The following is a 143,204-nucleotide window of genomic DNA, read 5'->3' as shown; positions in this document are numbered from 1 at the left end:
AGAATACATTTTTAATCCTAACTCATGAGTCCTATGAAGTTATCTAAATTGCTCTTTATTTTATGAAAAATATTTACATATTACAATTCAGTTCATTAGTGTATGAGTACACTCAGTGAATTACCTTACGATACATTACAGCACACATACTGTGTAAATTATATGCATAGGTATTGATTAAATAAAATTGATTTTTTCACAGGGACAGGTTGTATGAGTGCCTGTATTTAAAATATGGAGCAATGTTGTTTGTAAAGATGTTTTGGCAATGAACTACACATGAGATGATATTTAAGAAATAAATATATCTAAGAAATACTATTGACATCTGCTTGGCCCTGTTTGCGTCAGGCAGGCTAAATGACAAGTTACCTCTAATACCTCATGATCTATGCCAAAGGTCATATACTGTATCACATTTTTACAACAGTCAGGTCAAGGCATTCAATATTAGGTGCACAAGAACAAACTATGTATTCATGAGAATAAAAAGATACAGTTTGTGCAAAAAAAATGTGGATAAGTGACATAATAGAAAGTACAAGCACACATCCACACAGATGTTCTCAAACACCTGTACTGTGTTAGTCTTATGACTCAGGTTTCTCAGGTCCAGAATCCTTCCAGCCACTGTTATCAGGCAGGTTTGGGCTCGGACCCATAAAGGATTTGGAACCATTGAGGTCCAGAATGTCTCACTTCAGCTCCAGGTACTGGGGTAAGACATTATTCCAGAACTGTTGGGATTCTTGGGGACTTTTGGCCTGTTTTCCCCCTGTGGTCCTCTGTTTGGTACGGACTGCTGGTTTGGGTTTCTCCCTCGGGGGATCTTCAATCCCTTTCCTGCTGGGGGGAGCTGCTTTAAGTGGTACGCCTTGTGAGCCTTTCTTTTTCCCTTTTGCAGATTTTATCTCTTCCTCCTCTTCTTCCTGTTCTTCCTCTTCTTCCTCTCCCTCCTCATCTTCTTCCTCCTCCTCTTCTCCTTCTTTACTATCTTTCTCTTCCTCCTCATCTTCTTCCTCCACCTCTTCTCCTTCTTTACTATCTTTCTCTTCCTCTCCCTCCTCATCTTCTTCCTCCACCTCTTCTCCTTCTTTACTATCTTTCTCTTCCTCTCCCTCCTCATCTTCTTCCTCCTCCTCTTCTCCTTCTTTACTATCTTTCTCTTCCTCTCCCTCATCTTCTTCCTCCTCTTCTTCTCCTTCCTCTTCATCTTCTTCCTCTCCCGTTTCCTCCACCTCCATCTCCCCTTTCTGTTCCCCTGCAGCTTCTTCTTCTAATTCACCATCAATTTCTTTATTTTCTTTCCATTCTTTTTCACCTCCCTTCTCCTCCCCCCTTTTTCCACCCTCCTCTCCCTCTGTGTCTTTTCCACCTACTTCCTGTCTATCTTTTTCTTCTTCCTTCTCTTCCTCCTCTTGCTTCTCCCTTTCCTCTTCTTGTTTGTTCGCTTCCTCCTCTCTCACTTCTATTTCCTCTTTCTCATCTTCCTGTTTTTCACCATCTTCCTCCTCTTCCCCTTCTCCCTCCTCCCCTTCTCCTTTATCATCTTCTTCTTCCCCCTCATCTTCTTCTTCTCCCTCCTCTTCCTCACATTTTTCATCTTCAAGTTCCTCCTCTCCACTAGCATATTCCTCCTCTTCCTCTCCTCCCTCCTCTTCCTCCTCGCCCTCTTCGACTTCACCGTTCTCCTCTTCACCTTCATTTTCATCCTCTTCTTCCTCACCCTCAACTGCTTCCTCTTCTTCTTCTCCTACATTGCCCTCACCTTCTCCACTTTCTGCTCCATTTTCCTCATCGTCATCCTCTTCTCCCTCCTCCTCACTTACACTTGCCTCCTCCTCCTCTTCTTCACTTTCACAACCTTCCTTATCCTCTCCCTCTCCTTCCTCATCTGTTCCACTCCCTCCCTCTCCTTCCTCCTCTCCTGACTCAGTAGCTTTACTTTCTTCACTCTCTGCTTCTTCTGCTTGTTCATCTTCCTCCTCTTCTGCTGATCCCTCACTCTTGCTCTCAGCCTCACTTCCTGATTCATCACCACCCTCCTCCTTGTCCTCTTTGTTTTCATCCCCAATCTCTTCATCACTGGACTCTTCTTCACTCTTATCCTCCTCTTCCCCCTCTCCACTTGTCCCAGAACCACTCTCTGCCTCCTCTCCTTCCCCATCACTCTCTTCACTTTTCTCCTCTCCCTCCTCCTCTAGGCTTGCCTCAGAATCACTCTCTTTACTCTCCTCCCCCTCTCCTGTCCCCTCAGAATCACTCTCTTTGCTCTCCTCCCCCTCTCCTGTCCCCTCAGAATCACTCTCTTTGCTCTCCTCCCCCTCTCCTGTCCCCTCAGAATCACTCTCTTTGCTCTCCTCCCCCTCTCCTGTCCCCTCAGAATCACTCTCTTTGCTCTCCTCCCCCTCTCCTGTCCCCTCAGAATCACTCTCTTTGCTCTCCTCCCCCTCTCCTGTCCCCTCAGAATCACTCTCTTTGCTCTCCTCCCCCTCTCCTGTCCCCTGAGAATCACTCTCTTTGCTCTCCTCACCCTCTCCTGTCCCCTGAGAATCACTCTCTTTGCTCTCCTCCCCCTCTCCTGTCCCCTGAGAATCACTCTCTTTGCTCTCCTCCCCCTCTCCTGTCCCCTCAGAATCACTCTCTTTGCTCTCCTCCCCCTCTCCTGTCCCCTCAGAATCACTCTCTTTGCTCTCCTCCTCCTCTCCTCTCCCCTCAGAATCACTCTCTTTGCTCTCCTCCCCCTCCGCACCCTGGCTCTCTTCACTCTTCTCTTCTCTATCCTCCTCTCCTTCTCTGCTAGCCACAGAATCACTGTCTTCTGCTTCTCCCCCTTCGTTCTGTTCACTGCTCTCTTCCAGTCCCTTACTACTCCTGTCATCCTCTTCCTCCTCTTCTTCTTCCAGACCCTCACTACTCCTGTCATCCTCCTCTCCCTGTCTCTTTGTGAAATCTTCATGTTCATCATCCTCATCCTCTGACCTTTGACCTCTACTAGTGTTCTCATTGTCGTCAACCTCGGCCTGACCTCCCGACCTGTCACTAGCATCCTCTGTGGTGTCTGGGTTCTTCTCAGAACTCCTGCTCCCTGCTTCCTGATCAGAATTCCTGAGAACACTGATGCAGATGGAGGTCCTGTTTGTTTGCGCTACTGCACTGGGATCTGATGTTGAAGAGGAGGAGGCGGAAGGCTGGGTGATGGCGCTCTGTTTGGTGAACCTCTCTACCCGGCTGGACCGCCGAGGAGGGATAGAAGTGGCTGTGTCACTCTCTGACTGAAACCCCCTCACACTTGTCACCGCCTCACTCAAGACCCCCATGGCTACGCCTGCCACCCCCACGGCTGGAAGGAGAGAGGCTGCATCGCTGAGAAATCCTCCCCAGCCAGGCTCCCCCTCCTGGGATTCACCAATGGTATCTTCCCCTGGGACCTCCACTCTATCTTTGACCTGTGAGACAGCCAGTGGCTCTCTAAGCTCAGACTTCGCTGACTTCTTATCCCAAGCATTTTGAGGCATTGCATCTGATAATGACAGTGATGCGGATGGTGATTTGGCCTTTGAGGTAGGTTCTACTAAGATTGGTTGGCTGGAAACCTCTGTTGGCTTGCTTTTCAGTTTCACCGGGGTTCCATTCAACTCAGTTAATTTAGCTTTAACCTCTTCAGGTTCAGGCACATGTTTTGTTTTGATGGATGCACTTTTTGTTTCTGTGACTTTGCCTTTATCTTTAACTGCCATTTTCTTCCCCTCTGTTTTCCCTGACTCTTTGAGAGTAATAGACTCTCCAGTCTTTTGTTCATTCACCTCTTTTGTCTTCCTTTGTCCCTTTATTGGAGTGATTTTACCTTCAGATGTTTTATCTAATACCTCCTGAGGAATCCTCTTTACATTCAAAGGAGTGCTTTCAGCCACAGTTTTACTTGGAATTGGCTCCTTTTCCACAGGTTGACCTTTAACTTTGACTGTAGAGGATTTGGCCTCTTGAATGTTACTTTTCACAGGGGTGGATTTGACCTCTAATTGTTTACCTTTAACTTTGACTGGAGCGGACTTGACCCCTTGAAGTGGTTTATTTTGAACTTCAATAGTTTTAGTATCTTCCTCTGCAATTTTTGATTTCTTGTCTTTGGACTCCAAACTTTTCGTTTTGATGGGAGTGCTGGTCGCCTCGGTCTCCTTACTTCTGATCTTTACAGGGCCTTTACCTTTCATCTCTGTACCTTTATTCACCTCAGACAGCTTGCTTTGACCATGCTTTGGAGTGCTGGGTTTAGACACAGATATCTGGATCTGACTGTGTTTAGGAGTGCTAGGTTTCGATACAGATAACTTGCTTTGTTTCCTTGCAGGTGTATTTAGCTTAGCCTCTGCTTTACCTGTACTTTGAAGATTGCTCTCTAGTTTACTGGTTTTCACTTTAAGGCCAGCCTTTTCTGATGTCAAAGTGATGTTCTCCTTGCCCCTGGCTGGGGTTTGGGGGGTCTGAGGGGTCTTTAGTGGTTTGGGACTCTTTGTGGGCTTGGCCTCTGCCTTCAACAAATTCAAACTGGAACCTCTCTGGAGCTCGGTGGGAAGGGCTTCATGGGAAGGTAGCTCCTCCTTCCTGTTGGTCAGGGTTTGTTCAACCTTCCTCTCTGCCTCCTTCACAGCTCTCCAAAGAACCCTACCCTTTTTATGTCCCTGGAGAGATGAGAAAGAGACAAGGAGACAGAGAGAAAAAGAGAGGAGGTGGCAGAGAGAGAGAGAGAGAGAGAGAGAGAGAGAGAGAGAGAAATAAAAGAAAGAGAGAGGAGGGTAACGTTTTGCAAAGAGAGAGAATATTCAGAGAGTAGAGGAAGAAAGAGAGAGAGGAGAGTAACATTTTGCAAAGAGAGAGAATATTCAGAGGGTAAGGAAGAAAGAGAGAAGGTTTTGAAACAGGAAGAGAATACAGTAAAGAGAATATTCAGAGGGTAAGGATTTGAAACAGGAAGAGAATACAGTAAAGAGAACACAGTAAAGAGAATACAGTAAAGAGAACACAGTAAAGAGAATACAGTAAAGTGTAAAGCAGAATAAAGGAGCCAAATGTACAGTGAAATAAAGGAGAAAGGAAGACAGACATGTAGATGCCAGTCCTTCTTTCCTGTCCCTTATAGTAAATACACTAACATACCTTATCCTTGTGCTCTGCAGATGTAGTCCCAGTCTCATTGCCAGAATCTCCTCTCGATAGTGATACCTGCCTCAAAAAGAACGGGACACAAGTCTCACAACCAAACTCAACATCTCATTTAACTATGTTGAGATACGTTAATAACCTACATACAAGCTCTTACATGAAACAACTATTAGGGTTACAACACAAAAGCCAGAACCTTCCTTCCATCAGGAATATAAACAAGTGTGGGTAGTCAGCTTTCCTGCAGGCAAACATGAGCCTGTATAAGAACTGCATAACAGAATAAAAATCAGAGGCTGGTAGGAAGAACTACGACACGTGACGATGAAATTAATCTATTTGTTCCCCCCATCCCTGCTGGAAATAAATGATAATCCAAGTTAATGAGAGGGTATTGAGGTGTTATGCAAAAGCAGACCGATTCGCTCATTGCCACGGCAACCTTAATTAGAAGCCGTTCCATTCAGTCCATTAACACATCCACCTTCATCATCGGGTGCCAAACTCCTCACGTATTACACCTCAGAGAGTCTCTATGGAATGGATGAAACACGTATGCACGTACAGTATACACACAGGCTCATAGCACACAAGACACCCTAGCGGTTCTGTGTATAGAATGAACTAAAGTGCATGGGAGAGGCAGCACAACAAAAATAAATGCCTGGTCTTCCCAGCATTGGTCTTCCCAGCATCATGTGTTTTTCTATCTGCTTTCTCTCCTCCATGTCGGGTTGTTCACACTGCTGGGTTTCACTGTGTGCTGCAACAAGAGTAGGCCGATGAAGACCACGATGAAGATGTTGAAAACGTTGTGCATGTATCAGTAAAAACAGTGTTAGGATGTGTGTAGCTAAATACTCTTCTCCTCCGAACACAGGAAACTCCCTCACAGTCTCCCTCAGCAGGAGTCATGGAAAGATGGGCGTGAAGTGTGTCGACATCCCAGTCACGTCAACACTACGGATTAGCTATGAGCCAGGAGGAGGTGTGTGTGTGTGTGTTTGTGTGTGTGTGTGTGTGTGTGTGTAATTACGTGTGTGTATGTTCATGAGAAGAATGGCGGCAGGGACAGCGATTAAACTCAAACCCATTTGCACTGAAGCTGCAACAGGAGATTTAAGACATGTGTTCTTGGAAAAGCAAATGAGCAGGAGACAGACGGAGAGACAGACGCAGAGACAGACGCAGAGACAGACGGAGAGACAGACGGAGAGACAGACGGAGAGACAGACGGAGAGACAGACGCAAAGACAGACGCAGAGACAGACGGAGAGACAGACGCAGAGACAGACGCAGAGACAGACGCAGAGACAGACGCAGAGACAGACGGAGAGACAGACGGAGAGACAGACGGAGAGACAGACGCAGAGACAGACGCAGAGACAGACAGAGGGACAGACGGAGAGACAGACAGACAGACGCAGAGACAGACGGAGAGACAGACGGAGAGACAGTTGCAGAGACAGACGCAGAGACAGACGCAGAGACAGACGCAGAGACAGACTGGAGAGACAGACGCAGAGACAAACGCAGAGACAAACGCAGAGACAGACGCAGAGACAGACGCAGAGACAGACGCAGAGACAGACGGAGAGACAGACGCAGAGACAGACGGAGAGACAGACGCAGAGACAGACGCAGAGACAGACGCAGAGACAGACGCAGAGACAGACAGAGAGACAGACGGAGAGACAGACGCAGAGACAGACGGAGAGACAGACGCAGAGACAGACGCAGAGACAGACGCAGAGACAGATGGAGAGAGACAGAGGGAGAGATGGATGGAGAGACAGATGGAGAGACACACTACTGCGTGGTTGAGCACGACTCCAACACCATTAAGTTTGCTGATGACAGAGACCTGGCAGTGTGGTGCCAGGACAACAACCTCTCCCTCAACAAGGCAAGACAAAGGAGATGATCGTGGACTACAGGAAAAGGAGGGCCGAACACACCCCCATTCACAAGAAATAGGCTTTGATTATGTTTTACTGGTAAATGCCAACAAAATACCTTTTGGTCAGTGTGGTGTGTGAGTGTGTGTGTAACCTTTATTTAACTAGGCAAGTCAGTTAAGAACAAATTCTTATTTACGATTACGGAAGTTACAGCTTGGTCGCAAGCATACTTCCAAAGTTGTGGCAAAATGGCTTAAGGACAACAGGGTCAAGGTATTGGAGTGGCCATCAAACCTGACTCAGTTACACCAGCTCTGTCAGGAGGAATGGGACAAAATTCACCCAACTTATTTTGGGAAGCTTGTGGAATGATACCCAAAACGTGTGACCCAAGTTAAACAATTTAAAAGCAATGCTACCAAATACTAATTGAGTGTATGCATATGCAAACGTACGTGTAAGGAAATGTAAGGTCATTTCACGTGAAGGCGCATGTGACAAGTAAAATGTGATTTGATTTGAATAAGCAGGAATCCGGAATCCTCCAACCAAGATTTCTAGAAAACCTGATATTTTTGGGGAAGTTACTGTAACTTTACAACCTAGACCAAAGTAATGAGCCATTCTGATCATAGGCCAAAGTCATGGAGCCCACATACCTGACCATAGCAAGACAGCAAACCTAATACACATACAGATCTATAACCCATACAGATCTATAATCCATACAGATCTATAACAGATACAGATCTATAACCCATACAGATCTATAACCCATACAGATATATAACAGATACAGATCTATGACACATACAGATCTATGACACATACAGATCTATGACACATACAGATCTATGACACATACAGATCTATAACAGATACAGATCTATAACACATACAGATCTATAACACATACAGATCTATAACACATACAGATCTATAACACCTACAGATCTATAACACATACATATCTATAACACCTACAGATCTATAACACATACATATCTATAACACATACAGATCTATAACACCTACAGATCTATAACACATTCAGATCTATAACACATACAGATCTATAACAGATACAGATCTATAACACATACAGATCTATAACAGATACAGATCTATAACACATACAGATCTATAACACATACAGATCTATAACACATACAGATCTATAACACCTACAGATCTATAACACATACATATCTATAACACCTACAGATCTATAACAGATACAGATCTATAACACCTACAGATCTATAACACATTCAGATCTATAACAGATACAGATCTATAACAGATACAGATCTATAACAGATACAGATCTATAACACATACAGATCTATGACACATACAGATCTATGACACATACAGATCTATAACACATACAGATCTATAACAGATACAGATCTATAACAGATACAGATCTATAACAGATACAGATCTATAACAGATACAGATCTATAACACATACAGATCTATGACACATACAGATCTATGACACATACAGATCTATAACACATACAGATCTATAACAGATACACTGTTGTATCACTGGCCTACATTACGCACACCTGCGCCCCATCGTTACGCACACCTGCGCCCCATCGTTACGCACACCTGCGCCCCATCGTTACGCACACCTGCGCCCCATCGTTATGCACACCTGCGCCCCATCGTTACGCACACCTGCGCCTCATCATTATGCACACCTGCGCCCCATCGTTACGCACACCTGCGCCCCATCATTACGCACACCTGAGCCCCATCATTACGTACACGTGCACCTCATCATTACGCACACCTGCGCCCCATCATTACGCACACCTGCGCCCCATCGTTATGCACACCTGCGCACCATCGTTACGCACACCTGCGCCTCATCATTACGCACACCTGCGCCCCATCGTTATGCACACCTGCGCCCCATCGTTACGCACACCTGCGCCTCATCGTTACGCACACCTGCGCCCCATCGTTACGCACACCTGCGCCTCATCGTTACGCACACCTGCGCCTCATCGTTACGCACACCTGCGCCTCATCGTTACGCACACCTGCGCCTCATCGTTACACACACCTGCGCCTCATCGTTACGCACACCTGCGCCTCATCATTAGGCACACCTGGACTTCATTACGTCCCCTTTATTTAGCCCTCTGTGTTCATCAGTCCTTAGGTGTTATTGATTGTCTCTCACGTTCAGTATACTTCCCATGTTTGTGCTTTTGTATCTGTTCCGTATTAAACTCACCTTCTGTACCTGCTCTCTGACTCCCGGGGTATACCTAACATTATCTGTTAGGTCCCTCAGTCGAGGACTGAATTTCAAACACAGCAAAGACCTGGGAGGTTTTTCCAATGCCTCGCTAAGGCGGGATCTGATTGGTAGATGATTTTATATATATATAATTTTTAATTTTTTTAATTTTTTTTAAAGCAGACATTGAATATACACCCAGTCATTACAAAGATACAGGCATCCTTCCTAACTCAGTTGCCGGAGAGGAAGGAAACCACTCATGAATTTCACCATGAGGCCAATGGTGACTTTAAAACAGTTACAGAGTTTAATGGCTGTTTATTTATTTATTTTATTTTACTTTTATTTAACTAGGCAAGTCAGTTAAGAACAAACTCTTATTTTCAATGACGGCCTAGGAACAGTGGGTTAACTGCCTTGTTCAGGGGCAGAATGACAGATTTTTACCTTGTCAGCTCTGGGATTCAATCTTGCAACCTTCCAGTTACTAGTCCAACACTCTAACCACTAGGCTAACTTGTGATAGGACAAAACTGAGGATATATCAAAAACATTGTAGTTACTCTAAAATACTAACCTAAATGACAGAGTCGAAGGAAGCCTGTACAGAATAAAAATAAAAGTGGCAAAGAAATTAACTTTATGTTATGAATAGAAAGTGTTCTGTTTGGGGCAAATGCAACACAACACATCACTGAGTACCACTCTTCATATTTTCAAACATGGTGGTGGCTGCAACATGTTATGGATATGCTTGTCATCGGCAAGGACTATAAAGTTTTTTTTTAGGATAAAAAGAAATGGAATAGAGCTAAGTACAGGCAAAATCCTAGAGGAAAACCTGGTTCAGTCTGCTTTCCAACAGATACTGGGAAACAAATTCACCTTTCAGCAGGACAATAACCTGAGACACAAAGTCAAATCTGCACTGCTTACCAAGACGACATTGAATGTCCCTGAGTTGCCAAATTACAGTTTTGACTTAAATCGGCTTAAATCTATGGCAAGACTTAAAAATGGCTGTCTAGCAATGATCAACAACCAACTTGACAGAGCTTGAAGAATTTAAAAAATAATATTGTGCAAATATTGTACAATCCAGGTGTGTAAAGCTCTTAGAGATTTACCCAGAAAGACTCACAGCTGTGATCGCTGTCAAAGGTGATTCTAACATTATGTAAATTAGATATTTATTTATTTAATTTTCAATACTTTTGCTAAAAGTTTAAAAAAAAAACATGTTTTCACTTTGTCATTATGGGGTATTGTGTGTAGATGGGTGATAAAATATATATTTAATCCATTTTGAATTCTGGCTGAAACAACAAAATGTGGAATAAGTCAAGGGGTATGGATACGTTCTAAAAGCACTGAAGTAAACATTATAATATTTTATAATAAATCCGCTGTACTCACCAGGTTTGACAACGTGTCCTTTTCATCCTCCATATTCTCAATGAGCATCAGGCTGTCAGGGGCTTCTGTCACTGTGTCCTCGTTCCTATCTGTAAAAACACACAGAGAACACTGGGATAGGTCATAGAATATGGGTCGCAGTTATGCCTACAGCTTGTGGCCATATAGTTTTGTGAAAAGGAAAGACAGGATTCAACTACTGTACCTGTCTGTGGTGAGGTGGGACTCCGAGAAGGGCTGGGGTGCCCCTTAGACAGCGTTTTGGGGGATTGGTTGTAATCTGTGGGCTTCTTAAAGGGGGTTTTAGGGGACAGTGTGGGGTCGGGGATGAGTTTAGGCATGGATATGAAGGACTGTGAGGGGCTACTGGATTCTTTAGATGTAGATTTTGGTGATTTTGACTGGGTGGGCTTCTTCTTCTTAGGGCTGGACTTTGAGGAGAGTGAAGGGCTGGGACGGTCTGGGAATGTGAATTGGGGTGACCGTGATGGTGTTAAAGGGGGTTTGCCTCTGGGTTTGAGTGACAGAGAGGGACTGGGGGCATTGTTTGAGGAGGGATTGGAAGACAGTGAGGAGGTGGAGGGGTCTTTCCATGGTGTTCTGGAGATGCGGATGTTCCTGGACACGGGAAGGGAGGTGTTGAAGAAGCCAGACATCAGAGGAGGAAGGTTACGGAACATCTGGCCAAACTGCTCTGGAGAACACTCCTGAAACAGACCACACAGAAAAGTAAACGCAACATGCAACAATTTCAACGATTTTACTGAGTTACAGTTCAAATAAGGAATTCAGTCAATTGAAATAAATTCATTAGGCCCTAATCTATGGATTTCACATGACTGGACAGGAGTGCGGCCATGGGTGGGTCTGGGAGGGCATAGGCCCACCCACTTAGTAATCAGACCCATCCACTGGGGAGCCAGGCCCACCCACTGGGGAGCCAGGACCTGCCAATCAGAATTAGTTTTCCCCGACAAAAGTGCTTATTACAGACCGAAATAATCCTCAGTTTCATCAGCTGTCTGGGTGGCTGGTCTCAGACGATCCAGCAGGTGAAGAAGCTTGATGTGGAGGTCCTGGGCTGGCGTGGTTACACGAGGTCTGTGGTTGTAAGGCCAGTTTGAGGTACTGCCAAATTATCTACATTTGAGGCGGCTTATGGTAGAGTGAATGTTCACTTCTCTGGCAACAGCTCTGGTGGACATTCCTTTCTTCAGCATGCCAATTGCACGCTCCCTCAAAACTTGAGACATCTGTGGCATTGTTTCGTGTGACAAAACTGCACATTTTAGAGTGGCCTTTTATTGCCCCCAGCACAAGGTGCACCTGTGTAATGAGCATGCTGTTTATTAATCAGCTTCTTGATTTGCCACACCTGTCAGGTGGAAGGATCATCTTGGCAAAAGAGAATAGCTCACTAACAGGGATGTAAACACACAGCAGACCAAGTGGGGATCAAAGGCTAAGAGAAAGTTTCAGATTTGGTCAACAAAAAATATGATTGTTAATTTGCTACGTGAGACTTATTTGATCGAATTGAAGTTTAGTAATGTTTAGATTGTTACTAAAATAAGTGGCTGAACGTGGCATCTCGGCAGCTTTGAGAAAATATATTTTATATTGGAGTTGTGCATGTTGTTCACACACATCTGCCCTTTCATTGGCTAGAATGTCCCTCCTGATCTCGCATCCACCCACCTGCCTTTACGCCTTCACGATAACGACTTCCATTGCTGGGCAGAGACCATCTCATCATTTTATACAGTTTCTCTGCAGAAATGTGACGCAACACTGCTCCCTAGTGAAGGCAACCAAACACCACAACTCTGTCACTCCTTGTAATCAACACTCCAGTTCTCCTTTCTGAAACTTTCTGATGTTGTGGCCCAGTGCTCACCCTCTCCCTGCGGCGGGCCCTAGCAGACAGGGTCCAGAGAGGAGGTGCAGTCGGTGGGTTGGACATGAGGAGGGAGGGATCCATCATGAGCAGCTCAGTGTAGGTTTCCAGAGTCTCCAGAATGGTCTCTGTGACGTCATCTTCCTCTATCACCACTTCCTCAACCTCTGGGGGTCTGGGCATAGCCAGCACCAGCATGTGAGAGCTGCCACCTGCCACCTGGACACACATGCACAGTATTAGCACGTGCAAAAACACACTCACACACACAAACCCACACAGCTTGACTCACTGACTGGACACTGTATTTGAGGAAGCGTGGGCACAGTGTTGGTCTGAACTGGTTGGTGAAGTTCTCTTCCCCCAGTCCTAGTTTACCATGGCGACCGTCCCCAAAGGTGTACAGAATCCCACTGTCTGGAGGGTGAGACATGGGCTCTCAATGGAACATGCTCAGGTTTCAAATGTCTGAATGACAACTTCTATTCAACAGTGTATACTTAGTAGAATATATTAGAGTAGAATAGAAGCTTGCCTGTGATCACAGCAGTGTGGTTCTCTCCACAGGTGACGTGACTGACTCTGCCGTTCCGGAAGTGGACCAGTGCTTTGGGCAGATGTGCTTCGAACAGGAAGGTCCCGTGGCCCAGCTGACCATGCTGACCCCGCCCAAACGTGTACACATCCTCCTCTGGAACACGGAGAGGAAGCAAGAGAGAGAGAGAGATAGAGAGGTATAGAGGAAGCAAGAGAGAGAAAGAGAGAGAGAGGTATAGAGGAAGCAAGAGAGAGAGAGGTATAGAGGAAGCAAGAGAGAGAGAGAGAGAGAGAGGTATAGAGGAAGCAAGAGAGAGAGAGAGAGAGAGAGAGAGAGAGAGAGAGAGAGAGAGAGAGAGAGAGGTATAGAGGAAGCAAGAGAGAGAGAGAGAGAGGTATAGAGGAAGCAAGAGAGAGAGGTATAGAGGAAGCAAGAGAGAGAGAGGGAGGTATAGAGGAAGCAAGAGAGAGAGAGAGAGAGAGGTATAGAGGAAGCAAGAGAGAGAGAGAGAGAGAGGTATAGAGGAAGCAAGAGAGAGAGAGAGGGGTACAGAGGAAGCAAGAGAGAGAGAGAGAGAGAGAGAGAGAGAGAGGTATAGAGGAAGCAAGAGAGAGAGAGAGAGAGAGAGAGAGAGAGAGGTATAGAGGAAGCAAGAGAGAGAGAGAGAGGTATAGAGGAAGCAAGAGAGAGAGAGGGAGGTATAGAGGAAGCAAGAGAGAGAGAGAGAGAGAGGTATAGAGGAAGCAAGAGAGAGAGAGAGAGGTACAGAGGAAGCAAGAGAGAGGGAGAGGGGTATAGAGGAAGCAAGAGAGAGAGAGAGAGAGAGAGAGAGGTATAGAGGAAGCAAGAGAGAGAGAGAGAGAGAGAGAGAGAGGTATAGAGGAAGCAAGAGAGAGAGAGAGAGAGAGAGAGAGAGAGAGAGAGGTATAGAGGAAGCAAAAGAGAGAGAGAGAGAGAGAGAGAGAGGTATAGAGAAAGCAAGAGCGAGAGAGAGAGAGAAAGAGAGAGAGGTATAGAGGAAGAGAGAGAGGTATAGAGGAAGATAGAGAGGTATAGAGGAAGAGAGAGAGGTATAGAGGAAGAGAGAGAGGTATAGAGGAAGAGAGAGAGGTTTATAGGAAGAGAGAGATAGAGAGGTATAGATGAAGAGAGAGATAGAGAGTTGCAGAGGAAGAGAGAGAGAGAGAGAGGTGTAGAGGAAGAGAGATAGAGAGGTGTATGGGAAGAGAGAGATAGAGGTGTATGGGAAGAGAGAGATAGAGGTGTAGAGGAAGAGAGAGATAGAGAGGTATAAAGGAAGAGAGAGATAGAGAGGTATAAAGGAAGAGAGAGATAGAGAGGTATAGAGGAAGAGAGAGATAGAGAGGTATAGAGGAAGAGAGGTATAGAGGAAGATAGAGAGAGAGGTATAGAGAAGGAGAGAGATAGAGAGGTGTAGAGGAAGAGAGAGATAGAGAGATAGAGATAGAGAGGTGTAGAGGAAGAGAGAGATAGAGAGATAGAGAGGTATAGAGGAAGAGAGAGATAGAGAGGTGTAGAGGAAGAGAGAGATAGAGAGGTGTCGAGGAAGAGAGAGAGAGAAGTATAGAGGAAGAGAGGAAGAGAGAGAGAGAAGTATAGAGGAAGAGAGAAAGGTATAAAGAAATAGAGAGAAAGAGAGAGAGGGGTATAAAGAAAGAGAGGTATAGAGAAAGAGAGAGAGAGAGCGAGAGGGAGGGAGAAAGAGAGAGAGGTATAGAGGGAGAGAGAGATAGAGAGGTATAGAGGAAGAGAGATAGAGAGGTGTAGAGGAAGAGAGATAGAGAGGTATAGAGGAAGAGATAGAGAGGTATAGAGGAAGAGAGATAGAGAGGTATAGAGGAAGAGAGATAGAGAGGTGTAGAGGAAGAGAGAGGTAGAGGTGTAGAGGAAGAGATAGAGAGGTGTATGGGAAGAGAGAGATAGAGGTGTAGAGGAAGAGAGAGATAGAGGTGTAGAGGAAGAGAGAGATAGAGGTATAGAGGAAGAGAGAGATAGAGAGGTGTAGAGGAAGAGAGCGATAGAGAGGTATAAAGGAAGAGAGAGATAGAGAGGTATAAAGGAAGAGAGAGAGAGATAGAGAGGTATAGAGGAAGAGAGAGAGGTATAGAGGAAGAGAGATAGAGGGGTGTAGAGGAACAGAGAGATAGAGATAGAGAGGTGTAGAGGAAGAGAGAGATAGAGAGATAGAGAGGTATAGAGGAAGAGAGAGATAGAGAGGTGTAGAGGAAGAGAGAGAGAGAAGTATAGAGCAAGAGAGTTAGAGAGAGATAGAGAAGTATAGAGGAAGAGAGAGATAGAGAGGTATAGCGAGAGATAGAGAGGTGTAGAGGAAGGGGAGACAGTCACAAACTGGAAACAGTAGACAGGCTGTTTTATTTTATTTTTTTAACAGTACTGTATTGATGAGTTAGTATTAATAGTATTTCAGAGGTATTTACTTGTGAGTGCCACTGTGTGCTCCCCTCCACAGGCCACTTGGATGACCGGATCCTGGATGCCTTCCACCTGCTGAGGGACTCTGTGATTGGCCAGCTGGTCATGGAATAGACCCAGCCTTCCGTTCCGACACTCCCCAAACGTGTAGAGGTCCCCGTCCACTGGAACAAGCCCAAACCAACCACAATAACCCAGCCAAATTACTACATGACAACAGGTTAATGGTATGCATAAGGTTTAGCTACTCAATTTAAATGTTACCTGTGACGAACGCTGAGTGGTGGTATCCACAGGACACCCAGGCCACTGACTGCCCCACCATCACCTCTCTAGGCTCTGAGGCGTAGCTCTCTGCCCCCAGACCGATCTGGCCAACCGAGTTATCACCCCACATGAACAGCCTGCCTTCCTCTGCCAACACATATACAACACAGCACACATACTGACAGAGAAGACTGGCCAACAGACAGACAGACCGACAGACACACACACACAGTAGACAGAGAGTCTGTTATCATTGTTACCTGTCAGAGCAGCTGAGGTGTTGCAGCCAGCAGCGAGCATTTTGATTGGTGCGTGGTCAGAGAAGGGATGAATCAGGTGGAAGGTGTTTGTGTCATCACAGTGTCCCAAACCAAGCTGCCCCTCCTGGTTACTGCCAGCACCATAAACCTGCCCACTCCCTGAGAAACATGGGTGAAAGCCTCATAAGTCATTGTAATGGCACATATTCATAACATGTTCTATAGTAATGTAGAGTAAAACAACTTGGTTCTTTACATGTGCACACGATTGTGTGGTCTCTTCCACATGCTGCAAACTTCACTTTTTCAGTCTTCAAAACTAAAGAAAAAAAAACACGTGTTTTAACGTTACAAAACTTTTGACAAAATGTGAGTCGAACATAATCCTAGTAGATGATGGACTGACCTTTCACAGCAGTGGGCTTGTTGATGTTGACCTCTGACCCCAGCCCTAACTGACCACAGGTATTACTTCCAAACATGAACAGCCTGCTATGGCCTACAGGTAAGAGAATACATGAATATACTGTTTTTATGTATTTCTTTGTGTCTTTGAACAAGTAAATACTATACATGTCTTGATGTTAAAGGCATTTTGTTCATAACACTGTTTGACTACAAGTCCATTAATAAACTGATAATGAACCACTGATAATGATTTACCAGCATTTTATAAACAACAAACGAGCTATGTTTTATACACAGTGTCCCCAAGTCGGCCAATCATATAGGAGAGTGTAGGATACCTGTTACGACAGCAGAGTGATCACCCCCACACGAGATTTCTTCTGGATGGTCATTCTTCAGCCAGAATTTACTGGGCACATTATCAGCAAACTTGCTCTTCCCAAAGGTGAAGATTGCTCCTGTTTCTGTTAGGGTAAAAAAAAACTTTTGAGACAGAAGAGAAACTATGACATTTCATAAGAGTTTGAGGAAATATCAGGTGCTATATGTTTGTACGACATGATTTCACTACTAGGCTTTACAGCAGTAAAGCAGGTAAATCCTAATGCCAACCGGTTGTCACGTATTTAGGTCGCTGCAAGCCAGAAATAGCAACAGGTTAGCTAATGGTCCCTACCATACATTACTGTCTAGTGCTAGAATAGCAACTATTGAGCTAAATAACAGCCATATGCTTCAAAAAAGCTATTCAGACACAGGTTTCCTAACCAGGTATATCATCTTCCGTCTGCCCGGTCATCTCTCCCCTGGTGTCGGCTCACCTCACAGGTGCCTGTCACATTCCTCCGCAGAAACAATCTGCGGATTCGATTATGCAGAGAACCGGTCTATGGCACGTGACGTGACCAGTGTGAGCAACAATAGCGGAATCGGCGGATTGCCTTCAAAATAAAGGTCTCCCATTGATTCCCATTGAATCACGCCACAATTGTATTAAAGGAAAACTATATTTTGGTATTTGTTTAATTAATCCATTGTTGATATAGTCCCAAGTGTTTTGCATGTCAGTAATCAAGTTAGAAGATATCACTTTCAAAATACATATGATGAAAAATGCACCATACAGGCCAGATTTCTGTATTTTATGAATGTTCTGGCCTTGGCTCCTCCTTTTCTTTTGCAGAGTACCCTCAGGTGGTTCAGGTGCTTCATTCCCTCCTTCTCCAGGCAGTGTATGTGGGCACTCCAGGACATGTTTTCTTAGAATGTGACCCATTGGCTGGAGTGCTTTCCCATACAGTTTAAGGTGCACTTGCTTGGTTATTTTGGGGTGCCTGGAGAAGAGGACATACTGTGTCTTCAGGGGATTGATCTTGACCGTCCACAGATTTAACCCAGTTCTCCATCTCTGTTATACTCTTCTGTAGCTTTTTTTCCAGCATGGACACTGTTTTTGGAGGAGGCCTAAAAACAGAGATCGACTGCGATCTGGGCCACTTGTCCGTCTCTTGGGTGGGGGAAATAAATATCACAGATGAATATTAAAAACAGTAGAGGACAGACGACGGAGCCTTGGGGTTCTCCCGCCTCTGGAGAGAACCTGAATGATGTGGCTTCTCTCACCCTCACCGCTGTCTCCCGCTGATTTAAAAGAAGGACCATTTGAGTGGGGAGTTTCAGGTTCGTATCCTATAGCCTATAGATGAGCCCATTGTGCCACATCTTATCGAACGCCTTTTCAATGTCTAAGAAGACAGCCACCATCACCTCTTTTTTTGTCAGCCTCAGGATGTTGTCAGTAGTTGATCTCTTCTTGACAACGACAATCTTTGGGACTGGTAGGGACATCTCAGAACTTCATGCCCTCTTCTATCCCTCTTCTCCATGTATCGGTCTGGTGAAGGTCAGGTTTGGCAAAGTACAAGGGGAAGGGGGTGGTGGAGTTCTCTTTTATTTATTTATCTCAACTTCATGTCAACAAACTTTAATGGATGTAAAGTGCAGTCAAACCAGATTTGATGTTGCTAAAATGTAAGATTCTATCACAGTGCCTATCCTCTTCCTGTAACCCCTAGGTGTGGTAGGAAATATAGTTGGCATGTAGGTTTCTCACTGATGTACAGTATGGCACAAGTTTCAGTATGGGGGAGGGGAATGGGCAGGGTATATGTAAATGAAAACTGTAGTATTTAGTATAGTTAAAAAAAGTGTTGTGTTTTTGCGGACATTACTGTAGTATTTACTTCAGTGTTTTTGGGGGGGATAATACTATAGGGGGGGATAATACTATGTATTTACTATAGTATTCTACAGTATACTACAACATTCTCTGGTACGTACTACACATGATCAAGTGATACTACAGTTTGCTATAGAATTCTATAGTAAGTACAGTAGAATTCTATAGTAAGTACAGTAGAATTCTATAGTAAGTACAGTAGAATTCTATAGTAAGTACAGTAGAATTCTATAGTAAGTACAGTAGAATTCTATAGTAAGTACAGTAGAATTCTATAGTAAGTACAGTAGAATTCTATAGTAAGTACAGTAGAATTCTATAGTAAGTACAGTAGAATTCTATAGTAAGTACAGTAGAATTCTATAGTAAGTACAGTAGAATTCTATAGTAAGTACAGTAGAATTCTATAGTAAGTACAGTAGAATTCTATAGTAAGTACAGTAGAATTCTATAGTAAACAGTAGTATGTTTTCATGTGAGCAGACACTCACTGAACACAACTGTGACGAGTTTTCACAAATATTAGCATCGTACCACTTATTGTGGGACAGTTGTGTTCTGTAGGTGTCACTGAGGAGGCTGATACCCCATTTCATGGACCCAAGATCTATAAGTAATTCTGTAGATTGCAATATCAAATCAAAGTTTATTTGTCACATGCGCTGAATACAACAGGTGTACAGTGAAATGCTTACTTAAAGGCTCTAATCAATAGTGCAAAAAAAGGTATTAGGTAAACAATAGGTAAGTAAAGAAATAAAACAACAGTAAAAAGACAGGCTATATACAGTAGAGAGGCTATAAAAGTAGCGAGGCGACATACAGACACCATTTAGTCAGGCTGATTGAGGTAGTATGTACATGTAGATATGGTTAAAGTGACTATGCATATATGATGAACAGAGAGTAGCAGAAGTGTAAAAGAGGGATTGGCGGGTGGTGGGTGGGACACAATGCAGATAGCCCTGTTAGCTACTGTACGGGAGCACTGGTTGGTCAGGCTAATTGATGTAGTATGTACATGAATGTATAGTTAAAGTGACTATGTATATGAGATAAACAGAGAGTAGCAGCAGCGTAAAAGGGGTTGGGGGGCCACACAATGCAAATAGTCTGGGGTCTTTGACAATATAAGTATATTGGGGAGAACAAGTATTTGATACACTGCCGATTTTGCAGGTTTTCCTACTTACAAAGCATGTAGAGGTCTGTAATTTGTATCATAGTTACACTTCAACTGTGAGAGAGTCCGTTTGATTGAGTGTATGGACAGGTGTCTTTTATACAGGTAACGAGTTCAAACAGGTGCAGTTAATACAGGTAATGAGTGGAGAGCAGGAGGGCTTCTTATAGAAAAACTAACAGGTCTGTGAGAGCCGGAATTCTTACTGGTTGGTAGGTGATCAAATACTTCTGTCATGCAATAAAATGCTAATTAATTACTTCAAAATCATACAATGTGATTTTCTGGATTTTTGTTTTAGATTCCGTCTCTCACAGTTGAAGTGTACCTATGATAAAATTACAGACCTCTACATGCTTTGTGAGAAGGAAAACCTGCAAAATCGGCAGTGTATCAAATACTTGTTCTCCCCACTTTATGCTCCAAATGCAATTCTGAAGTCTATACATCCACAGTGCGACTTGGTGGGTCAAATTAACTCATTATTGTATTTTGTTTAATTTGTATAACAACATTCCAACCTTGTTTAGCATTACCTAGTCTAGTCCAATTGTGGCATGATTCCACTATTTTCATTCGCTTGCATCAATTTCAAGTCGGACTTTTATTTTGAAAGCGAACCGCCGATTCCATTATTGCTGCTCACGTTGTGGTTCACACCAAACACGTAGTGACGTGAGTGGGCAAAAACGGTGAAGGAGGAGCGCCCCACATCGGACAGTAATCAGCACAATTCCGGAGAAGAAAAAAAGTTAACCTACCCAATCTATGTGCGATATTTGGTGAGACGAAACCCCACCCACTCTAGTGGATGCAGGCAACAACACACACATGCTGTTTTCACTTTTTTCATTACATTTTATTTTCTTTCAGATATCGATTTATAAAATTATAGTAGTTTAATCTGTCATGACAACAAAAATACTTGCCATGAAGAATTCAGTGTTCTACGGACTGAAGACTCTCCAAAGCATCCATGCGAGGAATTTTAGGTAAGAGAAGTAACGTTAGTCAGAAACGTTGGCTAGCTAGCACGCGGATTAATTGGCAAAGTGTCAAAAGTGAGCTCAGCTGTCAAGCAAAGTAGTTTACAGTACAGTCTATTTCCATCGTTTAACATTCAGAGTGTCACAGTGTATTTGTTGTCGTGTTTTTGAGACTTGTAAATGCACATTTTTGAATGGGGAGTCTGTCTATTTTTCATCCTCTTGTCATTTGCAGCATTGGAGCACTAGCTCTGGGTCCGGTCAACCTCAAGGGTCGCAGTTTCCTGACTTTAAAAGATTTCAGCTCAGATGAGATCAAACATCTTCTATGGGTGTCAGGTGACCTAAAACACAGGATCAAACATGAAAAACAGGTACAGTGAGGATCCATGTCACTAACAGAAGTTTTAATTTCAAATGGAAGATTTATAATGCAATGCCGATCTGGTTCAAGTGAAATAACGGTCACTTCTATTTGCAGTACCTTCCTCTTCTTCAAGGGAAGTCAATTGCCATGATATTTGAGAAGAGGAGCACCAGAACTAGAATGTCCACAGAAACAGGTGTGAGTTACATTTGTGTCAGGGTATGGTCTATCTACGCTTTTGGAGTAGAGAAATACCAAAATAGCTCCGCCACTCATGTTGGGTCATGCAATCACTTAGGGAGTGGTTCAATTAAAAGTCATTTCAAAAGCCTCTTACATCATTGTGGATATTTAAGATACAGCAAATACAAGTTCCCACATAGCTTTTGTGCTGTGATTTTAAATGTGTGGGTGCATTGGAAAGTTCAGTTGCACTCTTTCATGGGGTCACAACTCTGAATGGGTCAGGAATCAGGACTAATGCAGAACACAATGAAACTGCTGAAAAGACACTCCCTCCATGTGGCAAAAATCTAACTCAGACTCACTTCTCCCTACTATTTCATCTTGCTATCCTCACATTTTTATCTATCTCAACCACATAGTTTTCCCCTGTTTTGTAAAGAGGAACATTGCATTGCAGATAGAAATGCATGATGCATGGACACAACTGTCTTCCATGTGGAATATGCAATTACTTTCTATCAGCAATAGTAACATTTAGTGCGTTTGAATAAGCCCGTTATCATGTGTACTTCCTGCAGGTTTTTCTCTGCTGGGAGGACACCCCTGTTTCCTCACGTCTCAGGACATCCACCTGGGAGTGAACGAGAGCAGCACAGACACAGCCAGGTCAGTCGGTCAGCCAAGGCCACAGCAATGGCCAACTTTTTGCTCCTTGACTACACCAGGCTATCATCACCATTGGAATCAAACTTTATAGTGTGTGTGTGTGTGCAGGGTTCTCTCTGGGCTGTCAGACATAGTCCTGGCACGGGTGAACAGCCACACTACTCTGGAGGAGCTGGTGAAGGATGCCTCCATCCCCATCATCAACGGCCTGTCTGACCTCTACCACCCCATCCAGATCCTCGCTGACTTCCTCACCCTGCAGGTACTTAAGCCTAACAAACAGGGATGCAAACTACTCACCTTTCGGTGAAATTCACCGTTTTCAATCCAAATTAGGTGACCTACGGGATTCGTGTAGATCCGAGGGGGGGCTTTGGATGACTACTGGCTGGATGCAAAAGAGTGATCCGTGTTTGGAGCAATACTGGCTGGATCCAAGGCTCAGCCAATTGTTCACATAACAGCAGAATGCAGGACGCGGCTGAAGAGAGAAGAGACAACCAATTCACTAGTTACAGCATCAGTGCGCCTCTGGAAAGAGCAGAGAGAGGAAAGGCAGTTTGCCAGTACAGCAGCGCATCCCCTGAACAATACCGACGAGGTAAAGTAGGTGAGACGCCTGACCACGGAGACGGGATGAGAAGGTGAAGCGTACTTCATGAGCTGTAACCGAAAAACAACTGGCATTTGAAAAGTTTGAGGTGAGGGAGAAAGTGTGGTGGAACAAGTATTGTTATCATTGTTAAGCATCTTGCTAGTTGGATCAAATTCTCCGTTAGCTAGCCAGAGAAATGTTGAGCAACATTAGCCAACTTAACTGATCAAATAATTGAGTTTATGGTGTGAAAATTAGCTGGCTCATAAAGTCAGACAGCTAACGTTACATCATCAGATGAGCTAACGTTAGTAACCTAACCAATTCGCTATAGTATTAACAGGTATACGACTCCTTGCCGTTCCTCAAGTTATAACCATTGTATATTATACTTAGTTACTTATTTAAATAAAATATATATTTATTAAATAAGTAACTAAGTATAATATACAATGGTGTGTGTAATCAGTAGTGTAAGTGAGTGTTTTGCATGCATGAATGTGATAATGCAGGGTGTTGAAAGGTCCTAAAGCAAACAACCAAAAAAACACCATGAAACACAACAAAATCTATAAAGGTGTCTGCATGGAGAGAGTCTCCTCCATGAATGGGGAAGTGGTGTATTTATCCTGGGAGACACCGGGCCCAGGTGTTTCCCATGTAGCTGACGACCCTCCCAACTCCGCCCACCAGCATCCTAATAAGGAAACCACAAAGAGAGAATACGGCAGACAGAGTGGGAGGGTCGTCACACAATCTGTGTGAAATGTTAACTAGCTAGCTAACGAACTAACTACAATCTGTGAACTAATGTTTTCTCTACAGTATGTGGTTCATTTTCAGAATGAGAAAATTAGGTGAAAATGAGGTGTTGCATGTTAAACAAGTGGATTCAGGGATCAAGTGTAGCTGGAGCTGAGCCTGGTTTAAACTGGATGCCACTATAGAGGTGAAAGGAACACCACACTTTCCCCCTTTCTCACTTTTTCAATACAGTGCATGAAAAGGGTTATGCCAGGTGTACTCTCTGCCTGAAAGAGATCAATTATGCCAACAAAGGGTATCATGCTCTGCTGGCACATTGTAGAACAGATGTCCACAGGCAGAAAGTGTACAATGTAATAATGTGCAGTGTAGCCCAAAGATATTGTATTTGTTGTGTTGAACTTGACAGTAACGTGTGTGAGTGATGGGGGATTATTTTTATTTTTTACCTCTTTTTTTCACCCCAATTTCATGATATCCAATTGGTAGTTACAGTCTTGTCTCATCGTTGCAACTCCTGTACAGACTTGGGAGAGGCAAAGGTCGAGAGCCGTGCATCCTCCGAAACACAACTCAACCAAGCCCCACTGCTTCTTGACACAATGCCCATCCAACCCGGAAGCCAGCCACACCAATGTGTCAGAGGAAACATTTACACCTGGCCACCTGGTCAGCGTGCACTGCGCCTGGCCCGCACGGGAGTCGCTAGTGCGCGATGAGACAAGGATATCCCTGCCGGCCAAACCCTCCCTTACCCGGACAACGCCACCCCATGGGCCCTCCACCCGGGAGGCCCCTGAGGGGGGATTATTTAATGTTTTACTCTGTGAACATTGTTTTTGCACACGTAGCCTTGTGCACTTGATCAATGTCTATTATAGTGGCCACAATAATAGAGCAAACAGAATGGCTGTTAGTTTCATTCAATTTTTCCCCAAGTGCAATATTTAGATGTGTGTGGTCACAAGCCTTCTATTATAAAGGCTGTCATGGCTAACTGCAATATTAGTGTACTGTTTTTTTCTCAAGACTTGTGTCATTTGCAGTAAAGTAGGCAACAAATAACATTGGATTGCTTTCTTTAAAATGTTTAGCTGTGAGTTAGGTTCACATTAACCACTTTTTATTTTTCACACAGAGACTGATCATGTAGATCTTATTCTTTGTTGTTTAATTAGTTAACCTGCATTTCCCCCTAGCAAGGATTTTTTTGCATGTTTCAGTGCACAGAAAAAGTGTCACCTTTTTGGGCCCTCAGCAGTTTACATCCCTGAACAAGGTATCAAATATAGACGGGCGAAGCTATAAGGACACTCCTGACCTGTAAAACAAAAACTGACCCTAACCTTAACTATGCAAGTCAGTTAAGAACAAATTCTTATTTAGAATGACGGCCTACCAAAAGGCCTCCTGCGGGGACCTGGGAATTTAAATAAATAATAAATATAGAACAAAACACACATCACAACAAGAGAGACAACACTACGTGAAGCGAGAACTAAGACAACAACATAGCAAGGCAGCAACATGACAACACAGCATGGTAGCAACACAACATGACAACAACATGGTAGCAACACAACATGGTAGCAGCACAAAACATTATTGGGCGGAGTCAACAGCACAATTGTCAACAAGGTAGAGACAACAATCGCACACAGCAGCCAAAACTGTCAGTTAGAGTGTCCATGATTGAGTCTTTGAATGAAGAGATTGAGATAAAACTGTCCAGTTTGAGTGTTTATTGCAGCTCGTTCCAGTCGCTAGCTGCAGCGAACTGAAAAGAGGAGCGACCCAGGGATGTGTGTGCTTTGGAGACCTTTAACAGAATGTGACTGGCAGAACGGGTGTTGTATGTGGAGGATGAGGTTTGCAGTAGATATCTCAGATAGGGGGGAGTGAACGGGTGTTGTATGTGGAGGATGAGGGCTGCAGTAGATATCTCAGATAGGGGGAGTGAACGGGTGTTGTATGTGGAGGATGAGGTTTGCAGTAGATATCTCAGATGGGGGGAGTGAACGAGTGTTGTATGTGGAGGATGAGGGCTGCAGTAGATATCTCAGATAGGGGGAAGTGAACGGGTGTTGTATGTGGAGGATGAGGTTTGCAGTAGATATCTCAGATAGGGGGAAGTGAACGGGTGTTGTATGTGGAGGATGAGGGCTGCAGTAGATATCTCAGATAGGGGAAGTGAACGGGTGTTGTATGTGGAGGATGAGGGCTGCAGTAGATATCTCAGATAGGGGGAAGTGAACGGGTGTTGTATGTGGAGGATGAGGTTTGCAGTAGATATCTCAGATAGGGGAAGTGAACGGGTGTTGTATGTGGAGGATGAGGGCTGCAGTAGATATCTCAGATAGGGGAAGTGAACGGGTGTTGTATGTGGAGGATGAGGTTTGCAGTAGATATCTCAGATAGGGGGAAGTGAACGGGTGTTGTATGTGGAGGATGAGGTTTGCAGTAGATATCTCAGATAGGGGGGAGTGAACGGGTGTTGTATGTGGAGGATGAGGTTTGCAGTAGATATCTCAGATAGGGGGAAGTGAACGGGTGTTGTATGTGGAGGATGAGGTTTGCAGTAGATATCTCAGATAGGGGGGAGTGAACGGGTGTTGTATGTGGAGGATGAGGTTTGCAGTAGATATCTCAGATAGGGGGAAGTGAACGGGTGTTGTATGTGGAGGATGAGGTTTGCAGTAGATATCTCAGATAGGGGGGAGTGAACGGGTGTTGTATGTGGAGGATGAGGTTTGCAGTAGATATCTCAGATAGGGGGGAGTGAACGGGTGTTGTATGTGGAGGATGAGGGCTGCAGTAGATATCTCAGATAGGGGAAGTGAACGGGTGTTGTATGTGGAGGATGAGGGCTGCAGTAGATATCTCAGATAGGGGAAGTGAACGGGTGTTGTATGTGGAGGATGAGGTTTGCAGTAGATATCTCAGATAGGGGGAAGTGAACGGGTGTTGTATGTGGAGGATGAGGGCTGCAGTAGATATCTCAGATAGGGGGAAGTGAACGGGTGTTGTATGTGGAGGATGAGGTTTGCAGTAGATATCTCAGATAGGGGGAAGTGAACGGGTGTTGTATGTGGAGGATGAGGGCTGCAGTAGATATCTCAGATAGGGGGGAGTGAACGGGTGTTGTATGTGGAGGATGAGGTTTGCAGTAGATATCTCAAATAGGGGGAAGTGAACGGGTGTTGTATGTGGAGGATGAGGTTTGCAGTAGATATCTCAAATAGGGGGAAGTGAACGGGTGTTGTATGTGGAGGATGAGGGCTGCAGTAGATATCTCAGATAGGGGGGAGTGAGGCCTAAGAGGGTAAATAAGCATCAACCAGTGGGTCTTGCAGCGGGTATACAGAGATGACCAGTTTACAGAGGACTATAGAGTGCAGTGAAGTGTCCTATAAGGAGCATTGGTGGCAAATCTGATGGCCGAATGGTAAAGAATATCATGCTGCTCGAGAGCACCCTCACCTGCCGATCTATAAATTATGTCTCCGTAATCTAGCATGGGTTGGATTGTCATCTGAATCAGGGTTAGTTTGGCAGCTGGGGTTAGGACCAAATGAATGTATTTCAATTGACTGATTTCCTTATATGAATTGTAACTCAGTAAAATTGTTGTATGTTGCGTTTTATATTTCTTTTGTATATATTTCCACTCTGATTTTGGAATAATATTGTGAAAATGATGATAATGTCCTTTTAGTGTAAGAGCTGTTTGAAAAGACCATCTGAAATGTCTGCCTGTTTTGTTGGGATGGAGTTTTGGCCTACCATGGTGACATCACCATGCTGTAAATTAGTTCATAGACAAATAAGAATATTCTGTCAATAACAGCACCTTTTCAGTTTTCCCCTCCCCACTAAGACCACTTCCAGAGAGTCCTAACAAAATTCTTGGTTGAGAAATTGCCATTTACTAAGCTATTGTAGTTTATTTTTTTACCATTTTAATTAATTAAAAAAATCACAGTAAGGTACTTAATTATTACCCAGAAATGATTTGATATTGAGATAAAAACAACTGCATTGGCCCTTTAACCCCAACCCTAACCAATTCTGTAAATACCGTTTTGCAGGTTATGAGTGTCTGTATAGCCTTTTCCGACTGTGCCAGATTCAAAGTGGCGCCGCTCTGTGTTTTACAGGAGCATTATGGTTCGTTGAGTGGGCTGACTATAAGCTGGATCGGAGATGGAAACAACGTGCTGCACTCCTTCATGATGACCGCAGCCAAACTGGGTGTCCATCTTAGAGTCGCCACGCCCAAGGTCCACATTCTCCCCTACCCATCGCTCCCTTTTCCTCCTTTATATAGCAGTTTATTTTTAGTGGCCCGTGACATGTACTGGGGCTCTCTGTAACTTCACTCTCAGGGTTATGACCTGTATAGTACTGGTAGTTGAGCTCTAACTAACCCCATCACTGTATAGTACTGGTAGTTGAGCTCTAACTAACCTCATTACTCTGTATAGTACTGGTAGTTGAGCTCTAACTAACCTCATCACTCTGTATAGTACTGGTAGTTGAGCTCTAACTAACCACATTACTCTGTATAGTACTGGTAGTTGAGCTCTAACTAACCTCATCACTCTGTATAGTACTGGTAGTTGAGCTCTAACTAACCTCATCACTCTGTATAGTACTGGTAGTTGAGCTCTAACTAACCACATTACTCTGTATAGTACTGGTAGTTGAGCTCTAACTAACCCCATCACTCTGTATAGTACTGGTAGTTGAGCTCTAACTAACCTCATCACTCTGTATAGTACTGGTAGTTGAGCTCTAACTAACCTCATCACTCTGTATAGTACTGGTAGTTGAGCTCTAACCTCATCACTCTGTATAGTACTGGTAGTTGAGCTCTAACTAACCTCATCACTCTGTATAGTACTGGTAGTTGAGCTCTAACTAACCTCATCACTCTGTATAGTACTGGTAGTTGAGCTCTAACTAACCTCATCACTGTATAGTACTGGTAGTTGAGCTCTAATTAACCTCATCACTCTGTATAGTACTGGTAGTTGAGCTCTAACTAACCCCATCACTCTGTATAGTACTGGTAGTTGAGCTCTAACTAACCTCATCACTGTATAGTACTGGTAGTTGAGCTCTAACTAACCTCATCACTGTATAGTACTGGTAGTTGAGCTCTAACTAACCTCATCACTCTGTATAGTACTGGTAGTTGAGCTCTAACTAACCTCATCACTGTATAGTACTGGTAGTTGAGCTCTAACTAACCTCATCACTCTGTATAGTACTGGTAGTTGAGCTCTAACTAACCCCATCACTCTGTATAGTACTGGTAGTTGAGCTCTAACTAACCTCATCACTCTGTATAGTACTGGTAGTTGAGCTCTAACTAACCCCATCACTCTGTATAGTACTGGTAGTTGAGCTCTAACTAACCTCATCACTCTGTATAGTACTGGTAGTTGAGCTCTAACTAACCCCATCACTCTGTATAGTACTGGTAGTTGAGCTCTAACTAACCTCATCACTCTGTATAGTACTGGTAGTTGAGCTCTAACTAACCCCATCACTCTGTATAGTACTGGTAGTTGAGCTCTAACTAACCTCATCACTCTGTATAGTACTGGTAGTTGAGCTCTAACTAACCCCATCACTCTGTATAGTACTGGTAGTTGAGCTCTAACTAACCTCATCACTCTGTATAGTACTGGTAGTTGAGCTCTAACTAACCTCATCACTCTGTATAGTACTGGTAGTTGAGCTCTAACTAACCTCATCACTCTGTATAGTACTGGTAGTTGAGCTCTAACTAACCTCATCACTCTGTATAGTACTGGTAGTTGAGCTCTAACTAACCTCATCACTCTGTATAGTACTGGTAGTTGAGCTCTAACTAACCTCATCACTGTATAGTACTGGTAGTTGAGCTCTAATTAACCTCATCACTCTGTATAGTACTGGTAGTTGAGCTCTAACTAACCACATTACTCTGTATAGTACTGGTAGTTGAGCTCTAACTAACCACATTACTCTGTATAGTACTGGTAGTTGAGCTCTAACTAACCCCATCACTCTGTATAGTACTGGTAGTTGAGCTCTAACTAACCTCATCACTATGTATAGTACTGGTAGTTGAGCTCTAACTAACCCCATCATGCTGCCCTGCCTCCCTCTCAGGGTTATGACCCAGACAGCAGCATCATTCAGGAGGCACAGAGACTCTCCAAACAGGTGAGAATTTCTAGACTTATGGCGTCAGACTCTTTATTAGGATTGTATTACCTGGTTATTATTATTCTGATCGATACTAATGGTGTCAATACCAATAGCACAATGTCCTTCATTTTGTCTGCTGTGTGTCAGCATGGGACCCAGTTTCTCCTGACCTCTGACCCAGTGGAGGCAGCTCGAGGCAGTAACGTCCTGGTGACAGACACCTGGGTCAGCATGGGCCAGGAGGAGGAAAAGAAACAGAGGATCAAGGACTTCCTTGGCTACCAGATCACCATGCAGGTACATACAACAGTAGACTCAAAGTGAATGAATTGATGAGTATTCTCTTGCTGAATACTAACCCTCCCCCAGGCAGCCCCCCTACCTCTAACCCCTTCATGTATGTGCCTGATGACTCAATCATCATGTCTCCTGGTTATGTCCACCCCAGACAGGAAGTGTGGCAAAGCCAGACTGGACCTTCCTTCACTGTCTCCCACGGAAACAAGAAGAGGTGGACGACCAGGTGTTCTACTCCCCTCGCTCACTTGTCTTCCCTGAGGCTGAGAACAGGAAGTGGACCATCATGGTAAACAAAGCTGTGTACAGTAACAATATATAGTTAAATGTGGACTACTAGTAGTATTTGAATGAAGTTAAAATTGCCTTTTTAGGAATTCAGTCGGGGTCTCAACTTACTGTTGAGAGTTAGAATAGTAGAATAAACGAGATGCAATTTCGAAATGTGGTTGTTGGGTCACCCCAACAAAAAATTACTTAGGCCCCCAAAAGGCTAGGGTCTGCTCTGACTGCATTTGTGGATATAGGGGCAGCAGGTATTCTAGTGGTTAGAGCGTTGGGCCAGTAACCGAAAGGTTGCTGAATTGAATCCCCGAGCTGACAAGGTAAAAGTCTGTCGTTCAAGGGCACTACTGTTCCCTGGTAGGCCGTCATTGGAAATAAGAATTTGTTCTTAACTTACTTGCCTATTTAAATAAAGGTTAAATCATTTAAAAAATATATGTAATATGGATGTGGGTACACAGACCCACCAGCCACTGTGGCCTCATGAGTTCAGTTTTATGGCCCTCACCCCATTCAAATTGTGCCTCTTTATTCTCAAGGAGAGATTCTTTCTTTCTCTTCTTTTATTTGTGCCTCATGCTCTCTTTCTTTAATTCTTTATTGCTCTCCATCTCTGCAGGGTCTGATGGTCTCTCTGCTGACTGACTACTCCCCCCAGATCCCCATGCCCAGATTCTAACTCTATCCCTACTTGCCAAAGGTATCCTAAGTTAACAGTTTTGTAATACTACAAAACAGCGCTCGGTCAAGTACTTGATTGACTTTGTAGTCTGCCAGGTACATTGGAGCCTGTTTTAAAAGTGCAAACTTAAAATGTGCACTTAATGCATGAAAGTATTTTACAAATGTATTTGAACCAGGACTGAATCTGAGAGAATAAAAGCTTGTTTCTTTGTATTGGACGTGTGATTTGTATACACAATTCTAGTTTAAGATATTAGGAATTGATTTTGGGGTTACAAACAAATAAATAAAAGTACCTCAAAATGAACAGGCGTGTTTTCTGTCCTAACACTACTTTCTTAGTTTACCAACAACTGCAAATTTGACCAAGTCTTTGGGAGAAATGCTGCGTTCCATGTGGTACACCACAGAGATAGCTAGCATGTGCACCTAACGTTACCCTGCTCAGATTTGGCTGGGAAGATCACATTTATCCTTCCACATACAGGTTGCATCCAAATATACAGAATTACAATGTCATGCACGAATAAAGTTTGTAGAATGTAGGAAATTTAGTACACCATTTGCAACAGTAGTCGTGTAGACAAGAAAAGATGGGTCTAGAAGCACAAAACTTGCTTTGCGTCTAGATCTGTCTGACCACTTTAGGAAGTGCTAATATTTAGAAAATCTGTTTTTTGTGGTAACTAAAACAATTTTATGCTAACTCGTTTGCAGTCCCTTTAGAATTGTGTGCTATGCTAGCTTGCTGGCTAGATAGAGGTTTGCTGGTTACTTTGCAACAGAAGTTAGCTTCTGTCATCAACTACTGTTGTGTTGTTGTATTTTGCCTATTCCATTGTTTGTAGAATTTAATTTGAATATAGTCCGGGAACAGACACAATGTGGACACATTTAAATGGAGACACAAGGCGTGTTCGGAATTTCATGATCACAACTCCATTATCAGAGTACAAAAGCTGCATGAACTGTCAAGTCTAGACACGTTACCACATAACCTTCACTCCAAATCAAAATTCAAAACCTACAACCTGGTTTGGGGCGGAATTACTGAATCACCTGGAAGGATTACAACTACCAAAGATGATTATTCCAACACTTTACAGCAAATGCTCTGGAAAACAACAGAAACCTGAAAACACCATCCAACCTGGTACTGAGTGAGTAATGTTTAGTCTGAAGCTCTATTTTATTTCCAAAAGCCAAGAAGAAAAATACATTCAATTACTTTATAAGGACTGAATACTAAATTAAGGCTGCCAAGCTTGATACAACTTCAAGTAGCACTGACGTGTCAAGTGAGAGGTGTCAAAGTCCTTCAGCCCAACAATGGCAGGAGAGTCACACAGTCTACTCAAACCAAATGGAAAGGCCTTAGAAGCTGCCTCCTGCTGTTCAGAGGTAATGAAAATACAGTACCCTGTGTATATAAAGAATGATAAGGCAAGAAAAGATCACAAAATGAAGCTCCTTATGGAAAATCAAGAGACACTTTTTGCTGACTATTATAAAAATGGGAACATCAGCAACCTCATCTTCCACACAAACCACCCCCTGGCATGGCACAGTGCTATATTAGCCCACTACTCTGTTAAAAGGAGGGGTGTTAACGAGGGTTGAAAACTCAGGATACTAGACAACGAGGACTCTGAGTCAGCTAATATAAATCTCTATAGGTCTGGAACAGTAATGGTACAGGGCAACAAACAGTTTCAGCTGGACTTTCACCTAATCAAAGAATTAGTCCAGCAGGAGAAGCTCTCCTTTGAGAAAGATACCCCCACCCCGAGCGGGTCAGACCAGACCTCTTCATTATATAACGCCACAGACGAGCAACCCCAAGCGGAAAGTCAACCTCCCAGCACAGTACTACCCCCTCATTGAAATTAAGGATACATTTACCCAGCTGGAGGTAAGGCAGGTGGAAATGGAACAGCAGGTGAATACACTCCAGTCAGCATAGACCCAGACAACAGTCTAGCACAACAACACCACCTTAACCAGACCCGGAGAGCAGGAGGTGGAGAGAGACGTATCTGCACTCTGGACTGTGGTGAGAGAACTTCAATATAAAAAGCAAGAGCAGGAGAAGAACAGAGCACTAGAGGAGAGGATCAGACTGCTGGAGGAGAGGGTTAGAGGGATGGCGTGTGACAGATCAACCCACTAGAGATGTGGCCACCCCTGCAGAGAAGCCAGCAGAACAGCCCACCTCAGCTCCCGACAAAAGTCTCAAAACCACAGCAGAATAGTCCACACCAGGCCCTGACCATAGCGTCAACATCACAGCAGACAAATGAATCAAATCAAATTTTATTTGTCACATACACATGGTTAGCAGATGTTAATGCGAGTGTAGCGAAATGCTTGTGCTTCTAGTTCCGACAATGCAGTAATAACAAGTAATCTAACTAACAATTCCAAAACTACTGTCTTGTACACAGTGTAAGGGGATAAAGAATATGTACATAAGGATATATGAATGAGTGATGGTACAGAGCAGCATAGGCAAGATACAGTAGATGGTATCGAGTACAGTATGTACAAATGAGATGAGTATGTAAACAAAGTGGCATAGTTTAAAGTGGCTAGTGATACATGTATTACATAAGGATACAGTCGATGATATAGAGTACAGTATATACGTATGCATATGAGATGAATAATGTAGGGTAAGTAACATTATATAAGGTAGCATTGTTTAAAGTGGCTAGTGATATATTTACATAATTTCCCATCAATTCCCATTATTAAAGTGGCTGGAGTTGAGTCAGTGTCAGTGTGTTGGCAGCAGCCACTCAGTGTTAGTGGTGGCTGTTTAACAGTCTGATGGCCTTGAGATAGAAGCTGTTTTTCAGTCTCTCGGTCCCAGCTTTGATGCACCTGTACTGACCTCGCCTTCTGGATGATAGCGGGGTGAACAGGCAGTGGCTCGGGTGGTTGATGTCCTTGATGATCTTTATGGCCTTCCTGTGACATCGGGTGGTGTAGGTGTCCTGGAGGGCAGGTAGTTTGCCCCCGGTGATGCGTTGTGCAGACCTCACTACCCTCTGGAGAGCCTTACGGTTGAGGGCGGTGCAGTTGCCATACCAGGCGGTGATACAGCCCGCCAGGATGCTCTCGATTGTGCATCTGTAGAAGTTTGTGAGTGCTTTTGGTGACAAGCCAAATTTCTTCAGCCTCCTGAGGTTGAAGAGGCGCTGCCGCGCCTTCTTCACGATGCTGTCTGTGTGAGTGGACCAATTCAGTTTGTCTGTGATGTGTATGCCGAGGAACTTAAAACTTGCTACCCTCTCCACTACTGTTCCATCGATGTGGATAGGGGGGTGTTCCCTCTGCTGTTTCCTGAAGTCCACAATCATCTCCTTAGTTTTGTTGACGTTGAGTGTGAGGTTATTTTCCTGACACCACACTCCGAGGGCCCTCACCTCCTCCCTGTAGGCCGTCTCGTCGTTGTTGGTAATCAAGCCTACCACTGTTGTGTCGTCCACAAACTTGATGATTGAGTTGGAGGCGTGCGTGGCCACGCAGTCGTGGGTGAACAGGGAGTACAGGAGAGGGCTCAGAACGCACCCTTGTGGGACCCCAGTGTTGAGGATCAGCGGGGAGGAGATGTTGTTGCCTACCCTCACCACCTGGGGGAGGCCCGTCAGGAAGTCCAGTACCCAGTTGCACAGGGCGGGGTCGAGACCCAGGGTCTCGAGCTTGATGACGAGCTTGGAGGGTACTATGGTGTTGAATGCCGAGCTGTAGTCGATGAACAGCATTCTCACATAGGTATTCCTCTTGTCCAGATGGGTTAGGGCAGTGTGCAGTGTGGTTGAGATTGCATCGTCTGTGGACCTATTTGGGCGGTAAGCAAATTGGAGTGGGTCTAGGGTGTCAGGTAGGGTGGAGGTGATATGGTCCTTGACTAGTCTCTCAAAGCACTTCATGATGACGGATGTGAGTGCTACGGGGCGGTAGTCGTTTAGCTCAGTTACCTTAGATTTCTTGGGAACAGGAACAATGGTGGCCCTCTTGAAGCATGTGGGAACAGCAGACTGGTATAGGGATTGATTGAATATGTCCGTAAACACACCGGCAAGCTGGTCTGCGCATGCTCTGAGGGCGCGGCTGGGGATGCCGTCTGGGCCTGCAGCCTTGCGAGGGTTAACACGTTTAAATGTCTTACTCACCTCGGCTGCAGTGAAGGAGAGACCGCATGTTTTCGTTGCAGGCCGTGTCAGTGGCACTGTATTGTCCTCAAAGCGGGCAAAAAAGTTATTTAGTGTGCCTGGGAGCAAGACATCCTGGTCCGTGACTGGGCTGGATTTCTTCCTGTAGTCCGTGATTGACTGTAGACCCTGCCACATGCCTCTTGTGTCTGAGCCGTTGAATTGAGATTCTACTTTGTCTCTGTACTGGCGCTTAGCTAGTTTGATAGCCTTGCGGAGGGAATGGCTGCACTGTTTGTATTTGGTCATGTTACCAGACACCTTGCCCTGATTAAAAGCAGTGGTTCGCGCTTTCAGTTTCACACGAATGCTGCCATCAATCCACGGTTTCTGGTTAGGGAATGTTTTAATCGTTGCTATGGGAACGACATCTTCAACGCACGTTCTAATGAACTCGCACACCGAATCAGCGTATTCGTCAATGTTGTTATCTGACGCAATACGAAACATCTCCCAGTCCACGTGATGGAAGCAGTCTTGGAGTGTGGAGTCAGCTTGGTTGGACCAGCGTTGGACAGACCTCAGCGTGGGAGCCTCTTGTTTTAGTTTCTGTCTGTAGGCAGGGATCAACAAAATGGAGTCGTGGTCAGCTTTTCCGAAAGGGGGGCGGGGCAGGGCCTTATATGCGTCGCGGAAGTTACAGTAACAATGATCCATGAAGAATGAAGAACCCCAAGCACAGGGATCTCACCCCCTCTGAGCACCCCCCCTGTCAGCCACCCGGATAGCCCTCCTGACAACCCCCCCACACCCACTGAGGACATACGCAAGACACAGAGTGTACTCCTTATGGACTCAAATGGGAAATATATACACAAGAAAAGAAAAAAAATTCTCGAACACAGTGTGTCTAAACTCTGGTGTCCAAACACCCAGCGTGCCCTAGACTTTCTGTCTGAGGACCAACTAGGTTCACCTAGCCACATAATATTACACACAGGCACAAACAACCTGAGAACACAGCAGGAAAGGGTTGCCACAGCACTGAAGGGAGTGATTGAAAAAGCTCCTTCTACTTTTCCCAATGTACAAGTGGTTATCTCCACCCTGCTACCATACAGCGGGTAAATGCAAGTATTTCCCATGACAGTGCCTCAAAACCAAATGTTTTCCTGGCCCACCACTCCACCCTGGACTTGAACAGCATCTATGACCAGGTCCACCTATACAAGGCAGCAGTGCCCACAGAGGACCCATACACACCCAGACCCCAACCAATCAACACCGCCCCTAGTCAACCATGCCCACAACCCATTTAGGCCCCCTCAGATCTGACCTATGCCCCTCCTGCCCATCCCATGCACCCCACCCCCGCAAAGAGGGCCTCAACATGGAAGTCACACATACGCCCAGGCCGTGAGCGGGCAAACAGGCCCAAACCCCACTCTTACACTAACCCAACCCAATGGCATGTACCAGATGCTCAGCAGGCTCTGCTCACACTTACTGGCCTGAGGCCAAACCACACGAACAACAACATTGGACACTTTATGGAACACAAAGCCTTCACTATCTCATCCTGGAATATCCAAGGCCTGAGGTCATCTGCCTTTGGCCTAAAGATCAGGAACCTGGACTTCATCAAAGAAATCTCAAATACAGGCATTGTCATCCCACAAGAAACCTGGTGTAGAGGAAACAGGCGCATTGGTTGCCCTCTAGGTTAAAGAGAGCTGGTAGTCCCATCCACCAAACTACCAGGTATGAAACAGGTAGTTTTTTTTTTTATTTAATTTCACCTTCATTTAACCAGGTAGGCTAGTTGAGAACAAGTTCTCATTTGCAACTGCTACCTGGCCAAGATAAAGCAAAGCAGTTTGACACATACAACAACACAGAGTTACACATGGAATAAGCAAACATACAATCAATAATACAGTAGAGAAATCTATATACAGCATCTGCAAATGAGGTAGGATAAGAGAGGTAAGGCAATAAATAGGCCATGGTGGCGAAGTAATTACAATATAGCAATTAAACACTGGAATGGTAGGGTGTGCAGAAGATGAATGTGCAAGTTGAGATACTGGGGTGCAAAGGAGCAAAATAAATAAATGAATACAGTATGGGGATGAGGTAGATTGGATGGGCTATGTACAGATGAGCTATGTACAGGTGCAGTGATCTGTGAGCTGCTCTGACAGCTGGTGCTTAAAGCTAGTGAGGGAGGTAAGAATCTCCAGCTTCAGAGATTATTTCAGTTCGTTCCAGTCATTGGTCACCCCCAGCGTGTGCTGGAGCGCGTGCTACGGGTGGTGCTGCTATGGTGAGCTGAGATAAGGCAGGGTTTTATCTAGCATAGACTTGTAGATGACCTGGAGCCAGTGAGTTTAGTGACGAGTATGAAGCGAGGGCCAGCCAACGAGAGCATACAGGTCGCAGTGGTGGATAGTATATGGGACTTTGGTGACAAAATGGATGGCACTGTGATAGACTGCATCCAATTTGTTGAGTAGAGTGTTGGAGGCTATTTTGTAAATGACATCGCCAAAGTCGAGGATCGGTAGGATGGTCAGTTTTACAAGGGTATGTTTGGCAGCATGAGTGAAGGATGCTTTGTTGCGAAATAGGAAGCCGATTATAGATTTAATTTTGGATTGGAGATGTTTAATGTGAGTCTGGAAGGAGAGTTTACAGTCTAACCAGACACCTAGGTATTTGTAGTTGTCCACATATTCTAAGTCAGAACCATCCAGAGTAGTGATGCTGGACGGGCGGGCAGGTGCGGGCAGCGATCGGTTGAAGAGCATGCATTTAGTTTTACTTGCATTTAAGAGCAGTTGGAGGCCACGGAAGGAGAGTTGTATGGCATTGAAGATCATCTGGAGGTTAATTAACACATTGTCCAACGAAGGGCCAGAGGTATACAGAATGGTGTCGTCTACGGTCATCCTCCTTTGAAGAGGGGGATGACCGTGGCGGCTTTCCAATCTATGGGAATCTCAGACTCTCAGACGATACGAAAGAGAGGTTGAACAGGCTAGTAATAGGGGTTGCAACAATTTTGGCAGATCATTTTAGAAAGAAAGGGTCCAGATTGTCTAGCCCAGCTGATTTGTAGGGGTCCAGATTTTGCAGCTCTTTCAGAACATCAGCTATCTGGATTTGGGTGAAGGAGAAGTGGGGGAGGTTTGGGCGAGTTGCTGTGGGGGGCGCAGGGCTGTTGACCGGAGTAGGGGTAGCCAGGTGGAAGCATGGCCAGCCGTAGAAAAATGCTTATTGAAATTCTCAATTATTGTGGATTTATCGGTAGTGACAAGTGTTTCCTAGCCTCAGTGCAGTGGGCAGCTGGGAGGAGGTGCTCTTATTCTCCATGATCTTTACAGTGTCCCAGAACTTGTACTACAGGATGAACATTTCTGTTTGAAAAAGCTAGCCTTAGCTTTCCTAACTGCCTGTGTATATTGGTTCCTAACTTCCCTGAAAAGTTGCATATCACGGGGGCTATTCGATGCTAATGCAGAACGCCATAGGATGTTTTTGTGCTGGTCAAGGGCAGTCAGGTCTGGAGTGAACCAAGGCTATATCTATTCCTAGTTCTACATTTTTTGAATGGAGCATGTTTATTTAAGATGGTGAGGAAGGCACTTTTAAGGAATAACCAGGCATCCTCTACCGTCAGGATGAGGTAAATGTCATTCCAGGATACCCCGGCCAAGTCGATTAGAAAGGCCTGTTTGTTGAAGTGTTTTAGGGAGGAGGGGTGGTCGTTTGACCGCAGACCCATTACGGATGCAGGCAATGAAGCAGTGATCGCTGAGATCTTGGTTGAAAACAGCAGAGGTGTATTTGGAGAGCGAGTTAGTTAGGAATATCTATGCGGGTGCCTGTGTTTACGGATTTGGGGTTGTACCTGGTAGGTTCATTGATAATTTGTGTGATATTGAGGGCATCAAGTTTAGATTGTAGGATGGCCGGGGTGTTAAGCATGTCCCAGTTTAGGTCACCTAGCAGCCGAGCTCAGAAGATAGATGGGGGGGCAATCAATTCACATATGGTGTCCAGAGCACAGCTGGGGGCAGAGGGAGGTCTATAGCAAGCGGCAACGGTGAGAGACTTGTTTCTGGAAAGGTGCATTTTTAGAAGTAGAAGCTCAAATAGTTTTGGTACAGACCTGGATAGTAAAGACAGAACTCTGCAGGCTATCTCTGCAGTAGATTGCAATACTGCCCCCTTTAGCAGTTCTATCTTGGTTGAAAATGTTATAGTTAGGAATGGAAATTTCAGGGTTTTTGGTGGTTTTCGTAAGCCAGGATTCAGACACGGCTAAAACATCCGGGTTGGCAGAATGTGCTAAAGCAGTGAATAAAGCAAACTTAGGGAGTAGGCTTCTAATGTTAACATGCATGAAACCAAGGCTTTTCTTTTCTTTTCTTTTTCTTACAGTTACAGAAATCAACAAATTAGAGCACCTGGGGAGTAGGAGTGGAGCTAGGTACTGCAGGTCCTGGATTAAGCTCTACATCACCAGAGGAACAGAGGAGAAGTAGGATAAAGGTACGGCTAAAAGCTATAGGAACTGGTCGTCTAGCACGTTCGTAACAGAGAGTAAGGGAGCAGGTTTCTGGGCACGATAGCATAGATTCAAGGCATAATGTACAGACAAAGGTAAGGTAGGATGTGAGTACATTGGAGGTAAACCTAGGCATTGAGTAATGATGAGAGAGATATATTCTCTAGAGACTTTTAAACCAGGTGATGTCATCGCATATGTGGGAGGTGGAACAACATGGTTGGTTAAGGCATATTGAGCAGGGCTAGATGCTCTACAGTGAAATGAGACAGTAATCACTAACCAGGACAGTAATGGCCAAGGCATATTGATATTAGGGAGAGGCATGCGTAGCCAAGTGATCGTATGGGTCCAGTGAGTGGTTGGGCTAGCTGGGGACATGGCGATTTAGACAGTTAGCAGGCCGGGGCTAGCAAGCTAGCAGTTAGCAGGCCGGGGCTAGCAAGCTCGCAGAATGGCCGTAGAGGGACGTCGCGATGGGAGAAAGTCTGTTTTTGCCTCCTCGTGTGGTGACGTCGATAGACCAGTCATGGAATTAGTAGGGTTCCAAGTAGCAGAGGGGTCCAAGTCCAATTGGCAAAATGGATATAGTGGTCCAAGAAACTGGCCGATGGTTCAGCTAACAGTCCAATATGCTCTAGATAGCTAGCAGGCCGCAGTTAGCAGAATGGGCCTTCGGGGGACGTCGTGCCTGAGGGGCCTGTTGGGATCCTCGGGCAGATTATGTCGGTATTCCAGTCATGAAGGATCAGCGTTGTTCCGTTCCCCCTACCGGCAGTAGAAGGGGTCCGGATATTGTAGCCGAGGAGTGGGCTTTAGGAGTAGCCCAGGAGCCCTAGCCGGGAGATGGGTCTAGCTTGGGCTAGCTCCAGGCTAGTTGGTGCTTGCTCTGGGACGGAAACATTAGCCAGGAGTAGTCAACCCGGGTTGCAGTTAGCTAGCTGCCATGATCCAGATGAAAAGGTTCAGATTTTACTGTAGGAATCCGGGGATATGGAGAGAAAAATAGGTCCGGTATGCTCTGGTTTGAAATGCATTGTACGAACTGGCGAGAGCTTTCCGAGCTAAAGGTTAGCTAATGACAGCTTGCAGTGGTTAGCTGACTGATAGCTGGTAGCTAGTTAGCTAGCTAGCTTCAGTTGAGGTATTCCAGTTCGGAAGGTAAATAAAAATACTTTAGAAAAAAACAGATCCACACCACATTGAGTGAGGCGGTTTGCTGGAGAGTATTTTGAAGTTGTATATGAGGACAATTATTAAAAAGAATGCGAAGAAAAATATTTAAATTATATAAATATGGGACGAGACAAGACAAAGAGGTCTGACTGCTATGCCATCTTGGAAAATGCTTATTTGGTATAGAGCAGACCTAACTCACTCCATTAAATTAATCAAAACAGGAACATTTTACAATTGGATAGAAATTCAAAAGGAATGATCTTAACAGAGAAAAATGGCCTCCTGTTTGCTACCTAAACCCAGCAAAAAAAAGAAACGTCCCTTTTTCAGGACCCTGTCTTTCAAAGATAATTCATAAAAATCCAAATAACTTCACAGATCTTCATTGTAAAGGGTTTAAACACTGTTTCCCATACATGTTCAATGAACCATAAACAATTAATGAACATGCACCTGTGGAACGGTCGCTAAGACACTAACAGCTTACATGACGGTAGGCAATTAAGGTCACAGTTATGAAAACGAAGGACACTAAAGAGGCCTTTCTACTGACTCTGAAAACACCAAAGGAAAGATGCCCAGGGTCCCTGCTCATCTGCGTGAATGTGCCTTAGGCATGCTGCAAGGAGGCATATGGACTGCAGATGTGGCCAGGGAAATAAATTGCAATGTCGGTACTGTGAAACGCCTAAGGCAGCACTACAGGGAGACAGGACGGACAGCTGATCGTCCTTACAGTGGCAGACCACGTGTAACAGCACCTGCACAAGATTGGTACATCCGAACATCACACCTGCGGGACAGGTACAGGATGGCAACGACAACTGCCCGAGTTACACCAGGAACGCACAATCCCTCCATCAGTGCTCAGACTTTCCGCAATAGGCTGAGAGAGGCTGGACTGAGGTCTTGTAGGCCTGTTGTAAGGCAGGTCCTCACTAGACATCACCGGCAACAACGTCGCCTATGAGCACAAACCCACCGTCGCTGGACCAGACAGGACTGGCAAAAAGTGCTCCTCACAGACGAGTCGCGGTTTTGTCTCACCAGGGGTGATGGTCAGATTCGCGTTTATAGTCGAAGGAATGAACATTACACTGATGCCTGTACTCTGGAGCGGGATCAATTTGGAGGTGGAGGGTCCGTCATGGTCTAGGGCAGTGTGTCACAGCATCATTGGACTGAGCTTGTTGTCTTTGCAGGCAATCTCAACGCTGTGCGTTACATGGAAGACATCCTCCTCCCTCATGTGGTACCCTCCCTGCAGGCGTATCCTGAGATGACCCTCGAGCTTGACAATGCCACCAGCCATACTGCTCGTTCTGTGAGTGCTTTCCTGCAAGACAGGAATGTCAGTGTTCTGCCATGGCCAGCAAAGAGCCCGGATCTTAATCCCATTGAGCATGTGGGACCTGTTGGATCGGAGGGTGAGGTCAAGGGCCATTCCCCCCAGAAATGTCCGGGAACTTGCAGATGCCTTGGTGGAAGAGTGGGGTAACATCTCACAGCAAGAACTGGCAAATCTGGTGCAGTCCATGAGGAGGAGATGCACTGCAGTACTTAATGCAGCTGGTGGACACACCAGATACTGACTGTTACTTTTGATTTTGACCCCTTTGTTCAGGGCCACATTATTCCATTTCTGTTAGTCACATGTCTGTGGAACTTGTTCAGTTTATGATGTCTCAGTTGTTGAATCTTGTTATGTTCATACAAATATTTACACATGTTAAGTTCGCTGAAAATAAATGCAGTTGACAGAGAGAGGATGTTTATTTTTTTTGCTGAGTTTCTATCCCCCCACTAGAATCCCCATACTTTAATGAAGACAGCTTCTCCATCCTGGAGGGGGAAATCAATCATTTCCAGGCCCAGGGACATGTATTGGTCTGTGGCGACCTAAATGCCAGAACTGGACAAGAACCTGACACCCTCAGCACACAGGGGGACAAACACCTGCCTGGAGGTGACAGCATTCCCTCCCCCATATGCCCCCCTAGGCCTAACTATGACATCATAACCAACAAAAACAAGTCACAACTCCTGCAGCTCTGTCGCACGCTGGGTATGTACAAAGTTAATGGTATGGTTCGATGGAATTCCAATGGTAGGTACACCTATAGCTCATCTCTTGGCAGTAGTACTGTAGACTACTCTATCACTGACCTCAACCCTGAGTCTCTCAGAGCGTTCACAGTCAGCCCACGTACACCCCTATCAGACCACAGCAAAATCAGAGTCTACTTGAACAGAGCAATACTCAATCATGAGGCATCAAAGCCAAAGGAACTGAGTAATATTAAGGCATATTGTAGTTTAGAAACCTACCAAAAAACAATTAGGCAACAACAAATTCAATCCCTTTTAGACAACTTCCTGGACAAAACGTTCCACTGTAACAGTGAAGGTCTAAACTTGGCAGTAGAAAATATATATTTGACCTCTCAGCTTCCCTATCAAATCTAAAAATCTCAAATAGAAAATCGAAGAAAAAAAAACACAATGACAGATGGTTTGATGAAGAATGCAAAAATCTTACAAAGAAATTGAGAAACCTGTCCATCCAAAAACATAGAGACCCGGAAAACCTGAATCTACGCCTTCACTATGGTGAATCACTAGACAATACAGAAATACACTCAGAGATCAGCTCAATGTAATTGAAGAATCCATAGGCTCTAACCACTTCTGGGAAAATTGGAAAACACTAAACAAACAACAACATGAAGAAGTATCTATCCAAAATGTAGCTGTATGGGTAAATCACTTCTCCAATCTTTTTGGCTCTATAACAAAGAACAAACAGAACAAACAGCAGAAACATATACATGATCAAATACAAATCTTAGAATCAACTGGTAAAGACTACCAGAACACACTGGATTCTCCAATTACATTGAATGAACTACAGGACAAAATAAAAACCCTCCAACCCAAAAAGGCCTGTGGTGTTGATGGTATCCTCAATGAAATTATCAAATATATAGACAACAAATTCCAATTGGCTATACTCTTTAACATCATCCTTAGCTCTGGCAACTTCCCCAATATTTGGAACCAAGGACTGATCACCCCAATCCACAAAAGTGGAGACAAATTTGACCCCAATAACTACCGTGGGATATGCGTCAACAGCAGCCTTGTGAAAATCCTCTGCATTTTCATTAACATCAGACTTGTACATTTCCTCAGTGAAAACAATGTACTGAGCAAATGTCAAATTGGCTTTTACCAAATTATTGTACGACAAGACTACATATTCACCCTGCACACCCTAATTGACAAACAAACAAACCAAAACAAAGGCAAAGTCTTCTCATGCTTTGTTGATTTCAAAAAAGCCTTCAACTCAATTTGGCAAGAGGGTCTGCTATACAAATTGATGGAAAGTGGTGTTTGGGGAAAAACATACAACATTATAAAATCCATGTACACAAACAAGTGTGCGGTTAAAATAGGCAAAAACCACACATTTCTTCCCACAGGGCCGCGGGGTAAGACAGGGATGCAGTTTAAGCCCCACCCTCTTCAACATATATGTCAACGAATTGGCGAGGGCACTAGAAAAGTCTGCAGCACCCGGCCTCACTCTACTAGAATCTGAAGTCAAATGTCTACTGTTTGCTGATGATCTGGTGTTTCTGTCTCCAACCAAGGAGGACCTACAACAGCACCTAGATCTTCTGCACAGATTCTGCCAGACCTGGGCCCTGACAGTAAATCTCAGTAATACCAAAATAATGGTGTTCCAAAAAAGGTCCAGTCGCCAGGACCACAAATACATATTCCATTTAGACACCATTGCCCTAGAGCACACTAAAAACGATACATATCTTGGCCTAAACATCAGTGGCACAGGTAACTTCCACAAAGCTGTGAACGACCTGAGACACAAGGCAAGAAGGGCATTCTATGCCATCGAAAGGAGCATAAAATTCGACATACAAATTAGGATTTGGCTAAAATACTTGAATCAGTTATAGAACCCATTGCTCTTTACGGTTGTGAAGTCTGGGGTCCGCTCAACAACCAAGAATTCATCAAATGGGACAAACCCCAAATTGAGATTCTGCATGCAGAATTCTGCAAAAATATCCCGTGTACAACGTAGAACACCAAATAATGCATGCAGAGCAGAATTAGGCCGATACCTGCTAATTATCAAAATCCAGAAAAGAGACGTTAAATTCTACAACCACCTAAAAGGAAGCGATTCCCAAACCTTCCATAACAAAGCCATCACCTACAGAGAGATGAACCTGGAGAAGAGTCCCCTAAGCAAACTGTCTCTGTTCACAAACAGACCCCACAGAGGCCCAGGACAGCAACACAATTAGACCCAAACGAATCATGAGAAAACAAAAAGATAATTACTTGACACATCGGAAAGAATTAACAAACAACGAGAGCAAACTAGAAGGCTATTTGGCCCTAAACAGAGAGTCCACAGTGGCAGAATACCTGACCACTGTGACTGACCCACACTTAAGGAAAGGTTTGACTTTGTACAGACTCAGTGTGCATAGCCTTCCTATTGAGAAAGGCCGCCGTAGGCAGACCTGGCTCTCAAGAGAAGACAGGCTATGTGCACACTGCCCACAAAATGAGGTGGAAACTGAGCTGCACTTCCTAACCTGTAGCACAAAAGTTCTGGGACACCTCCTCCCAGCTGCCCACTGCACTGAGGCTAGGAAACACTGTCACCACTGATAAATCCACGATAATTGATCATTTCAAAAAGCATTTTTCTATGGCTGGCCATGCTTTCCACCTGGCTACCCCTACCCCGGTACAACAGCCCTGCACCCCCCACAGCAACTCCCCCATTTCTCCTTCACCCAAATCCAGATAGCTGATTTTCTGAAAGAGCTGCAAAATCTGGACCCCTACAAATCAGCCGGGCTAGACAATCTGGACCCTCTCTTTCTAAAATTATCCGCCACAAGTCTTGCAACACCTATTGCTTGCCTGTTCAACCTCCCTTTCTGAGATCCCCAAAGATTGGAAAGCTGCCGCGGTCATCCCCCTCTTCAAAGGGGGAGACACTCTAGACCCAAACCGTTACAGACCTACAATATATCTATCCTACCCTGCCTTTCTAAGGTCTTTGAAAGCCAAGTGAACAAACATACCACCGACCATTTCGAATCCCAACGTACCTTCTCTGCTATGGTTTCCGAGCTGGTCATGGGTGCACCTCAGCCACGCTCAAGTTCCTAAACTAAATCATAACCGCCATCGATAAAAGACAATACTGTGCAGCCGTATTCATCGACCTGGCCAAGGCTTTCGACTCTGTCAATCATCACATTCTTATCGGCAGACTCAACAGCCTTGGTTTCTCAAATGATTGCCTCGCGTGGTTCACCAACTACTTCTCAGACAGAGTTCAGTGAGTCAAATCAGAGGGCCTGGTGTCCGGACCTCTGGCAGTCTCTATGGGGGTGCCACAGGGTTCGATGCTCTTTTCTCTGTATACATCAACGATGTCGCTCTTGCTGCTGGTGATTCTCTGATCCACCTCTATGCAGACGACACCATTCTGTATTCTTCTGGCCCTTCTTTGGACACTGTGTTAACTAACCTCCAGATGAGTTTCAATGCCATACAACTCTCCTTCCGTGGCCTCCAACTGCTCTTAAATGCAAGTAAAACTAAATGCATGCTCTTCAACCGATCGCTGCCCGCACCTGCCCGCCCTTCCAGCATCACTATTCTGGACGGTTCTGACTTAGAATATGTGGACAACTACAAATACCTAGGTGTCTGGTTAGACTGTAAACTCTCCTTCCAGACTTGCGTTAAGCAATCCAAAATTAAATCTATAATCGGCTTCCAATTTCGCAATAAAGCATCCTTCACTCATGCTGCCAAACATACCCTCGTAAATCTGACTATCCTACTGATCCTTGACTTTGGCGATGTCCTTTACAAAATAGCCTCCAACACTCTACTTAGCAAATTGGATGCAGTCTATCACAGTGCCATCCGTTTTGTCACCAAAGCCCCATATACTACCCACCACTGCGACCTTTATGCTCTCGTTGGCTGGCTCGCTTCATATTTGTCGCCAAACCCACTGGCTCCAGGTCATCTACAAGTCTTTGCTAGGTAAAGCCCCGCCTTATCTCAGCTCACTGTTCACCATAGCAGCACCCACCCGTATCACGTGCTCCAGCAGGTATATCTCACTGGTCACCCCCAAAGACAATTCCTCCTTTGGTCTTCTTTCCTTACATCTGCTCATCTGCTGCCAATGACTGGAACAAACTGCAAAAATCACTGAAGCTGGAGACTCATATCTCCCTCACTAACTTTAAGCACCAGCTGTCAGAGCAGCTCACAGATCACTGCACCTGTACATAGCCCATCTGTAAATAGCCCATCGAACTACCTCATCCCCATATATATATATATATATATATATATATATATTTGCTCATTTGCACCCCAGTATCTCTACTTACACATTCATCTTCTGCACATCTACCACTCCGCTGTTTATTTGCTAAATCGCCACTACGGCCTATTTATTACCTTACCTCCCTAATCTTACCTCATTTGCACACACTGTATATAGATTTTTTATATTGTGTTATTTGACTGTATGTTTGTTTATCCCATGTGTAACTCTGTGTTCTTGTTTGTGTCGCACTGCTTTGCTTTATCTTGGCCAGGTCGCAGTTGTAAATGAGAACTTGTTTTCAACTGTCCTACCTGGTTAAATAAAGGTGAAATAAAATAAAAAATAAAAAACCTCCTGCCCAATGTATTGTTATTATATTAAGGCTAATCTGAAGATGGTGCTGGCTAAAGCTAAAACTGGAGAGTGTAGAGAGTATAGAGATATTGTTATCCACGTCGGCACCAACGATGTTAGGATGAAACTGTCAGAGATCACCAAGCGCAACATAGCTTCTGCGTGTAAATCAGCTAAAAAGATGTGTCGGCATCGAGTAATTGTCTCTGGCCCCCTCCCAGTTAGGGGGAGTGATGAGCTCTACAGCAGTCTCACAACTCAATCGCTGGTTGAAAACTGTTTTCTACCCCTCCCAAAAGATAGAATTTGTAGATAATTGTCCCTCTTTCTGGGACTCACCCACAAACAGGACCAAGCCTGACCTGCTGAGGAGTGACGGACTCCATCCTAGCTGGAGGGGTGCTCTCATTTTATCTACCAACATAGACAGGGCTCTAACTCCTCTAGCTCCACAATGAAATAGGGTGCAGGCCAGGCAGCAGGCTGTTAGCCAGCCTGCCAGCATAGTGGAGTCTGCCACTAGCACAGTCAGTGTAGTCAGCTCAGCTATCACCATTGAGACCGTGTCTGTGCCTCGACCTAGGTTGGGCAAAACTAAACATGGCTGTGTTCGCCTTAGCAATCTCACTAGGATAAAGACCACCTCCATTCCTGTCATTATTGAAAGAGATCATGATACCTCACATCTCAAAATAGGGCTACTTAATGTTAGATCCCTTACTTCAAAGGCAATTATAGTCAATGAACTAATCACTGATCATAATCTTGATGTGATTGGCCTGACTGAAACATGGCTTAAGCCTGATGAATTTACTGTGTTAAATGAGGCCTCACCTCCTGGCTACACTAGTGACCATATCCCCCGTGCATCCCGCAAAGGCGGAGGTGTTGCTAACATTTACGATAGCAAATTTCAATTTACAAAAAAAAAAATGACGTTTTCGTCTTTTGAGCTTCTAGTCATGAAATCTATGCAGCCTACTCAATCACTTTTTATAGCTACTGTTTACAGGCCTCCTGGGCCATATACAGCGTTCCTCACTGAGTTCTCTGAATTCCTATCGGACCTTGTAGTCATAGCAGATAATATTCTAATCTTTGGTGACTTTAATATTCACATGGAAAAGTCCACAGACCCACTCCAAAAGGCTTTCGGAGCCATCATCGACTCAGTGGGTTTTGTCCAGCATGTCTTCGGACCTACTCACTGCCACAGTCATACTCTGGACCTAGTTTTGTCCCATGGAATAAATGTTCTGGATCTTAATGTTTTTCCTCATAATCCTGGACTATCAGACCACCATTTTATTACGTTTGCAATTGCAACAAATAATCTCCTCAGACCCCAACCAAGGACCATCAAAGGTCGTGCTATAAATTCACAGACAACACAAAGATTCCTTGATGCCCTTCCAGATTCCCTCTGTCTACCCAAGGACGCCAGAGGACAAAAATCAGTTAACCACTTAACTGAGGAATTCAATTGAACCTTGCGCAATACCCTAGATGCAGTCGCACCCCTAAAAACTAAAAACATTTCTCATAAGAAACTAGCTCCCTGGTACACAGAAAATACCCGAGCTCTGAAGCAAGCTTCCAGAAAATTGGAACGGAAATGGCGCCACACCAAACTGGAAGTCTTCCGACTAGCTTGGAAAGACAGTACCGTGCAGTACCGAAGAGCCCTTACTGCTGCTCGATAATCCTATTTTTCTAACTTAATTGAGGAAAATAAGAACAATCCAAAATTCCTTTTTGATACTGTCGCAAAGCTAACTAAAAAGCAGCATTCCCCAAGAGAGGATGACTTTCACTTTAGCAGTGATAAATTCATGAACTTCTTTGAGGAAAAGATTATGATTATTAGAAAGCAAATTACAGACTCCTCTTTAAATCTGCGTATTCCTTCAAAGCTCGGTTGTCCTGAGTCTGCACAACTCTGCCAGGGCCTAGGATCAAGAGAGACGCTCAAGTGTTTTAGTACTATATCTCTTGACACAATGATGAAAATAATCATGGCCTCTAAACCTTCAAGCTGCATACTGGACCCTATTCCAACTAAACTACTGAAAGAGCTGCTTCCTGTGCTTGGCCCTCCTATGTTGAACATAATAAACGGCTCTCTATCCACCGGATGTGTACCAAACTTACTAAAAGTGGCAGTAATAAAGCCTCTCTTGAAAAAGCCAAACCTTGACCCAGAAAATATAAAAAACTATCGGCCTATATCGAATCTTCCATTCCTCTCAAAATTTTTAGAAAAGGCTGTTGCGCAGCAACTCACTGCCTTCCTGAAGACAAACAATGTATACAAAATGCTTCAGTCTGGTTTTAGACCCCATCATAGCACTGAGACGGCACTTGTGAAGGTGGTAAATTACATTTTAATGGCATCGGACCGAGGCCCTGCATCTGTCCTCGTGCTCCTAGACCTTAGTGCTGCTTTTGATACCATCGATCACCACATTCTTTTGGAGAGATTGGAAACCCAAATTGGTCTACACGGACAAGTTCTGACCTGGTTTAGATCTTATCTGTCGGAAAGGTATCAGTTTGTCTCTGTGAATGGTTTGTCCTCTGACAAATCAACTGTAAATTTCGGTGTTCCTCAAGGTTCCGTTTTAGGACCACTATTGTTTTCACTATATAATTTTACCTCTTGGGGATGTTATTCGAAAACGTAATGTTAACTTTCACTGCTATGCAGATGACACACAGCTGTACATTTCAATGAAACATGGTGAAGCCCCAAAATTGCCCTTGCTAGAAGCATGTGTTTCAGACATAAGGAAGTGGATGGCTGCAAACGTTCTACTTTTAAACTCGGACAAAACAGAGATGCTTGTTCTAGGTTCCAAGAAACAAAGAGATCTTCTGTTGAATCTGACAATTAATCTTAAGGGTTGTACAGTCGTCTCAAATAAAACTGTGAAGGACCTCAGCGTTACTCTGGACCCTGATCTCTCTTTTGAAGAACATATCAAGACCATTTCAAGGACAGCTTTTTTCCATCTACGTAACATTGCAAAAATCTGAAACTTTCTGTCCAAAAATGATGCAGAAAAATTTATCCATGATTTTGTCACTTCTAGGTTAGATTACTGCAATGCTCTACTTTCCGGCTACCCGGATAAAGCACTAAATAAACTTCAGTTAGTGCTAAATACGGCTGCTAGAATCCTGACTAGAACCAAAAAATGTGATCATATTACTCCAGTGCTAGCCTCCCTACACTGGCTTCCTGTCAAAGCAAGGGCTGATTTCAAGGTTTTACTGCTAACCTAGAAAGCATTACATGGGCTTGCTCCTACATATCTCTCTGATTTGGTCCTGCCGTACATACCTACACGTACGCTATGGTCACAAGACGCAGGCCTCCTAATTGTCCCTAGAATTTCTAAGCAAACAGCTGGAGGCAGGGCTTTCTCCTATAGAGCTCCATTTTTATGGAACGGTCTGCCTACCCATGTCAGAGACGCAAACTCGGTCTCAACCTTTAAGTCTTTACTGAAGACTCATCTCTTCAGGGGGTCATATGATTGAGTGTAGTCTGGCCCAGGAGTGGGAAGGTGAACGGAAAGGCTCTGGAGCAACAAACCGCCCTTGCTGTCTCTGCCTGGCCGGTTCCCCTCTTTCCACTGGGATTCTCTGCCTCTAACCCTATTACAGGGGCTGAGTCACTGGCTTACTGGGGCTCTCTCATGCCGTCCCTGGAAGGGGTGCGTCACCTGAGTGGGTTGATTCACTGATGTGGTCATCCTGTCTGGGTTGGTGCCCCCCCTTGGGTTGTTCCATGGCGGAGATCTTTGTGGGCTATACTCAGCCTTGTCTCAGGATGGTAAGTTGGTGGTTGAAGATATCCCTCTAGTGGTGTGGGGGCTGTGCTTTGGCAAAGTGGGTGGGGATATATCCTTCCTGTTTGGCCCTGTCCGGGGGTGTCCTCGGATGCGGCCACAGTGTCTCCTGACCCCTCCTGTCTCAGCCTCCAGTATTTATGCTGCAGTAGTTTATGTGTCGGGGGGGTAGGGTCAGTTTGTTATATCTGGAGTACTTCTCCTGTCCTAATCGGTGTCCTGTGTGAATCTAAGTGTGCGTTCTCTAATTCTCTCCTCCTCTCTTTCTTTCTCTCTCTCGGAGGACCTGAGCCCTAGGACCATGCCCCAGGACTACCTAACATGATGACTCCTTGCTGTCCCCAGTCCACCTGGCCGTGCTGCTGCTCCAGTTTCAACTGTTCTGCCTTATTATTATTCGACCATGCTGGTCATTTATGAACATTTGAACATCTTGGCCATGTTCTGTTATAATCTCCACCCGGCACAGCCAGAAGAGGACTGGCCACCCCACATATGCTCTCTCTAATTCTCTCTTTCTTTCTCTCTCTCGGAGGACCTGAGCCCTAGGACCATGCCCCAGGACTACCTGACATGATGACTCCTTGCTGTCCCCAGTCCACCTGACCATGCTGCTGCTCCAGTTTCAACTGCTCTGCCTTATTATTATTCGACCATGCTGGTCATTTATGAACATTTGAACATCTTGGCCATGTTCTGTTATAATCTCCACCCGGCACAGCCAGAAGAGGACTGGCCACCCCACATAGCCTGGTTCCTCTCTAGGTTTCTTCCTAGGTTTTGGCCTTTCTAGGGAGATTTTCCTAGCCACCGTGCTTCTACACCTGCATTGCTTGCTGTTTGGGGTTTTAGGCTGGGTTTCTGTACAGCACTTTGAGATATCAGCTGATGTACGAAGGGCTATATAAATACATTTGATTTGATTTGATATTAGAGACACATATTTTCCCCAGATTACACAGATCCACAAAGAATTTTGAAAACAAAGCCGATTTTGATAAACTCCCTTATCTTTCTGGGTGAAATTCCACAGTGTGCCATCACAGCAGCAATATTTGTGACCTGTTGCCACAAGAAAAGGTCAACCAGTGAAGAACAAACACCATTGTCAATACAACCCATATTTATGCTTATTTATTTTCCCTTTTGTACTTTAACCATTTGTACATTGTTATTAGAGCGTTGGAGTTAAATTCCCCGAGCTGACAAGGTACAAATCTGTCGTTCTGCCCCTGAACAGGCAGTTAACCCACTGTTCCTAGTCCGTCATTGAAAATAAGAATTTGTTCTTAACTGACTTGCCTAGTTAAAGGTAAAATAAATTAAACAACACTGTATATATACATAATATGACATTTGTAATGTCTTAATTATTTTGGAACTTCTGTGAGTATAATGTTTACTGTTCATTTTTGTTTATTTCACTTTTGTATATTATCTACTTCACTTGCTTTGGCAATGTTAAAATGTGTTTCCCATGCCAATAAAGCCCCTTGAATTGAATTGATACACTCAACTCAGGATTTAAGTAGCATCACACAAGGTACTCACTCACCGACAATAAAATGTTATTTGACAAACACATCAGGGGAGAGCGCGAACGCAGTCCCACACTAGCAGAAATGATTAAATTGAGATTTCCACATTTGGGAAATTCGTAGCGGTCAATCGGAGTGCAATTGCTGATCCTCACCCTGGGTGATATGTCCGTGAAGGGCTACTGATTTCAGTACAAATATTATCGGCTGACGGTTACCACTTTGGATCCTGATAATAACGCATCATATCGACCGTGACATTTATGAATGCAGTTGCGGAAAGAGCGGTGCAAATGTGATTAATTTTGTTTATGAGATTATATTAGTATAATATCGCGTATTTTCCCATGATGCAACACCGTATACATTATTGATACATTTACCTTTTAATATCTTAACGGCTGTGTCTGATATCACAGAAAAATTCTGAAATCACGTTTGTGCACATAGCCAAACGAATGGCATCAAATATATATGTTTCGTAGCAATTCAGGCATTGTAAGCATAGTAGTTTCCTCGCGCTTGTGTTCATTGAGACCATTGACCACAGGGTGGCAATGTGCATACAACCCCTAGATACGGTTTCCACTAGATTCCACAGCCACAAATCAAAATTGTCTATATCGTACAAATGTTGGTCTTCATTGAAGGTTAGGCATACGGTTAGCAATGTGGTTGTGGTTCAGATTTGAAATCAAATTTTAAGAAGGTAATTTTAGAAAAAGGTGGGGTTTAGCTATCATTTTGACTTTGTGAATGTGGAAGGTAGTAGCGACCCCCAGATGTGGGGAAGATGACCTACAACCCAGTGGAGACACAGTAGCCTTCGACTTCCTCCACAACAAGACAGAGTAGTAGGCTGGGCTAAATGACAGTAATAGTAAGCGGGATGAACGTTTTTCTTAGCAGTAAGTGTTACATCTATGTATGCATAAACCATGCACATCACTCACTTTAAGTTTTTGCAGGTAGGCCGATATAGCCAGGCCACAAGTAGGGTACACCTCAATTGTCCACCACATCCACCAATGCATTAGACTACATACAACCATTTGGCTAATTGTTATCATGAAGATTAAAGCTCTTTATGCAGACTAAATAGAATAACACTTTTAAGTTCTCAACTATCCCCCCTCATCAAGTGGGTGCACTCATTGGCCTAAGTAGAGTTGTTTTACTCACGCGAGATGTTATAATTACTAATTGTACAAAATAATAATATAAATAACTAAACAACCCAAAAGGGGTTGCCTATTTTTGTAAAAGATATATATATAAACGGTTTAAAATAAGGCAGTACGTCATACCCATGTCTAATACGTTATTGTATCTGTTGAATTTTGTATTATTTCAATGCTATGCATGTATGTATGACAAAATCACTCTGCACTACTGTCCTTGCTTTTCATCATAAAGTAAATTCAGATGTGGTTGGAAAACAATTAATAGTAGGACAATTACTGAACAAAAAATTAAAAATTATCAGTGAAAGTAGGCCAATAAGCAACGTTGGGGACAGCTCCACATGAAAGCCCCTAAAGTTACTTAGAATTGTGTCAGTCACTCTTGCTATTGCTAGCTATAACTTTTGGAAATGCATCAGAGGCGTGAATTTAGTGGCGGGTCGTGCGTCCAAAAACTCCATTCCTGAATTTGCAACTTGCCTCAAGAAGATTCATTTCTGAGTGCGTTGGTTGGAACGTCATCGCTGTCCATTTGTGTGTTCATTGTTAGCAGCAGCAGGCAGGCAGGTTGGCGTGTGCCTTCACGAAAAGGCACTCAAAGAAACATTACCACAATCACTACATTTGGAAACAGACGACGGCATTAATTGTTATTTTCTCGCAAAAATAGTGTTTTATATTCGTTTGATAATGTCGGTGGGCATCGAGTCGGGATTCTCAAGTGAGGAGGTTCTGAACGTTCGCTTCCCACTCCACCGGGCGTGCAGGGATGGAGATATCGGTGCGTTGTGCTCGCTTCTTCAGTGTACCTCAAACCCGGCGGACCTAGCAGTGGAGGACTCTTTCTACGGCTGGACACCCATACATTGGGCTGCTCATTTCGGAAAGGTACTATATATATATATGGGGGCTGTGGGGTCATATATATATTATTATTATTATTTTTTTTACAATGAAATTATAGCGAAAAGAGGCAAGGCCTCCAGCCACTTTCACTAGACAGGCTGACACTGAATGATACGATACATATTCACATGGCTAGCTAACGTTAACGTACCATCATTTGATTAATTTTTGCCAGGAAATGGTTTGAAACATGTACTTTGTAGGCTGCTCTTTCTCTATAGGCAAGTGTAATTTGACATGGGGACGGTTGAAAATGAAGTCTTGTGCCTCCAGCTAAGAAGAAAGTGTAATGGCCTGACTGACTAGACTCCATCAAGCAATCAACGAATATCTTTCAACCGTCGACGGCAAATATTTGTTATATCTGTGGCGGACTCGCTTGTTTATTGGTTGCGGTGGGAACCAATAACCTGCAAAGCGCCAAAAAGGCAGTTTATAAACACGCGGGGATCCTTCCCATGCGGAAGTGTTTACATAAAAATAGTAAACAAGTCAACTGAAGGACGAGGTGTGCATGGTTTTAAATCAGCCTCATCACTGACTAAATACTAATGCATTTTGAGAGAGCAGAGTAAAGTACAACAACAATAGCGACACTATCAATTTTAACATCTATGTCAAAACAAACAGAGAACAGCACCCCCTGTCCATGTCCATGCCTGGTTTGTGATGTGAACCTATCTCAGCCCCAGGCATAGGTTCCAAAATCCAATCAGCCATTGACTCTGTCTCCTCCTCTTTGCTGCTGAGTGAACATGATTCACCCTGAGGGGTGAACATGATTCACCCTGGGGGGGGGGGGGGGGGGGGGGGGGGGGGGGGGAATTTGGGAAACCTCATCTAGTCAAGTTAGAATTGATGCGTTATTATATTACTCTGGTGGTGCATAACTGGGTGTGATTGTACCGGCTGTAAAAATAACCCTAGGGCGGGATTTGATTACAGGAAGTAGTCATACTGTAGGCCTTTGTCTTTTGATTTATTGTTACATTATAATGTTTTCCTTGAAGGACTGTTGATTACCTCATCAAGGCAGGACAGACACAGCAGAGTGTTTTCAATCACTGTATTGGTATTGGTATTTAGTAATACAATTCATTTCTCTCTCTCTCTCACACACACAGTTGGAGTGTGTGACGCGTTTGGTGCAGGTGGGCTGTGGGGTCAACTCGGTGACCACGAGGTTTGCTCAGACGCCCACTCACATCGCTGCATTTGGGGGCCACCCAGAGTGCCTGCTGTGGCTGCTGCAAGCTGGTGCTGACATCAACAGACAGGTACAGTGCACATGGATGAACACACACACACAGCAGGGTTTCCGTTAACGGGTAATAGTCGGCTTTTGTCCAATCTTTATTTAATAGAAAAGGCGATAAATAAAATGCTTGCGGCCAATTGTCCGGGAGAAGAAATCCCATAGTAAAATGTATTTTTTTTGCCTATTCATTGATTTGAGTTGATTTCAGTTGGTGGAAATGCCTTTGACTGGTCATGCTAATTGGTATATATGTTAATTAGCATACTTTAGTGGAATTAAATTGGCGTGTGTACACAGTATATTCGTTATGCATCTTATTTATCACACATGTACTGTATACAGATACAGAGCCTTTGAGTGGAAAATCTGTCAGACAGCTCATGAAAAAAAACTATGCATATCGGTCCGTTAAATTAAAATGTTGCTGGTCAAATGTCCGGCACTACGTTTTCCTAACGGAAACCCTGACGCGTGTCCGTTTGTAGAGGAAAGGGGGGCAGCTCTGGTGAAAATGACAGGGGGGTGTGTGTGTGAGAGAGTGGGGTTGAGCTCAGACTGATCCTATCAGAGGGATCATCCTGGCTTTGTGCCACTCGACCTGACCCTTGACCCCTCTGGACTAGCGCCTGTTACATTGAATCTATTTCTATGTGACAGTTGATAGGAAAAATACCAAGGCACTTGCAAGAGATTCTGTTTTGTGGCTATCGTCGTTATTGTATCCTTAATACCAGTTTAACACTGTTTTTGAAGAGCCCCAGACAGCCTGCTTCTGCCCTCATGTTGTTGGATTAAAGACTGAAAAGCCTGTCTGAGCCCCAGGCCACTAGTTGGTGTGCATGTGTGCACGTACGCTTATCTACATGTGAAAAGCCAATGGGGTTTGCATTTAGACTTGACGTCATCGTGTGAGTGTGTGTTTTTCTGTCATGCTCTTTCGTTTCTGCTCCTGTCTTGTGTACACACACTTCACTGACCATCTCTGACGCTTCACTGCACCGCTCAGAGAAATCAGATTAGTAGGTCACGATTACACAACTCTTAGCTGCATCTCCTCTTGGCTTGCTGCAACACATCACTGTTATTTCTAATACAGCCTACATTTAAAATGTCCCTGATCCAACACATTTAAAAATTAGCCATCCAGTATCCCCAGCATTAAACACATCACCCTCTTTTAAAGGCCTAATGCAGTCAAAAAGGTGATATTCCTGTGTTTTTTATTTCCACACTCCTCCCCGGACAGTCCTAGCAACATTTCTTGCTTGAAAATTGCTCTTTGCTAAGAAGCTATTTTTGTTTCTGTGACCATTATATAAAAAAATATGTATTATTTGTTTTAAATAATTCACAGTAAGCTCCTTTTACATTTTCACCAGAAATGATTTGATATTGAGATAAAAACAGCTGCATTGGCCCTTTAACCCCTCCCTCCCTTGTGTGGTTTTAATAGAGCCACCCTACATTCTCTGGGTGTGGACAAATATGACTATGGATGGAGGAGGGATTTTGTTTTGAAAAATTATCTCTGCCTCCTCCTCCTTCAGCACCTCTCTCACTTTCTCTCTCCTGGAGGAGGGATCTATTTTGAAAAATGCTCTTACTACCTTGCCACTGCCCTCCCTCTCTACCACCTTCCTCCCTCCCCCTCCCTTTCTCTCAGCCTGTGGCCTGCTGTGTAGCTGGGGTGAAGAGTTCAGGCTCTGCCCCTGGAGCACTCTACCCTGGTTTGGGAGCGGGGGAGTGAGGCTAACCGGCTGCATATTATTGCCGCTCTAGAAACCAATGTGAGCAACTCATTCAGTTTGTGTAAATACGGTGTAACGTGTTTATTTCTGTCTGTCTGTGTATCTCCTGTCTCTCTCTCAGGACTATGTTGGTGAGACTCCTATCCATAAGGCTGCCCGTGCAGGCAGTCTGGACTGTGTCAACGCTCTCCTGATTCAGGGGGCGAAAGCTGAGTAAGTCGAGCTACTGCACCCCCTGTGTGCTCGGTCTTCCCCTCACTGTAACATCCAACAGCTCCCATATCTACAACATTTACACGAGGACTCCATCAAAACTCTTAACGACCTGTACTTTCTTGTTCGGTTCACACTGTGCTCCATGTTCAAACTGTGCAAATGGGCCTATTTGTTTTGTATGGGTCTTGGGTTCTCTAGACTGATAAGGAAGTAGAATTACTACACGGGCACAACCAGTGGAATAACCTGTGTAGTTACCCTCTAACAAGCATGCAGAGATATACCATGTTTGTAACTTTTTATATTTTATGTTCAAAACTTTAACAATGGTAAGCGCTATAGCTGCCTGTACTTACACTTTGTTACAAGGTCATTTCATGAGTTATGTCCTTAGTCAGTAGTTACTCAGGAATTGCGGCTATGAAATGTTGTTGCTGAGATGTCCACCTCAGTGTAAGTCCTGTTACTGTAGGAACCAGACAAGGACAGCAGAAACATTCATTTCATTTGAGGGATACACATTTCCAGATAAATGAAGAAAAAATAAAAGATTCCTGTTAACTTTAACCTGAATCCCATCATGTTGCTCCACTCTCCTTGGCTGTGCCTCTGTTTGGGCCATCTGAAGTCACAACACTACCTACACCAAGGGATTCTAACTATTCCTGGAGAGTTACTGGTGGTGCAAGCTTTTGTTCCAGACCTATAGTCACATCTGACTCAACTAATCATGGCATTCTGTTTGGAGCATGATTAGGTGCACTGAGTGTGTGCACTCAGGGCTGAACCAAAAGCATGCATACCCAGTCCCTTTCCAGGATGTAGTCAGGTGTTTGAGATCCTACTCTTAAACTGGTCTGAGAGAACCTCGCTCTTCAGCACTAGTCACTATCTGAACATGGAGCTGTGTCTTTATAGGGAAAAAAAGTTTTGATGGAGTTCTCCTGCAAATGTGACCTGTGAGCTTTACCATATTGAAAATGTTATTTTGATGTTATGTTTAAACTGTAGATTATGATTTGTATAATTGAGAGCATTTGTCTTCTTTGTTCACATGTTGATTTGGTAAGTGTATTTCTATAGTTGTAGCGGCTGACCAAATGTACATTTCCTCGTTGAATGAACACAGAGAGCGGAAAGGGCTGATTCCTGGTAAATCTGAACAAACATCCCTTTTACTTGCTTGGAGATGACACTGAAAACCCATCATCCCTTAATGAGCTTCTGCCCTCACTCCTCGTCTTATTTTCTTTGACCCAAACAATGTGAAAGGATTTGAGCGGTTAAAAATTAGTCAATGTGGCAGAAACACCACATAACGAACTTGTCACCTTTCCAGTCCTTTCTCACCATTGGAAATAAATGAAGAACTAGTTGAGAGGAAGTTGTTATTATTATCTGGAGGTAGCCAGCCATAGTCTCCCATCACTACAAAAGGGCTCGTCACGATGCATGCAGATAGAGAGAGATGGACAGGGAGCAAAGAGAGACATACTGAATTAGTATGAATTGTCTTAAATGCCCTCCTCTGTTCTTGACCTTTTCAAAATGTCAGTAGATAAGTTCAAATTTTAAATAAATAGGATAAATTCCCAACCTTGTAATGGAGAAGAAAATGATAAGCTGTGCAACGGCTGCCATGATCTGAACCAAGGATGGAAGCTGTTACCATTTTATAAAAGCTTGTTTGGTGATTTGGCAAACACCCAGGGGGTAGTGACACTACACCAGCCAGTCAGCTCCGGTGCCCAAGGTTCCAGGTAGCTGATGAGTGGTTTACCTGATGTGAACTACACACATGTACACCTCACCCTAGACACCTGTATTTGTGGTTCAGCAGTATTTTAGGTTTGTGTGACTCTAGAAGGAACCACAAAAGAAAGAGTTATTGTTGACGCCAACGGTTGTTAATCCCTCACGCCCTCAGTATGTTTTCCAGAGACTCTGACTTCTAAATGGAAACATTCAGAAACATACAACTAGCCAGTCCTGTTTGTTGTCTTTCGATTGAGTGCTATTTGATATACCTGAGGAATTGCAGTATGAAGTGACGCTTACATACTCACTCAACTTGAAAGACGTTAAAGGTCTGTTTGACGTGATTAGAATACAGGAGAGGCTCTGCTCGCCATACTGTGGATGTGCTCCTAAACATTCTCAGTGCCAGCTACTTTATCTCCTTACAAGTAAATGGGTGATTTATTTAGTCTAAAACAAAAAGTGCCTCACCAAACATCAACAGAGATTAATCTCATAGGGAGGGTAGACTATACCTGCGGTGTCCCACAGATGATGGATGTAAAATGGACAGTCTGAGGGAGATTTTTTTTTTTTTTGTCCTTTTAAAACGGATGGATTTTTAATAATGGTCTGCATTTGTTCTGCTGTCAATTATTCTGTAGGTTAGACGCTGCCTGAGGCAAACTGCATTTATTGATATTATTTATACTAGTCACACACAGATAGTGAAAAGTTAGTACATGTATTTAGTAAAGGCCACTACCTTGCCCTGCAAATATTTTGCTTCCAACAGTTTTAGGATGTTCCTCATTGTATGATCAAGTGCCATCGTGTTTAGGTAGACGGAGATACTAGAATCCTACTACCAGAGTAGTTTTAAAACCTTGTCCATGCAAACAGATGTGTTCTTGTCAAGACGCATTGTTGACAGCAGCCAGCAGAGATGGTCTGTTTGACAGGGATCTAATTATTTCACAGCAGATTTTTTGAATTAGTTGCTAAATGATTTAAAAATATATATTTTTATTGATTTATGTTTTTCTGTCTCGAGGACAAATTGCACAAAAACATTAATAGTTTAATTCTGTCAAGGGAATTTGAGGCAGACATAGTTTTTAAATCCTCTTCGTCGCATTTGTGGGACAACCGGTATACATATTCGACTGTCCGTCATTCATAACCCGAACACACACCAGAAACTACCAGTGAGTTTATATGCCATGGGTTTATTTTAACACTGCCTGGGTTTACTATATAACTGTTACTAGAACCTTTCTGATTAGGAAGAAACTAAACTACATGTATTGTATTGCCAGGGAGAAACAGAAACCAGCAGGACACTGCAGCGCTTGAGGGTTTGAGTTGGAGGCCTACATCCCTGAGCTAGTGAAATGTAACATCTCTTATTATAGGTGGTCATAAGCTACTCTACTCCTTATTTAAGCTGACATACAGTCAGTTATGCCATTCTGCATTGAGGTGAAGTGTATTTTAGTTTCTGGCAGGAATTATGACAACTCTTATAATTCTCATCAAGTAGAGAGTTGCGACCTAACCAAACGCTGTATTACGTAAATGAGCCTATAGTTTTGCTTGTCTTTGTGAACGACACACAAAACCGAATGCCAACAAATGTAGCCAATATTGTTATAGTAATAGTTAACCCAGGTAGAAAACAAAAATAAAACTTGGTATATCAATTTAATTTAAAAAAATCACTGGTGTTGGGGGGGGGTAACATCTACATGATGTTCATTCTGATGAAATGTGCATTTGGTCGCCAGCCACTGAACTATTTTGAAAGTTGTTTATGACTGTTTTTCCCTAAAGGTCCTTTAAATGCTACTGTACAGCTGTTTTGAGTTACTGTTTGATGTTACCATGTTTTCTTTGACAGCTGTAGCTCATGTTCTGTTTCTGAAGGCCCAGCATTCTGTAGTAACAGAGAAAGCAAACTAGACAGGAGGCTCATGGCATTAGATTCTTTTTTGTTTACAACACATTCTTAAATTCAAAAATATTGCCCCGTCTAGTGACCTAAGAAATTACAGGTGAAAATAAAATGAATAACAACCTTAAATATATATTAATGTTAGCCTCATGTCTCATTAGTACCAAGCAGTAGTTTTGTCCCCTGCATGCTTCCATTGACATATGGTGCTTCAAAGGGCCCAAGGGTTTATCCAATAGCAAACTGGTTGTAAAATGTAGGCTAATCCACATGAAACCAGCTTTTATTTTGGCTTCTGAAAGACAAACTATAAAGGTTGTAAAAATAATCTCCGGAGGTTTTGGATGAAGCCATTTTCTCATGTGCTCCGTGGTTACTTCCACAACTGCTCAGTTCCCAGAGATGGAGCTGATAAAACTGAAATGGAAACCCATTTGACTATTGATTTATATGTATGGCTCAGGCTATAGCCTTAGTTTTCCTCCTGTGTTAAAGGTAGCTATAGTTTGAGTAAATCTAGGGTATCGATGCTATTAAGAGCAAAAATATATACTTTTGGTCGTGTATGTGGATACCCCTTCAAATTAGTGGTTTTGGCTATTTCAGCCACACCCGTTGCTGACAGCTGTATAAAATCGAGTACACAGCCATGCAATCTCCAAAGACAGACATTGGCAGTAGAATGGCTCGTATGGAAGGAGCTCAGTGACTTTTAACATGGCACCATCATAGGATGCCACCTTTTCAGCAAGTCAGTTTGTCAAATTTCTGCTCTGCTAGAGCTGCCCCGGTCAACTGTAAGTGCTGTTATTGTGAAGTGGAAACGTCTAGGAGCAACAGCGGCAGGCCACACAAGCTTACAGAACAGGACTGCCGAGTGCTGAAGTGCATGTAAAAATCGTCTGTGCTCGGTTGCAGCAACACTACGAGTTCCAAACTGCCTCTGTAAGCAATGTCAGCACAATAACGGTTTCCACGGCCGCACACAAGCCTAAGATCACCATGCGCAATGCCAAGCGTCTGCTGGAGTGGTCTAAAGCTCGCCACCATTACTCTGGAGCAGTGGAAACGTGTTCTCTGGAGTGATGAATCACGCTTCACCATCTGACAGTCCGACGGATGAATCTGGGTTTAGCAGATGCCAGGAGAATGCTACCTGTCTGAATGCATTGTGCCAACTGTAAAGTTTGGAGGAGGAATAATGACCTGGGGCTGTTTTTCATGGTTTGGGCTAGGCCCCTTAGTTGTGTTGAAGGGAAATCTTTTTCCTTTTTTTTAAAACATTTTTATTGTACTTTTACCCCCATTTCTTCCCAATTTTGTGATAGCCAATTGGTAGTTAGTCTTGTCCCATTGCTGCAACTCCCTACGGACTCTGGAGAGGCGAAGGTCAAGGGCCATGCGTCCTCCGAAAAACGACCCAGCCAAGCCGCGCTGCTTATTGACACACTGCTAGTTTAACTGGGAAGCCAACCACACCAATGTGCCGGAGGAAACACCGTCCAGCTGGCAACCGAGTCAGCTTACAGGTGCCCGGCCCGCCACGAGTCACTAGATCGCGTTGGGACAAGGAAATCTCAGCTGTCCAAACCCTCCCCTAACCCGGATGATGCTGGGTCAATTGTGCGCGCGCTCATGTGTCTCCCAGTCACATCCGGCTGTGACAAAGCCTGGGATCAAACCCGTGGCTGTAGTGATGCGTCAAGCACTGCAATGCAGTGCCTTAGACTGCTGCGCCACTCGAGAGGCCTGTGAAGGGAAATCTTAACGCTACAGCATACAATGACATTGTAGACGATTCTGTGCTTCCAACTATGTGGCAACAGTTTTGGAAAGGCCATTTCTTGACAATGCCTCCGTGCACGAAGCGAGGTCCCTCCAGAAATGCTTTGTCGATCGGTGTTTAAGAACTTAACTGGCCTGCACAGAGCCCTGACCTCAACCCCATCGAAAACCTTTGGAATGAATTGGTACACCGATTGCAAGCCAAGCCTAATCGCCCAACATCTGTGCATGACCTCACTAATGCTCTTGTGGCTGAATGGAAGCAAGACCTGCAGCAATGTTCCAACATCTAGTGGAAAGCCTTCCCAGAGGAGTGGAGGCTGTTATAGCAGCAAAGGGGGACCAACTCCATATTCGACGAGCACTTGTCTACATACTTTTGGCCATGTAGAGTATGCAAGCTCTCTCGCTTATGTTGTGAATCATCAGAGAATACTGAACACTTCATTTGAACTTGATCAGATGGGTGGCAATGTCCACGTGCTGTAGAGGAGACAGGGCGTCGATGCGCTAGTCTAATAGTAATGTTGACCCTTTTTAGTGCTATTGACCCATTGAAGCATGCAGGCTAAATAAAATGTGCGTATTAGTTTGAAATGGAACATCACTAAAGCCCTTAAAAATAAATTACATTTACTATAAATGGCAATGCTACATAAATGCATTCAGCTTTAAATAACTTCTACAAACAACGTTAGGCTGTTATTGGGCCACCGTTCACACGCCAGCTCTAATTCTACTGTAAACGTAGCTCCGTTGCACGCAGACATTCCCACACAGACTGGTGCCAGGTTTACGCAACAGCTTCCTTTGAATTCTGGAAGTTATGTCTACACCAGCCAGATGAATGTTTGTTTGAGGGGAGCTTTTTAATTTAAATTAACTGCTAACAAAGGAAATTGTTTATTTTTGCAAGATTAAGCCGCATGTAAACAGACTTATTTTGACTGGCGGCAAATACAATTGAACATCCTACAGTATGAATCATATGCATAAATATAGCATTTTCTTACTGTTGCCAACTATACGTTTATCATGATATTGAATAGTACATTACATTTTGAACTTTCAAATGCACCCAACCATTTTAAACTTGTTACTCTCAAAATACTTGGTCTAAGCTGTTATCTGGTGTACCTATCAGATGACTGCACACTCTCTTGTTTTGATGCTCTATTGATGGAGGGCTTCCATGCCAAGCACCACCATTAGCAACGCACTCTGTTGTCATTAATGTGTTGCATGGTACAGTTCCACCAGGAGGATTCAATTCCTGTCTACCTAAACGGTCCATCCCTTTTCCCTTCACTGTGACGCATTCAGTCGTTGAGCCAAAAACATCTCCATCTTTAAAAGTATTTCAAAAGAATTAGAACTAATATGGGTGAACTAATACTATAACTTTTTTTTGTTCTTAATCTATTAGGGATTTGATCTGATATTCCTTGGTCAAACTTGTCCCCCATTTGGGGATATAGCTACATTGTTGCTGCTGCTACACAAATTGTTAATAGATATTTATTGTACCATACTTCTCTCTGCGTCTCATGAACAGAGCTCTCTCACTTCTGAAGAGGACATTTGAACCTTGACCAATCACAGAAGTCGCTGTTGCGCTGTGCTTTTTCTGCTTTGCCACTTTACTCCAGTACCCTTTCCCCTTCCTGCTTCTCGCCCCTCAATATGAACCCCCCCCTGATCTTTGCTGTGACTTTCAGCTGACCTGAGATTGACCTTCTCCTTGGACATTTTGAGCGAAGATGGTGAATAAATGAAGATGTCCAACTCAGGCAGTTTACCATTACATTTTTTTATCTCACATTTCTGGTCTACATAACGGGTGGTTTCCCATAGACACCAGTGTGATAGCACCTAGGTCTGGTCTAAGAACCAGAAAAAATGAGGGAGATTTCTCGCTTCCATCTGATTTGAGCTCTTGTCTGCTCCCCCTCAAATTCCAGTCTGACTTACCATTTAACTGATCAATACCTCTGCATTGTGCTACACAATTTACTTCAGAGGTCAAGCCTATTCAGCTTCTCAAACCACAACATGAAGAGCAGCTAGAATGACTTCTCTTTAAGATTGACCCAAATATGCAGACCATGGACATTTTCTGAAGCCATGGAATGTGTCCTTGTTTGTGGGTTTGTCCCTGAACCACCTCAACTGGCCTGAAACATGATTATCATAAAGAAGAGTTATAGCTCAACCATCTAGCATAGTGTTTTCTGCATCTCAAGTTCAACAAAGCAAGACTATGACCTATTTTTTTGGGGGGGGGGGGTCGATGGTGGCAGTGCATTAAAACGTTATTCTGGACACGTGCTTTTCTTGTGCCCTGATCATCTTGAATCATCTGGCGCAAACATCTCAGCCTGCAGACTTGGTTGTGTTCTATCGTTTTTGATTCAGGTCTTTTATTTCCCCGTTAACACACTACTGCCCTTTTTCCAGATGACATTGGACAATTTACCAAATCTCTTGGTCTCATCGATCTGAGATCTTCATCAATACATGCAGAAAAGCAGCAAGTGGCGGCAGCATTCTGTTCAGGGAATTTCAGGTTAAACATTCTAGTTTATTAAATATATAAATATATGCTTAAAATATAAATTATATTAGGTTGTTTCGCTCATAGTCACCCATTTAAATTGACAAACATTCACAGTCAAGCTCGAATACCTAAAAACATGCATAGATCGTTTTAATGTTTAACACGTCAATATTTAATTTGATTTCACTTTTTGCGTTCTCCTTTTGGATTTCTTGTCATGAGCCTCAAGCACGTTCAGGATTTTACAATGAGCTCCTCTAGGGGGAAAGCTCAGCATAGGTAGTTGATAAATCACTCCGGGTAGGGTAGTGGATAGACTGTAGTCCAGAGTAGCACAGTCTCTAGGGTCAAACAGTGCCTGAACTATTTAACTGTATAATGCTAACAATTCTGTCATAATGGTTCTTAACTGTCATATTATACATTTTATAGGGCCTATACTATTTCTGCTGCGTAGAAGACAAACTGTTCTGTTTTTGAATGTCACCTTCAGTATTAACCCTATGATACCATAAGATCTGTTTTGAATATCTGATCTTCTGTCACCTTTCCCCTTATGAAAGTGGCATTAAGAAAGAAATACTCCAGAAAATCTTATGGTCTCTTCTTCTTTTGTACTGTTAACAAATAAGACTCAGAAACCTCCACGTCTCAATGTTTTGCAGCCATTGAATTCGAAATGACTTGATTTTTTCAAGTAATCCTAGAAAAGGGGGAGAATAGACACTGCAGAGTCTGCCCCGTTCCCTGGGATAGCCGTACTGTTGTGGCATTGAGTGTTCTCACTATCGCTTCCTATCTACACACTGGCAAACTGTTGAGGTATTTCTTGCGGTGATTGGTTTTAATGCTAGGACATTTATGAATATTTAAAAAAAGTAAATTTCTTTAGACATGTTTAGACCTGCATGCTTTGCTTAATATTACCTGTTCCTGTATTTATTTGTTTGTTTCTGTTTGTAAACTAACCGTAGGACCCATTTATGAGTAGTGAGCTTTAATCAGTCACAGGTCAGCATGATTTTAGGATCTCTCTTGAAGGTGATAGGCTAGCAACAGAAGACAGTGGCTGTGTGCTCAGAACTCAAAAGCAAAGCATACCAGGCATTTAAAAAGAGAAATTAACGCTTCCCCACTTACTGTTCAGATTCGGACATGGTCATGATCATTTCAAATCCAACAGGCTGATTCTTCAAGGTACTGTATCATTCTTCAGCATTTCACACACAGATGACGGGTCTCACTGACAGGACATTATGATTGTTTATTGTAGATATCATTATGGGGTGTGTTGAGGTTAAAATAAGGATGGCCTTAATTTCCCCTGCTCTCCCTGACCTGAACCATAGATTCATCAAACTTTTCAGCAAAGCACATCTAAGTGGATTGATTACTTTGTCACTAGAGCACTGGTTTCCAACCTGCCGTCTGCAGAGGTGTACAGCAGATTTTCTGCAATAAAATAAACATCTTCCATATTTATAACAGTTGGGGGTATTAGTGGTATTATAAGCAATTTTACATTTCACAATGCAAATTAATAATAGGCCTTTAATTTGCTACATTGATTGCTAAAATTCACTAAATGTTATGTTGAATTCTTTTTAGACTCTGCGAATGTTGGTCCTCAAGCTTTTGATGGTGATTTGGTTGTCCCCGTAACGGAAAAGGTTGGGAACCGCTGCACTAGAGGAACCAAATGGGAGCAGAGGTGCTAGGATGTGGTGAGAGTTTTGGAACTAGAATGTAGAGGGCTAGAAATCAGGGAGAGGTAGAGGGGAAATGCAAGGCCTCCCTTATCTAAAGGGAGACAGCAATTAGCCTGTCGTTGTCCATGCCAACTCTGACATGTCATTCAAAAGGCTCCCCTGCTGAGGTATGTGATGCGCTACACCAGGGACAGAAAAAGAATCATAGCTGAAAGCAACAAAAAGAAAACTGCAGGATTAAAAACCCACTTAACTAAGTGTTTTTATTGGACATTCCGTCTTAATGCTATGCACCGTTACCATATTCAGGGACGTGAGATCTGATTCAAATGCACAAAATACATTGTCCTCTTGACTTACTAGCCATAGTTTATTCATGGATTACTGTAGATGTTTGAGTCAAAATGTAAATAAAAATAAATATTGCTATGTAGTATTTAATCAGTACATGAAAATGAACATAGTCTAACTGCATACAAATCCAAACATTCCTTTTATTCTGCAGGAACAATGTTTTTGGGACCTGTCTCCAAATATAATTCACAGGAGACTGGGGTATTTCCTATTGCTTATTGACCTATTTAAAGACCAGACGTGCAGAAAGAGTAACTAAAATAGAGCCTCTACAGTGGGGCTCAGATCCTGTGAAGGGAAACACAACATTATTATCCAGCTTTAACAGCACTCTGAACACAGTGTTGCCAAAATAGAGGGGTTACTATGGAGACGAGTTGGAGAGGGACAGGAAGAAGAGAAACTACTCCATCTCCATAATTAAGAAGGGAAATGACAGAACTCCAGCTGAGGATCCGAAGTTGAGGGTTTTGATTAGATGTCAACGCTTCGTCTGGATAGATAAACTCAGTAATGGACAGTTGGAGTCAAAGGCCATTATTGACATGCCAATTGATGATCCATCTAATAATGCTGAGATTCTAATGTCTACCAACTCATTCAAGTGCAATAATTAATTGAAACATTTAAAGTCAAATTGTCAGTGAAATATATTTCAGTAGCTGGAGGTCATGTATGTAGCTGATATTCAGTTTGAGGGTTCATTTATGAAGTTGTACTGACAATTTACTTAAAGGAGTGGTCACAATGCCTCCATTGGCATTGGTGAATGGACATTTATCACCAACACTTCAATTAAGTCTCACTGAGGGTTTTTCAGACTGGATGCCAGTCTGTTTCTGCTATAACCAACTCCTTTGTTGTTGTCATGGCATCATAATGATAATCAATCAAATGTATTTATAAAGCCATTTTTACTCCAACCGATGTCACAACGTGCTGTACAGAAACCCAGCCTAAAACCCCAAACAGCAAGCAATGCATATGTAGATGCACAGTGGCTAGGAAAACTCCCTAGAACGGCAGGAATCTAGGAATTAACCGAGAGGAACCAGGCTCTGAGGGGTGGCCAGTCCTCTTCTGGCTGTGCTGGGTGGAGATAAGAGTACATGGCCAAGATGTTCAAATGTTCATAGATGACCAGAAGGGTCAAATAATAATAATCACTGTGGTTGTAGAGGCTGCAACAGGAGTAAATGTCAGTTGGCTGAGTAGTTAAAGGATAAACAGTGACATCCTTTCAATGGGGACCACTTTGTGTACAAAGGAGCAGCATAGAATGTTTCCCAGAAATGTTGGTAGTTGGCTTCTTTTTCTGACTACTTTCATGTGTTTCAGTCACACATTTATTATGCAGAATGTCATGTAATCAAATTTGAGGGAAAAAAACTATGTCAAAGTGTGGTTTATCTGAAAATGTTTCAATATACTTCACATACAGGTTAAAAATAAAGGAAACGACAACATAAAGTGTCGTAATAGGGCATTGGGCCACCACGAGCCAGAACCGCTTCAATGCACCTTGGAATAGATTCTATAAGTGTCGTAATAGGGCATTGGGCCACCACGAGCCAGAACCGCTTCAATGCACCTTGGAATAGATTCTATAAGTGTCGTAATAGGGCATTTGGCCACCACGAGCCAGAACCGCTTCAATGCACCTTGGAATAGATTCTATAAGTGTCGTAATAGGGCATTGGGCCACCACGAGCCAGAACAGCTTCAATGCACCTTGGAATAGATTCTATAAGTGTCGAACTCTATTGGAGGGATGGATGTGACGCCATTCTTCCACCAGAAATGTCGTAATTTGGTGTTTTGTTGGTGGTGGAAAACGCTGTCTCAGGCGACGCTCCAGAATCTGTTCAATTGAGTTGACTGAGACAGCCATGGCATATGGTTTTCATGCTCATCAAACCATTGTGACCACTCGTGCCCTGTGGATGGGGACATTATCCTATGGGGGCCTGCCCAGCCCTTTTATAAATGACCCTAAACATGATGGGATTTTGACTTATTTAACTCAGGAACCACACATGCCAAGTTTACAATATACTTTGTACCCTCATTTACTTTAGTGTTTCCTTTATTTTCAGACCTTTCCCTGTTATATTCAATGAAGATTGGTGGGGGCTACAGTCTGTTCATAACATCATGTTGAGTGCTCCATTATTTTCTTCACTCAATAACTGACAAAGGATCTGTGTGGGGTGATGAAAGCTTGGCCATTATGGTAGTACAGGTAAAAGTATGGGTAAAGCTTTACGTATCACATTACATGTCACTCATTAATGTAACATCATAAGGTAGTCTGAGGAGCAACCTGTCACTTTGGATATGTTTCCACAGGCAGCCCTATTGTGATCTCTCTTTTCGCTTATTGGTCTTTTGATCAACAGATCTGAAAAAGATCCAATGTGAAAAGATCTGATCTGACTGGTCAAAATACCAATTGGTGGGAAAAATATCAGTATTGGGCTGCCTGTCTAACTACAACCATTGGTACTTTTGGGTGTATGCTATCCTGTCGGTTACTCCAGGATCTGATTACACATTACGGTCAAATTATGGCTCCCGAGTGGCACAGCAGTCTAAGGCACTGCATCTGTGCTAGAAGCGTCACTACAGACACCCTGGTTCGAATTCACCCTGGTTCGAACATCCGGCCGTGATTGGGAGTCCCATACTGCGGCACACTATTGATCCAGATTTGTCCGGGTTTGGCCAGCGTCAGCCGTCATTGAAAATAAGAATTTGTTCTTAACTGACTTTCCTAGTTAAATAAAGGTTACAAATTATTGTATTGAAATGTTATTTCCATGATTTCTTCTTACAGCCCATGTGCTCTAAAAAAAATACTATTGTTGTAAACAAGAACATTTTTGCAGTTTGACTCTTCGTTATTTTTCTTTTATAAAACAAACTTAAAATAATCTTTAGTCGGTGTAATTTATCCATAATACATCAGTCAAATTCAAGGAGGTGGAGTTTCTACCTTTTAAAAAAAAAAAATGAATCCCTATATTTTAATGACACATCTGGTCTTTGTTAGTTACAGCAGGGGGTGGGTCCAGGCCTGGGATTGGATCAGAAAGGTAGGGGTTAGGCTGTAGACTGTTCCTCCTTAACAACGTGGGAGATTATTGGTGGGATTAACGTTGACCTTTTCAGTGACTGACTATTTCCTTCCTAATAAGAGACAATTCTTTCATCAGAGCCTCAATATTTGGGTCATAGTTCAGATATAAATAGACTGAAAGATGGGTCTCTAACTGTATGTGTACACATTGCATATAACCTACATAGTATAATTTAGTTTGGTTGATCATAAACTATATCCTGTTTCTCCCTTCAACATATTCACCTGCGAGTTGGGTTGAAGTGTTACCTGATTACCTATACAATAATGGCTTATTTCTCAGAGAAGCCAGAACAGAATACTTGGCGTCTTGTTCTTTGTGCACATCGTGTTCCCCACACTGGTTGTCTCAGATTCTCTGGCACCCTGAATGATTGTTACTCCTCTTAGTGAGACCCGTCAGTCTACATGCTCACAACAACATTCTATATAAACAAAGCTGTTGCTTGAAGGTAGAAACTCTTGGAAGCGTTCATTTCTGTTTTTTCAAACTTGGTCAGAAGGGGGGGGGGGGGGGGGGGGATATGTATGCAAGTTAATCATGTGATTTTTATTTTTATTCTTATTCAACAGAGAAATGTGATCTCAAGCACGTTATTTACAGTGCGTTGTTTGTATTTTCGTTTGACTGCACATTAAGATAGGAATAGGGAGTGTAAGAGAAACGAAGCAGTGAGTTTATGAATGAGTGAACCGTATCTAAACTGAAGTGTGTGTGTATATAACTTCCTGGATGTCACTGGGTTGCTGCACCTTTCACTTTATGTATATTTACAATTGATATTTCTACAGTACATCCATAAGATGATCCTACGACCACATACAGCAACACAAAACACTGGGGTAGTTTCTCAGATTTAATTTGTTCTTAGTGCATCATTGGAATCTATGAGAGGCACACACTGCCCACAGAAGGTCAAGTGTTCCCGTTTTCTCATTTCCAAATAGAAGTTCATTCCTTGACACACAGGCCTGCCTCAACCCTCTTCCCCTCACAAAGACCTGGTTGTTCGCCTTGCACAATCATTTCCCCGCAGAATCCAATGGTGTTTAGCCTCAGAAACAACAAGTGTGGAACTGTTCTCCCGCCAGCCAGCAGAAATTTTGGGCAATTGGCATCCAGACAGTCAAGCTTATGGCCTCCGTTTGCTTAGAGTATTTTTCTAGACACTTCCAGGAAATGAATTGAACCGGTTCCATGGCAGCGCAGACCTCTATCCTTACAAGGGAATGTTTTTGGTTTGCTACAACGCATGCCAGGACAGGAACAGTGACCTGGCAATTCTTTACTTGTCTATGACCTACTTAGAAGCGGGTCTTTTTGGTCTGGCCCTATTTGATAGCTTTATATTTGACTTAGTACCCAGGTTAGAGTAGTACTATATTTTAGACTAATTTGCTTTGACACTCACTTATCCCTTTCACATTTTTTACCCAATGATTTAAAAATCCAGACCGAGAGCTGCCCAAACACTGATGCAAGAGTGACGCTAATACGCTGAAGTGTTACCCACCCAGTGACATCCTTGCCTTTATAGCATATCTAGAAGCATTATGGAAATCATGCTACCTGCATTGCTGTTTGCTCATTCATAAAGTCCTACTGTATGCTTATTACAGGTTTATAGCGGCAACAGAAAATGACTAAACAGACTGTTATGCACATGCCTGAATCTGAGACCAAATCACCCATTGGTATTGTTGTTGTCTGTTGCGATACCAACGTGGATGGTATGGTGTTTTCTTAACCTTATTGGGTCCTTCTGACTGGATGCCAGCTGCTTTGACACCATGACATGTCTGTTTTCTCTTCTTAAACAGTGAGTGGCACTGAGCTCCAGCTCATCGAGTCTTCGTTCTCCCAGGATAGGAAAGTGAAAAAGAGACATCTTTGGTCATTCTTGTTCCTTGAAGATTACTCTGCAAGAACTGTTCGTTTCTTCTTTGCCTTTCCCTGTCTTTTCCCTCTTTTTCTTTTCTGTGTCTCATCAAAACATGGACATCATGGATGTACTGAAAAAGGCTGCTTCCCGTGATATGTGCCTAACCGATGAGGAGTTGGAGGACCTGTCCTGTGGCCTGCAGTTTGACCACATTTAGAAAGAGAACTTTGATCCTGTGTTGCCAGTCTCTTCTACTCACTTTGTCAAGATTGTCATTATTCAGCTTTTTTAGACCTAAAGTTTCAAAGGCACTTTTCTTAAATTCTCTCATGCATGCATACATACATACATACATACATACATACATACATACATACATGCACATTTTCCACAAGGTAGACTTGACCATGATTTTGAACCTGCTCAACATCTCTGTACCTGAACGTCAAGAATTGACACCACCTTGCATAACTTTTAATGTGAAGGAAATGTCTTCCTTTGGAAATTTGTGCCAATTTGGGATGTCACCAATCCAAAACCGAACAATTCCTCTTTGTGATGGCTTTTAACTGAACGAGTCCATGATCTCCAAGGACGTACATTTCTTCTGCTCAATCTTTCAGACATTTGATACCAGAAATCAACCTAAGGAATATTTTGAACAACTATTTCTGGGATGTGGAAGTGATTTTGGTTTTGAGATTCACGCATTATTCATATGTATGTATAACAGTTGTTTATCATGTTCTCTTGCAGTGGACATATTTACGTGTCATTTAAAAATACATTTTATTTCCAAAACCTTAAATTATAATTAACAAAGGTGAAGAAATGATCTAATAGGATCAGTTGTCATCTCACTCAGAGATGATGATGTTAGGCTAGCAGAGGCAGTCAGGGACCTGTGTGTATGTGAGGTTAAGTGTGTGTGTGTGTGTGTGTGTGATCCCTGGCTATGGCAGGGTGTGGGTTTCTCTAACACTCTCTTCTCTTATTGCACAGTATGAGGAACGCTAGTGGGCTGTCCGCTGCTGACCTGGCCCATGCCCAGGGGTTTCACGAGTGTGCTGAGATACTATCCAATGCCCAGAACCTGCAGCGGTACCAGAACCTGACCCAGCTTAATGGCTTTGGTCTGAACGGTGCCATCCAGAACGGAGGCCACTCCCACCCTCTCATTCAAGGGCGGAGCCTCCTTAACGGGGCACCAAATAGAAAGAGGTCGTTTGATAACATGGAAGACAATCAAATCAAGAAGGCCAGAACTGAAGGTTAGGTTTTTGCATTTGTTAGCATTTTTTATACTTTTATAAAAAATAACCTAATCAAACCTGGGAGGAGATTATAAATGTTTTTCATGACTTTCCATAATTATACGTGATAAAGCATCAAGTGTCAAAACCTCATAAAATCCTGTTGTAAAACCAGGATTAACCTTTGAGTGCTGGCCTATTGAGAATCTGGTTGAATACATTATTGTTCCCTTAGTTGTGCAGCGTTACAATGAGCAGTATGAAGAAGGGGATGGGAGGGGACTTACCTGTGGCTGCTTGCCAGGCCTCTGATGTTGGCATGTGTAAATGTATGGCTTGTTTTATTGGACTTCTGCAAACTCTGGAGTAGAATTGTGAGTGGTTGCCAGGAAGTTGATTGACGCTGCAGGGTATCAGGTAATGGGGCAGTGGATGATTATTGCTGAATGAAGCTTACAATTGGGCTTTGGACTCACTGAGTAAGTTTGATTATTCTAGCATGTTAAATTGCAGTCTCCCCTTATGCCCAGGCAGCTGTGCATGATGGAATGACCTCTTTGGGCCTGTCGGGTTTTCTGCCCTGTATGTTGTTCTTATCTAATCCTGTTCTTGATGGTAGTTCAACACGCTCATCCACTGCTCTCACCAGGTCTGTGCCTGCCGCTGGGGATGCTGAACGGGAATGGGTTGGTCTGCGGTGTCGGAGAGGTACTGATGGAGAGCATGCACCAGGAGAGTATGGAGTCAGCAGCGCTGCCGGCAGTGAGCTCAGGTGGGCCAGGACCCTTTGCGTTTGGGATAAATGGGTCTGCGCCGGTGCCAGGCCTTGTGGGCCAGGGGGGAGTGGAGGTGTCTACCCCAGCCGCTAAGGAGCAAGAGATCTTCACTGTGGCCTCCATGCAGATCCCCTGTCGCTGCACTAACTCCTACGCCTACCTGTAGAGGCCTTAGTGTGTTGAGTAAGAGTGTTGACCCTCCTAGTGGTTGTATCTTGGTAGAATGTCCACCAGGCCCTCTGGCCATGTTTTCCAACAGATGGCATTACTTTCTTTGGCATGGTATTGTTGGGTTTTTGGCATGGTATTGTTGGGTTTTTGGCATGGTAATGTTATACTCTTGCGGTTCTAAAAATATGGGTGTAAATAACTTGTATTGTACACATTGTACATACATGTTATGAAAAACATTGCCTTGCTACCATAATCGCTAGAGAAACATGAGTATTTTTTGTCTTTTGTTTTACTGGTAGCTTTGAATGATTCACAATATTCTTGTTAAAACATCTCTTGTGTTTTTGGCAAAGCCCCTTTAGGATGAGTGAATTCTGTTTTGCACAATTATCCTTTCACCGCCCCTACATTGCACAATGTTAACTGTAATAACGTTGTCAAATGATAATTCCAGTTCTTTAATGTAGAAACGCCCACACCTTGGGTACAATGTACTGAAACAAGCCTCAGTTTATGGAGAAGGTTAGACTTCAAGTCATTGAGGCTGCACTGACGGTTCCCTCTGCATCATGAATATGCAATGACAGAATTCTGCCCTTTTATGATGAGTTAGACAGTGACGTGTTTACTGAGTACTGTATTTAGTGGTGCCATTGTGACGCTGCTCCGCCCAATAAGGGGCAAAAGACAGAATTTGTCCATCTCATGTCAGAATGAAGAGGCCACTAGAGAATGTTCCTACCCTCAGTGTAATAAGATGAAGCATATTTTGTTTTATTAGTTACATTTTCCCCTCTGAGAAACATTTGTATTAACTCTTGTCTTGTAGCTATAAAGCTATTTAGTTTTTTTTTATACAAGAACTCTTATGCCAAAGCATATCTTTACATAAATATATAGAGTACATAAACCTTCGCTATGCAGCTTTTCTATATTATGCGCGCTTTTAGGTATTTCCAAGGTGCTATTTGAACTGACACTGTCCTGTTCGCTAGCAGACTGTAGACTTTGGTTCTGTTAGACACTTCTAGTGCCCCTTCTCTTTCTGCTTTTCTAGCAGAGGACTTTGTACGCTTTTCTGTATAGCCTAGTACCTATTGTGTGTGTGGTGTTGAAAATGGTGTAAGTTTATATTGACTGTTTTTCAAGTGTTGGCTTGTTTTGTTGTATTATAATGTACTATTACTTTGCTAACTTCACTAATGACAAAAGTTAAATGTTGATAAATGAGTGTGATTAGTAGTGCTACCATTTTCACGAAACAAGGGGAAGCTACTCTTTCCTAAGGCTGGAAATCGTTTGAGGAAAACAAAAGGAACCTTCGTAAATATATTGTTCACAAACTTAAAATCCCTCCTCCCATCCATCTGCTTCATACATGAAGGACAATTGTTCTGTCAAGGAATCTGCCCTGCACTACTATTTGGTTTGTACAGAATCACAAATGTTAATGAGTAGATTGCATTTATTAGAGCTTCTGATGCTCAGTGCTGAGTAGTTTTGTATACTTTTAAACTCATTAAATGTTCATTCCTTTGAATAACATGATGGTGGCTTTGTTTTTTTTTGTGTACATGAGAAAGAATCTCAACATTGGTCTGAACACACTGAGGAGTAATCTATTTCATCTTTCAATTGAAGTGCCCTGAATGACTGGGAGGTTTGGCGCCCTCTAGTGATATTGAGATAGCTGGGCAGGCCCTCAGTTGTGCTGTCTTGTTTCTAACAGGCTGACTACGTGGCGCGAGCGTTACAAAATCATTTCAGAAATCTATATTATTCAATTATTGCACCTACAATGCTCCCTCGCGCCAACGAGCATCTGCGTTGCCAAGGGCTAAAATAGAAGTCAGTTCTATTTGTGATGCAGATTGGGCTGCAAGTCCTGTCTCTCCCATCTCCTCATTGGTTTATAGAAGCAGGTACCCACGTGCCATCTCCTCGGTTATACCCACGTAGGTGACTGAAAGACGAACGAGGTCAGTGGCGGTAATGGGTTACCGAGGTCAAACCGGTAACCCAACTGCGCGCATACATTTATTTTGTCCCCCCCCTACACCAAACGCGATCACGACACGCAGGTTAAAATATCAAAACAAACTCTGAACCAATTACATTAATTTTGGGACAGTTCAAAAAGCATTAAACATTTATGGCAATTTAGCTAGCTAGCTTGCACTTGGTAGCTAATGTGTCCTATTTAGCTAGCTTGCTGTAGCTAGCTAATTTGTCCTGGGATATAAACATTGAGTTGTTATTTTACTTGAAATGCACAAGGTCCTCTACTCCAACAATTAATCCACACAAAACGGTCAACCAAATCGTTGCTAGTCATCTCTCCTCCTAGGCTTTTTCTTCTCTTGACTTTTTATATTGCGATTGGCAACGTTCATAAATTAGGTGCATTACCGCCACCGACCTCATTCGTCTTTCAGTCACCCACGTGGGTATAACCGAGGAGATGGCACGTGGGTACCTGCTTCTGTAAACCAATGAGGAGATGGGAGAGGCAGGACTTGCAGCGCGATCTGTGTCAGAAATAGAACTGACTTCTATTTTAGCCCTTGGCAACGCAGACGCTCGTTGGCGGTGAGCAGTGTGGGTGCAATAATTGAAGAATATAGATTTCTACATTTATTTTGCAATGCTATCGCCCGCGACGCAAGCGGTGTAGTCAGCCTGTTAGGATATGCCCCATTACAGCAAGTGGTGGCAGCATGTTAACTTCTTGTTTCTAGGACTATATGATAGTTTCAATGAGACAATCTTAAGCATGGTGTTTTATGACGTTGTCTGTGTTGACATCTATAAGGGACTTTGATCGTCTCATCTTACCTGAACCAATGGGAGTGGGGAAGGGGGAGAAACTAGGGAAGTGTGCCAAGGAGGAGCAGTGATTGGTGTGTCAATATAACCAGGAAGAGTACAGTGAATCAGGATGTGACCCAGTGCAATCAAGTACAAGGGTGAACGATAACGAGGTTATGTAAAATTTTCTGGAACCCATTTGGCAACCTATCGATTTGAATTCCTGCATAGATTGAGTCACAGATTTACAGTTTCTGAAATGTTATTCTCTAAGGGGAATAGTTGTGCAAAACAAAATCAAATCGCATATATTTGCTTATCTCTATAAGTATGAAGTTGTGGCCCTGTACTGGCAAACACAGTATTTGAAATCATTTTGACCAGGTGTCTCATTTCCAATGGCAGGTGACCCTCTAGAAGCAGGTTTAGGGTGTGAGGGGATCCCCTTAAACAGACACTGCCCCCCAACACACCTGAATGGGTGTGACTCTACCATCGCCCCTGCCGACATCGTCCCCCACCACGTCTACAGGGATGCAGCAGAGCACATGGTTGCCACTGGTAACGCGGGCAGCCAGGTGGAACACCAGACATCGGTGACGGCAGAGCAGCAGTACAACCATCAGCAGTATAACCATGCCCTGTTCAGCACCATGCTCCTCTACCACGGCTCCTAAGGTGGAAGGATCCCGTTGTCAGGCCATCCCTCGGTTTGCCTGTCATTTATGCTTGATGTAAGCAAGCATTCATACGCCTTAAAACCATGAAGGGAGTTGAGTGGCTGCTTCTTTATATGGTCATTGTGTAGTTTATTTATGTTAAGGGAAGGGCCATCTCTCCTGAAGGAGAGTGTTTACTTTTCAGTTTATGGATATGAAATGTTCTGTAAAACAGTCACTTGTTTCGTGATACCTTTTTGTGATGTGAAAAGTCGATTTTGAGTGGCTAAAGAAACAGTTAAGGCATATAATGCATTCTCTTTATTTTCAAAACTAGCCTGAATGTAAATGAAAGTGTTATGTCAAATGTCTCAGATGAGATGTGTTTTTCTGAGTACTGAAATGATGCCTCAACCTTTGAAACCCTTGTTTGTTTGAAGAATGTCTTTTAACTATGAGGCAGGTTTTGTTTTGTCATCCTCGTTCATCTGTATCCTGATAAATTAAATGACCTAAAAGCACATTGAGATGTGATTATTCTTCTAATTGTCAGGAGATGTAACTGTATGCACTAATGGATGGGGAACAATACAGTATGCTATGACATTGAAATACAGATAGGATATTCAACAACAACAATGATTGAACTACTATCCTGTATTCTTTATGCCTCGTATAAAGATTGAATATTTGAAGATCTATTTCCTCCCATAGTTTATTCAATAAGTAAATGCATATGACATGACCCATTTGTTAAATCATGGGTTTGAGTTGTACTCAATGCACCTGTACTTACTGCAACAAGTCCCCGTGTTTGCATAGTGAGTGTTATTCAACACCATTTGACCACCCAGGTGCCTGGCAACTGCACGGGAACACTGCAGACAATGGATTTATGCTCTGTCCCCGTGCATGTGTGTCCTGGCTGACATGCGCAGTGTGGTCTAGGCCTCCATAATGGGACAAATCGACATCTCTTTTATATGTACACTGAACCAAAATATAAACAGTGTTGTAAAGTGTTGGTCCCATGTTTCATGAGATGAAATAAAAGATCCCAGAAATGTTCCAAACGCACAAAAAACATTGCTCTCAGATTTTGTGCAAAAATGTGTTTACATCCCTGCTAGTGAGCATTTCTCCTTTGCCAAGATAATCCATCCACCTGACAGGTGTGGTATATCAAGAAGCTGATTAAACAGCATTTTTATTCATTTATTAAACATTTTTATTTCACCTTTATTTAACCAGGTAGGCCAGTTGAGAATAAGTTCTCATTTACAACTGCGACCTGGCCAAGATAATGCAAAGCAGTGCGACAAAAACAACAGAGTTACACATGGGATAAACAATCGTACAGTCAATAATACAATAGGAAAACCTGTCAACTGTGCAAATGAAGTAAGGAGGTAAGGCAATAAATAGGCCAATAGTGGCGAAGTAATTACAATTTAGCAATTTACACTGGAGTGATATGTGCAAATTAGGTTATGCAGGTAGAAATACTGGTGTGCAAAAGAGCAGAAAAACAAAACAAATATGGGGATGAGGTAGGTAGTTGGTTGGATGGGCTATTTACAGATGGGCTGTGTACAGCTGCAGCTCTGTAAGCTGATCTGACAGCTGACGCTTAAAGTTAGTGAGGGAGATATAAGTCTCCAACTTCAGAGATTTTTGGAGTTCGTTCCAGTCATTGGCAGCAGAGAACTGGAAGGAAAGGAGGTCAAAGTAGATGTTGGCTTTGGGGATGACCAGTGAAATATACCTGCTGGAGCTCGTGCTACGGGTGGATGTTGCTATGGTGACCAGTGAGCTGAGATAAGGCGGAGCTTTACCTAGCAAGGACTTCTAGGTGACCTGGAGCCAGTGGGTTTGGCGACGAATATGTAGCGAGGACCAGCCAACGAGAGCATACAGGTCGCAGTGGTGGGTAGTATATGGGGCTTTGGTGACAAACGGATGGCACTGTGATAGACTACATCCAATTTGCTGAGTAGAATGTTGGAGGCTATTTTGTAAATGACATCGCCGAAGTCGAGGATCGGTAGGATAGTCAGTTTTACGAGGGTATGTTTGGCAGCATGAGTGAAGGAGGCTTTATTGCGAAATAGTAAGCTGATTCTAGATTTAACTTTGGATTGGAGATGCTTAATGTGAGTCTGGAAGGAGAGTTTACAGTCTAACCAGACACCTAGGTATTTGTAGTTGTCCACATATTCTAAGTCAGAACCGTCCAGAGTAGTGATGAGGGACGGGCGCGCAGGTGCGGGCAGCAATCGGTTGAAGAGCATGCATTTCATTTTACTAGCATTTAAGAGCAGTTGGAGGCCACTGTAGGAGTGTTGTATGGTGTTGAAGCTCGTTTGGAGGTTTGTTAACCCAGTGTCCAAAGAAGGGCCAGATGTATACAGAATGGTGTCACCTGCGTAGAGATGGATCAAAGAATCACCCGCTGCAAGAGCGACATCATTGATATATACGGAAAAAGAGTCGGCCCAAGAACTGAACCCTGTGGCACCCCCATAGAGACTGCCAGAGGTCCGGATATCAGGCCCTCCAATTTGACACTGAACTCGGTCAGAGAAGTAGTTGGTGAATCAGGTGAGGCAGTCATTAGAGAAACCAAGGCTGTTGAGTCTGCCGATAAGAATGCGGTGATTGACAGAGTCGAAACCCTTGGCCAGGTCGATGGAGATGGCTGCACAGTACTGTCTTTTATCGATGGCGGTTATGATATCGTTTAGGACCTTGAGCGTGGCTGAGGTACACCCGTGACCAGCTCGGAAACCAGATTGCATAGTGGGAAGGTACGGTGGGATTCGAAATGGTTGGTGATCTGTTTGTTCACTTGGCTTTCAAAGACCTTAGAAAGGCAGGGTAGGATAGATATAGGTCTGTAACAGTTTGGGTCTAGAGTGTCTCCCCCTTTGAAGGGGGGGGGGGGGGGGGGGGGGAGGGGTGGATGACCGCGGCCGCGTTCCAATCTTTAGGAAGTGATCATTACACAGCAGCACCTTGTGCTGGGGACAATAAAAGGCCACTAAAATGTGCAGTTTTGTCACAACACAATGACACAGATGTCTCAAGTTTTGAGGGCGCGTACAAATGGCATTCTGACTGCAGGAACGTCCACCAGAGCTGTTGCCAGAGAATTGCATTTTCATTTCTCTAACATAAGCCATCAACTTTGTTGTAGAGAATTTGGCAGTACGTCCAACCGGGACACAACTGCAGACCACGTGTATGGCGTTGTGCGGGCGAGCGGTTTTCTGATGTCAACGTTGTGAACAGAGTGCCCCATGGTGGCGTGGGGTTATGGTATGGGCAGGCATAAGCTACAGACAATAAACACAATTGCATTTTATCAATGACATTTTGAATGCAAAGAGATACTGTGATGAGACCCTGAGTCCTATTGTCGTGCCATTCATCCACCGCCATCATCTCATGTTTTAGCATGATAATGCACGCCCCCATGTCGCAAGGATCTGTAAACAATTCCTGGAAGCTGAAAATGTCCCAGTTCTTCCATGGCCTGCATGTACGACAACTTCGCACAGCCATTGAAGATGAGTGGGACAACATTCCACAGGCCACAATCAACAGCCTGACCAACTCGATGCAAAGGAGATGTTTCACGCTACATGAGGCAAATGGTGGTCACATCGGAGGGACTGTTGTCCGGTCCTCTGACAGTCTCTATGGTGTGCCACAGGGTTCAATTCTCGGGTCGACTCTCTTTTCTGTATACATCAATGATGTTGCTCTTGCTGCTGGTGATTCTCTGATCCACCTCTACACAGATGACACCATTCTGTATACTTCTGGCCCCTCCTTGGACACTGTGTTAACTAAGCTCCAGATGAGCTTCAATGCCATACAACTCTCCTTCCGTGGCCTCCAACTGCTCTTAAAAGCAAATAAAACTAAATGCATGCTATTCATTCGATCACTGCCCACACCTGCCCGCCCGTCCAGCATCACTACTCTGGACGGCTTTGACATAGAATACGTGGACAACTACAAATACCTGGGTGTCTGGTTAGACTGTAAACTCTCCTTCCAGACTCACATTAAGCATCTCCAATCCAAAATTTAATTTAGAATCAGCTTCCTATATCGCAACAAAGCATCCTTCACTCATGCTGCCAAACATACCCTCGTAAAACTGACCATCCTACTGATCCTCGACTTCAGCGATCATCTATAAAATAGCCTCCAACACTCTACTCAACATACTGGATGCAGTCTATCACAGTGCCATCCGTTTTGTCACCAAAGCCCCCATACACTACCCACCATTGTGACCTGTACGCTCTCGTTGGTTGGCCCTCGCTTCATACTCGTGGCCAGATCCACTGGCAACAGGTTATCTACAAGTCTCTGCTAGGTAAAGCCCCGCCTTATCTCAGCTCACTGGTCACCATAGCAGCACCCACTCGTAGCACGCGCTCCAGCAGATATATCTCACTGGTCACCCCCAAAGCCAATTCCTCCTTTGGTCGTCTTTCCTTCCAGTTCTCTGCTGCCCATGACTGGAACGAATTGCAAAAATCTCTGAAGCTGGAGACACATCTCCCTCACTAGCTTTAAGCACCAGCTGTCAGAGCAGCTTACAGATCACTGCACCTGTACATAGCCCATCTGTAAACAGCCCATCTATCTACCTACCTCATCCCCATACTGGTATTTATTTATTTTGCTCCCCAGTATCTCTACCTGCACATTCATCTTCTGCCAATCTACCATTCCAGTGTTTAATTGCTATATTGTAATTACTTCGCCACCATGGCCTATTTATTTCCTTAACTTACCTCATTTTCACTCACTGTATATATACTTCTTGTTTTCTTTTGTTCTACTGTATTATTGACTGTATGCTTTGTTTATTCCATGTGTAACTCTGTGTTGTTGTATGTGTCGAATTGCTACACTTTATCAGGTCGCAGTTGCAAATGAGAACTTGTTCTCAACTAGCCTACCTGGTTAAATAAAGGTGAAATAAAATAAATAAATAAAACGTCAGGTTTTCTGATCCACACCCCCTTTTTTTGTGACAAAAGATGGATATTGTTGCATGTTGAGTTTATTTTGTTCAGTATAATTCCCTTAGTACTAGTATGATTCTCCTGACATGTTCAGAACTTATGATCACACACCACAGGATAGAAAGAATACAGGCAAGATTGCATTACAGAATGCAACAATATGCAGGCAGCTATAATATGTTGTACTGAACTGCTACCGAATAGTTGGGTGTATAAAGCGATTTACTCCTTTGCCAAGCACTAACTTGTTTTTAAATGTAACTAGGCAAGTCAGTTAAGAACAAATTCGTATTTACAATGACGGCCTACACCGGTCAAACCCGGACGATGCTGGGCCAATTGTGCGCCGCCCTATGGGACTCCCCAGCACCGCCGGTTGTGATACAGCCTGGAACAAAACAGTACATTTATTTGTAATACCTTTATATATTTAGTTTACGATGTCTACTCCGGAAAGAAGACGACTGATCTCTCTATATACTGTTCACGTGTGCGAACACCCGTTTGTCAGCTGTCTCCCAGGCCTGGCCGACCTTGATCGCTGGACATTTATTGACCTCACTGTACAAACACACGTCATTGTAACCACGCCCCCCGTCAAACACTATCTCAGAGCCAAAGGACAAAAAATAAAAATAGGGTGAGACTATGTAATTGGACACGTATTAAACATTGTTTTTTGATACATCATACGCCATTCAATTCACACACTTAAGGAAGAAGTAACACATTCAAGGGAAAATACATTAAAAGCTCAATTATCGAATGTATCGTTTTACTTAAGAAGAATACACAAAATACGTCGCCTATTTGCTGAAGTGGTATCGCCTAATAAACCACGCACTAGCGGCTAGGGTAGGAGGATAGGATTTCAGAGGCGACAGCGAAAAAGGAACTGAATGTTGTTGTAAACACAACATTAACCAGTTAGCTATATTATAAATACATTTAGTGTAAACAAAACAGTACATTTATTTGTATTACCTTTATATAGATTTAGTTTACGATGTCTACTCCTGCAAGAAGACGGCTGATGAGAGATTTTAAGCGGTGAGTTGAACATTTTTCACGGGTGGTGTTAATGATATGCCTGAAGCTAGCTTGTCAGCTAAGGGTACTTGGCTAGCTTGCTAACGCGACCAAGTCATCCAGCCGTCTATTTGATATTTGGTGTTTTATTTAGTTTAACAAATTTGCTATGTTACCTTTGAAAATAGCGGATGCTTTACACAACAGTCTACCGCTAAAGTCGACCCTAAAACATTAGCGACTTATTTCGTCAGCAAGCTAGTTTTCTTACAAGACTTGACTAGCCAGCTAACGCTACTCGGCTAGCTAAGAAAACAACTCGCTCTCTCCAAGGCGAGTCACCATAGTTAACTCGCAAACGAAACTGAGTTAAATTAACTAGACGTCATAAAATTACTCAGGTTGTGTTTAATATCTTCATATCAAACCATGCATAACGTTTATGAATACGACTGACTTTTAGCTAAACACTAATCTAGGGTTTCTGCATTGGTTGATAATATTGCAAGTAAATTAAGAGTACACTAATTCAGTAATGTTGTAATATACTACAGCTATCAGTTTGAAAATAGGGCTAACAGTTGCTTAAGTTAGGTAGCAAGTCATTTGAAACGTGGAAGTTGTTTCTTTTCCTCGGACCCCCATAGGCTACAAGAAGACCCTCCGGCTGGTGTCAGTGGTGCCCCTTCCGAAAACAACATCATGGTGTGGAATGCAGTCATATTCGGGTAAGACTGTAAAGCGCAACCGGTCCGATGTGCACATTCAGACTGTGTTCTTTGTCACAGATGTTCAGTACAAATATTACATTAACACCTAGCAAAATATCTACTCATAAGGAGCCTAGCGTTACCTTCAATCCTTAAGATCCAAGGACCGTGTGTTCATTTCAGAGGTAACAGTAGACTGGCCGAGAAAACAGCCAAATACTCAATTTTTAAACCTGAATCGAGTCAACTGAATCGAGTTCAATAAATATGAAGCCCTTTACGTTCATATCACAAGTATTAACACAAATGCAAATAAACAAAACAAAAAAACATACTGTTTTAACCGGTTTTATCACAGTTGCAGCCGACAGTATTTTTCAGTGACAACACGTTTCTGGCTGCCTTTCGTTATACACAGGTGTTCCGCGCATGCTAAAGAGCTAAGTACCACAAGTTGTCGCTCTGTCTTAAGTAAACACAGGCTCTAACATGGAGCTATGGCGGTGTGGGAACTCTAACCCTATAAAGGTGTGTGTCTATTTGTGTTTTTCTCGCCGATATGAAAGATAGTCCTTATGCTCCCAAAATGGTACCACAAGTGATGCATGTTAATGTTCAGACCTAGCGCCAGGTCTCTTAACAAAACTCCCCTGTACAGAAGACGCCTTCTTCCAATGACTCTTATGTGTAGTATCATGGAACTGGGTGAGAGTCATGGTAAAGGACTATGTAACACCATGCTCCATCAGCAAATACTGCTGAGTTTGGGTTCTGAAACAGCCTTTGCTAGTTATTGGTCATTCTGTGAGAGCCAGGTCATGTCAAGACCTTTTTAGGCCAATGATACCAACAATTAAGTGAATTATCTGCTCATTGTAATGTTCCTTCATCTGTATAACTTATTTATGGGGAACTGACACATTAATATTTCATGCACACAAACTTAACGTATTTATTTCCCTTTACAGCCCAGAAGGGACACCTTTTGAGGATGGTGAGTACAGCACTGTACACCCCATTCTTTCTATTTGCATACTCTGTGCAGTTAAGGTTTGTGTGACATAATTGTTGATTTGATAAATTCCACATGAAGTAGGCTAGAGCAGTCAATCATCAACTCCCTGTTTTATCTAACAGCGGTATTGCAGATAATGCAACAGCTGTAATTGCAAAAACACGTTTTCTAACATTCTTGGTTGCGTGATATTAGCCGTGGTTCTAATTCATATTTCCCTCCATCTTTTATATGTTCCAGGCACATTTAAGCTCACTGTTGAGTTCACAGAAGAATACCCCAACAAACCCCCCACAGTGCGATTTGTGTCAAAGATGTTTCATCCAAATGGTATGTTGTCACAACGAAACAACGAAACATTCCGATAATGATTAGTATTGCCTACAAAGATTAACACTATTTTTACCCTTCCATTTTATTTACAGTGTATGCAGATGGGAGTATATGCCTGGACATTCTACAGAATCGATGGAGTCCAACCTATGACGTATCATCAATTCTTACCTCAATCCAGGTAGACACATTTATCATGTTTTCCATGCATCCTCCTGTCAACATTTAGTCCTACTGCGACGGAGCAGAGATAAGCTACAACAGACCTTAGACTTCCCATACTGAAGTGCCATGGTGCATATTCCTACTGTTATGCCACACTCCGTGTGCTGTAGAATGCCTGTCTCATCTACTCTGTTGGCCTGTCACCCCTTCTCTCCCTTCCCTCCTTCCAGTCCCTGCTAGACGAACCAAACCCCAACAGTCCGGCCAACAGTCAAGCGGCCCAGCTTTACCAGGAAAACAAGAGGGAGTACGAGAAGCGTGTGTCGGCCATTGTAGAACAAAGCTGGAGGGACAGTTGACCAGACCCTCTCCCTTCTGTCCTCCTCTGTCCCCAGCACTGCGCTGTGTGACTCGAGTTCTAGTGGAGTACATCTTCATTTAGTTTTTCTTTTTAAGCTTTTATGCACTTTACCTCTCCCTTCCCTTGTAGAACCTCTTTTTTTCTGACACGCTTGGAGTGATTGTTAATTTTATTTTTTTCCCCCTCTCATTTTGGCCTATCGGGACGTATGTGCTGAATCTTGCCTTTGCCACTACGCTCTTCAATTGAGGACCATTTTTGGATATCAATTACCTTGCCTCATCCCTTTACTGAAACAAATGAGTTGGACTAATGTTTAAAGTTTGGAAGAAATATCAATTATGATAACCTAGCTTGTAGGTTCCTTCTTTGGTGTGCTCCCCTTACTTTATATCAAGCTAATTTTACAAAGCAGCATCTGAGCTATCAAGCTCTACCTTTCTTTGGACAATTGCTGCCCGTGTTCATCCTAAACACCCTGATTGAGAATCAGACCCACAAGCTTAACCCATGTCTTTGCTGTGTTGTGAGCTCTGTTACATGCATGACAGTGAGTGCATTTGTTGTTCAGTACCCTCAATGTATATAGGAAAACATACATCTGGATTTATGTACAGATTTTGCACTGGTTGTTCATGTCATTTTTTCCAGCACTTGTAAATAAAGGCAAAACTACCTTTACTTTGACCGTGGTACTGTTTCTCTTGGATACCGACAGTAAGCCATGTGCTCCCTACAGTATTCATCAATCCATTCTATATTTAGCTTTGTGGCAAATCATGTGATATCAGTGATCTGTGAAACTAGCTTCAAAGTTCATGCATGCAAACCTTAATGAGAACTCCATCTAAAACCAATTGCAGAACCGCATAGAGTACACAACACCAAATGACACGAGTTGTTGCATTTAAATATATTTTTGACTGTCAGTATGCAAAGAGCAGAGGGGGAGATGCCATTTGCAGAACCCCTTGGTAAGGATGTAAGGATTTTAGGCTAGGTTTCATAAATACTTTTGGACTAGATACATTTAATTCACCTTACTGGTGTCAAGTGAAAGTCCACAGGCCCGTTGCCAGGGGGATTTGATGTCACGCACTCCATAAAACATTTCCAACTTAAGAGATTGATTAAGTGTCTACAATGCATTTTGCTAGGGCAGTCCTATCAGTAATGGTACTTACATCTCAGTAGATACAAAGACAATTCAACAGGAAGTTCATAGATGTATTGCACGATCTTGGATGAATTTTTTTATTTGTTCGGAAGAGCATTATGGTTGCATGCATGATACAGCAACGTCAACAATCATTGGTGTGGCTATTTGATAAAATAATCTATTACATTATGCTGTATCTGTCGTGAACCAGGATGTCCATCTTCCAGTACAGCATTTACTAAAATAAGTCCCTCTTTCCAATTCATTTTCAAACCGCATCGGGAGTAGAAAAAACTAACCTAACATGACAATGTCCGCTGGGCTAGGTAGAGAAGCTACCTGTTGTAGGCCCTTTCCTTCTTCGCCCTCTCTAGGGCCTTGTCCATTGTCTTCTCATTCTCGCCCCTGCATTTGGGGCAGAACCACTTCCCCTTGGGCTTGTGATGTAGCGCCACACAGGAGAAGTGGAACCACTCGATGAGACACTCGTCGTTATCACAGCCAATCATCTCGCCGTAAGATACCTGTTCACACAGGCAGTAGGTGGGCTCGTCTGGGTCGATGGGCAGGTCTAGGGGTGACACCTCCCTCTCTGACTTGCCCTTTGACTTCTTCTTCTTGGACGACAACGTTTTGGCCCTCTTCTCTCTGGGCGCCACCTCATCAACATGACCCATGCTTCCATAACTCTCCCAATTCTCTCCGCTTTTCTGCCGCCGTGACCGTTTCCCGCCAGACTTGTCCCCCCCGCCGACTGAGCACGGTGTCACCTCGTCACGCCTCTTGTCATGGTGACCAGCTTTGCCCGGAGTTGTTGTTTCTGCTGACGGCACTATGGAGGCTGCGGTCGTCGTCATGGCAGTTGATGTGGGTACATGGGTATCAGGGTTCTCCTTGGAGGCGTGGAGGAGATCAGAATGCCAGTCCACCTGTCTGCTACAGTTCTCCACCAACTCCACCTGGAACAGTACAGAGTGAGTATGTGTGTGTATATATATTTTAAACACTGTGGGTTTTGATCAGTGAGGTGACATGCAGTACCAGTCAAAAGTTTAGATAACCCACTCATTCCAGTTTTTATTTTTTATTTTTTTAAACATTGTAGAATAATAAAGACAAACTATGAAATAACACATATGGAATCATGCAGTAACCAAAAAAAGTTACATCAAAATATATTTGAGATTCTTCAAAGTAGCCACCCTTTGCTTTGGACAATATTGGCAACCTCTCAATAAGGTTAATGAGGTAGTTAACTGGAATGAATTTCAATTAACAGGTGTGCCTTGTTACTTAATTTGATCCAATCAGTTGTTGCGACAAGATAGGGTTGTTACACAGATTTCCAAATATGGCTAAAGACCAAGTCCATATTATCGCAAGAACAGCTCAAATATGCAAAGAGAAACGACAGTCCATCATTACTTTAAGACATGAAGGTTAGTCAATGCGGAAAATGTCAAGAACTTTTAAAGTTTCTTCAAGTGCAGTCGCAAAAACCATCAACTAGCTATGATGAAATTGGCTCTCATGAGGACCGCGGAAAGGAAAGGAAGACCCAGAGTTACCTCTGCTGCAGAGGATAAGTTCACTTGAGTTACCAGCCTCAGAAATTACAGCCCAAATAAATCCTTTAGAGTTCAAGAGACACATCCCAACATCAACTATTCAGAGGAGACTGTCAATTGCTGCAAAGAAACTACTAAAATGACGCCAATAAGAGACTTGCTTGGGCCAAGATGGAAATCTGTCCTTTGGTCTGATGAGTCCAAATTTGAGATTTCTTGTTTCCAACCCTTGTGTGTTTGAGATGCAGAGTAGGTGAGCGGATGATCTCCGCATGTGTGGTTCCCACAGTGAAGCATGGAGGAGGTGGTGTGATGGTTCTTTGCTGGTGACACTGTCTTATGTATTTAGAATTCAAGACACACTTAAGCAGCATGGCTTCCATAGCATTCTGCAGCAATAAGCCATCCCATCTGGTTTGCACATATACCGCATTTTATGATATACCGGTATTGATGCAGGGACCAGTTTGGGTTTTTACTTTACCTTCTAAACCAGTATTTTAATGTTTGGTTTGTTAAATGTGATACGCCATGTGTGTAGTGTAGTATGAGCTAAAAATATGTTTATTAACCTAACCCTCGCATGTCATACATAGGTACGGATACCCCCAAGGGACATCCTACAACAATGTGTAATGTTAATTTCGATAGTTTACTTCGCTACTTGAATAATCTCTCTCCACCCTGTTCTCCGTTCCAAACACAGCCACGCCCCCTGTTACTGAAGGAGCGCATTTGACTTTCCTCAACCACGAGACACTTGCATTCAGTCAAGAATGCAGTTTTCACTTTGCTTATAAATATAAATCAACTAGCGTTCTATAATGACACTATAAGTTTGTGTTTCTTACATCAGTAAACAGCAAGTTTGTCAATTTCTTAGCAAGTTGCCCTAAATCTTGTGGGACGCTAATTATTAGCCGCTAATGCTAATAGCTACTGAGTAAGAGCAAACGTGATGGTGTAGACCTAAATCAGCATCTTCTAAAATCAATGAGGAATATGCAAAGCAAGAATGTTAGCTTCATGAAGTAGCTAAGAGAAAACATGCAACGTAGCCAAAGCTCATAGGTTCCCCTAGTAAACACTTATCAAAACTTTAGTTCCTACCCTGTCACAATAACGCCTTCCTGGCATTTTAATTAGTTGCCATCTCAAACACTGTATTCAAAGTGCCCACTATTATATTCTAACTATAGAGTTAGAATAGTCATTATATTTCCAAGATTCCAACAGTTTTGCTCTAATTCGCAAGTCAAATCACAATTGCAACATTTGGTAAAAAAAAAATAAGTCCTAGATTATTTGCCCATATCATGCAGCCCTATGTGGCAGTGTGAGAATTCTCAATTGAGCAGTGGTTGTAAAGTACTTAAGTAGTACTTGAAAGTGTTTTTACTTAAGTCTTTTTGGGGGGAATATGTACATTATTTTTACTCCATACATTTTCTCTGACACCTAAAAGTACTCGTTACATTTTGAATGCTTAGCAGGACAGGAAAATGGTCAAATTCAAGAGAATATTCCATGTCATCTAATGCCTCTGATCTGGCAGACTCAAACACAAATGCTTTGTTTGTAAATTATGTCTGAGTGTTGGAGTGTGCCCCTGGCTATCTGTAAATAAAAACAAGAAAATGGTGCCACCTGGTTTGCTTAATATAAGGAATTTTTATTATTTATACTTTTACTTTGATAGCCAAGTACATTTTATCAATTACATTTACTTTTGGTACTTAAGTATATCTAAAACCAAATACTTTTAGACATTTACTCAAGTTGTATAAAATCCTGTTTACTTAAGTAATATTCTATTAATGTATCTTTACTTTTACTCAAGTATGATAATTGGGTACTTTTTCCACCACTGCAACTGAGCGCAGGGAATGCAGAAGTGATAAGTGCTGAAATGTGTTTTGGTTGAAGTTGAATTGAACAGTATAAAACAATCAGAATGGAGAAAGACTCATTGAAATCGCTTAGAATGTACATGTTGCCACCCTAGGATCACTCACTACTCACAAAGCAAACATAGAACTTTGATTATTCAAAACTAAAAATACCATACCATTTTTTTTTTTTTTACAAATACCGTGATATAATATTTTGGCCATATCACAGTCCTAGGTGGGACTGTTTTTCAACGGGACAATGACCAAACCACACCTCCAGGCTGTGTAAGGGTTATTTGACCAAGGAGAGTGATGGACTGCTACATCAGATGACCTGGCCTCTACAATCACCTGACCTCAACCCAATTGAATGGGATGAATTGGACCGCAGAGTTAAGGAAAGCAGCCAACAAGTGCTCAGCTTGTGGGGGAATTCCTTCAAGACTGTTGGAAAAGCATTCCAGGTAAAGCTGGTTGAGAGAATGCCAAGCATGTGCAAAGCTGTCATCAAGGCAAAGGGTGGCTACTTTGAAGAATCTCAAATATATTTAGATTTGTTTAATACTTTGTTGGTTACTACATGATTCCAGATGTGTTATTTCATAGTTTTGATGTCTTCACTATTATTCTACAATGTAGAAAATAGTAAAAATAAAGAAAACCCCTTGAATGAGTAGGTGTCCAAACCTTTGACTGGTATTGCAAGTTGGTCAAGGAGTGACCAATATGGTCTTTGTTGCAGCCTCATCCATCAATATTATTGCTTTTCAAGTTGGAAAATCAAACTTCTTCAGGATTAGTGTCCTGTCCGCAGGACAGTTGGGCTAACGTAGGCTGATGTGATTAGCATGAGGTTGTAAGAAACAAAAAAAGATTCCCAGGACATATACATATCTGATATGGGCAGAAAGTTTAAATTTTTGTTAATCTAACTGCACTGTCCAATTTACAGTAGCTATTAGAGTGAAATAATACCATGCTATTGTTTGAGAAGAGTGCACAATTATGAACTTGAAAATGTATGAATAAACCAATAAGGCACATTTGGGCAGTCTTGATACAACATTTTGAATAGATATGCAAGATTTCACTGCATCACTCAGACTTTGCACATAAAGTTCTGCTATACAGCGGCCAAAGTCTAAATTGCACCTTTCAAAAAAGTTACAGAAAAAAAAAGAAAAAAAAATATTCCTTTTGTATTTTCTTTTACCAGATCTAATGTGTTATATTCTCCTACATTCCTTTCACATTTCCACAAACTTTAAAGTGTTTCCTTTCAAATGGTATCAATAATACACATATCCTTGCTACAGGCAGGTAGATTTAGGTATGTCATTTTAGGCGAAAATTGAAAAAGTGGTTGAAGCAAAGTTTATATAAAAGGGGAGACACTTTTGTCCATAAACAATAATACAGGCAGCCAGCCACGTTCACGCACCATCTGCCCAGCAATCTGGATCTTCTCATCTCCCAGCTCCTGGCTGCGGATAAGAGCTCTCTGGATGGCCAGCTGAAGTCTATGCCGCTGGAGAGGGTCGGACTCCCGACTGTAGCGCTCATAAACGTCATCCAGCTCTTGCAGGCCATCTGAGGCAGGCAGGCGGTGGCCATAGGATGCAAGAGATATAACAAACAATTTAACAAACATGGCCCATAGATAGCGTAAAGTGGATGGAGTGGCAGTTTTATTATGGAGCTAAACAAACGTGTATTACTCTAAGCTAAATACATTTACATAACTTGAAACGAATATTGTCTTAATTTTACATAGAATAGTAGACACCTTTTATTCAAATTGTAACTTCATCGAATGATACAAGCTAGCTAGCCTGTGCATCTGGACGCCAGTACCCAGCTACTGCTAGAAACTAGCAGCGTAACTTCAGCTAGCTAGGTTAACAGACTAGTAGCAGTTGTGTAAACTGGCTATATTGATTAACGTTACCTAGCAGGTAGCTAGCAAAGTTGGTCAGTGGATGAAACGTGAACGATTTACCTTGATATGTCGCATCAATTTCCTTCATAAGCGACACACTCCTCTGTAGGTCGAAAGGCAGTGATTCGACCAAATCCAAATATTCTTCCACATAATTTGAAACGACGTGGACCGGGTCGCCGTTAGCCGGATTTAACATTGTCGTCAGTCAATGTCCACACAAAGCTGTCCACAAAAAAAATCAAATGTTACACAGAACATCCTTCTACAACATTATGGCACACAGAACATCCGAAACTCAATCCTACAGTACACGTTGGACGAATGAATAAAACATATTTGCAATCTCTTTTACGTTTAAGCTGACCTTTTTCCTTACTGTATCCATGAAACCTAGTTCCACTATCTAACGTTTAACAGGAGGAAGCTTCAGGCTCTTAGAGCCTACTGTGTTAGCGAACTAGCTACCATTAGCTAGTATTAGCTAGTAGCAGTAACGTCGTTACAGCCTTCACACTGATTATGGTCTGAACACGCTAATGAAGCAATGCAAACGACCAATTTTTACTCACCAGAAACGTTATATGTTTTCCGCCTACTGAAGCTCATACAATGTATTCAATCCAACTGGAGAATATTCTAACGGTGCATTGATTAGAGCGTGAAGAACGGTAAACTTGAGTTGAACAAATAAACCGGTGTTTTGCGCATGCGCATCCTGTGAAACTCGACATGTGTCGATTTGTTTTTTTGTGAAGATACTTTTTCGGCAACGACGTTTGAATATGTTTTTAAGTCTATTGTTTTAATGCATTTAGTTTACAATTATGCAGATCTTGTGAAAATGGTTGATGCCTGACATGTTGATGTTACATCTTAGCTTGATACAGTTCCATAGTTTTGCTCTGATGTTATGAAGGCGATAACCCGCCATATCGTAAATACAATGTATGCGCCCTCAGGTGGCAGTATGACAGAATGGCAATTATTTAAAATGTAAACAAAGTTTCTCTCCATCGCAGGCATTTTGCACTGTTTGAGCTGACAGTTATCATTGATACATTGGATAATCTAACTCTGTGCAACACTGTGAGGGAGGTAGAAGACAGAACAAAGAAGTTAACTTTCAACCAACATTTTAATATTTACAATGTAAAAGATGTTTATGACAAAAACAGGAGACCACACCGGTGCCATATTGTCACTAAGATTCTATTCTGGATGACAGTAAAGATAGAGAATGGATTCTCAGGATTCCCATGGAAGAGTGTGTCGTTATGTCTATGTACAGTATGTATGCATGTATGTAAGTGTATGTACAGTACGTATGTGAGTATCTTGGACCCCTGTAGACCGTTCTCAGCTCTCAAATAGTTTTTTGAAGGCGGAGCTGATCTCCTGGATCATGTCTGTGGTGGTGGTGGCTCGCCAATGTTTGTGAAAGGCCTGTCTGTTACACTGTCTGGTCAGAGAACAGGCCCCGAACGCTGCCACCACTGACGGGTTCACACTGAGGCAGAGATTGGAGAACATATTACAGTTACGGCAATGACAAATAAACTGTCCAATTAGGCCAACTAAGTAACAATGGCAGCCCCTTCTAATGTTCTCTCTCATAGAACTATATTCATTTTGGCCATGTCAGTGTATAAGCACATAATGGTAATGAATATGGTACCTTTTGGTCATGTCTGCTGAGGAGGTGTATGCCCAGTGTGCCAGCACTCCCAGAGAGCCAGATAGGAGGTCACCTTGTCCCCCACACCTACACCCGCTGCCCTCCTGTCTGCACAAGATCCCTGGACGTCACAGAGACACAGGACACAGTCAGAGCTTTACAGGAAATTGTGTGAATGTCGCATTTAGTCTAAGTGTAGCTGTACGTGTGTGCGTGACAGACACTAACCCTTGTTGCCGTCAGTGATAAGATCGTCCTCCCCCTTGAGCACCACAGTCAGGTTGCCCATGGCAACACTGAGCTCCATGGCACTCCTCTGATGGTCACTGCTATCCAGAGGCTCATGGTGCTAAAAAAACAGACAGACAGTAGGATAATGATAAACACACAACACACACAGAGCTGAACTGGCAGACTCACCATAGCCTCATACAACCTGGTGAATTCCATGTAGTTGGGAGTGAGGATGCCCTTCTTGTACCCTTGAATGACTGATGGTTGCTGAGCAACCAGCCACAGCCCGTCCTATTGGTGGAACATACAATCACTGCACATCTTTGTGAAGAAATCTAAATCTATTAACAAAGTGAAAATATGTTTTGTGTACAGTACTTACTGCATCAATAATTATAGGGATATCTCTTGCTTTGGACTTCTCAATTACTTCCTGAAGAGAAAAAAAGAGTCATGAAAACATTGGTAATATGTCAACTGTCAACTAAAATTGACTGTGTGTGTTCAGTGTCCCATGTGCCTTGGCGGTTTTCAGCAGCATTTCGTCTCTGCCCAGCCCCGGGCCCACCACCAGGCAGTGAAGTCTGGGGAGCCATTTCTCTATCTCCTCCACTGCATTGGGGCTGTCCCTATAGATAATATTAACACAGTTATCATCAACAAAGACATCCATTACATGCACACTGCTTACAAATAGGCTTCCATTCCTAGACAGAACTTACAGCACAGGATGAACTATGAGCTCCGGACTGTAGGATTTGATCACCGTCACTGCAGCTTTAGCGCAGAATACGTGTGACATATCGGCCCCCTGGGAAGTGATACAGCAGAGGTTTTGTCGTCATATCACTGTCTCCACCAGAGTAAAAAATGACACAGGACCAAGAAAGCTACTTTGTGCTTACCACTTTCAATGCAGAGATAGCAGCAAAGTACGGAGCTCCTGTATACCTTACCATGACAAGAAAAACAATCAGAAAGAAGGATGGAACGAAAGAAGGATAGAAAGAAGAACATTTTAGAATATCTTTGGTACCTCACACAATATGGGTATACTCCAGAAAACCTTAATTTAGAAATCCAAGTTAAAGGTGGGGCTGGGTCACTTGGATAACTTACTCCTGACATCCCCCAATAATCCCAATCCGCCCATATTGGCCTTTGTGCTTTTTAGACGTCAGCTGAGGGACTATATTCTTCACCAGTGGAAGGATATCATCCATTCCTCGGCAAGCTGCTGTCCCAAGGGAGGAGTGCTCGAGGACTGAAAAAGGAGAGAGAAGTATTCAGAGTTTACTTAAAACTTGCCGCTTCCCTGCGCTAACTGCTTGTGTGTGCATTTACAGTGCCTTGCGAAAGTATTCGGCCCCCTTGAACTTTGCAACCTTTTGCCACATTTCAGGCTTCAAACATAAAGATATAAAACTGTATTTTTTGTGAAGAATCAACAACAAGTGGGACACAATCATGAAGTGGAACGACATTTATTGGATATTTCAAACTTTTTTAACAAATCAAAAACTGAAAAATTGGGCGTGCAAAATTATTCAGCCCCTTTACTTTCAGTGCAGCAAACTCTCTCCAGAAGTTCAGTGAGGATCTCTGAATGATCCAATGTTGACCTAAATGACTAATGATGATAAATACAATCCACTTGTGTGTAATCAAGTCTCCGTATAAATGCACCTGCACTGTGATAGTCTCAGAGGTCCGTTAAAAGCGCAGAGCATCATGAAGAACAAGGAACACACCAGGCAGGTCCGAGATACTGTTGTGAAGAAGTTTAAAGCCAGATTTGGATACAAAAAGATTTCCCAAGCTTTAAACATCCCAAGGAGCACTGTGCAAGCGATAATATTGAAATGGAAGGAGTATCAGACCACTGCAAATCTACCAAGACCTGGCCGTCCCTCTAAACTTTCAGCTCATACAAGGAGAAGACTGATCAGAGATGCAGCCAAGAGGCCCATGATCACTCTGGATGAACTGCAGAGATCTACAGCTGAGGTGGGAGACTCTGTCCATAGGACAACAATCAGTCATATATTGCACAAATCTGGCCTTTATGGAAGAGTGGCAAGAAGAAAGCCATTTCTTAAAGATATCCATAAAAAGTGTTGTTTAAAGTTTGCCACAAGCCACCTGGGAGACACACCAAACATGTGGAAGAAGGTGCTCTGGTCAGATGAAACCAAAATTGAACTTTTTGGCAACAATGCAAAACGTTATGTTTGGCGTAAAAGCAACACAGCTCATCACTCTGAACACACCATCCCCACTGTCAAACATGGTGGTGGCAGCATCATGGTTTGGGCCTGCTTTTCTTCAGCAGGGACAGGGAAGATGGTTAAAATTGATGGGAAGATGGATGGAGCCAAATACAGGACCATTCTGGAAGAAAACCTGATGGAGTCTGCAAAAGACCTGAGACTGGCACGGAGATTTGTCTTCCAACAGACAATGATCCAAAACATAAAGCAAAATCTACAATGGAATGGTTAAAAAATAAACATATCCAGGTGTTAGAATGGCCAAGTCAAAGTCCAGACCTGAATCCAATCAAGAATCTGTGGAAAGAACTGAAAACTGCTGTTCACAAATGCTCTCCATCCAACCTCACTGAGCTCGAGCTGTTTTGCAAGGAGGAATGGGAAAAAATGTCAGTCTCTCGATGATAGAGACATACCCCAAGCGACTTACAGCTGTAATCGCAGCAAAAGGTGGCGCCACAAAGTATTAACTTAAGGGGGCTGAATAATTTTGCACGCCCAATTTTTCAGTTTTTGATTTGTTAAAAAAGTTTGAAATATCCAATAAATGTCATTCCACTTCATGATTGTGTCCCACTTGTTGTTGATTCTTCACAAAAAAATACAGTTTTATATCTTTATGTTTGAAGCCTGAAATGTGGCAAAAGGTCGCAAAGTTCAAGGGGACCGAATACTTTCGCAAGGCACTGTAGTTCAGCCTAGATATCTTTGTGGGTCTGTTTCAGCCTTATTCAGTTCTGTTTGACCTGTTGACAAGCAGTCTCACCAGAGCTGGCCATTGGTTAAACACATGCCAACTGAGTAAGAGAAGCAAATACCTAAACCTGCGTTGGACTGTGGTTGACTGTGGTAGCTGGGCCACTCAGCCTGGGACTGGGGCGAGCGGACTCGGCGGTGACTCGACCGACCACGCCTCATTTGGCCAGAGGCGGACATGGGCACACCTGGCTGCATGGTGGACTCCATGGTATTCAGAGCAGGCGGCATTGCTGTGTTTGGGGTAGCTGTGGCGACAGGGTTCCTGGTGGCGATGCTGGAAAACATCTGTCCCAACACCTGGAGCATGTGGAGCTCACGGGCATGTTTGGCTTCTCGCCGGTGGTCCTCGGCCTGCAGACGCTGCTCCTCCATCTGGTAGAAGCTCTGCTCAGCCTCGGCACTTTGCTCCAGGAGGCGCTTCGTCACACTGTCCAGGGCCAGGTCGGCGTGCCGCTTCTTGGGCCGCTTGGAGGATGGCCCACCAGCTGACTGGCTGCTGATCTGTCTGACTGTAGTGCCTGTTGAGGAGGAGTGGATGGAGGTTTGAGAGCTGCCACTGTGGTAGTATTGGTATACTAGCTATGGTTGATTTTGCAAATACGGGCACTTTTTGGATGTTTTTGAAAATGAAACCTCTTGAAACTGTTTTTTTAATCTATGTGAATATTTTCTTCACTCTCTGGAAACAAGATCAAATAGTAGCTGAGACCATACTATTTAAGAGTAGAAAGATTTTTTAGGTTTCCCCAAATACCCGAGGGGAAATGTCAATACCACCACGTCATAAAATTGTCCATATATGCCTTGATGATACTCAGAAACATGCATTTACCACATCAAAATCTTAATATTTGACAATTTAGGAATTATCTTAAGAACAAGCATATAAAAGGTTCACATATGGGAATCATAATCAATATCAATTGTAATTTTAATACACATTTACCGTGATGGTAATGACAGTGTGGTGGAAATTACATTTCATATAAAACGTATTAAAAATACCATTAAATATTTTGAACGTCACAGTTGTACATGTTTCATTTTATTGAAGATATAGAACACAATTCAAAACCTCAAAAAACAAAAGGTTACATGCCTCAAGAACTTAAAGCGTATTTTAGAACAATTGTTGGATTCAATGCATTAGGCAGAAATACATCTAAAAGGTTGTAAACACTAGTTGACATTAAACAAATTGTTGTTCACTGGCTGCAGTCTATTGTTTCAGGCTCATGAGACAGGTATGTGCTCACTCAAGATTATGCTCTCTATTGCTTAACGAGAGAGCAAATTTCCTCCCAGACTGCGCCATCAGGCATCATATGCCGTTTTGTCACTGGATGAGGCTCAGGGACAAGCCCCAGCACATTCTCTGGTTGGTACCATACAATTTCCTCTCGTAGGCCAAAATAATCTGTTTGCTCTCACACGACTCATCGTCTTGACTAGAGCACTGCTCTCTGCATCAACATCTTGTATAATACCAGGGTAAGGGTATTCATATTTCACAACACACCACTTTCCAATCAGTCTCATGTATGTCTGCAATGGGCAGTTTTGCACAACAAAATAGTTGTGGTGCTGTGCAGTTTGAAGTGAAGATTGTGCTTTGTCTGCCTCTGTTGAATTATCACGGTCTGTGGCCCAGAACAATCACAGATGTGGAGTTGAGCACCAACAACTGAGAGCTCTCCATGTGATTTGTCCTGTAATGGCAGTGATGATCTGTAAACAACATAGAACATTTCTTAAATTGATGAATATACAGGAAATCTCTAACACATTCTGTTAACACCTTCAGTAAACACTTAAATGACTTAAAAGACAGTGATTTGAAAATCTACAATTTGATCTACATTTTGTAATTACAAATCTATAGTTTTACATGAAACATATTACCTGGTGTATTTTCATTGTTCCACGGATCGTCTCAATACGATCTGGAAGCAGAAGATCAATATTCTCAATCTCTCGCTCTGTGGCGTAAAAGAGCCTCACATTTGATTGCTCTTTGGAAAGTTCCTCGTAGAACCCTTCCATTCTGAAGGTCATTTCCTCTTGCCACCATGGAATCAACTTCTCTTCACAGCTGCACCGATTTCATCCGCAGGACCATTCCCATGTCCAGCCTCCAAAAAATGTCCATGTGACCTTCTGAAAGCCCAGTTGAAATGGAATTGTGCTCAGGTAGAATAAATGATTATTGAATCTGTACTGTGTGGTTGGTGCATGTATTACAACATGGAAGACAGTGGCAGATGGATTCAACTCATGAAGGTGGGAGAGAACTTTGGAGAGATGACTAATACATTTTGCCATTACCACCACATTGTCCTTACCATCACAGTTCATTATGTGGTGGTAATTACATGTGGTGGGAAATACATTTTTACAGTATTTGGTCATAAAGAGCAGGGATTCTTGCATGAAGTTGAACAGCAAGCATACAATGTATCCTAAATAATTATTTGAAATGATAGCCTATTTGATAATGACGTACAATATCTCAAAACATATTTACCTTTATTTTCTCTCATTTCCTGGCATCAAACTCTGAATCTCCCTCAATGAGCTCCACTGTCTCTATTCATATCCATAATAACCAAGTACACAAAAATAAACTTACTTAATGCAGCTGGTGGCCACACCAGATACTGACTGTTACTTTTGATTTATTTTGACCCTGCCTTTGTTCAGGGCCACATTATTCCATCTCTGTTAGTCAAGTCTGTGGAACTTGTTCAGTTTATGATGTCTCAGTTGTGTAAATATTTGTATGAACATAACAAGATTCAACATGTTAACTTTGCTGAAAATAAACACAGTTGACAGTGAGAGGACGTTTCTTTTTTTGCTGAGTTTATATAGTTTCCATTTGACTCTTTTTAAATCAGGTGCATTCAATATTTTCTAATTATCAAGAGTTCTGTAAGGGTAATACATAGAATGTCAAAAGTCAGTGTGAGACAGGGCAAAAAAAACATGCAAAAACTGTGAAATCCAGACATTAAATGCTTTAGGAAATAAAATGAAACACTGAAAGCTGAAAAATAAGTTACGGTAATTTTAGTCTCTACTTAATGGATGTGAAATAATAAATTGTATCTTAAAAATCAAACTCTGCGACACAAAAAGGCCTGTATTTGCAAAAGACTCCATATAATAACAATGTAACGACATGCCATACTAATGGTACTTACTATTTCCCACTGTCACAGGGATGGGAGGGTATTCGAGCTTCACTTGGGTTTCTGGGTAGGAGCTTTCCCCTGTGCTCTCCAAGTATGGGTCCTGTGGAGGGTCTGTGTCCACTTCCTCCTCGGTCTCATCCCCCACGGCCCCACTGTCTAACAACTCCTGGGGGTCAATCTGGGGACGGCAGTTTAGTATCGTCTCCATGGCATCGTAGAACTTGCAGATTTTGTGGTATTGTCCGTTGTTCCTCAGGTTGCCCTCCTTGGCCAGGATAAACTGCCTTTTCAGGCTTTTGATTCGCACCCTACACTGCTCTGGGGTTCTTTCGAACCCCATAATTCCCAACCTCCGGGCGACGTCGCGGTAGACATGACTGTTTCGGAAGTTTCCGCCCAACGCCGTCTGGATGTCCCGCTCCCCCCAAATATTCAGCAAGGTTCTGGTTTCGACATCCGACCAGAGAAAGCCCCGTGTTGAATTGGCGAGCATAATTATCAGGTGCGAGAACAACTGATGCGTAATTTATCTTTTAAAGCATGCAGTACGGTCAGAACACCAAGAAATGTTACCAAGTCAGCTGGTGAACAAGACTAGCTAGCTAGCAGCAGGAACCTGTATCAAACCTCGACATTCACAGCCTGATTAAGAAAGGCTAGGTAACAGGTAACATTTTACCTGGACATGGATGGTGCACATTCAGCAGCCAGATGTTGTTTTTCAGACAATGCACTTTCATACAATGGAGATTAGTGTCTGCAAAACTGATTATGGGCCCCCACCATACACTCGAGTACCGCAACATAAACGGTCATTGATATCCGGAATCCTTGGGACGTCACTACCCCCTTTGAAGTTGAAATGCAAAATGGTTAAGGTAGGGTTAGAGTTTAAGGTAGGGACATCCCAAGGATTCCGAATAGCACTGACCTAAAACAACGGTCAGGGACAGCATGTGTACTACATCACAGGGATTAGCTCACAGAGCTCCACTGGGTCCTAAAGGAAATAGGACGCTTCAGGGATTGGTGTATAAAAAGTGACAGCGACATAATTTTAAAAAGCAGTACAGTATTTGTTGTTTCCACTTTAACTTCATCGTTCATATAGGTTACAGCAATCGACAGTACAACAGTAGAGGCAAAAGACAACCAAATATCCAAGTTCCATGTTTGCATGATTCGGTCATGCTCTTGCGAGCCTATTAGAGGCCGTAGGTAAACCGTGTAATGAGAGGCGGTGCGCACACACTGACAGTTCTTACTTAGACACGAATTGTGAGTTACTGCTGAAAATAGGATAGATAGACGCTTCACTGGGATGAGAGGCGCTAAAAGATCCAAACAAAAACAGGAAGTGTGTTGATAGGAGCATAGAGCTAGATAAAGGACTTCGAGTAAGTAGACAATGGACCTGATCGGACAGCTCAGAGCCTCTGCTCTTTTCTGTCCATAAGAAACATTTGGATTGGTGGAAGAGGCAGGGCAGGAGCAAGGAAGGAGGGTGGTCAGTTTCGCCTTTTTTCTTTCCCCGACATGAGTTTGTGGTGGTTTGCTTTGAAAATAAAAGTAAAAAATAATAAAAAATAAATAAAAGTAAAAAATATATGTGCCAATATAGGTCTGACAGCGATCTCCATTTTGAAGTAGTTAATTTTCTTCTTCAAGATTGGCTGATCCCTCCTGATGTCCCGGTTGGACATGACTCCAACAGGGTTATCAGGAGGGATCAGCCAATAAAGTCGGACATTCCACCCAGTTGACTACATTAAAATGGTGGAAGCCCTCAATGGCACTTTTCATGCTAAAATGGCCTGAAGGCCACTAGAGGCCTCCAGAGCTATATAATATACAGTATAATATCAAATCGTATTAGTCACATGCACCGAATACAGCAAGTGTAGTAGACCTTACAGTGAAATGCTTACTTATGAGCCCCTAACCGACAGTGCAGTTTTAAAAAATACAGATAGGAATAAGAGATCAAATGTAACAAGTAATTAAAGAGGAGTAGTAAAAAAAAAATATATATATATATATACAGGGGGGTGCTGGTACAGAGTCAATGTGCGGGGGCACCGGTTAGTTGAAGTAGTATGTACATGTAGGTAGAGATAATTGAAGTGACTATGCATAGATGACAACAGAGTGGCAGTGGTGTGGAGAGGGGAGCGGGGGCAATGTGAATAGTCTGGGTAGCCATTTGACTAGATGTTCTGGAGTCTTATGGCTTTGGGAGTAGAAGCTGTTTTGAAGCCTCTTGGACCTAGACTTGGCGCTCCGGTACCGCTTGCCTTTGCGGTAGCAGAGAGAACAGTCTATGACTAGGGTGGCTGGAGTCTTAGACAATTTTTAGGGCCTTCCTCTGACACCGACTGGTATAGAGGTCCTGGATGGCAGGAAGCTTGGCCCCAGTGATGTACTGGGCCGTACAGTCTTCCCTCAGTAGTGCCTTGCAGTCAGAGGCCGAGCAGTTGCCATACCAGGCAGTGATGCTCTCGATGGTGCAGCTGTAGAACCTTTTGAGGATCTGGGGACCCATGCCAAATCTTTTCAGTCTCCTGAGGGGGAATATACAGTACCAGTCAAAAGTTTGGACACACCTACTGATTCCAGGGTTTTTCTTTATTTGTACTATTTTCTACATTGTAGAATAATAGTGAAGACATCAAAACTATGAAATAACACATATGGAATCATGTAATCCCCCCCCCCCCCAAAAGTGTTAAACAAATGAAAATGTATATTAGATTTGAGATTCTTCAAAGTAGCCACCCTTTGCCGCCTTGATGACAGCTTTGCACACTCTTGGCATTCTCTCAACCAGCTTCATGAGGTAGTCACCTGGAATGCATTTCAATTAACAGGTGTGCCTTGTTAAAAGTTAATTTGTGTAATTTATTTCCTTCTTTGAGTTTGAGGCAATAAGTTGTGTTGTGACAAGGTATTTTTGGTATTTATTATGGATCCTTATTAGCTGATGCCAAGGCAGTAGCTACTCTTCCTGGGGTCCGGCAAAATGAAGGCAGTTAAACAATTTTGAAAACATTACAATACATTCATTACAACACACTAAATGTGTGCCCTCAGGCCCATAGTCCACTACCAGATATCTACAATGCAAAGTCCATGTATATGTGTGTGTATAGTGAGTATGTTATCGTGTGTGTGTATGCATGTGTCTGTTTGTATTACTTCACACTCTGTTCCTTAAGGTGTATTTTTACCTGCTTTTTAAATCTGATTCTACTGCTTGCATCAGTTACCTGATGTGGAATAGAGTTTCATGTAGTCATGGCTCTATGTAGTACTGTGCGCCTCCCAAAGACTGATCTGGACTTGGGGACTGTGAAGAGACCTCTGGTGGCATGTCTTGTGGGGTATGCATGTGTGTCTGAGCTGCGTGCTAGTATTTTAAAACAGACAGCTCTGTACCTTCAGCTTGTCAACACCTCTTACAAAAATAAGAAATTAGGAAGTCAATCTCTCTTCCACTTTGAGCCATGGGAGATTGATGCATGTCATTAATGTTGTTGTTAGTGTTAAGAAGGCAGAGCAGCACTTTATTATGGACAGACTTCTCCCCATCTTAGCTACTGTTGTATGTTTTGACCATGACATACATTCCAGGGTTACTCTAGGCAGTTTAATCACCTCAACTTGCTAATTTTCCACATTATTCATTACGAGATGTAGTTGAGGTTTAGTGAATGATTTTTCCCAAATACAATGCTTTTAGTTTTGGAAATATTAAGGACTAACTTATTCCTTGCTACCCATTTCAGTCACTGTAGTAGCTGACATTTATAGTGTTGAGCCATCCTCATACATAGGAACACTTGCCTTACTCAAAGCCAGTGACATGTTGTTAGTAAAGATTGAAAAAAGCAAGGGGCCTAAACAGCTACCCTGGGGAATTCCTGCCTCTACCTGGATTATGTTGGAGACGCTTCCATTAAAGAACACCCTCTGTGTCCTGTTAGACAAGTAACTCTTTATCCACATTATGGCTTTACACCCACTTCTATAACACATATGTTTTTCCAGCAGCAGACTATGATCGATAATGTCAAAAGCTGCACTGAAGTCTAACAAGACGACAGCCCCCCCTCCCCAATAATTTTATCATCAATTTCTCAGCCTGAGAGGCTAGAAGTTCAATATGTAGCTAGATGTAGTAGGCTAATGTTAACCAGGTAGCCTAGGACAACAAAAACTAAAAGTGTATACTGTATGACAGAGTCATGGACCATTTAGGCTGTATCACAACCGGCCATGATTGGGAGTCCCATAGGGCAGCACACAATTGACCCAGCGTCGTCCGGGTTTGGCCGGTGTAGGCTGTCATTGTAAATAAGAATTTGTTCCTAACTGGACTTGCTTAGTTAAATAAAAGGTTAAAAAAAAAAAAAATGAAAAAAAAAAAATACATTTAGGCAACATGAAAGAGGAGGATGGCAAATGGCAAAGTCGGGTGAGTCAACATGTTTTTTCTACTTATGCACACATACACAGAAGTCAGTAACATGGACAGCCACATGATATCTAGCTTATGTTGATTGGACTAAATTGTTTTTGGAATCTTTTAGTTGTCGCTGTATTAGACGAAGCATAGGTGATTTGATGATGTAGAAATGTTGACGTTGAAATGGTGCTGGAATAGTGGAGGCAGCTCCTGTTTTTCTTGCAATAACTCTAACATTAACTTGACTGATCGTTTCTATAGGTAATGTTACTGTTTGTTACATGCAATATGCTTTGTGGACTTCACCAGACAGATGTTGCTCTCCAATTTTTGGATGAAACAAAAGGTGTGGTTGAATTTATTCTGCCACGGTGTCTTCTTATTGTCTCGGCCTATATATATATATATATATATATATATATATATATTATATATATATATATATATATATATATATATATATATACACCCACACGTATGTGAACACCCCTTCAAAATGAGTGAATTCGGCTATTTCAGCCATACCCATTGCTGACGGCTGTATAAAATCGAGCACAAAGCCATGCAATCTCCAAAGACAAACATTGGCAGTGGAATGGCCTTACTGAAAAGCTCTGTGACTTTCCAATAAGTCAGTTCAACAATTTGCTGCCCTGCTAGAGCTGCCCCGGCTATTGTGAAGTAGAAATGTTTAGGAGCAACAATGGCTCAGCTGCGAAGTGGTAGGCCACACAAGGTCACAGAACAGGACTGACGAGTGCTGAAGCGAGTAGCGCATAAAAATAGTTTGTCCTCGGTTGCAACACTCACTGCAGAGTTCCAAACTGCCTCTGAAAGCAACATCAGCACGTGAACTGTTCATATGGAGCTTCATGAAATAGGTTTCCATGGCCGAGCAGGCGTACACAAGCCTAAGATCCCCATGCGCAATGCTAAGCGTTGGCTGGAGTGGTCTAAAGCTCGCTGCCATTGGACTCTGGAGCAGTGGAAACACGCTTCACCATCTGGCAGTCCGACAGACAAATCTGGGTTTGGCAGATGCCAGGAGAATGCTACCTGCCCCAATGCATAGTGCCAACTGTAAAGTTTGGTGGAAGAGGAATAATGGTCTGGGGCTGTTTTTCATGGTTCGGGCTAGGCCCTTTAGTTCCAGTGTAGGAAAATATGAACACTACAGCATACAATGACATTTTAAGGCCATTCTGTGCTTCCAACTTTGTGGCAACAGTTTGGGGAAGCCCCTTTCCTATTTCAGCATGACAATGTCCCCATGCACAAAGCGAGGTCCATACAGAAATGGTTTGATGAGATCGGTGTGGAAGAACTTGACTGGCCTGCACAGAGCCCTGACCTCAACCCCATCTAACACCTTTGGGATGAATTGGAACGCCGACTGCAAGCCAGGCTTAAATCGCCCAACCTCTCTAACACTCTTGTGGCTGAATGGAAGCATGTCCCCATAGCAATGTTCCAACATCTAGTGGGAAGCCTTCCCAGAAGAGTGGAAGCTGTTATAGCAGCAAAGGGGTGGCCAACTCCATATTAATGCCCATGATTTTGGAATGAGATGTTCGACGAGCAGGTCAACATACTTTTGCTCATGTAGTGCATATTAAGGTGGCAAGGCAGGTTATGAAGCAAACAACTCAATTATCACAACACACTTTTCCCCCCTGGCTTGGCTTCCCCAGTGATTTTACCCACACACAGCTACTGCAAGGGACACATAGGTCAACAAATATATTTGGTAGCTATTCATCTGATTGCTAAAGTTGATTAAAAAAAAATCCATTAACCAGCCATCTATCTTGAAACTTCTGGTGGAAGCTAGCTAACGGTAGCTTACTCCTACCAACAGAGTTCACCTTAGCTAGCAAGCAAACAAGCTAGATTTCAAGAACACGAGCTAGCTACATAATTGGTAGCTATATTCTAAAGACTAGCCAGTTACTGACAAAGACTATTTTTGTCAAACTACTTTGTGCCCCTGCCTGTTTATTTATGTATGTATGTGTGACCTAAAGTTGTCAAGAAAAATGCACCTCCTAATTTTACTGCAAATAGTCTGTTGTTTTCATATCATTTGGCTGATTAGGGGGCTTGTGCACATTTACATGTGTTACTGGCTAAGATCATTCTTATTCATGTTTTTGTTGTATTTCAGGTGGTGGCATTGCTGATAGGCCAGTATGCTGACAGGCCAGTATGCTGATAGGCCAGGGGCCATATTCACAAAGAATCTCAGAGTAGGAGTACTAATTTTAGGATCAGTTTTGCCTTCACACGGAGTACAATTACATTGTCAATGGGGAGGTTATCCTAGATAACCATCCCCACTCAGACGCTTTGTGAATATGGGCCTTGGAAGAAAGCTGTTGCCAAATACCTTGCACAGCAGTCATTTCACCACAGGACCCTAGAGCAGGGGTAGGCAACCCTGTTCTTGGAGTGCCACAGGTACTGCAGGATTTTAGTTTGCTTTAGTTTGTACTGAATGCCAATCCCAAAACGTTCTTGAACAGACTTTGAGATACGTTTGCTCCGTTGGGTGGTTGTGGCTTGAAGCAATGAGTGAGGTATTTTAAAGGGCAGCGGTGCATTTTGAACCCCCAACCCCACCCTGTTTTTCAACTGGTCGTTCAGTACAGCTACATTTCCATTCAACAGAATGTTCTATTACGTTTTTATGTGCTGAACGCAGCCCTGACCAACTCAGCTAATTGATCAGCGACTGGCTAAATTCAACACACCTGGTCTTCCAGGTCGGTTAAATCAATCATTGACTAATCATTGACCGGCCCTAGAGGTATTAGTCAATGCTTATGAACTGAATATTGAATGTGAATTTCAACCTATCAAATTCAATTTTATTGGTCACATAAGCATATTTAGCAGATGTTATTGCGGGTGTAGCGAAATGCTTGTTTTCCTAGCTCCAACAATGCAGTAGTATCTAACAATTCACAACAATACACACAAATCTAAAAGTAAAATAATGGAAATATATAAATATTAGGATAAGCAATGTCTAAGTGGCATTGACTAAAACACAGTACAGTATATACATATGACATGAGTAAAACAGTATGTAAACATTATTAAAGTGACCAGTGATTCCATGTCTATGTACATAGGCAGCAGCCTATAAGGTGCAGGGTTGAGTAACCAGGTGGTAACCGGCTAGTGATGGCTATTTAACAGTCTTATGGCCTCGATAGACTGACAAACAGCTTCTCTCTGTCCCAGATTTGATGCACCTGTACTGGCCTCGCCTTCTGAATGATAGCGGGGTGAACAGGCTGGTAATCCGGCCTACTACTGTTGTGTCATCTGCAAACTTGATGATTGAGTTGGTGCATGGCCACGCAGACATGGGTGAACAGGGAGTACAAGAGGGGGCTGAGTATGCACCCTTGTGGGGCTCCTGTGTTGAGGATCAGCATAGTGGAGGTGTTGTTTGCTACCTTCACTGCCTGGGGGCAGCCCGCCAGGAAGTCCAGGACCCAGTTGCACAGGGCGGGGTTTAGACCCAGGGCCCCGAGCTTAATGATGAGATTGGAGAGTATAATGGCATTGAATGCTGAGCTATAGTCAATGAATAGCATTCTTACATAGGTATTCCTCTTGTCCAGTTTGGATAAGGCAGTGTGCAGTGCAATGGCGATTGCATCATCTGTGGATATATTGGGGTGGTATGCAAATTGAAGTGGGTCTAGGGTGTCATGTAAGGTGGAGGTGAAATTATCCTTAACTAGCCTCTCAAAGCACTTTATGATGATGACAAAAATGAGTGCTACGGAGCGATAATCATTTACTTCAGTTACCTTTGCTTTCTTGGGTACAGGAACAATGGTGGACATCTTGAAGTAAGTGGGGACAGCAGACTGGGATAAGGAGAGATTCAATATGTCTGTAAACACTCCAGCCAGCTGGTCTGCGCATGCTCTGAGGACGTGGCTAGGGATTCCGTCTGGGCCGGCAGACTTGTGAGGGTTAACACGCATAAATGTCTTACTCACGTCGGCCACGGAGAAGGAGAGCACACAGTCCTTGGTAGCTGGCCGTGTCAGTGGCACTGTGTTATCCTCAAAGCAGGCAAAGGTGTTTAAGCTTGTCCCGGAGCAAGACGCCACGTCGCGGACACCGACTGGTTTTCCCTTTGTAGTCTGTGATTGTCTGTAGACCCTGCCACATACGTCTCGTGTCTGAGCCGTTGAATTCCTCTTTGTCTCTGTACTGACATTTTGCCTGTTTGATTGCCTTATCAATTGCCTTATAATTGCACTGTTTGTATTCAACCATATTCCCAGTCACCTTGCCGTGGTTAAATGCGGTGGTTCGCGCTTTCAGTTTGGTTTGGGTAGGTTTTAATAGTCACAGTAGGAACGACATCCCCTATACACTTCCTGAAGAACACTAACAAAAGGGTTGAATTGTTCAGCAACATGGGCAGGAAATTCTAACATTTATTTGATTTATTTATTTCACCTTTATTTAACCAAATAGGCTAGTTGAGAACAAGTTCTCTATTGCAACTGCGACCTGGCCAAGATAAAGCAAAGCAGTTCGACACATACAACAACACAGAGTTACACATGGAAATAACAAACATACAATCAATAATACAGTAGAAAAATATACAGCATGTTCAAATGAGGTAGGATAAGAGGGGTAAGGCAATAAATAGGCCATGGTGGCTAAGTAATTACAATATATAGGGTTTGCAGAAGATGAATGTGCAAGTAGAGATACTGGGGTGCAAAGGAGCAAGATAAATAAATAAATACAGTATGGGGATGAGGTAGATTGGATGGGCTATTAACAGATGAGCTGTGTACAGGTGCCGGGATCTGTGAGCTGCTCTGACAGCTGGTGCTTAAAGCTAGTGAGGGAGGTAGGGGTCTCCAGCTTCAGAGATTTTTGCAGTTCGTTCCAGTCATTGGCAGCAGAGTACTGGAAGGAAAGGCGGCCAAAGGAAAAATTGGCTCTGGGGGTGACCAGTGAGATATACCTACTGGAGCGCGTGCTACGGGTGGGTGCTGCTATGGTGACCAGTGAGCTGAGATAAGGCGGGGCTTTACCTAGCAGAGACTTGTAGATGACCTGGAACCAGTGGGTTTGGCGACGAGTATGACGCGAGGGCCAGCCAACGAGAGCATACAGGTCGCAGTGGTGGGTAGTATATGGGGCTTTTGGTGACAAAATGGATGGCACTGTGATAGACTGCATCCAATTTGTTGAGTAGAGTGTTTGAGGCTATTTTGTAAATGACATCGCCGAAGTCGAGGATTGGTAGGATGATCAGTTTTACGAGGGTATGTTTGGCAGCATGAGTGAAGGATGCTTTGTTGCGTGCGATTAGGAAGCCGATTCTAGATTTAATTTTGGATTGCTTAATGCGAGTCTGGAAGGAGAGTTTACAGTCTAACCAGACACCTAGCTATTTGTAGTTGTCCACATATTCTAAGTCAGAACCGTCCAGAGTTGTGATGCTAGGCAGGCGGGCATGTGCGGGCAGCGATCAGTTGAAGAGCATGCATTTAGTTTTACTTGCATTGAAGAGCAGTTGGAGGCCACAGAAGGAGAGTTGTAATGGCATTGAAGCTCATCTGGAGATGAGTTAATACAGTGTCCAAAGAAGTGCCAGAGGTGTATAGAATGGTGTTGTCTGCGTAGAGGTGGACCAGTAGGGATGAGCAGGGACGTTCTCTTGATACGTGTGTGAATTTGACCTTTTTCCTGTACTGTTAAGCATTCAAATTGTAACTAGTACTTGTGGGTGTCAGGCAAAATGTATGGTGTTGAAAAGTACATTATTTTCTTTAGGAATGTAGTGAAGTAAAAGTAAAAGTTGTCAAAAATATAAATAGTAAATTAAAGTACAGATACCCCCAAAAATGACTTAAGTAGTACTTTAAAGTATTTTTACTTAAGTACTTTACACCACTGCCACCCACATATGTTTGCTTGACACCCCTTCATTATCATATCGGAGGAATAAATAAAGAAATAAATGAAGAATAAAATGAAATAAAGTGTGATTCATTATTTAAATAATATTTTATCTATTTATGTGTGCAATTATTCACTCATCCATTTATTTATCTATTTATGTGTGCCTTTATTTATCTATTTATGTGTGCATTTATTTATCTATTTATGTGTGCATTTATTTATCTATTTATGTGTGCATTTATTTATCTATTTATGTGTGCATTTATTTATCTATTTATGTGTGCATTTATTTATCTATTTATGTGTGCATTTATTTATCTATTTATGTGTGCATTTATTTATCTATTTATGTGTGCATTTATTTATCTATTTTATGTTCATTTATGTATTTATTTATTTAAGTTTGGACACACCTACTCATTCAAGGGTTTTCCTTATTTTTACTATTTTATACATTGTAGAGTAGTAGTGAAGACATCAAAACTATGAAATAACACATATGGAATCATGTAGTAACCAAAAAAGTGTTAAACAAATCAAAATATATTTTATATTTGAGATTCTTCAAAGTCGCCACCCTTTGCCTTGATGACAGCTTTGCACACTCTTGGCATTCTCTCAACCAGCTTCATGAGGTCGTCACCTGGAATGCATTTCAATTAACAGATGTGCCTTGTTAAAGTTAATTTGTGTAATTTCTTTCCTTCTTAATTGCATTTGAGCCAATCATTTGTGACAAGGTAGGGGTGGTATACAGAAGATAGCCCTATTTGGTAAAAGACCAAGTACATATAGCAATTACAGCTCAAATAAGCAAAGAGAAATGACAGTCCATGATTACTTTAAGACATGAAGGTCTGTCAATGCGTTTCTGCAAGTGCAGTCGCCAAAACTGGCTCTATGATGAAACTGTCTCTCATGAGCACCACCACAGGAAAGGAAGACCCAGAGTTACTTCTGCTGCAGAGGATAAGTTCATTATAGTTAATTGCACCTCGGATTGCAGCCCAAATAAATGCTTCACGGAGTTCAAGTAACAGACACATCTCAACATCAACTGTTCAGAGGAGACTGCGTAAATCAGGCCTTCATAGTCAAGTTGCTGCAAAGAAACCACTACTAAAGGACAACAATAATAAGAATAGACTTGCTTGGGCCAAGAAACATGAGCATTGGACATTAGACGGGTGGAAATCTGTCCTTTGGTCTGATGAGTCCAAATTTGAGATTTTTGATCTCTGCATGTGTGGTTCCCACCGTGAAGCATGGAGAAGGAGGTGTGATGGTGTGGGGATGCTTTGCTGGTGACACTGTCTGTGAATTATTTAGAATTCAAGGCACACTTAACCAGCATGGCTACCACAGCATTCTGCAGCGATACGCATTCCCATCTGGTTTGTGCTTAGTGGGACTTTAATTCGTTTTTCAACAGGAAAAGACCCAACACATCTCCCGGCTGTGTAAAGGTTATTGCCGACCAAGAAGGATAGTGATTGAGTGCTGCATCAGAAGACATGGCCTCCACATTCACCCAACCTCAACCCAATTGGGATGGTTTGGGACGAGTTGGACCGCAGAGTGAAGGAAAAGCAGCCAACAAGTGCGCAGCATATGTGGGAACTCCTTCAAGACTGTTGGAAAAACATTTCTCATGAAGCTGGTTGAGAGAATTCCAAGAGTGCGCAAAGCTGTCATCTAGGCAAAGGGTGGCTGCTTTGAAGAATTTGTTTAATACTTATTTTTTGTAAATTCATGATTCCATATGTGTTATTTCATAGTTTTGATGTCTTATTCTACAATGTAGAAAATAGTTAAAGAAAGAAAAACATTGAATGTGTAGGTGTGTCCAAACTTTTGACTGGTACTGTATTTATGTGTGCATTTATTTATCCATTTAATTATAGTCAAGGCAGCTTTGATCCTCCATACTTAAAAGAAACTCCACTGAAAAGGCATCATATGATGATTTCTGTATTTTGAAAGTTACATATCAATGGACAAATGAAAGAAATACCAAAATATTGTTTTTCGGTGGAGTTTTCCTTTAAGTTTTCCTAACCTGCTATGAAAAGTAAAATCTGATGTTAATTTGAATAAATCTGGATCCCCTCTATCCATGACCCTCCAAGCTTTTCGTAATCGTAGACTGATTCTCTTAACCTGTTACGTTAATTCTCATCACCTGCTGCGTAAATTCTCCTAATATTGTATGTAAAGATAAATCTGACATCAATTTTACAAAAGCTGGATCCCTTCTAGCCATGACCCTTCAAGCTTTTAAATCAACGTCCGGTTTCATCACAATTTTTGAAGTTCACTATCAACAAGTGGACGAGAGAGAGGGAAGAGCTGTGGTCGTCTAACTTGAAGTGTTTGTTATATCGAGATGTTGATTGTATAATCGCTTGAATTATATCGAACACCCAGGACGATTTCAGTGGGTTTTAATCGGTTGATGTCAAGATGACAATTGCACTTTATCTGTAAACTAGTGCTTTTAAATGAAAGTGAAGTACAGCATCGAGTGTGTCTCTGCTAGACCGCTGAGGAGGTTTGCCAAGCGGCGTGGGTCAAGAACCATGCCCGAACTTTCCAAGATGAGGAAGCCTGACGTCAAAGTTGTCATTCTGGGCGACATGAACGTTGGGAAGACCTCGCTGCTTCACAGGTACACGGAGAAGAAATTTAAAGACACCATCAGCACCGTCGGAGGGGCGTTTTTCCTCAAACAGTGGGGACCCTACAATATCTCCATTTGGGACACTGCTGGTAAGGTGTTCAAAATTGACTGTAAGGGCTCGTTTAGTAGGCTACACTGATTTTTTTTAAATGTGTGGAAGTTCGGTGACTAGTTTCCTCAATGTTTGATCTCCACCGGCTGTTTTAGAGAACCTCTACACATTTTAAAATCAGTGTAGCCTGATATTATTTAATTACGCAAGTCAGTTAAGAACACATTCTTATTTACAATGACTGCTACCCCAGCCAAACACGTACGACGCTGGGCCAATTGTGTGCCTATTACTCCCAATCACGTCATATAGCCTGGAATCGAACCAGGGTCTGTGGTGACTCCTCTACCACTGATGCAGTGTCTTCGAGCACTGCGCCACTTGGGAGCCCCATAGGCTCTTTACAATGGTCAGCTCTGTTGTTGATTTCCAGTGTTGACTTGTGGAGAGCATGTGACTACACCACCTAAGGGTTGCTTGTCCTGTACAGCCCCTTTCATGACTGAGTGTTAGATTAGTGATCTGGTTTACCAGTTTAAATAAACTACTGAACAAGAACCACAGTCAGACAAGTCGATGCCTATTACGTTTTGATAAAATTGCCTTGAAATCATGGCTAATGGGGTTGCTAGAAGATATCAACCTTACCATTACGCTTGTTTACACTGAGCTACACTAGGGTCAAATGACAGTCATGGTTACATTAAGACACTGGTGCCGGGCGAGATATGGGTTGGAATACCTACCTCAATGCAGCGACGGGATATGCCACTGTACTCCAAATGTTAATTATCTGCACTGATACATAGAGAAGTTTTGAAATACTGCTTGTTTTAAAGGAGAACTGCCCTTTTCGTCGTCATGCTACAAGACATGACCAAACATCTCAATCCAAAATCATTGCTGCAATAACAGTCTCCACTCTTCTGGGAAGGCTTTCCACTAGATGTTGGACCATTTTTATGGGTACTTGCTTCTAGAGGTCGACCGATTAATCGGAATGGCCGATTAATTAGGGCCGATTTCAAGTTTTCATAACAATCGGAAGTCGGTATTATTGGACACCGATTTGGCCAATTTAAAAAAATATTTATTTTACTTTTTTTTTTTTACACCTTTTTAATCTTTATCTAACTAGGCAAGTCAGTTAAGAACACATTCTTATTTTCAATGACAGCCTAGGAACGGTGGGTTAACTGCCTTGATCAGGGGCAGAACGACAGATTTTTACCTTGTCAGCTCGGGGATTCAATCTTGCAACCTTCCGGTTACTAGTCCAACGCTCTAACCACCTGCCTCTCATTGCACTCCACGAGGAGCCTGCCTGTTAGGCGAATGCAGTAAGCCAAGGTAAGTTGCTAGCTAGCATTAAACTTCTTATAAAAAACAATCAACCAATCAATCATAACCACTAGTTAACTACACATGGTTGATGACATTACTAGTTTATCTAGCGTGTCCTGCGTTGCATATAATCGATGCGTTGCGTATTCATGAAAAAGGACTGTCCTTGCTCCAACTTGTACCTAACCATAAACATCAATGCCTTTCTTAAAATCAATACACAGAAGTATATATTTTGAAATCTGCATATTTAGCTAAAAGCAATCCAGGTTAGCAGGCCATTTTAACCAGGTGAATTTGTGTCACTTCTCTTGCATTCATTGCACGCAGAGTCGGGGTATATGCAACAGTTTGGGCCGCCTAATTTGCCAGAATTTTACGTAATTATGACATAACATTGACGGTTGTGCAATGTAACAGGAATATTTAGACTTATGGATGCCACCCGTTAGATAAAATACGGAACGGTTCCGTATTTCACTGAAAGAATAAACGTCTTGTTTTCGAGATTACAGTTTCCGGAGTCGACCATATTAATGACCTAAAGCTCGTATTTCTGTGTGTTAATATGTTTAAGTGATTTGATAGAGCAGTCTGACTGAGCGATGGTAGGCACCAGCAGGCTCGTAAGCATTCATTCAAACAGCACTTTTGTGCGTTTTGCCAGCAGCTTTTTGCTGTGCTTCAAGCATTGCGCTGTTTATGACTTCAAGCCTATCAACTCCCGAGTTTAGGATGGTGTAACCGATGTGAAATGGCTAGCTAGTTAGCGGGGTGCGCGCTAATAGCGTTTCATGTCACTCGCTCTGAAACTTGGAGTAGTTATAACGCTGCTTTGAGGGTGGCTGTTGTCGATGTGTTCCTGGTTCGAGCCCAGATAGGGGCGAGGAGAGGGACAGAAGCTATACTGTTACACTGGCAATACTAAAGTGCATATAAGAACATCCAATAGTCAAAGGTATATGAAATTCAAATGGTGTAGAGATAAATATTCCTATAATAACTACAACTTAAAACTTCTTACCTGGGAATATTGAAGACTCATGTTAAAAGGAACCACCAGCTTTCATATGTTCTCATGTTCTGAGCAAGGAACTTAAACGTTAGCTTTCTGACATGGCACATATTGCACTTTTACTTCTCCAACACTTTGTTTTTGCATTATTTAAACCAAATTGAACATGTTTCATTATTTTTTTAGGCTAAATTGATTTTATTGATGTATTATATTAAGTTAAAAATAAGTGCTCATTCAGTATTGTTGTAATTGTCATTATTACAAATAAATAAATAAAAATGTCATTAATCGGTATCTGCTTTTTTGGTCCTCCAATTATCGGTATCGGCGTTGAAAAATCATAATCGGTCGACCTCTACTTGCTTCTATTCAGCCACAAGAGCATTAGTGAGGTTGGACACTGATGTTGGGCGATTAGACATGGCTCGCAGTCGGCGTTCCAATTCATTCCAATGGTGTTTGATGGGGTTGAGGTCAGGGCTCTGTGCAGGTCAGTCAAGTTCTTCCACACCGATCTCATCAAACCATTTCTGTATGGGCCTTGCTTTGTGCAGAGGGGGGATTGTCATGCTAAAACAGGAATGCGCTTTCCCCAAACTGTTGCCACAAAGTTGGAAGCACAGAATCGTCTAGAATCTCATTGTATGCTGTAGTGTCAAGATTTCCCTTCTGGAACGAAGGGGCCTAGCCTAAACCATGAAACATAGCCCCAGACCATTATTCCTCCTCCACCAAACATTACAGTTGAAACTGCATTCGGGCGGGTAGCGTACTCCTGGCATCTGCCAAACCCAGATTCGTTTGTCGGACTGTCAGATGGTGAAGTGGGATTCATCACTCCAGAGAACACGTTTCCACTGCTCCAGAGTCCAATGGCGGCACGCTTTACACCACTCCTGCTGACTCTTGGCATTGCGCATGGTGATCTTAGGCTTGTGTGTGGCTGCTTGACCATGGAAACCCATTTCATGAAGCTCCTGACAAATCGTCCTTGTGCTGACGTTGCTTCCAGAGGCACTTTGGAAGTCGGTAGTGAGTGTTGAAACCGAGGACAGATGATTTTTAGGCTCTACATGCATCAGCACTCTGCGGTCCCGTTCTGTGAGCTTGTGTGGCCTTCCATTTTGCGGATGAGCCGTTGTTGCTCCTGAATGTTTCCACTTCACAGCAATTACAGTTGCCTGGGGCAGCTCTAGCAGGGCAACGATCTGACTTGTTGTAAAGGTGGCATCCTATGACTGCCACGTTGAAAGTCTGAGCTCTTCAGTAAAGCAATTCTACTGCCAGTGTTTGTCTATGAAGATTGCATGGCTTTTTGCTCAATCTTATACACCAATCCGCAAAAGGTGTGGCTGAAATAGGCGAATCGACTAATTTTGAAGCGGTGTCCACATACTTCTGTGTATACATTTAGTAGCTAGCAGTAGCCACCATAGCCATTTTGGAATGGCAGTGTCAGCCAATTAGCTCCTTTTTGTTGTTCAACGTGATGTCATTTCCTAATGGCTGATATGCCTACTGCTGCCTGGCATGAGGACGAACAGTGCAGTTTCCTTGGAAAACAAACTCTTTTAATCGTCTCGATAGAGCAGTGTGGATCAAGGTCAAATGTATAGTACAGTGGCATATCCCATCCCTGCATTGAGGTACGTTTTCCAAGCCATATCACACGCCGGCTCCACGGTTTCTTAATGTAGGTTAACCATGTTTACCTTCCGACTTCAGTGTAAACAAGCGTAAAGATAGGGTCGGCGTCTTCTGGAAAGGCTCGGGGCAATGCCTAACAGCCAACACTACTGATTTTGCATGATTTTTACCAAATGTACAAAATCAAGGCCCAGTTGATATAAAGAGACAAAATGTAGCAAATCAAGTCAACATTTTGTAATGATGACAATCGGTTTATTCCTGTGTTACCCAATCAAAGACTCCCTGTGTTACCCAATCAAAGACTGCCATCTCAGGGTTACCCAATCACATTTGCGCAAGTCTGGAGGTGGTGCACGTAATGCATTATGCAATGGTGACTTAATTACAATATTGAATTAACCAGAGTTTCATTGAATGATGTTTTGGTTGTTTAGACCTGAAATTTTCAGAAAGACAGACCTGAACTCCACATTCAGTGTTTTTGAAAGCCCCCATGCTCTCATCAGGTTGTAACCTGTAACCAATTCCTGTCATTTATTTATCTGTATCAAATTGGAACTTTCTGATATTCTATAATAACAGGGGAGATGTGATGTCTGGATATATGACCTACATTTTGACCATCCTGGGCCCATATTTACCAAGAGTTATTTGGCCTATTTAGCGATTTTCTTACGAACCCAAGACAAAAATAGACCATGATTTGGGGGATTTTCTAGAAAAGTAATCCTTAGAATGGTCCTTTTTGTAGAAAGGATTCTTGACATTTGTATCTAAATCTATAATTGAGAAAATATTTATCAAATTTGGCCAAGCCTCCTTTTTGACTCTGTAATGTTTCATCTGTAGGTGCTACAAAGCTCGAATTGGTGTCATATGACGCTTTACCGCTTGCTCTGTAATATGAGGAGTATTTTGATCTAAGTAATATTTAGTTTTGCATTAATGGGACCTCTGCTACTTTTTGAAGTCATGGCCCTTTTTACTGAGAAATGGCATAGTAGGCAATGTAACCAATCACAGGCCTCTTTATAATTGTATCAATGTACATTCTGCAAATCACTAGCAGAGGGTGACCACTTTGAATCCACTTTCATTTTGTTTGTAATTCTTCCAAATTTTGGTCATAACTCTAGAAGTAGACTTATGCACTTATAATTCACGGCAGCTAAAAGAAAGGTGACTTGGTCATATGACACTACAATGGGATAAAATGACTATTAGCAACAGCAACATGATTTTGGTCAACTTACCGCAAGAAGTGTTTAATTTACTTTCACAGCATTGTCAGAAGTCGTATGGGACTTAGGCCTAACTCCAGTCAAGTGACTGTCTGATGTTGGTTTAGAAAGGTAGAAAAACCACTGAAGCACATCAACACTATTTCCCATCCCTGCTCCATATCCCCATGACCTCTCTGCAGGATGCTGTTGTCTTTAGTCACTCACTGGGTTAGGGCTAGAGTTGGGGCTAGGGCTAGGTTTAGGTTTAGGTTTACAGTAAAGGGCTTTGCTTTCTGACTCCGTCACAGTGCTGTGTCCACGTGAGGTTCAAATAGGAAGTTGATCTAGTTATATGATTGTGCAATTAAGGCATAAACTGTTTGGGAGTGGATGATTGACAGAAAATAGTAGGGCTCAGAGATGTTGTAACTTCCCCCAAATCCTCAAATCTCTGGCTACGTAGGGTGTTAAACCATAAAATGCTTATTTCATTAAATGTTTATTGAGATATGTTCATTCAATAGAGAATTGCATCAGAAATACAATAGATAGTCCAAACCCTATCTCGCAAACAATTTCAAAGATTTTGCTGAGTTAGTTCATATAAGGAAATTGGTCAATTGAAATACTCATTAGGCCCTAATCTATGGATTTCACATGACTGGGCAGGGGTGCACTGGTCAGCCAGGCCCACCCACTGGGGCGCCAGGCCCAGTTTCCCCTCAAAAGGGCATTATTACAGACAGAAATACTACTCCCAAATTCTCTAAAACAACGGATGGATGGATTATCTTGACAATGGAGAAATGCTCACTAACAGGGATGTAAACACATTTGGGCATAACATTTTTGGCTCTTTTTGCTAATGGAACTTTTTTTTTAGATTTTTTTTCAGCTCATGAAACATGTGACCAACACTACATGTTGCATTTATTTTTGTTCAGTATAGTTCAGACGATATGGAGGTTTTTACTCATAATGTAGCATGATTATAGTGAATATAGAATGTCATTATGGTCACAAAGTGGTCGCTGCTTAATCAAACTGTCACTGCTCCATGGTCAGAACGGCACTTACTTCAAACGTCAACTGGCAAGCTAGCTGGCTTGACACTCCGTAACGTTAGTTTACCAGGCTTTTCGGGCCAACTGGACATTCCTCTCGTCCATCCCGCTCGACTCCTTGCCTACTCCTTGGTCTTCTTCTTGGTTCAAAACTAGATGGCTGTAGTCAGGTGACTTATTGTCAAAAGCAACCCACTTGTAACACAGCCACCTGGTGAAGGCAGTCAATGGCTTAGTGTTCCAAAACTGTTCACCTGTTTCTAAACTCAGCCAAAAAAGAAACATCCCTTTTTCAGGACCCTGTCTTTCAAATATAATTAGTAAAAATCCAAGTAACTTCACATATCTTCATTGTAAAGGGTTTAAACACCTGTTTCTTATGCTTGTTCAATGAACCATAAACAATTAATGAACATACACCTGTGGAACGGTCATTAAGACACTAACAGCTTACACAAGGCAGGCAATTAAGGTCAGTTATGAAAACTTAGAACACTAAAGAGGCCTTTCTACTGACTCTGAAAAACACCAAACAAAATATGCCCAGGGTCCCTGCTCATCTGTGCGAACGTGCCTTAGGCATGCTGCAAGGAGGCATGAGGACTGCAGATGTGGCCAGGGCAATAAATTGTAATGTCCGTACTGTGAGACGCCTAAAACAGCGCTACAGGGAGACGGGACGGACCGCTGATCGTCCTCGCAATGGCAGACCACGTGTAACAACACCTGCACTGGATCGGTACATCCGAACATTACACCTGCGGGACAGGTACAGGATGGCAACAACAACTACCCGAGTTACACCAGGAACGCATAATCCCTCCAGTGCTCAGACTGTCCACAATCAGCTGAGAGAGGCTGGACTGAGGGCTTGTAGGCCTGTTGTAAGCAGGTCCTCACCAGACATCACCGAAAACATCGCCTATGGGCACAAACCCACCGTTGCTGGACCAGACAGGACTGGCAAAAAGTGCTCTTCACTGACGAGTCTCGGTTTTGTCTCACCAGGGGTGATGGTCGGATTCGCGTTTATTGTCAAAGGAATGAGAATTACAGCGAGGCCTGTACTCTGGAGCGGGATCGAGTTGAAGGGTCTGGGGTGGTGTCATGGCATGATCGGACTGAGCTTGTTGTCATTGCAGGCAATCGCAACGCTGTGCGTTACAAGGAAGACCTCCTCCCTCATGTGGTACCCTTCCTGCAGGCTCATCCTGACATGACCCTCCAGCATGACAATGCCACCAGCTATACTGCTTGTTCTGTACGTGATTTCCTGCAAGACAGGAATGTCAGTGTTCTGCCATGGCCAGCGAAGAGCCCGGATCTCAATCCCATTGAGCAATTTTGGAGCCTTTTTGGATTGGAGGGTGAGGGCTAGGGCCATTCCCCCCAGAAATGTCAGGGAACTTGCAGGTGCCTTGGTGGAAGAGTGGGGTAACATCTCACAGCAAATCTGGTGCAGTCCATGAGGAAATGCACTGCAGTACTTAATACAGCTGGTGGCCACACCAGAGCTCAACGTTACTTTTGATTTTGACCCCTTTGTTCAGGGACACATTATTCCATTCATGTTAGTCACATGTCTGTGGAACTGGTTCAGTTTGTCTCAGTTGTTGATTCTTATGTTCATACAAATATTTACACATGTTAAGTTTGCTGAAAATAAGCGCAGTTGACAGTGCGAATACATTTTCTTTTTTGCTCTCTCTGTGTGTGTGTGTGTGTGTGTGTATATATATCCAAACTAAGACTGAATTTCATTATCTACTCTCCCTGACATTTTTTGTTTCAGTTTGCATTGTTAATTTCTTGTATCAAGTTGATTTTGATTGGTCCAAAGTGCGGAAATACCTCCGCTACTAACGCCGAAATATGAGGAGATGCAACCAAGAGCTGTGTAGTCTACACTAGTAACGATCACAACAAACTAACGCCCTTATTTAATCAACACTTTTGTACAATCTAATGATTAATTGTATGTGATTCATAATAATATAGGCTAAAGAAATAGATTCAGACATTAATTTAGTAGCACGCTCTTGAATTTACCCGCGTTTCACTCCATTCTAGAACGGTGCGTGAATTCCGTACAGCATGGTATACCCAGACTGGTGAAACTGCTTTGATTCTGCAATCATTGAAAACAAGGAATGAATGTCAGCCAAGTCTATGATATCACAAACCAAACAAATGAAATGGGAACATCACCAAGATTGGTTCCTTCTCTGTGTACCCAATGGGAGTTTCTACTGTGACTTTTTAATTTATTTTTTAAAGCGGACTCATGTTATGACACTTGGGGAGGGTTAGCTTTTTAGTATAGCCAACAGTACAAATGTAAAGACGAACGCATACTCCCAAACACCTACTACTCAGAACGCATACTCCCAAACACCTACTACTCACACGTACACTCATCCACACATTCAGTCTCACTTCAACCAAAGGATGTGGTTGCCTAAACATGACTGTTACCATGGTTACTCCATGGATATCAGTCTGAAAGAAGTCGCTGTAGAGGACTCCATAGTCTCTACAAAGCAGAATGTTGAATAAAATTATATTTACACTTGTAGTAACTTGACAAGGAATGCCCACACGCATTTCTATATTACTTTCCTTCATTTTCAATCAAAAAAATAAGATATACAAATGCAGCAAAGCTTTACAGCCCACTCACCGTGTGATAGTCGCTTTGTACAGATCCGACTCTGGGTGGTGACCTCATCAAAGGGAAAATGCCACGGTCAATGCCAATAACCATGCACACATGAATAGCAATCATACTATACTGCAGGTAAGTACAATACATAATTATTTATATAGTGTCCACACTAACACTTCTCCCCCTTAATTTCATTACCCCCTGTAAGGAAATAAACAGGGTAACAGTAAGCCACATCAGTGTTTCCTTTTTTCTTCACAACACTTTAGAACTGCTGCTAGTGTTACTGTAAATGTAAACAATATGACAGTCCTTATTTTCTACTAGGTCTTTTGTTCCACACACACTAACACCACGAGTGTCTCTTCTTTCAGAAGGCTTGTGACTACGCTGTGATCTGCGCAGTACTCCTGGTGTTCCACGAGACACCGGTAAGATGTCTCCCAGTGGCGATGGGTCTGAGGAGCACAGGAGCGGGTTGGGCGTTTGTGAAATTCCATCACCCTCTGCTGGAACCACTGAATACCGCTTTTCCTCAGATACTGTTTCCTGTGGGATTTCAACTTGTATACTACCACCCGCTGTTCCATTTGAAAACATGGTATTTTCTTTGTCAAAGTGCAGGCGGATGTGATCCTGGTGTCTGCGCATGACTCGACCATCAGTCAGTTTTACCACAAAGGAGGCTGGACCACTGACTCAGAATGATACCTGGCAACCAGTGTTGGCTGCTTGTGAAGTTGTGGATGTAGACGGTGTCATTGGGTTTTAACTGTCTCGCCCTCGCGTGGTGGTTGTCTTTTTTTTGTTTCTCCTGCTTCCGTTCCACTCGTGCTTTGATATCCCGACGCAGTAGATCCAGGTGAGCTTTTGGACATCTAAGCTGGAGCCTGTCCTCTTTGTGGCGTGATGCTGTAATGGAACAAGAACCGAGAGAGCTTAGTTGTGATGGTTCCTCCAGTCATCCTTTTGAGCCCCTCTTTCAGTATCTGTACAGCCCGCTCCGCTAAGCCCTTTGAGGACAAGTGAAATGGAGAGCTGCGGACATGGAGAAGTCACAGGTAAAGGTTGTCGAACGTGAGTCAGGCAGACCGTGGGTTGCAAATAGCCACCGAAGCTTTTCGATGGTTGTGATCGCTGTGATGTTGCTCCACCGTGACAAGGAACATGTGGCCCACGAAAGGGCCTGCAAAGTCTATGTGCAGCCTGGACCATGGGCGGTCAGGCCACTCACTCCCATAGATGTAGTGGCTTGGGTGGAGCCATCATTATTTAACTTTGGTTTCTACGTCCTGATCCATGTTAGGCCACCAGATGTAAGATCTGGCTAAACTTTTCATCCGGGAGGCACGTGGGTGAGCCTCGGATCTCATCTATGACTTGTGAACAGCCAGGGGAGGAACAACTTCTCTGGACTGCCAGAGTATGCAGCCATCCTGCACACTCAGCTCAGTATTGTGCTTTGCATAAGGTCTCAGTCCATCATCCTCTGACAGGAGGCCAAAGCTGCATAAGGAATCTTTTCACTTGGGCCAGGATAGGATCCCGGTTTGTTCACTGTTTGGCAATCTCTCCATTAGGAAAATTGTCTCTGGAGGCACCACAGTTGTGGCGGGCATCTCTGGTAACAGACGGTTGAGCTCGTTTGTGTTGTCCTTCCCCGCTCTGTACACGAAGGTGTACTGGTAAGCTGACGGTGTGAGGCACAGCGCTGTATCCTTGCTGAAGCCTTGGGAGGAATGCATCTTGATTCCTTGAATAAGCTCTTCAGTGGTTTGTGGTCAGTGCATATGGTGAAATGACTACCGTAGAGGTACTGATGAAAGCGTTTCACAGCAAAGACTATGGCCAGACCTTCCTTGTCTTAATGAATAACCCTTCTCACCACTCGTCAGTGTGCATGATGCAAATCCAATGGGTCTCTCTGATCTGTCCTCCATCTGATGAGAGTACTGCCCTGATGCTGTAGGGCGAGGCGTTACATGACAGAATTATCTCTTTGTCTCGGTCAAAATGAACCAGCAGTTGTGCTGATTGTAGTAGTGCTTTCGCTTCCTGGAAAGCTTTCTTTTGTGCTGGCCCCCACTATCATTTATGGTATTTGTGGCTCAGCTGAAAAGTGGAGCCAACACTTAACAGCTCAGGGGGAGTAACTTACCATAGTAGTTCACCATGCCCAAGAATGACCTGCGCTCAGACATGTTCTTGGGATTTCTAGCATCGTTGATTGCGCTGACTTTGTCCTCCACAGGACAAACCCCGCACTGTGATCTTGTGACCTAGGTACACTACCGTTCAAACGTTTGGGGTCACTTAGAAATTTCTGTGTTTTCCATGAAAACGTACATGAAATGAGTTGCAAAATGAATAGGAAATATAGTCAAGACATTGACAAGGTTTATAAATAATGATTTTTAAGTTAAAAAATTGTCCTTCAAACTTCGCTTTCATCAAAGAATCCTCCATCCTCCACAGAAATTACAGCCTTGCAGACCTTTGGCATTCTAGTTGTCAATTTGTTGAGGTAATCTGAAGAGATTTCACCCTGTGCTGAAGCACCTCCCACAAGTTGGATTGGTTTGATGGGCACTTCTTACGTACCATACGGTCAAGCTGCTCCCACAACAGCTCAATAGGGTTAAGATCCAGTGACTGCTGGTCAGTCCATTATAGACACAATACCAGCGGACTGCTTCTTCCCTAAATAGTTCTGGCGTAGTTTGGAGCTTCGCTTTGGGTCATTGTCCTGTTGAAGGAGGAAATTGTCTCCAATTTAAGCGCCGTCCACAGGGTATGGTGTTGCAAAATGGAGTGATTTCCTTCTTCAAGATCCATTTTACCCTGTACAAATCTCCCACTTTACCACCACCAAACCACCCTCAGACCATCACATTGCCTCCACCATGCTTGACAGATGGCGTCAAGCACTCTTCCAGTATCTCAATATTTTTCTGCGTCTCACAAATATTCTTCTTTGTGATCCGAACACCTCAACTTAGATTAGTCTTTCCATAACACTTTTTTTCCAATCTTCCTCTGTCCAGTGTCCTGTTATTTTGCCCATCTTAATATTTTCTTTTTATTGCCCACTCTGAGAAATTGCTTTCTTTGCAACTACCTAAGAGGCCAGCATCGAAGTCGCCTCTTCACTGTTGACGTTGAGACTGGGGTTTTGCAGGTACTATTTAATGAAGCTGCCAGTTGACTTGTGAGGCGTCTGTTTCTCAAACTAGACACACTAATGTGCTTTTACTCACTCCACTTTCTGTTCTGGTTTGAGACAGTTTGCACTGTTCTGTGAAGGGAGCACAGCGTTGTACGAGATCTTCAGTTTCTTGGCAATTTCTCGCATGGAGTAGCCTTCATTTCTCAGAACAAGAATAGTCTGAGTTTCAGAAAGTTATTTTTGTTTCTGGACATTTTAAGCCTGTAATCTAACCCACAAATGCTGATGCTCCAGATACTCAACTAGTCTAAAGAAGGCCAGTTTCATTGCTGCTGTAATCCGAACAAGAGTTTTCAGCTGTTTAAAATAATTGCAAAAGGGTTTTCTAATGATCAATTAGCCTTTTAAAATGATAAACTTAGATTAGCTAACACAACGTGCCATTGGAACACAGGAGTGATTGCTGATAATGAGCCTCTGTAGATATTCCATAAATCAGCCGTTTCCAGTTTCAAGTCATTTACAACATTAACAATGTCTACACTGTGTTTGTGACCAATTTGATGTTATTTTAATGGACAAATGTGCTTTTCTTTCAAAAACAAGGACATTTTCTAAGTGATCCTAAACTTTTGAATGGTAGTGTGTCACACTCTACTTGGAATGTGCACTTGCAACGCTTCCCTGCCTCGGAGAATCTCTAACACCTGGTCCAGATGGCTTGTTCTCCTCCTACGTCTCACCTGTAACCAGGATGTCACCCAGGTACGCTGCTACATGAGGGATCCCATTCCAGATTGTCCTCTGGAAAACGGCTGGACTGGATGCCACGCCGAAAACCAAGCGGTTGTACCTGAACAAGACTTTGTGCGTGTTGTCTGACACACTTGAGTCCTTGTCCAGGAGGAACTGTTGGTAGGCAATGACTCATGTCAAGCTTTGAACGTCTTGCCTCCAGCAAGCATCGCTGTTGATGGGGAGTTTGTAGTCCCCACATATACGCAGTGATGTCACTTTTCAGAACGGGAACAATTGGAGCTGCCCAGCGGGAGAACTGAATGGGTTAGTTTCTTGCAGCTGCTCCAACTCCATCCACTTTCTTTTTCATGGCGTAAGCCACTGTCCTGGGTTTGAAAATGCGAGGCTCTGCCTAGGGATCCACAAACAGCTTAACTGCAGTGTGCCCAGTTCATCTTTAAAAATCTCAGGGTACGTTTGAGTGACATCCTCAGTCACGTGTGTGTGTGTCTGTTTCTCACCCAAGTGCAGTTGTATTTTGGTGAGCCAGTCACACCCTAGTAAACTAAGCCCATTCCTTTTCACCTCCAGAGGCCCCAGCAATGGTATGGTCTCCCCGGTGTTCGTACGCAGTTTGATCCCTGCTGGTGTGAGGGCTGAGGCCTTTCTTGAGCCCCACATTTGTTTGTAGTTCTCCTCACTGATAAGAGGCAGAGTTCCTCCATCTGCTTTCCATCTCCCCCCACTGTAGCATAGATGGGCTCTGCACACGGCTCACTCACATTTAAACATGTTGTAGGAACAATGCTCTTCCGTGCTCTCTAGGTGGTGTGCTGCTGACTGCGGCTTCTTAGCTGTGAACTTGCCCTGCCCAGTCTGCCCACCCTCTGGCTTGCTCCTAGGACCCCTGCATTTTTTTTTTTATAGCTAATTGTCCCTTTTTTTGCAATTGTGACAGACCGTATCTTTGAACTTGGTTGTTTGCACGTATTCCCCCACAACTAACATTCCACTGCTTTTTTTCCCCTGATGCACTGCACCACTTCCTCTGTTAGCCTTTTGAATATTTTTCACATTATTAACGGCCATCTCATCCCTTGAGATATTTCTATGGCTCTCTTAAATCAGTGTGGCTTCCCCCACCAAACGGCACTCTATGCCGTCCTCATTAATGCCACAGACTGATCTGTCACGGAGCATGTTCTCAAACACAGCCCCAAACTCAATATTCAGAGTTCATGTAATTCAGCAACAAAGTTAGCAACAGACTGACCTGTTTTCCGTAAATGGCAGTTAAACTTGAACCTCTGGACAATCACCGACGGCTTCGGATTTTGGTGAGTCTGAACTAAAGCAACTAGATCCACAAAAGGAATGTCCCCATAGTGTAGCTAAATTCCTCATAAACTTGTAGGTTTTAGCCCCACACACACTCAAGAGGATAGAACGCTGTTTAGCCTCACTTATTATTTTATTTCACCTTTATTTAACCAGGTAGGCTAGTTGAGAACACCTTCATTTAACCAGGTAGGCTAGTTGAGAACACCTTTATTTAACCAGGTAGGCTAGTTGAGAACAACTTCTCATTTGCAACTGCGACCTGGCCAAGATAAAGCAAAGCAGTGTGAACAGACAACACAGTTACACATGGAGTAAACAATAAACAAGTCAATAACAAAGTAGAAAAAAATATGTCTATATACATTGTGTGCAAAAGGCATGAGGAGGTAGGCGAATAATTACAATTTTGCAGATTAACACTGGAGTGATAAATGATCAGATGGTCATGTGCAGGTAGAGATACTGGTGTGCAAAATAGCAGACAATTAAATATAAACAGTATGGGGATGAGGTAGGTAAATTGAGTGGGCTATTTACCGATGGACTATGGACAGCTGCAGCGATCGGTTAACTGCTCAGATAGCAGATGTTTGAAGCTGGTGAGGGAGATAAGTCTCCAACTTCAGCAATTTTTGCAATTTGTCCCAGTCACAGGCAGCAGAGAACTGGAAGGAAAGGTGGCCAAATGGAGGAAGTCATCTGTAATTCCATTTGCCAAAACTGTCCCATCCTTTCCACATATTCCATCCAGTGCTTTTTCTCTTCCACAAACTCAGTGATGGTCCCAAACATTTCCATTATAACGCCAACGTTAGGGATTTTTTTTCCTCGTTAGTGATTTTTCACTTGCTGCTGATTGTCACTGTTGGCGTTTCCCTCCAGCGCCACCTGCTTTCCGTCGCTCATTTCTTAGCTAGCTTGCGTATCGCCCTGTACATGCTGATCCTCGTCGCCAAAAAGATGTAGTAACACAGTGGTCTAAGGCAGTGCTAGAGGCATCACTACAGACCCTTGTTCGATCCCGGCCTGTATCACAACCGGTCGTGATCGGGAGTTCCAAAGGGCGGCGCACAATTGGCTCAGTGTCGTCCGAGTTAGGGGAGGGTATGGCCAGGGTAGGTAGTCATTGTAAATAAGAATTTGTTCTTAATTGACTTGCCTAGTTAAATAACTTTACAAGAAAGGCCCACACGCATTTCTATATTACTTTCATCCTAAAAGATAAAAGGTGTACAAATGCAGCAAAGCGCTACAGCCCACTCACCGTGTGATAGTCGCCTTGTACAGATCCGACTCTGGGTGATGACCTCAGAGGAAAGGTCACGGCCAATTCCAATAATAACCATGCACACATGAATAACAATCATACTATACTGCTGGTAAGTACAATACATATTCAATGTAATTATTTATATAGTGTCCACACTATAACACATTACCTGTACATGCGGTTGGGCCTTTTGGCGGTAGGAGGTGGAGCTGGCGTATCCACAGGGAAGTGATTACCGTTTTGCTGTGCCGGTAGGTTCTTTCGCTGGTATTTTCTACCTGTTGACTCAGTGCATCACATGCAATATGTAAACAATAGCTGAATGTAACCGCATTCTGGCTAGTAGAGTCATGAGAGGAAACTTTCCTGATCCAAACACTCGTTTCTGCCTGACGTAGAATTTTATGCCATTCAACATCACTTCTTCAGGTGGCAGTAGCCTCAGTGGGCTCGTAAACAACCAGACGTTACGCTTTTCAGGGGAAATGGAAGACTGTGATGTGACTTTGTTTTTTGATGTTAACAAGGAGACACTCCATTTTAACTGGATTGTTTGAGCAGTGCTGAAGAGAATATCCTCCGCCTTTTCACTATAATTCTTTTTTTTGTTCTCGTCAAGACCAGAATGTGGGGAATCTAGTTTCAGGCGTTTCTTTCAAGCTATGATAGGTTATAGTAGTATTTATAATAAACCGACAATTACAATCCCGGAAATGTGCCCCTTTACTTCCTGTAGAAGTTACACAGCCAGCTGCCGGTGGCTGCTCAGTCACATGACAGGGAGGTGACTGTGTAGCGGGTCAGGGTGACGGCATATGCTTCAACCTCCCACTCACCCATAACCCACTCACTGGACCTAATATAACCCTGCTTGATCATGCTGTACAGACACACCAAGGGGGAGGGGTGTGGTTTAGTGTCTCCATGATCAGCACTTGTTATCCTGATTGGCCCTCCTCCCAGCAGATGTATCGTCTTCTGTTTATTACCCTGCTTCATACTGTCTGTTTCTGAGCAGAATAGGACCCTAGCCCCACTGCCCCGCACTGAAATTTTACCCTGGAGAAAGTTCTTTCAAACAACAATCTTCCCCTCCACTAACTCTGATCCTAGGGATTTGTCTGTCAGCATACTTGATTTCAGCTCAGTTGGCTCTCCTTATTTGTTTGGTTTTCATGTCAGGCAGGCTACTCCTGGATACTCAGGCCTAAGGTTTAATTACTGTACATACTGTATCTTACAACCTGTGAAACATTTCATGTGGACCTTGTTCAAAGGCTCCCTGTATTTTTGCACGTATTTTGGCTGTGACCGTGAAGTGTTCAGAACAAAGTCTCCAAGATCAAACTTTACTTGAACACACACTGAAGAGCTCTTGCATATTTCTACAACAATGGTTGCTTTTGTTTTTCAGCTATTCTCTTGCTCTCTCTCGCTACCTGTAGTTTGGAAGCCCGTTATATTAAGCTTGTGAATTTGTCTGTTGTCGTCTTTGCCTTTTACTTGACATTCATTGGTCTATATTAGAACACAATCGTGTTTGTTTTGACTCTTGTGTATGAAACTACTCTCCTATGTGCTTAACGTGTTCTGATAATTCTTTCTGGTGTGTCCCCCAGGTCGGGAGCAGTTCCACGGGCTGGGCTCCATGTACTGCCGGGGCGCTGCTGCTGTCATCCTCACCTACGACGTAACCAACTGGCAGAGTCTGGCTGAGCTGGAGGAGCGCTTCCTGTCCCTGACCGACACTGCCAATCACGACTGCATCTACGCCATCGTGGGCAACAAGGCCGACCTCACAGACCTCCAGGCACAGGTGGGAGCCACCCAAGACGGCCTAACCGAGGACCAGGGAGAGGAGGACGGGGAGAGGCCCAGGGTGCCTTCTGCCTGCCCCACCCCTCCAGCCTCTCCAGTCTCCCTGTCGGGGGTGTCGGTCAACAAGCAGGTGAGCCGGGAGGATGCAGTGGCGTTGTATGGGAGGATCCTGAGATACAAGGGTATGGAGGAGACTAACAGCCTGCCTGCTGACAAGATGTGCTTTGAGACCAGTGCTAAGACGGGCTACAACGTGGACCCTCTGAGGCGCTGTTTGACATGGTGCTGCCCTCCATCATCAGGAAGAGGACTGAGAGAGAGGGATCACCCACCGTGGACCTGGATGAGTGCATCGGGGCAGGGAAACGGCCAAGGACCGCCTGCTGCTAGGGACTACCGAGTTTTAGACTGATCGTAAAGAGGAGTTTTCATGCCATCTCCATGTTGCTCTCCAAAAAGATTTGTCAGCATTGACCGATTTTTGATACACATACTTTCAAGCAATCAATCAAACATATTTTTTTTCTTCCAATGAGATGCCAAGGATTGTTATGGAGTAAGAAGGAGTTGGATCTCTGAGGCTCTGATATGCATGTAATTGAGTTCTGGCCAAAATGGTGTGTAGTTTGTAAAATGGACTGTTTAGAAATCAATCACATATGATTATTGTCTTGAATGAGAATGTCACATGCCTTTTTGTTCAACAGCACGAATTGTTTGACTACCAGGGTGGGCACATTTGAATTGTGTAAAATTAATCTTATTGTAAGGATGTTTTTAAATGTTTGTTAAACAATCAGCTTTGTTTGCATTTGTACGTTCTGTTGCATGTTCATTTTTATTACATCCTTTTTTTTTTTTCATTTGCACCTGATCTACACTGGACAATGTGCATTTATATGGAAGACATTTTAAACGTGCTTGATATTTTCAAAGATGATACGATAATAAAGATTCTCATTTTGAAATTGTGATGTAGTTTGAGCTGAGGTGTGAACGTCAATGCAAATTCAACAAACAAAACCATTTATTTTAGTTATGACACCATTACAATACATTTCTATGGATTCAACATAATTACATTGAACTAATGTCCAAAGAAAGCCGTTCATCTGAAGTGGCTGGAAATGTACAATATAAAACTGGTGTTATTTTAATGGCCAATACCACAGACTTCCTAGGACCTAGAATGTGATAGACAAATGCATGCTCTGGAGGGATCGCTGACCAGTTTTTGTTCAACCAGTCCTTGTAGCTTAGACTTTGGACAGAGTTGTTTGCATTTCTGTGCTGGCTTGATTCCAGCAGAGACTGAGCTGACTGTTTCATATGAACAATGTATACTGGGAAAATGTGATGTCATGGGTAAAAAAAAGTTTTTAGTTATGAGTGAATTAAGTTCATTCAGCAGATATAAATATAAAGTAAATCAGTGCATTTTGTGATCAAAGCAATTTGTGAATGTCACGTTCGGGTAAGAGCTGTGAAATATATTGATATAGCGAACAAACTGAGGCAAAGGTTTGCACAGTGGCTCTTATGTTATGTGCGAACACAATGTAAAGCAGAATAATACTGAATATAATACTGAATGTTAAGAGCAAAAACCTCAACCAAACCTAATTTACAATTGGTTGAGGGTCACTATTAGTGAAGTGGCATTAGCACTTTATACCTGAATAATAAAACAAACACTTTTAAAATGTAATAACTGAAGCAGTACACACCAATCCATTTAATCCATTTGATAACTGAAGCGGTGCGTACACACACACATGCATCTTTGGTTGTTTCAGCTGTATGTTCTTGGTATGGTCAGTTAAACATTTGGTGTATAATTATAGCTGAGGTAATAAGTTAGAGCACCATATCAAATTGGACAAACAATTAAAAAGCATTTACATGTAAATTTCATATCGCTGACTTTATGGCAGGGATTTATTTCTTAACACAGCATACTTGCTCTCCATTTGAAGCGTTCACACAGTCCTTCAGTCCTCACAAGTCAAGGTTCGGGGGAGTAGGATGAAGCTGTCCCATAGATGCTGATCTAAGGTTCGTTTTGCGTTTCCGCTTCATGGCTACAGTTAAGAATTGGGGAGGGTAAGCTAAACCTAGATCTGTGCCTAAGACCAAAGGCAATAACTACCTGAATTGTGTTTGGCAGGGGGGTATGGTCACAGGAAATGACATCACAGGGTCAACGGAGACTTAGGGTGAACCAGGTCACAGGTTCTTCATGCAGACCTGACAACGGCTGATGCGTGAGAGGAGCTGGCCTGCTTTCAGGGTCTCTGAGGCAGGTTCTGCATGGAAGGACTGCTCGATGGAGGTGAGCCAGAAGCTGTGTTTGTTGGCGAAGTAGTGGCAGGTGCCCTTGGCCCCGTTACACTCGATGAAGGGCGTGGTACGGAAGTCCTCCAGACAGGAACCAGGAGACGACAGAGACTGACCCCCACCCTCGTCACCTGCTGCTGTGTGCTGGGGGGGAGGGGTAAGAGGTTGTATGAACACTGATACGAACGTCTTATTCAACTTCCTACCTATGGCATTTATATTCCCTGATGTGAAAGAACTGAACAGATTAAAGCAAATTCCCAGTAGGCTTCAATCATATGGCTTTCACCTGTCCTGCGTTTTCAGATCAGTAGAGATGAAGAATGGCAGACAAGGAGAGGAGGGCACTTCAGATTGTGTAGAAAAGGAAGCAAAGAGACTCACCATGAGGAAGGAGTAGCCAATCCACAAGCTGCGCCAGCCAGCAGGGCATTGTGGGATGGTAATATCCTGGCTGTGCACGGCGATGGCGACGGACGGAGCTTCGCACACAGAGCAGCGGCTGATGTAGGGTTTGATATCACCTTCCTCCACGGGCATCATGGGAAGGGGCGCGGTGGTGGACAGCCAATAGGATTTGTCGTTGCGGCTGGCGTAGTAGCAGACGTCTCCGGGGTTGCAGTACAGGAAGGGCATGGTGTTGAAACGAGGGAGGCAGGAGCCCGCCAGACCTGGGATCAACAGATCAATTCAATCAACCGATCAATCAATTAACCAATAAATGTAATCATATAAAATGATGACACTGAGCTACAGACACTACAGGCAAATTTGAGACATCCTTACTTGTTCTATCTGCCAATCCAATTAAATCTTAATAGACATGAGTATAACCCAATAATCATGTGGTGTTTATGTGAATTTCTCACCTAGGTCCTGGTTGTGGGCCTTCTCCTGGCCCTCGAAGTACAGCAGACTGTAGCCGTCCCACAGCTTCGACATGCCCACGGGGCACATGGGGGTTTGCTCTGATTGGCTGTGCTTCACCAGCAGGTATCCCACGCTCACACTGCGGCCCGGCATGCCATGCAACCCTGTAGTTCCTGGGTTACCATGGTGACCTAGGGGTCAGAGAGAGAGAGAGAGAGGTCCAAATGCATCTGTGCGTAATATATAAAATATGTGCAATGTTTTTGTCTGTTTTCTTTTCTAAATGTTTGTGTGGTTAAAATGTATTTACATTAAAAACACAACATTTCCGGGTCTAATAAATCACACCACCATAAAAACAGCAAATGGAATACTGGATTTAATTTGTTTCAGATCAGCATCCTAAAATCTCTTTATCAGTAAGCTAATTACAGAACTAATAATCACTACAGACCATGGGTCATTTCTCTCATAATACACTAGTGGCTCATTCAGACCAATAACACTCTATCCAAACCATTTGGGGGAAACCAGCTCCCCATCTCCCTCTCTTAATCCAGGCCTGAGTGCTATAATTCTAATATACCCCGTTGCCCTGGCACACCTGCCATACTGTACCTACCTTCCATGCCCTGCAGACCGAGATGGCCCCTCCCTCCAACATTCCCACGGTACCCAGGGGCACCTGGTCTGCCACCCACCCCTGGCATCCCCTTCTGCCCCTGGGGCCCAAAGTAGCCTGGAGGGGGAGATGGGGAATAGGGGTTTAAGGGGTAAGGAAGTAGGAAAATGGGGGAAAAAAAGGTCAGAGAAAAGATTGCTAATCCCACAGAAGAAACTGTATATAGAACAGTCTATTATATTGACAACAACACAACACTGTAACACATTCTCCTACCTGGATCTCCAGGGGGTCCTTTAGGGCCGCTCTCCCCTCGTACCCCCTCCGGTCCTCGGATACCCTGAGGACCTGGAGCACCCCTCTCTCCTGGCATCCTGGTGGGTAGTGGGGCTGGGCCCTGGTTACCTGGGGCTCCTGGATAACCTGCAGGACCAGACCAGGCCACACACAGTTTGCACGTGAGAAACAGGCAACTTTCATGATAATGTAGGTGATTTTCAGGTGAATTATAGTGATGTGCAGAGTGATATCAAACAGAGTGAGATGACATCCTTACCTGTGAGTCCAGTACTTCCTTTTGGGCCGGAAGGACCTCGGTCTCCTTGGAAACCAGACCTACCAGGAAATCCCATCATCCCTTGACCTCCCTTCACACCTTTGCAACAAAAGCCATGGCTGTTACTTTTACTGTTTCAGTGAAAGGTTAAACAGCTCAATATTCCCTGTCTGTCAAAAGTGAAACAGATAACAAAACATCATTCTGGATTGTATTTTGGAATTTCTCCTCTATACTATAATCTATACTATAATCCTACATTCTTATGAAAAAGGGTTCCAAAAGGATTCTTCGGATTTCCCCATAGGATAACCCTTTTTGGTTCCATGTAGGAATTACAACATGTAGGAATTCCAAAACAGAATCCAGAATGATGTTTTGTTATCCTACGGGGACAGCCAAAGAACCCTTTTAGGTTCTAGATAGCACCTTTTGTTCTAAGAGTATATGATCCGCACCTTTCTTCCCAGACACTCCGCTCTGTCCTTTGTATCCTGATGGTCCCTGATCCCCCTGCTTTCCTTTCAGACCAGGGAATCCAGTGACGCCATACTGGCCAGTTAAACCCTTCTCTCCATATTGAGAGGGCTCACCAGGTAAACCACGGGGCCCAGGGAAACCTGCAAAACAAAACAACCATTATTAGCACACCAAATACACACACAAAACACTTCACACACTACACATCCCAGAGGATAAAAACTTGGTCCGTTAATCTACTCTAATTCTACACATTCCACTCCGTCATTTTCTACTCCACCTGGCAGTCCTTTGGGTCCAGGGAAGCCAGGTTCTCCTGACGGTCCGGGTCTGTCTGAGGTGCCCTGTGGCCCTTGGGGGCCCTGAAACCCTGGGGGTCCCACCTGGCCCTGGTCACCTGAGGACAAGAAGAGAAGAGGGAGGTCTTAGACACTATAAAACACAAAATGTCCTCCAATCTTTGTAACAAAAAAATGCAATGTTTCTTTAGGAGCAGTGACTAACCTGGTTGTCCTTGAACTCCCTTCAAACCCAGCGATCCGGGTGTCCCGACCTCGGAGTTGGGTATACCTGTCTCTCCCCTCGCTCCCTTAGCACCGGGGTCACCTGGGGTTCCAAAGTTATCCTGACCTGGAAGTCCAGGGATTCCCTTCTGACCCTTCAGCCCATCCAGTCCGAATATACCCTTTAGTCCCGGGAAACCTGCAGAGAGGAGCAGATCAAACACAGTGTTAAGGCAAAGGTTTTGTGTATGTGCACACCCATGTGTGTGTGTGTGTGTGTGTACCTCTCTGTCCGGGGAAGCCTGGTTGTCCATGTATGCCTGATTCTCCGGGGACCCCAGGCCATCCCTTCGTACCCTGGTTGCCTGGAAACCCTTGTTGACCATCAGATCCTGGAGACAACAACCACAGAGAGTCAGACAGGTAACAGTCAGACACAGGCAATGAATGACACTCATTCTAATAATGTGAGCAACAGGGCAAGAAGTCAAGTCTCTTACCTACAGGTCCTCCTGTGCCAGGTTCACCTGGCACGCCCTTCATGCCCTCAATACCATGGAAACCTCCACCTCCCCTGTCTCCCAGATTCCCAATGTAGCCCTTCTGACCTGTAGGGAGAGACAGAGGGCATCAGGAACACTGTTACCATGGTAACACTTCTCAGAGAGCATCTTAAGTAGACTAATTTTCTTCATCTGCACTGATCTTATAACATAGAATAGGTAACAGCAATATGGTGGAGGCCTACCAGGTATTTGCTCTCACCAGTCCATGCAGATGTAGGATCTTAATTTGACCAGTTTTGTAGCAGGAGTAAAATAATCCTGAAGCAGGATGATTAGATTATATATACAGTGTCAGTCAAACGTTTGGACACACCTACTCATACAAGGGTTTAACATTATTTTGACTGTTTTCTACATTTTAGAATAATAGTGAAGACATCAAAACTAGTAACCAAAAACGTGTTAAACAAATCAAAATAGATTTTAGATTCTTCAAAGTAGCCACCCTTTGCCTTGATGACAGCTTTGCACACTCTTGGAATTCTCTCAACCTGCTTCACCTAGAATGCTTTTCCATCAGTCTTGAGTTCCCACATATGCTGAGCACTTGTTGGCTGCTTTTCCTCCACTCTGTGGTCCAACTCATCCTAAACCAACTCAATTGGGTTGAAGCCAGCACGGACAGAGATGGTCGCCTCCATTCGCTTTCCTAGGAAACTATGCAGTATTTAGTTTTTTAGTGTTATTTCTTACATTGGTACCCCAGGTAATCTTAGGTTTTATTACGTACAGTCGGGAGGAACTACTGGATATAAGAGCAACGTCAACTCACCATCATTACGAACAGGAATACGACTTTCCCGAAGCGGATCCTGTGTTTTGCCCACCACCCTGGACAATGGATCGGATCCCAGCCGGCGAACCAAAACAACGACGCCGTAAGAGGGGCAGACGAAGCGGTCTTCTAGTCAGGCTCCGGAGACGGGCACATCGCGCACAGCTCCCGAGCATACTACTCGCCAATGTCCAGTCTCTTGACAACAAGGTTGATGAAATCCGAGCAAGGGTAGCATTCCAGAGAGACATAAGAGACTAACGTTCTTTGCTTCACAGAAACATGGCTCACTCGAGACACGCTATCGGAGTCGGTAGAGCCAGCTGATTTCTTCACGCATCGCGCCAACAGAAACAAGCATCTTTCTGGTAAGAAGAGTGGCGGGGGGGTATGCCTTATGATTAACGAGACGTGGTGTGATCATAACAACATACAGGAACTCAAGTCCTTCTGTTCACCTGACTTAGAATTCCTCACAATCAAATGTCGACCGCATTATCTACCAAGAGAATTCCCTTAGATTATAATCACAGCCGTATATTCCCCCCCAAGCAGACACATCGATGGCCCTGAACTAACTTTATTTGACTCTATGTAAACTGGAAACTACATATCCTGAGGCTGCATTCATTGTAGCTGGGGATTTTAACAAGGCTAATCTGAAAACAAGACTCCCTAAATTCTATAAGCATATTGATTGTGCTACCAGGGCTGGTAAAACCCTAGATCATTGTTATTCTAACTTCCGCAACGCATATAAGGCCCTCCCCCGCCCTCCTTTCGGAAAAGCTGACCATGACTGCGTTTTGTTGCTCCCTGCCTATAGACAGACACTAAAACAGGAATGTCCCGCGCTTAGGTCTGCTCAACGCTGGTCCGACCAATCTGATTCCACGCTTCAAAATCGCTTCGATCACATAGATTGGGATATGTTCCACATTGCGTCAAACAACAACTTTGATGAATACGCTGATTCGGTGAGCGAATTTATTAGCAAGTGCATCGGCGATGACGTACCCACAGCAACTATTAAAACATTCCCAAACCAGAAACCGTGGATTGATGGCAGCATTCGCACGAAACTGAAAGCGCGAACCACTGCTTTTAACCAGGGCAAGGTGACCGGAAACATGACCAAATACAAACAGTGTAGCTATTCCTTCGCAAGGCAAGCAAACAAGCTAAGCGTCAGTATAGAGACAAAGTAGAGTCGCAATTCAACGACTCAGACACAAGAAGTATGTGTCAGGGTCTACAGTCAATCACGGATTACAAAAAGAAAACCAGTCCAGTCGCGGACCAGGATGTCTTGCTCCCAGACAGACTAAACAACTTCTTTGCTCGCTTTGAGGACAATACAATGTCACTGACACGGCCAGCTACCAAAACCTGCGGACTCTCCTTCACTACAGCTGACGTGAGTAAAACATTTAAATGTGTTAATCCTCGCAAGGCTGCAGGCTCAGACGGCATCCCCAGCTGCATCCTCAGAGCATGCGCAGACCAGCTGTCTGGTGTGTTTATGGACATATTCAATCAATCCTTATCCCAGTCTGCTGTTCCCACATGCTTCAAGAGGGCACATGCTTCAAGATTGTTCCTGATCCCAAAAAAGCTAAGGTAACTGAGCTAAACGACTACCGTCCCGTAGCACTCACTTCTGTCATCATGAAGTGCTTTGAGAGACTAGTCAAGGACCATTTCACCTCCACCCTACCTGACACCCTAGACCCACTCCAATTTGCTTACCGCCCCAATAGGTCCACAGACGACGCAATCGCAACCACACTGCAAACTGTCCTAACCCATCTGGACAAGAGGAATACCTATGTGAGAATGTTGTTCATCGACTACAGCTCAGCATTTAACACCATAGTACCCTCCAAACTCGTCATCAAGCTCGAGACCCTGGGTCTCGACCCCGCCCTGTGCAACTGGGTACTGGACTTCCTGACGGGCCGCCCCCAGGTGGTGAGGGTAGGTAACAACATCTCCACCCCGCTGATCCTCAACACTGGGGACCCACAAGGGTGCGTTCTGAGCCCTCTCCGTACTCCCTGTTCACCCACGACTACATGGCCATGCACGCCTCCAACTCAATCATCAAGTTTGCAGACGACACTACAGAGGTAGGCTTGATTACCAACAACGACGAGACGGTCTACAGGGAGGAGGATTGGGCCCTTGGACAGTGGTGTCAGGAAAATAACCTCACACTCAATGTCAACAAAACAAAGGAGATGATCGTGGACTTCCGGAAACAGCAGAGGGAGCACCCCCCTATCCACATCGACGGGACAGTAGTGGAGAGGGTAGTAAGTTTTAAGTTCCTCGGCGTACACATCACGGACAAACTGAATTGGTCCACCCACACAGACAGCGTGGTAAAGAAGGCGCAGCAGCGCCTCTTCAACCTCAGGAGGCTGAAGAAATTCGGCTTGTCACCAAAAGCACTCACAAACTTTTACAGATGCACAATCGAGAGCATCCTGTTGGGCTGTATCACCGCCTGGTACGGCAACTGCTCCGCCCACAACCGTAACGCTCTCAAGAGGGTAGTGAGGTCTGCACAACGAATCACCGGGGGCAAACTACCTGCCTTCCAGGACACCTACACCACCCGATGTCACAGGAAGGCCATAAAGATCATCAAGGACAACATCCACCCGAGCCACTTCTTGTTCACCCCGCTATCATCCAGAAGGAGAGGTCAGTACAGGTGCATCAAAGCAGGGACCGAGAGACTGAAAAACAGCTTCTATCTCAAGGCCATCAGACTGTTAAACAGCCACCACTAACATAAAGTGGCTGCTGCTGCCAACATACTGACTCAACTCCAGCCACTTTAATATTGGAAAAATGTATGTAAAAAATGTATCACTAGCCACTTTAAACAATGCCACTTAATATAATGTTAACATACCCTACATTACTCATCTCATATGTATTTACTGTACTCGATACCATCTACTGCATCTTGCCTATGCCGTTCTGTATCATCACTCATTCATATATCTTTATTTGAGCTGTTCTTGCCATAATATGGACTTGGTCTTTTACCAAATAAGGCTATCTTCTATATACCCCCCTACCTTGTCACAACACAACTGATCGGCTCAAACGCATTAAGAAGGAAAGAAATTCCACAAATGAACTTTAACTAGGCACATCTGTTAATTGAAATGCATTCCAGCTGACTACCTCATGAAGCTGGTTGAGAGAATGCCAAGAGTGTGCAAAGCTGTCATCAAGGCAAAGGGTGGCTACTTTGCAGAATCTCAAATATAAAATATATTTTGATTTGTTATACACTTTTCTGGTTACTACATGATTCCATATGTGTTATTTCATAGTTTTGAAGCCTTCACTACTTTTCTACAATGTAGAAAATAGTAAAAAAAAAAAAAAAAAAAAAAAAAAACCTTGAATGAATAGGTGTGTCCAAACTTTTGACTGGTACTGTATATAAAAAAGTGATTATGTCTAACAGGAAATTAGTTTTGTCTA

The 143,204-nt window shown here is 43.2% G+C and overlaps 8 protein-coding genes and 1 pseudogene across 16 annotated transcripts in view; 4 read left to right on the top strand and 5 right to left on the bottom strand.

The window, feature by feature from the left end:
• The window catches only part of LOC110504569 (transcriptional regulator ATRX), a 19,310-nt gene extending 1,862 nt beyond the window's left edge, over positions 1-17,448 (bottom strand). The window contains exons 1-14 of the mRNA XM_036965146.1: positions 17,339-17,448; positions 16,909-17,034; positions 16,569-16,661; positions 16,419-16,481; positions 16,163-16,321; positions 15,900-16,049; positions 15,641-15,799; positions 13,179-13,334; positions 12,936-13,060; positions 12,644-12,862; positions 10,952-11,453; positions 10,747-10,835; positions 5,158-5,223; positions 1,139-4,682 (exon numbers count right to left, since the gene is read on the bottom strand). Of these exons, the coding sequence (XP_036821041.1) occupies positions 1,139-4,682; positions 5,158-5,223; positions 10,747-10,835; positions 10,952-11,453; positions 12,644-12,862; positions 12,936-13,060; positions 13,179-13,334; positions 15,641-15,799; positions 15,900-16,049; positions 16,163-16,321; positions 16,419-16,481; positions 16,569-16,661; positions 16,909-17,034; positions 17,339-17,369 (5,482 nt within the window). The 5' untranslated portion in view covers positions 17,370-17,448. The remainder of the gene's footprint in view (positions 1-1,138; positions 4,683-5,157; positions 5,224-10,746; positions 10,836-10,951; positions 11,454-12,643; positions 12,863-12,935; positions 13,061-13,178; positions 13,335-15,640; positions 15,800-15,899; positions 16,050-16,162; positions 16,322-16,418; positions 16,482-16,568; positions 16,662-16,908; positions 17,035-17,338) is intronic.
• A 3,178-nt stretch (positions 17,449-20,626) lies between these two features.
• On the top strand, positions 20,627-31,331 carry otc (ornithine carbamoyltransferase). 2 transcript variants are annotated; one of them, XM_036975032.1, is made up of 11 exons: positions 20,627-20,774; positions 20,866-20,984; positions 21,214-21,352; positions 21,460-21,541; positions 22,110-22,197; positions 22,306-22,459; positions 27,715-27,837; positions 29,720-29,773; positions 29,906-30,055; positions 30,207-30,344; positions 30,960-31,237. In XM_036975032.1, the coding sequence occupies exons 2-11, from the start codon at positions 20,902-20,904 to the stop codon at positions 31,017-31,019; spliced, it is 1,071 nt and encodes a 356-aa protein (XP_036830927.1). In that variant the 5' UTR covers positions 20,627-20,774; positions 20,866-20,901; the 3' UTR covers positions 31,020-31,237. The 2 variants fall into 2 exon arrangements, with proteins under 2 accessions (XP_036830927.1, XP_036830926.1); XM_036975031.1 differs by having other exon boundaries at positions 20,670-20,984; positions 30,960-31,331.
• Positions 31,332-53,132: 21,801 nt separating this feature from the next.
• LOC118964360 lies at positions 53,133-53,286 on the bottom strand (annotated as a pseudogene).
• A 1,499-nt stretch (positions 53,287-54,785) lies between these two features.
• On the top strand, positions 54,786-80,259 carry ankrd10b (ankyrin repeat domain 10b). 2 transcript variants are annotated; one of them, XM_021597828.2, is made up of 6 exons: positions 54,786-55,157; positions 56,300-56,452; positions 58,303-58,394; positions 74,518-74,786; positions 75,418-75,540; positions 78,932-80,259. In XM_021597828.2, the coding sequence occupies exons 1-6, from the start codon at positions 54,960-54,962 to the stop codon at positions 79,201-79,203; spliced, it is 1,107 nt and encodes a 368-aa protein (XP_021453503.1). In that variant the 5' UTR covers positions 54,786-54,959; the 3' UTR covers positions 79,204-80,259. The 2 variants fall into 2 exon arrangements, with proteins under 2 accessions (XP_021453503.1, XP_021453504.1); XM_021597829.2 differs by lacking the exon at positions 78,932-80,259 and having other exon boundaries at positions 54,788-55,157; positions 75,418-77,263.
• Positions 80,260-85,056: 4,797 nt separating this feature from the next.
• LOC110520480 (ubiquitin-conjugating enzyme E2 A) lies at positions 85,057-88,530 on the top strand. The gene is made up of 6 exons (XM_021597827.2): positions 85,057-85,283; positions 85,910-85,990; positions 86,941-86,966; positions 87,228-87,317; positions 87,413-87,501; positions 87,716-88,530. The coding sequence occupies exons 1-6, from the start codon at positions 85,240-85,242 to the stop codon at positions 87,842-87,844; spliced, it is 459 nt and encodes a 152-aa protein (XP_021453502.1). The 5' UTR covers positions 85,057-85,239; the 3' UTR covers positions 87,845-88,530.
• Positions 88,531-89,072: 542 nt separating this feature from the next.
• LOC110520479 (inhibitor of growth protein 1-like) lies at positions 89,073-95,216 on the bottom strand. Of its 2 annotated transcripts, none has more exons than XM_021597825.2 (4): positions 94,977-95,216; positions 94,465-94,629; positions 93,907-94,055; positions 89,073-89,964 (listed from the first exon to the last, which is right to left on the bottom strand). In XM_021597825.2, exons 2-4 carry the CDS (start codon positions 94,601-94,603, stop codon positions 89,341-89,343), a joined length of 912 nt encoding a protein of 303 aa, XP_021453500.1. In that variant the 5' UTR covers positions 94,604-94,629; positions 94,977-95,216; the 3' UTR covers positions 89,073-89,340. The 2 variants fall into 2 exon arrangements, with proteins under 2 accessions (XP_021453500.1, XP_021453501.1); XM_021597826.2 differs by lacking the exon at positions 94,977-95,216 and adding an exon at positions 94,772-94,946.
• Positions 94,493-104,041, bottom strand: LOC110520478 (ATP-dependent (S)-NAD(P)H-hydrate dehydratase-like). 5 transcript variants are annotated; one of them, XM_036975028.1, is made up of 11 exons: positions 102,549-104,034; positions 99,405-99,863; positions 97,436-97,580; positions 97,222-97,267; positions 97,039-97,127; positions 96,837-96,945; positions 96,699-96,749; positions 96,503-96,607; positions 96,311-96,431; positions 96,083-96,203; positions 94,493-94,629 (listed from the first exon to the last, which is right to left on the bottom strand). In XM_036975028.1, exons 1-11 carry the CDS (start codon positions 103,030-103,032, stop codon positions 94,587-94,589), a joined length of 1,773 nt encoding a protein of 590 aa, XP_036830923.1. In that variant the 5' UTR covers positions 103,033-104,034; the 3' UTR covers positions 94,493-94,586. The 5 variants fall into 5 exon arrangements, with proteins under 5 accessions (XP_036830923.1, XP_036830924.1, XP_021453497.2 ...); XM_036975029.1 differs by lacking the exon at positions 94,493-94,629 and adding an exon at positions 95,524-95,914 and having other exon boundaries at positions 103,219-104,041; XM_021597822.2 differs by lacking the exon at positions 94,493-94,629 and adding an exon at positions 95,524-95,914 and having other exon boundaries at positions 102,549-104,032.
• An 11,099-nt stretch (positions 104,042-115,140) lies between these two features.
• On the top strand, positions 115,141-133,959 carry LOC110520477 (ras-related protein Rab-20). The gene is given in 3 exon segments (XM_021597820.2): positions 115,141-115,728; positions 132,790-133,248; positions 133,251-133,959. Coding segments are annotated over 3 exon segments (855 nt in total). The 5' UTR covers positions 115,141-115,460; the 3' UTR covers positions 133,379-133,959.
• Positions 133,960-133,997: 38 nt separating this feature from the next.
• The window catches only part of LOC110520475 (collagen alpha-2(IV) chain), a 126,023-nt gene continuing 116,816 nt past the window's right edge, over positions 133,998-143,204 (bottom strand). For both annotated transcript variants that reach the window (XM_036975025.1, XM_036975026.1), the window contains 11 exons: positions 138,857-138,964; positions 138,641-138,748; positions 138,358-138,555; positions 138,134-138,250; positions 137,832-137,993; positions 137,374-137,472; positions 137,094-137,240; positions 136,818-136,934; positions 136,195-136,386; positions 135,710-135,996; positions 133,998-135,469 (listed from right to left, as the gene is read on the bottom strand). In XM_036975025.1, the coding sequence (XP_036830920.1) occupies positions 135,215-135,469; positions 135,710-135,996; positions 136,195-136,386; positions 136,818-136,934; positions 137,094-137,240; positions 137,374-137,472; positions 137,832-137,993; positions 138,134-138,250; positions 138,358-138,555; positions 138,641-138,748; positions 138,857-138,964 (1,790 nt within the window). In that variant the 3' untranslated portion in view covers positions 133,998-135,214. The remainder of the gene's footprint in view (positions 135,470-135,709; positions 135,997-136,194; positions 136,387-136,817; positions 136,935-137,093; positions 137,241-137,373; positions 137,473-137,831; positions 137,994-138,133; positions 138,251-138,357; positions 138,556-138,640; positions 138,749-138,856; positions 138,965-143,204) is intronic.

Source organism: Oncorhynchus mykiss, chromosome 3, assembly GCF_013265735.2.
Source record: "Oncorhynchus mykiss isolate Arlee chromosome 3, USDA_OmykA_1.1, whole genome shotgun sequence".
In the NCBI taxonomy this organism is placed as follows: Eukaryota; Metazoa; Chordata; class Actinopteri; order Salmoniformes; family Salmonidae; genus Oncorhynchus; species Oncorhynchus mykiss.
The sequence above is the reverse complement of the archived record's forward strand: the minus strand, read 5'-3'. Positions and strand labels throughout refer to the sequence as shown.

Bases quoted from the DNA above. Each gene is read 5' to 3' on its own strand.
- otc (XM_036975031.1), top strand. From the start codon at position 20,902: ATGACAACAAAAATACTTGCCATGAAGAATTCAGTGTTCTACGGACTG. The intron at 22,460-27,714 runs GTACTTAAGCCT...TGTGTTTTACAG, and splicing joins CTGACTTCCTCACCCTGCAG to GAGCATTATGGTTCGTTGAG. The intron at 27,838-29,719 runs GTCCACATTCTC...CCTCCCTCTCAG, and splicing joins TTAGAGTCGCCACGCCCAAG to GGTTATGACCCAGACAGCAG.
- ankrd10b (XM_021597828.2), top strand. From the start codon at position 54,960: ATGTCGGTGGGCATCGAGTCGGGATTCTCAAGTGAGGAGGTTCTGAAC. The intron at 55,158-56,299 runs GTACTATATATA...TCACACACACAG, and splicing joins GGGCTGCTCATTTCGGAAAG to TTGGAGTGTGTGACGCGTTT. The intron at 56,453-58,302 runs GTACAGTGCACA...TCTCTCTCTCAG, and splicing joins GTGCTGACATCAACAGACAG to GACTATGTTGGTGAGACTCC.
- LOC110520480 (XM_021597827.2), top strand. From the start codon at position 85,240: ATGTCTACTCCTGCAAGAAGACGGCTGATGAGAGATTTTAAGCG. The intron at 85,284-85,909 runs GTGAGTTGAACA...GGACCCCCATAG, and splicing joins CTGATGAGAGATTTTAAGCG to GCTACAAGAAGACCCTCCGG. The intron at 87,502-87,715 runs GTAGACACATTT...CCCTCCTTCCAG, and splicing joins CAATTCTTACCTCAATCCAG to TCCCTGCTAGACGAACCAAA.
- LOC110520479 (XM_021597825.2), bottom strand. From the start codon at position 94,603: ATGTTAAATCCGGCTAACGGCGACCCGGTCCACGTCGTTTCAAATTAT. The intron at 94,056-94,464 runs GTAAATCGTTCA...TGCCTGCCTCAG, and splicing joins AATTGATGCGACATATCAAG to ATGGCCTGCAAGAGCTGGAT. The intron at 89,965-93,906 runs GTGCGTGAACGT...GTACTGTTCCAG, and splicing joins TCCAGATTGCTGGGCAGATG to GTGGAGTTGGTGGAGAACTG.
- LOC110520478 (XM_021597822.2), bottom strand. From the start codon at position 103,032: ATGCTCGCCAATTCAACACGGGGCTTTCTCTGGTCGGATGTCGAAACC. The intron at 96,608-96,698 runs GTAAGTACTGTA...TTCCACCAATAG, and splicing joins TCCCTATAATTATTGATGCA to GACGGGCTGTGGCTGGTTGC. The intron at 96,432-96,502 runs GTGAGTCTGCCA...CTGTTTTTTTAG, and splicing joins CCAGGTTGTATGAGGCTATG to CACCATGAGCCTCTGGATAG.